The 121,896-nt window shown below is 42.8% G+C and overlaps 1 long non-coding RNA gene and 1 other non-coding gene across 2 annotated transcripts; both read right to left on the bottom strand.

Moving 5' to 3' along the window:
- Positions 1-23,552: 23,552 nt before the first annotated feature.
- On the bottom strand, positions 23,553-120,482 carry LOC149123715 (uncharacterized). Its single transcript, XR_016214532.1, has 5 exons — positions 120,258-120,482; positions 117,434-117,515; positions 45,791-45,855; positions 43,041-43,174; positions 23,553-23,715 (listed from the first exon to the last, which is right to left on the bottom strand). It is a non-coding gene; the product is annotated as an uncharacterized LOC149123715 (long non-coding RNA).
- On the bottom strand, positions 34,309-34,372 carry LOC127492565 (small nucleolar RNA SNORD78). The gene has a single exon (XR_007922075.1). It is a non-coding gene; the product is annotated as a small nucleolar RNA SNORD78 (small nucleolar RNA).
- Positions 120,483-121,896: the final 1,414 nt, after the last annotated feature.

Consider the following 121,896-nt stretch of genomic DNA (forward strand, 5'->3'; position numbering starts at 1 on the left):
CTTCCCGGGTTTGCTGCTGGTTCTTCCCGGGTTGGCTACCGTCCCTTCCACCTCCGTGGAAGGGCGACTCCCCCTGCCACTTTCCCCACTTCCGCGGGGGAGCGGCACACCGCCGGCCGGCTCTCTCGGGGGCTGCTCAGGTGTTCCCCTTAGATGTTCCTGGTGCATGTTGTCTCTCTCCTCCTTTATAGTCCTCTTCCACCAATCCCAACTCTGCTACCCACACGCCGAGTATGCTGCTCTCCTCCAATCAGGAGCAGGATCAGCTCCTGCAGGTCATCACTCAAGTTGGCGAGAAGCAGCTGTGTAGAAGCTGTTTACTCCTCTCCCAGCACCATATTGTGGGAGAGCAGTTGCATAGAATAAGTCTTAATTCGAGTAACTTAGTCTAGTCCGAGTTGCTCCCCACATCTGAGTACTGCAGGACCCCTGACCACGTCTGAGCAGGAGTGGACACGTGACCCACTCTGGGTTCTCTTCCTAAAGCTGTGGAAGAAAGGGGTCTCTACGACCCTGAGGAAGTTGGATAGCAAGAGAAATGGGAATAACAGCATAGACACTATTCAGCTTTTCACAGTGCCAAGACAACTCAAGCACTATGTGGGGGAAGGGGATATCCAAAATTAAGTAGAAGAACCGCATCTACAGAAAGAAGAAGGGGAATGGGGCAAGTATCTAAATGAGACAGCGACCAGAAACGCTGAGGCCCTGCGAGAGGGGACTGTGTCCCCTAAGTTTCTGGTTTTTCCCTAGTTTCCCTGGAGCCTGGCAGAACTTCATTTACTATTCTGGGATGGCTTCAAGATAATAGCCTCTCTTTATATCTGGACATTGTCTTCTGGGTGCCTGATCCTTGCAATTATCAAGGCCTGAGTAAAACAAGGTCCAACATTTTTCAAGTTAAATAGGGAGAAAAGGAAACAATTCAGACTTACTTTGACTAGAAAATATTAAGGTTACCTTTAAATCACACTTCTGTTATAGATCTTGGATAGCTTCTAGCAAAAGCATCTCATTTTACAAGTGACAAAATATTATTCCCAGAAAGGAGAAGGAGTATACCTTAGGTTACACAGAAAGTGGTAGAACCAAGACAAGGACCCAGATGACTCATCTTGCCTGAGTTTCTTTTATGAATTTGCCACCCTGGAATCAGCTGTTACACATTTCTAATTACTGTTCCCCAGGGTAGACAAAACAGATCCATCTCAGGCCAAAATGAAAGAGAAACAGCAGAGATCATTAGTGTCTTCCCATGCCCTACTTCACCAATGGATTTTGGGGGGATTTTGCTTAGATCTCTGGCAAGCTAAAAGAAGAGATGAGAGGGATGCTGACACTGCATTTCCTTAAAGAGCTGGGTCAGAAACACAGAAGAGAGAAATGAAATAAGGTTACCAAGCGCCCATCTTAAAATACTCTCACATGCATCTTAAGTGAACACCAAGAAGGAATGTTTGTCAACTTTCCCATAAAAATATGAGGTCAGTCTGTTAATAAGAGGAAAATAGTGCAACTTCTTGGAGCCATTCTGCTGAGAAGGCAGAATTGCATTCAAAATGCCCTTGTTATGTGTATCCTCACTATAAATACCCACTTAGTAATTTAGTGCTTGAGACCATCAAAACCATTTTGTGTTATAATGTATTAGATTTCCAGTAATAGAAATGGCTCATCTCCTCATGTACTGTAGTAGCTTAAATATTTTAATATAATTGTTACTAAATGAAAATGTTCTCTAAGTATGTTTACTAAGATTTAAGTTGTTTAAATGGCTCAAACAAGTGAAGTAAAAGTGAGTAAGGTAGGTAAGGTAATCCCTTAAAAATAAGAATTAGAGGTTGGTAATTGGCATAGTAGTTAAGACACAATTTAGGATGTCTGCATCCCATATCAGAGTGATTATGTTCAAAGTCCCAGCTCTGCCTCAATTCTAGTTTCCTTGAAGGCAGCAGGTGATAGCTCAAGTAGTTGGGTCTCTAACATCCACATAAGAGGCTTGGATTAAGTTCTCAGCTCCTGGCTTCAACATGGTTAAGCCCTTTCAAGTCATTTGGGGAATGGATCAGCAGCTGGGACGGATCTCTTTCTGTCTGTCCTGGCCTCTCTGCATTTCGAATAAAATGAAAAAAAATTAAATGATCATATTGGGAAAGGAAACTCTTCCCACAATGGTCTCAGAGTCAGTGATAAATAGGCCTTAATACTAACAGAGAAGGCCTTGTGTCATTATAGGTGGGAATGAAGAGGACACTTTCTCCTAACTATAGCACAGTCACTACTAACATTTGTTGAGCAATTACTCTAAACAAAGTAATATATTAAGCACCTTATATGCATCATTTCACATCATCTTCATAAGAACCCTATTAGGCAGGTAGTATTACTTTTATTACCTTCTTTTGTAGATTAAGAAATACTGGGCTTAGGAAAGTTAATTAACTTTACCAAGGTCTCCTAGCTAATGAAGAGTAGATCTGAGCTTCAACACCTTCAGGCCTCTCTCTCCACCTCTTATTTCTGTTACATCCTTAACATGAAGTTTATTCTTCACTTTTCTCCATATTTCAGATAATGGCCAGAAGAAACTCTGGGGGGGCATTAACACAGTCAATGATCCAAGAGAAAAAATGCATGGTTTGCAAATGAAAAATCCCAGAGAAGACTTTGATTGGCCTGGCCTAGGCCACAAGCCCAACCCTGAGCCAATCATTATATTTAAGAAGATTTTATGGATGCCCTTCCCTGGGGTCATACACCCACCCTTGCAATCAGTAAGCCAGAGGCTATGACTGGCAGCATTACCAGAATCCAATATTGTGATCAACATCCTAAGGAAGTGGAGGGATATAAGGCAGACAACAACAGACACTCAGGACAGCAGACTTGTGACAGTAGGGTAAAACAGAAGCATCCAGGTGAGGATTAGCACGATGATTTTCTAAGAAGGAGCTTCAACAAAAAGGAAGGCATGTAGGTGTTAAGTAACAAAGCATTCAGAAATCTACAAATATGTCAATGTGCCTGGAGAAGAGGTTGTTTATGGCAAGGGGGTTGAGATCTGAGATTGATGGTCATGGAACTTTGGACATGACCCTGAGAAACTAGTGCTTCATCCAGAAAGCAGTGATGAGACATGGAGATTTTTATAAAGGAGAATCGTATGATGAGATACAACCGTGAGAAAGTTCAGTCTTAGGGCAGATATAAAACAAAGGTTAAGAAAAGAAAAACCAGTGAGAAAATGGACAATGGTTCAGACAAGAGAAAATGTTGAAATCTTTACTTAATATATGCTAAATTGACCTTCTGTATATAAAGATAATTGCAAGTGAATCTTGATGTGAATGGAAGGGGAGAAGGAGCGGGAGAGGGGAGGGTTGCGGGTGGGAGGGAAGTTATGGGGGTGGGGAGCCATTGTAATCCATAAGCTGTACTTTGGAAATTTATATTCATTAAATAAAAGTTTAAAAAAAAGAGAGAAAATGAGTCAATAGCAAAATCTGTGACAGTAGACTTGATACCTAAGAGATAAAGAGAAGAGCTCCCAAGTAAACAGAATTTCTAAAGAAAGATCAGAACTGCTAGCGGGGATTAGACTGTCCAGGTTCAAGAATCTTCATGTTACTACTCTAACTCGACCACTCCACATAGCTGTGCACCAAAAGTGTCTGAATCCTGCTGGCTTCCCAGAGGCAGAAGAAGAAACAGCAACCACGTTTCCACCACTACAAGACTGAAATCTGGGCTGCTGGCTTCACAGCTCTTAAAGGATCCTTCAATGCCATGACCTGGGAAATAGGACTAGGCATACAGAAACTTCCTGCAGAGGTCTTTATTAGGCAGAATTTAATGCCTAGAACAAGCAGTTAAAGGGCAGAGGGATGCATGAAAACAGCGGGGTCATTAGGGAAGGCAGAGCTGGCTTGGTTTCCCAGCTCTGACGCCCCCTGAGTTCCCCTGGACTAGTGGCCTGAGCTTTCTGAGCCTCAGAAGATAGCTCCTTGGCAATAATGCAATTTTATCTCTCAGAGGTTTGGCAAGAACTTTTAATTAATAGTATGTGTATCAACAAAACAAACTTCACAATGCAGCTAGAAATTAATGTGTTTGAATCAGCAATTTATTTTGCTCAGAGGGGCATAAGGAAGAAAAGCCAAAAAGTGGGCCATCGATTCTTTCTACGAGCAAGTGAATTCTTGCTCCTTCCAGGCATGGAGGCAGATTACATTTAACTATGTCAGAAACAGTGAGTTAATCATCATAGTGGATATACTAAAGTGGAGTTGCATTAATTTAATTTCTATAACATTTTCAAAGAAGTTGCATCTTCTCCTTGAAATTATAATGAATAAATAAAATTTCTTAGCAAAGAATGTAAAGTTTTACAATAATCACAGCCTTGTGGTTAGGGGTTACAATCCATAGGAGATGGACAATAAATATTTATACTTAAACGTCAGAGACCACCACAGGAGGGCTGATTCTTTTCAGGTGGTAAGGTAGTGAAATGTTTAGTTTAATGTTTCAGAATATGTATAGATATGATTTTAAAGACATTTGTCCCACCTGGCTAAAGTTCTCTCTTTTTTACCATTTTATGATAACTGTTTAATATTCTCTAATCTCCATTTTTTTCTTTAGGATAAAAGGTAATGAACTAGCCTGGTGCTCTGTATTCCCATAGACACTTGGGTTAACAATCTTCTTTTCCTTCTCCTAGTTTCTTTAAATCTATCGAGATTTGCGACAATAGTTCAGCTACAACAGTGTCCTAGAAAAATTGTGAATAGAAAACTATGGCAATCAGTCACTATGTATATGGAAATAAGGGCATGATATATACCTTAAATACATACAATTTTTTAAAAGAAAAAACAACCCCGGCTTTTAATTTTCTCTTTGCACATATGTTAAGCACTTAGCACAGCAGCTGGCTTGCAGAAGAGTTTCAGACACTGGCAGAACCGGGCCATTCTTCTTCCTGTCCAGGCTATGTCCTCCCACACCCATGGGAGCCCCAGCAGAAGAATCCCAACTATTCAATGCTTTCTACCGTACTCTGCCACATTTGCTATATGACTCTTTCTAAATCTTAACCATAACTGGAGGCTTGTTTAAGCCAATAAATTCAGTAACCCTTCATGGTAAATAGTTACAAATCACATGTGTGGAATAGTTACCCTCCTCCTAAAGGAAAAATAAGCGATTTCTTTCAGTGCCATTTAGCTGGCTTCTGTTTGTTCTAAAAGAATACCTGAAACCCATTATAACAGAAGTATTAATGCACCTTGCAGATAACTAAAAGGAAAAAAACTTAATAAAATTTGTGTTATAAATCTTCTCCAACTGCAACTATATTTCACATAGTTCTACACAGGTGACCCTCGTTTTAAGCCTGTTGAACATGTGGTACTCCCCATTTTTCTCCTACAGTAAAGATAAAACCTATTGATGAGCACTCATTTCTGCCAACAATACTTTGGCATTCTGATCGGCAGCCTCAGGTGCACCTAGAGTAAGCAAGCTCTTTTTTTTTTCCTTCAAAATCTATCTATTCACTCAAAAGTCAGAGTTACAGAGAGAAAAGGAGAAACAGACACACACACACACACACACACACACAGAGAGAGAGAGAGGGAGAGAGGGAGAGAGAGCAAGCAAGCCTACACCTGTTTGATTCCCTAGACTGTCGCAACAGCCAGGGCTGGGACAAGATGAAATCAGGAGCCCGGAGCTTCGTCCAAGTCTCCCACATGGATGTCAAGGTCCCAAGCACTTAGGCTGCCCTCCATTGCTTTTTTTTTTTTTTTTTTTTTGACAGGACAGTGAGAGAGAGAGAGACAGAGAGAAAGGTCTTCCTTTGCCATTGGTTCACCCTCCAATGGCCGCTGCGGCCGGTGCGCTGCGGCCATCGCACCGCGCCGATCCGATGGCAGGAGCCAGCAGGTACATTGGCAGGGAGTTGGATCTGAAGTGCGGTAGTTGGAACACTAAGTAGCACCAATGCAGGATGCTGGTATTATAGGCGGCAGTCCCACTCTTTTTTTACACCACCAATGCCAGCACCAGCAAGCTTTTTCAAGCTACATTTTCTCTAAGCACATTTTTCCAAAAATCTTATGTGTCTTACTCTTTGTTACATCTAAGAAAATTTGATATAATACATAGATATAAAATCCAACTTTTTTTCAACAAAATGTATGCAGCTGGAGATCATTATGCTTAGTGGAATAAGTCAGACTCAAAAAGACAAATATCACATGTTTTCTCTGATTTGTGGCAGTTAATATATAGAGTATAAAAAAGTAATATATATAAGTGAAATTGACATTGTTGGATTCAACTACTGTTTTGGCCCTTGCCTATGTTCCTGCTGAACACTGGTTTTTCTACATTTTATTTGTTGAACTCTTTAGTGAAGCATTAAGCCATTGACTATAAAGTAAATTAAAAAAATATAAAACACAAAATTTTAGAAAAGAAAGGGAGAGGGATGGAAGTTGAATTATATTATTAGAATTGTATAAATTAACTACATTAAATTTGTTCTCTTTGTGTTAATAAAGATGTAAATAAAAATAAAAAGATAACCTTTCTCTTGGAAAAAGAAAGATTTTAGTTTAACATAGTATGACAAGCCCACACTGTCATTATCAATGCACAAACACAACTTTGAAGTTCAAAGCACAACTCCAAAGACGGTGAAGAGCACTGAGCCAATGCAACAGAACATATTCTTAACTGGAATGGAATGATTGATCACATGGAAAACTTTCCATTGTGGAATAGTGCTGCTGAAGCCATAATCCCCTTCTTGCCAAGTTAGCTAGAACAGGTCACCTTGGAAAGGGATTTTCTTAGTCAAAAAAGAATTTTATGGGGTCTAACTTAACTAATAGACACTCACTGCTCAAGAGTACAGCTGGTGGTAGAAGAATATGTAACAGTTGAGTGATTTTTTTCAAGGTTCTTTGGAAAGAAAAGAACAAAGGTCCTAACGCTTGCTCCCCAAAATTCAGAACTAAGAACTCTTGGAGTAAGCTAGAGATACCTGACCCAAGTTCTACTGACCAAAGGAGATTACAAGGATCCTAAAATTAAACTCAACAATAGGGCTGTGCTGGTGTCCAATTTCAATAGAAGAATCTATGGGCTCTGGTCCAGCCTAGAGTTAGAGATACCTCTAGACTTGTCTATCTGGCACCAGATTTCTTCTGAGCATACAATTAGCATGCGAATGCAAACAACACAGCAACGAAAACACCCTAGCATTCAAGCTTGTGGCACCACAGGAAGAATCTAGGTAAGCAAAACACCATTCTAGAGTCTGTAAGAGTCAACTGAAACAGACAAGACTATCCTTCAAATAAGAGATCATAGAGTAACCACAAAGCGCCAGCAGGAATGACCTGGATTTCCAAATATTGCACTACAGTTTTAATTGATTGGAAAATTAGAGACAGGAAACTCAATTTAGTTTCCCACATGAGTGACAGGGACCCAGGTACTTCAGCCAACACCTACTGTCTCCCAGGATGTGCAATAGTAGGAAGATGGTTAGGAGCCAGAAGAGCCACAATTCAGACCACACATTCCAATATGGAATGCAGGTTCTTATTGACATTTTCACCGTTGGCCAAACGCTCATCCCAAACTTTAATTTTTGAGTTCTTGTGTGCACTTAATTTGCATTTTCTTGATAACCAATAATGTATATTTTCTTATATCTATTTACCATTTACCTTTCGGTAAAATGTTTGTAATCTTTTGCCCATGAATGAAATTATGTTTGCTACTGGTTTTCTTTCTGATATGCAATCCTTTCCAAATTATATGTGTTGCTGGGAGTGACTTATCTTTTCACACTTTTTTCTTAATTAGGTCACTATTCATTTTGTTTTTTATTGCTATTTTACAATTTTTAAACATTTGCCACATCATTTAAATACAAACATTATACATAAAATATACACTATTTTTCTTAAAAACAGAGATGTTAATAACACACTGTATGATTTATGAAAATGATCATAACATAGGGAATTAAGAGTTTATTGTCATTTACATGGTATGTTTCAGTGAAGCGATATTTATAACTAAACACCAAATAATGCGACATTCGCACAATTTTTACACTCTACATTAACTTCTACAAATAAGAAACAAAACACAGTTGCTTTTCTGAGTCTAGCTTATTTTAGTTAGCTTACTATTTTCCAATTCCAATCATTTTGTCACAAATGTCAGAATTTCATTCTTTTTTATGTCCAAGTAATATTTCATTGTGTGTATATAACACATTTTCATATCCAATCACCAGATGATAGACATCTAGGTTGATCTCATACTTTTGTTATTTGAATACAGCTGCTAATAATGTGGGAGATATCTCACATGCTGATTTCATTTCTTGGGATACATTTCCAGGAGTGGGATAGCTGGGTCATATGGTAGAACTATTTTCAGTTTTCTGGGAAATCTCTATACTGTTTTCATAACAGTGGTGGCAATTTGCATTCCTAGCAACAGTGTATTAGGTTATCTTTTTCTCTACATCTTCACCAACATTTGTTACTTCTTGATTTTTGGATAATAGCCATTCTAACTGGAATGAGATGATGTCTCACTGCAGAAATGGTTGTTCATATTATTTTCCCATTTCGTATCTGGAATGTTTATTTTGCTGTTGTGGAGTTTCTTGAGCTCCTTATATATTTTGCATTTAATCCTTTATCAGATGCATAGTTCACAAATATTTTCTTCTATTCTGTCAGTTGCCTCTTTACTTTGTTGAGTATTTCCTTTACTGGGCCTAAGCTTCTTAGCTTTACATAATCCCATTTGTCTGTTGTTACTTTATTAGCTGTGCTCCTGGGGTCTTATTACAAAAGTCTTTGCCTCAGCCAATATCTTGGCAGTATTTCCCCTATGTTTTCTTCTAATAATTTAATGGTTTCAGGCCTTACATTTAGATCCTTGACCATTGTGAGTGATTTTGTATAGGCTGTAAGGTAGAGGTCTTGTTTCAAATTTCTGCATCTAGAAATTCAATTTTCCCAACACTATTTGCTGAACATCCCTTAACCTTTGATATGTTGTATTTTCATTTTCAGCAGTTTCAAGAAATTTTTTTTAGTTTCTCTTTTGATTTCTTCAAGGACCCCCTGTTCATTCCAGAACTTTTTTCCAGTCCTCATGAGTTTGTATATTTCTAGAGTTTCTTTTGCTGTTAATTTCCAGCTTCATTACACTGTGGTCAAAAAAGGTATACAATACAATTTCAATTTTTAAAAATTTGTTTAGACTTGATTTATGGCCTACTATGGTCTATCCCAGAGAATGTTCCATGCACTGATGAAAAGAATGTGTATTCTGCAGTTATGGGATGAAATGTTCTGCAAATGTCTATCAGGTCCATTTGGTCTAAAGTATAGATCAGCTCTGTTGTTTGTTGATATTTTTGTCTGGTTGATCTGTCCATTGATCAGAGTGGAGTGCTATAGTCTTCTAGTGTTATTATATTGGAGTTTATGTCCCTTTAAATGTATTAACATTTATTTTATAAATTTAGTAGCCTTAATAATGGGTACATATACATTTACTATAGTTGTATCTTCTTGTTGAACCAATCTTTTAATCATCACATAATGACCTAAGACATAAACATAAGACATTTTTTGCTTTAAGTCTATTTTGTATGATATGAATATAGCTACTCATGCTTGCTTGCTTTCAATTTCCATTTGTATGGGATATCTTTCTCCATCCTTTCCATTTCAGTCAATGTGTATCTTTATTTTCAGTCTATGTGTATCTTTATTCAGTCTACATGTTTCTTGTAGGCAGCATATAATTCTTATTTTTATGCATTCAGCCAATCTGTATCTTTTTAAAAAAGATTTATTTATTTATTTATTTGAAAGGCAAACCTCACTGTGTGATCTATCTTCAGCATAGAGGGGGTTCTCAGTATTCTCTGTCAGACTGAGTGGGTGCCTGGGACCCAGCCACAACCTGCAATTTTTCAAGTAGTCAGAGAAGGGAGCCATGTGAAACAGAGTGGCTCTCAATTCCTGTGGGGCTTGCCTCCTTATTTCCAGTGAACTAGAGACTACCTCAAATGGCCTGCTCCCACCATCCACCACAGCACAGAGCACATCATGGGCCTGCTCTCTGGGGATGCCACTGGCCTGTTGGACCCAGCTGGACCCATGGTTCTCACTCAAGCTCTACTAGAATGTCTCTGAGATCCCTTAAAAAGATAGGCAAGGGCCCGGAGCTGTGGCATAGTGGGCTAAGCATCTGCCTATGGTGCCGGCATCCCATATGGGCGCTGGTTTGTATTCCAGTTGCTCCTCTTCCAATCCAGCTCTCTGCTATGGTCTGGAAAAGCAGTAGAAAATGGCTCAAGTCCTTGGACCCCTGCACCCGCATGGAAGACCTGGGAGATGCCCCTGGCTTTGGATTGGCTCAGCTCTGGCTATTGCAGCCACCTGTAGAATGAACCAGAGGATGGAAGATCGATCGATCTCTCTCTCTCTCTCTCTCTCTCTCTCTGTAACTCTACCTCTCAAATAAATAAATTTCTTTAAAAAAAAAAGATAGTCAAAATCCTTTTTTTGTGATCCACTTACATCTCACGATGTCACTTCCCTGCCACATTCCCTGCTCTCAGGAGTTGGGGAGAGAACTTCATGGGTCCTCCCTCTGAAGTCCGAGACCCGCAGGTTTTCAAGGTAGCAGTCCTTACTGAGTTGCTGGTCTGTGACAGCAGGATTCCTCTCTGGAGAGGATCACCCAGGTGAGATGTCTGCACAGATGGGCTCTGCCTACAATCTCCTATTTCCCCTAGCACTGGGACTTCAGACACTACCTGTTGGTCCTCTTTCCCCCATCTATCAACTTCTAATGCCCGTTACAGATGTCCCAGTATTTCACACATCTCTCTTACAGCCTCTGGTACTCTTTCTCTAGCACTGACACGTGGACACAGCTGTTTGGATTGTCTCAGTGGAAAGGAGGCAAACATGGGATCCTCTACATGGCCATCTTGAAGTCCCTCTGTCTTTTCATATTTTTGAGAGAGGCTTTTGATTTCTTAATTTTAATATGACATTAAATGTTTACCCCTCCTTTCCCTTTTATGAATTCGTTCCTACCAAAGCCTCCAGTGAAGTTTTAACATTTTGCCTTTCATATTAGCCCTTTAATTGATTTGAGAATTGATTTTTGTGGGTGAGATAGGAATATAAATTCATTTTCCTCCTATGTGGACAACAACTCTCCCAGCACTATCTTGACTACTCTGTTTTTCCCCAGTGACCTGAAACACTCTTTATGTCAAATATATAATTTCCCAGTATGCTTGGGGCTGCTTCTAAACTCTCATTTCATTGCTCATTTTATTGGACATATTAACAAATCCACTGTTTTAATTACTAGAGCTTTGTACGAGAGGGAAGTCTCCCCAGCACTTCACCTCATTTTGGTGATTCTTAGGCTTGGTTATTCCACACAATATTCCAACAAGTGACATTGGCCTCACAATGTCCAGGTTGTCCTATGGTTACAAAAATGCTCCATAACCATATCTCAGTGGTTTAAAACAAAAAATTGCTGATTTATTACTCATACTATATAATGGAGTATGTCAGCTCTTTTCTGTGACACTGCAATATTGGGCTAACAGAGCAGTCATAAAAGGTGATTTACCTCTACGACAGAGGGAAAGATAGCCCTGGAGAACAGTGCACTGGCAAAGCAATGCTCCAACAGGAAGCAACCTGGGCTTGCCAAACAGCTCACAGACCAAAATTGGTCGTGTGCCCCCCAAACCGCAAGGAAGCCAGGAAGAACAATCCACTATGTATCGGTAAGGCATTCAAAAACATTTGTCTAACCAATGACTATCGTATGCACCATGACCCTAAATGTTTGTGCCTCAGTACCCGTCTAACAAGTTTATAAAACAGTGCAGACAGGAATGGAGGAGGTGGGAAGTTGGGTAGTATCCTAACTTTGGAATCTAAAGGATTCTACTTCATCATTTCCCAGAGTCTACATTGTCTTTTTTATTGGTTTTTTGGAATTTAAGATTTAATCAAGACTGTTAAATTAGATCTGTGAATTAAATAAATCTGTGACAAATGCTGTGGAAATGGAATAATACAAGTCACCTCCTGGAGAATGGAAGCTATTATGTTAGAGAATGGTCCTGCCTGCTAATATTAAAGGAGAATCATGAAGACATTCACTTAAATCTAAAATTTCTTTGTTCTAGGAGCAAGCATTTGAAGCCATGGTTAAGCCACCACTTAGACAACTGCATCCCCTAAATGAGTGCTTGGTTGGAGTTCCAACTCCTCTGCTTCGGATCCAGCTTACTACTTACACTCATCCTGGGAGGCCACAGGTTATATGGCTCATGTATTTCAGTCCCTGCCATCCACTTGGGAGTCCTAGATGGAGTTCCAGGCTCTTGGCTTTGGCCTGGCACAACCTGGCTGTTATGGCCACTTGAAGAACGAATCAATGGATAAAGGACTTTTCTTTTCTCTCCCTTTCCCTCTCCCTCTCCCTCCCCCTCTCCTTTTCAAATAAAATGAAAATAATAAAAATTTGGGTGGAGTAAAAAAAAAATTGGGGGCTGGCGCTGTGGCACAGCGGGTTAATGCCCTGACCTGCAGTGCCAGCATCACATATGGGCGCCTGGTTCTAGTTCTGGCTGCTCCTCTTCCAATCCAGCTCTCTGCTATGGCCTGGGAAAGCAGTAGAAGATGGCCCAAGTCCTTGAGTCCCTGCACCCACGTGGGAGACCTGGAAGAATCTTCTGGCTCCTGGCTTTGGATCGGCACAGCTCTGGCTGTTGCAGCCAATTGGGGGATGAACCAGCAGATGGAAGACCTCTCTCTCTCTCTCTCTCTCTCTCTCTCTCTCTCCCTCCCTCTCCTCTCCTCTCCTCTCCTCTCCTCTCCTCTCCTCTCCTCTCTCTGTGTAACACTAACTTTCAAATAATAAATCTTTAAAAAAATAAAAAATTAAAAAATAAATATATATAAAAAATTTCAAAAATAAAATGTCTTTGTTCCAGATACTATGATAAACCTTTCTCTGCGCTAATTAAACAGAAAACCTATCTATTAACTGATCTCATGGACATTAGAAATCTACCTGTTGTGTGTGCTGAAATTCAATTAGAGAGAGATGGAAATTCTCTTGCTTGTAAATACTTTTAATACAACATCTGCCTATACCAAACAAAATATAAAATACTTCTAGAGAACTTTCAAAAGTCACAGCACATGACTTGCAATCGTTCATAATTGTACCAAGTGCTAAAACATTTGTCATTTCAAAGTGAGACAGAATTGACAATGGATCTCACTCCACTGTTTCTTTTTTTCTCTTTTTGTACTGAGAGCTGAGTTCGTTTGCACAAAGCCTAAAAAAGATTGGTGCAACTTAGTAGTGTTTGGCATAGGCATAACTGCAATCTCCCCACCACAGTTGATTACAAGTGTGAGTTTTTAAAAGTGTGCCTATCTTTACATCTATATTCAATGGAGAGTCTAATTCTGCAATAAACGTATACAACTAATCTGTATGAAAGAGTCCATAGCTCCCAAGCAGTAGGCTATGAATTTCCTGACTCCTACCTGTCCCAAGAAGAAAAAGAGTCAGCACTTAACACATCTGGCAGAAATATGTGTGAACACAGACAAAACATAGAAACTTGGCTCACTAAGCCTGCGAGTCGAGCTGCCTGGGTTTGCAGCTCCATTCCCTTGCTTTTGAACTGCATGGCCTGGAGCAACTACAATGTACAGGCTATGAGCTTGGGTTCTGGAATGAGTTTGTTAGAGTCTGACTCTTGCTGGCTTTCAGTAGTTGGGAAATTAATCTAAGTATCACTTCCATCTTCTGATAAATTGAGTGACATTAGTAGTTAAGTGCTAGTATCATTTAAAGTGTTATTTTTTTCACTTTTTTATTTAATAAATGTAAATTTACAAAGTGCAACTTTTGCATTGTTGTGGTTTTTTCCCCCCATAACCTCCCTCCTACCCGCAGCCATCCCATCTCCCACTCCCTTTCCCATCCCACTCTTCACCAAGATTTATTTTCAATTATCTTTGGAATGGCAAATGCCCTAAACTGCACTCCAGCCTCAGAATCAACCCTTGGGGCATTCGGATCTGGCTAAAATGTCCATGAGAGTCTCGCAGGCATGGAGAGCCAAGACAATGTGGCAAAAAGGACCTGAATGAAAGATCTTGGTGAACGAGATCCCAGCAGAAAGAATGGGCCATTAAAGAAGGAGGCACCTTTCTCTGAAGGGAGGAAGGAATCTCCTCTGTGATAAAGTGTTATATTATGTTTTTAAGTTGCCAAGAACATAATAAGTGCTCAATAAAAGAAAGCTATCATTGTATTACTAACATTGATATTACAACACAAATGTATGTATATATACTAAAGGGAAATTTTCATTGCACTTAGCATTATCAATAACCACAAGTTCACTAATGGTAGATTTAAATTTGTCTTCAGTTCCAAAGATCAGTGTCAGGGACAGGCATCATGGCCTGGTGAGTTAAGCTGCCATTTGGGACAACTCCATTTCATATCAGACTGCTTCAGAATGAGTCCAATCTCCTCTTCATATCCAGCTTCCTGCTAATGCACACCGTGGGAAGCAACAGATGATGACTCAAGCCCTTGGGTGCCTGCCATGCATGTGAGAGGCATGGATTGAGTTCTGGCTCCTGGCTTCAGTCCAAACTGTTGTAGTTCAGCTGTAGAGAAATGGATACTGGTTCCTGGGAATAGAATCAGCCTGAATTGATGGGCATGCACGAATGTGATGATCTGTAGATAGAAAAGACTTTGCATGTGCAGGGTCGAAATCTGCAGAGTAAGCAAGTCCATCTGCCATTGCATTTACCTACCCTGGAGGGCACCCCATCCTGGGTGGCTGAAGGTTGTCCAAGAGAGCAGGACCTCAAGAACATAGCCTGGCTTCTGGGAGACCAGAGTCCTTGATTGCTTTGAATGAAGACATGTGATATAGCACAGCAGGAGGCAAATACAAGTCATCCATGCAGCCCTTCTGGGTTCCAAGGAAGGACTTCCATATGGGCAGAGAAATGATTCTTGCCCCAGTTACCACATCAAGTTGATTTCTATCTTGTCCCCAATATAAAAACACTCCAACAGTCAACAGAAATTTCCAGACTTTCTATTGCAGTGGAATTTGAGTGACCTGAATTAAAAGCTCAGGGCATTTAGCAATCTTATTTTTCATTATGTGTTATAGAATCTCAAAACATGGCTCTCTCCTCCCAGTGCTGAGAAATAGTGTGGAACATTGGTAGTAATGATGAAGAAATGAAACAATAACAGAATTAGTGTCTTCCAGGCCAAGGGGCACAGAGACCACCATTTCCATGGAGCATTAGTGATGAGTGCTATGCCGGATGCTGATGACCCACAGCCCAGCTCTGTCATCTCTTGAGAAATGTGCTAATTGGTAACAGGCCTCAACTCTTTATTTACTTCCCACTCAACTTTTACAAGCACCTTTGGCCTTCACCCTCACACTGGCTGATGCTCATTTATTCTTATGATAGATTTCTCTTCTGCTCTTAGGGGCCATCCTGGCATGGTTAGCTACAACTCCCATTTCCTGCCCAGTTGCCTTTTTATGAATAACTCCATTCATCCCTCTCTCTAGGAGAAATTGGCTGGTCCTTGAGCACTGATTAATGCAACCTCCAAATCTGGTGTCTTTCTACCAAAGTTAACTGGGTTCCACCCAACAGACTAGGCCACGAACTCTCAGATCTGTGTCTGTGTGTCTCAGTTTGTTTGTATGTGTCTGTGTGCCATTTGAAATAAATGGTGGTGGAGGAGGGGGGAATAAAATGAGAATTTTGAGTTTGAGTATATTTTGAGTACCTTTATGCAAGCGTTTATGTACAAGTGTTTGTGTGCATATGTATTTCCTTTTCTTACTCCTATACCACATCTGTGGGTCCCTTGACCATGGACTTCCCATCCCCTTGAACTAAGGAAAATAAACTTCTGTTGTTTATAACCTAAAAAACAATGGGTAAGAGTTCCAGGCTTTTACAATCTCCAATCAATGAATAAAATTCAAATAAAATCTTCAGCCTGAAGTCCAGTGTTATTTTCATCTCTCAAAACAAAGTACCTAAAATCTATGAATATTCAGTTGTATATATTGATTGATTTTTTAAAAACTGGTCATTTGTTTATTCTGTGGTACTACATCATGTAAATACATAAACATATATAGTCATACACCTTTAAATGTATTCAAGCTAATTTTTACTACAAAAAAAAGGACAATCCATCATTAAATTCTCTGAGTTTATATGGCTAATACATTGACAGAACTCCAGAATCACATTTCTCTCTTTACCTATAGGCATTTGTTTGTGTTTTTTTACAATTAAAAATATAATGGAGTTGAATAAAATAATATTTTGTTCATTTGTAATTAAGAAAAAAATACATATAGCTTGTGGATGTTACATTTCTTAAATATAGAATTATCTGTTGGGAGCCTTTGGTTCTTTCTGGTTTTTGTTTGTATCTGTTTCATGCTTTGTTTCACTCCTTTGCATTTCTAAAATACAGAAGTCTGTATTAGTTCTAATTGATATTTGTAAATAAATATGCTTGTTTAATTATCTGTTTGGGAACAACTTATGCAGCACTCTCCCTTCTGCATTTTATTTGGTTAATTAACTAGACTTTTTTTTCTCTTCGTGGGGGGAGATTCAGGGTATAATCAAGTAGGAAGATTTTGACTTGTTTTTATATCCAGAGAAAAGATAATATCAGGATCTGGATGGGCCCATCGACATGGTTAATTCCTGAAGGACTCCTAGCTCCTTGAGTATATGGGAAAATCCCTTTTATCTTAACATGGCTAATGGCCCATGGTGATGTTAACAAACTCAGGAAGAGAGCAGATTGTCATAGGAATGCATCATATTACTTTATTTTATTTTTTTTTTTTGACAGGCAGAGTGGACAGTGAGAGAGAGAGACAGAGAGAGAAAGGTCTTCCTTTTGCCGTTGGTTCACCCTCCAATGGCCGCCGCGGCCGGCGCGCTGCGGCCGGCGCACCGCGCTGATCCGATGGCAGGAGCCAGGAGCCAGGTGCTTTTCCTGGTCTCCCATGGGGTGCAGGGCCCAAGCACCTGGGCCATCCTCCACTGCACTCCCTGGCCACAGCAGAGGGCTGGCCTGGAAGAGGGGCAACCGGGACAGAATCCGGCGCCCCGACCGGGACTAGAACCCGGTGTGCCGGCGCCACTAGGCGGAGGATTAGCCTAGTGAGCCGCGGCGCCGGCTGCATCATATTACTTTAAAAATGCTTTAAAATCTCCCACTATTAAAATCAAGAGCTGGCTGAGGAATGAGCATTTGGCTCAGTTAAGACGCCTGTTGGGATACTCACTGCCTTATCAGAGTGCCAGTGTTTGAGTCCCAATTCAGTCTTCCTGCTAACATACACCATGGGAGCCAGCACATGATGGCTCTAATGGTTGGTTCTCCTTCCACCCATGAGGAAGACCCAAATGGAGTTTTTGGTTCCTGGTGTAAGTCTGGGCCAGTACCAGCCATTTCGGGCATTTGAGCAACAAACTAGAAGATGGGAGATACCTTTCTCTCTCTCGCTCGCTCACTCGCTTGCTCTTTCCCACTTTCTTAGCAATTCTCAAGCCCTGTATGATTTGCTGTTGAGAAACAAAATAATGTTGCTTGCCCTTTCACCAAGGGGCTAATAATATACAATGGAGCAGAAATGCATATGCCAAGAATGTCAATCAAGGGAGAGTGGCACAAATGCTTTAAAAGTATAAAAATAAAAAGAATCATAGGTTAAAGGGGAAGGAAAGAGGCAAAAACAAATGGGGAAACCAAGGCTGATGGGTTTGAGCAAGACCTTGGAGTATGAGTGGGAATTAGACAGAAATCTCTGTATCTTGCCTTATTTATCTTCATATGGTGAATCATGAGAACACATGATGTCATGCACCTACTTGTTTATCTCTCTTCTCCTCTCCCCAGTAGAATATCAGCTCCATGACAATGGGGAGCAGCACCTGCCACATAGTAACACTGCAACCACTTTTTGGCTAAGTAGATAGAGAATTGAAGCATTTAAGTAGCCTAGGCAGGAAGGCACAAGGTAAGCAAAGGAACACTGGGATTCTTTAAAACTCACATCTATTGGTAATCTATTTCGTATAGGAGTTTATACAAGTGCTTTCAATGCGTTCTCATTTACTTTATGTGCTGAGGCAGGGGTCATCAACTTTCCTGAAAAGGGACAGACCAAGTACTTGTGCCCCTGCCATCCATGTGGGAGACTAGAGGAGTTCCACGCTCCTGGCTTCAGCCTAGCCCAGCCCCAGCTACTGCAGCCATTTGGCAAGAGAACCGGAGAGTGGGAGATCTCTTTCACTTCCTGTCTCTCCCTCTCTCTCTGTCAGTCTGTCTTTCAAAGAAATACAAAAAATCTGCAAAAGGGCCTGATAGTAAATACAATGGGCTTTGCAAGCCCTATAGTCTTCATAGCAAGTACTCAGCTCTGTTGTTGCAGTATGAAGCAAGTCACAGGCAACACGGAAAGCAACGAGTCTGGCTGTGTTTCAATAAAACTTTATCTACAAAAATAGGCAGTGAACTGAATTTGAACCACAGACCATAGCTTGCCTGTCCACGGCCTTTATGAACCAAAAGCAAAGAAATTATTGTACTATTTATTTAAAACGTGTGAGTAAAGGGAGAAAAAGATATATTATTAATATGATATAAACAGCGTCTGTGCCCCCCACCATCAAAATACATGTGTTAGAATCTGACATGCAACATGATGGTATGAGGAGGTAGGGGATAATCAGATCATGAAGATGAAGTCCTCATGAATGGGAGTGCTGCTGCCCTCCTAGGACAAGGCCAGAGGGCTCCTCACTCCCCATGGATAGAGTGGTAAGCCAGCAGTCTGCAGTCCAGAACAGGACCTCAAAGAAACCAGCCAGATCTCAGACTTCCTGCCTCCAGATCCATGAGCAATAAATTCTTTTAGATTATAAACCCCCCAGTGTTGGGTCTTTGTGATTGCAGCTCAAACTAACACACAACATTTGTTCACTTGATTGACTATTGTCCTGGCTTGCCCTAAGGAACAAAGTTGCTGTTGGGTGATACTGACAGAAACCCAGCTCAGTTCCATGCAGAGCATTTTGAACAGTTACCAAACATGACGAGCAAATTCCTAAGCATGTGGCAGAGACACTGGAGCAGATGTCCCCAGAGAACTTCATTATTCAAATTTAAATTGTATTTGAACTATCTGGATGACTCAGCACCCTTCTCAGCAAATGCAAATGTACGCATGTGAGCACAGGATAAAATATCCAGACCTATTAGGGGGATTTCACATAGAGATCCCACCTACTGTTACATTATAGTCACGCAGAAATGAAGAGAGCAAAAGAATAATATTGACCAGGTTATATCATAACCCAGACTTGAGTTTCACAAGAGGTAGCAGGCCATGTACCCAAACAAGTGAGAAGGAAAGTTTATGTGGGCACAGCTAGGGTTGACATAATCAGATAAATTCAGGCTGTCAAGAAATGGAGTCCAAGTGAATCCATTAGAGCCAAGTACCAGAGGGGTAGGATATCAGGAGTCAAATCTGGAAAGCTCAACCAAGACTGGAAGATTCAGATATCTCCATATTGGCTCGGAGAAGTCAGAAAAGGTGGCTGAAGGAGGACTTGTATAAAGCTGATTGTTGCCCAACCTGGCCACATAGCAGAATATTTGTCAGGTCAAGTCTTTCACACTCCTCAGCTCAAGATCTACAGTCCTCATGGCAAGGTCCCTGTTTTATTTTATTGATTTCCCCCTTTATTCTTGATCCCCAATCTCAATTTTCCTTTCCCTAACATAAGCTCTTCCATTTGTCTATTTAATAAGAACATTTTTCCCTCATCTTTTATACATTCATTTGGATGTGTGTTCAACCTTGAAAAATATGTAGTGTTATTTTATGTGTGCATGTGATATACATAAGCGGTATTTTGCTATCTAGCTCACTATATACATTCCTTTTTTATTCAGTCCTTTGTTTTTGAGATCTATCCATGTTGCTACATGTAAATCTGGCTTATTTCTTCCGACTCATGCATAGTATTCTCTAGTATGATAATTGACTTTAAATCCATCAGCATGCTATAAAAGTATAACAAAAGAAATTGATGCGAAAGTTTCTAGTTGGCCACCAATTGTCTGGATTAGTCTGGGACTTTATTAAATTTTACTATTTGGTTAATGACCTATAATCAGAATGGAAAGTGTGCTCATTTCATTCACAAATGATAATGGTTCAGAAATAAAGAGAATGTCAGGATAACACCCACTCCCTCCGTTCCAAGCCTGCATGTCTCTCTCATAATGGCCTCTGTCTTGACCTGATTGTGAATTTGTGAGCCTCAGTAGCTTCCTGGCGGGCACGGCTTCTAGAAAACTGTGGCATGTCTGGCAGTCCTTGGGAAGAAAGAAGCAACTCACTGATGTTTTCCTGTGGATACCAAGAATATCATCTTATCTTCCCTCTAACCTGTATCCTTACTCACTTCCCTTCATTCAAAAGATCGACATTTATGATCTCCTGAGATGTAAAACGGTCAAGACATCAGAAGGCTTTGGGCATTTGTTACAAAGGAGGATTTTAGAGCCCTTTCCAGCTGAATCACTCTAATTATGGGTTGAATCCCAAAATTATACTTTTTTCAGCATTCTTTGGTAATCACTATGCCTATTAAGGCTCAAACTCCTTTGTTACAATCCTTGGTTATTTAGTGTGTAAATTAACAATATGTCCATGTGGTTATGAAATTCATGGCCCTAGAATGTGTTGTAATGGAAGCTGTCCATTTGGCTTTCCCTCCCTGGAAACCTGGTCTTGACATTTATAGCATGAAGGATTCATCCAGCCCAAGCATTTATATAAAATAAAATCCAAGGAGGATTATTTTTTCATTATTTGACAGACTCCCACACACAGAAAGAAAGAGAAAGAGAAAGAGAGAGAGAGAGAGAGAGAGACAGAGACAGAGAGGGAGGGAGGGAGGGAGCTCCCATATTCTGGGTCATTCCCCAAATGGTAGCAATGGCTTGCACCTGGGGCCAAAGCTAGGTGTGGGGAACTCAATTCAGGTCTCCCACATGGATGGTAGGACCTGAATCACTTGAGCCATCTCTGTTGTCTCCCAGGGTCTGCATGAGCAGGAAGCTGGAACTCGCAGCAGAAGCAGAAGTGAACATAGTCACGTTGAAATGGGATATGGGCACCGTAATCACCAAGCCAAACACTTCCCTCATCTTATGAAGATGTAGATTACTTTAAGATTAGTTCCAGTTCTACATTATACATAGAAATCTCTGTCCTATCTTACTTAAAAAAAAAAATTCAAACGTGCTCCATTTTCTTACATACTTCCAGGTAACTGAGTTCTGAATATATTCTCCTAATGTGGGAAATGGTGATTGCCTTTAAATAAAAATGTAAATGCATCCAACCTATATTCTCTTCTTTTGATAGAAAATACTCTTTACTACTAGAATTTTGGATTTTTGTCAACACTTGACTTAAGAGACTAGAGGTAGAACTTTCGCTTGAGTCTGCACTTGCTACGACTGGAGGGGTTCTTGTAAGCTACCTTTTACAAGAAGAGAGCCCTTCTGCTAAAGTCGATACAGCAGTGGGAGCTCTTGTTGCTCAGAGAATGGAAACCCAGCTACTGCTGCTTCTATGCAACACCAATAAACAGCACCCCAGTGAGAAGGAGGCTCACCTGGGCAGGCACAGGAGGAGGTAAGCTGTGCGCGGCTCTGCCTCTTGCTCTAGGAGGACCTTTCCCAGAGCACTGGAAGGGGCAGGCAGCCTTGTCAGCGGGGGGCCAACACACAGGTCCGAGGCCACAGAAACCCGACACCCCGCCATGAACTGAGCCACAAGCAAGGCCCCAATCGCCCACAATTAGTAACATTTTTTGGAAGAGCTGATTCATTTTGTCTTATCAAATTAAGGCTTAGAGTGGGGTGACAGTCACTTGAAACCAAAGATTATCATCACAATGCCTGATTACCAATAAATTATTTGGAAACTGTTGGAATGATCTGATAAACGTTGTATCTCATTTTAATCATTCAATAAGAAAATTTCATACATATTTACATCTGTAATATATATGCTAATGCTTTATTTTATTATTAAGACTTTTTCGAAGTCACCTTTGTGTTCAATGTGTGTCCTGTGTATTTGTGCACACAAAAGTGTGTTTCATTGGAAGAATGTGGTGAGAATTTTTATTTTTATTTTTATTTTATTTTATTTTTTATTTTTGACAGGCAGAGTGGACAGTGAGAGAGACAGAGGGAAAGGTCTTCCTTTTGCCGTTGGTTCACCCTCCAATGGCCGCCGCAGCCGGCGCGCTGCGGCCGGCGCACCACGCTGATCCAATGGCAGGAGCCAGGAGCCAGGTGCTTTTCCTGGTCTCCCATGGGGTGCAGGGCCCAAGCACCTGGGCCATCCTCCACTGCACTCCCTGGCCACAGCAGAGAGTTGGCCTGGAAGAGGGGCAACCGGGACAGAATCCGGCGCCCCGACCGGGACTAGAACCCGGGGTGCCGGCGCTGCAAGGCGGAGGATTAGCCTAGTGAGCCGCGGCGCCGGCCCTTTTTTTTTATTTTTATTTTATTTTATTTTTTATTTTTGACAGGCAGAGTGGACAGTGAGAGAGACAGAGGGAAAGGAAAATGTGGTGAGAATTAGTGTTTGATTATTTATGCCTAGTTTTGTATCAAAGAAACCTGACTTTAGATCATATTTTAGTTCGCATTTAGATGTAGACAGGCTCTCAGCCTGACATCAATTTAACAGATTAGCTGGGCTTCTGATCACCTTTTTAGCTTTTGTCTGATCACCTTTTTAAATCCAAAAGTGGAAGGAGCACTGCATTTTCCTTGAACCTATTTCTCTAAGGAAGGTGTCACCCATTCAGCCAGACCCAGCACATCTCTTATTCTTTTGACCATGCTAACAAGTGCGTGAAGACATCCAATTACCAAGATGACAACATCCAATACTTGAGCACTAAGAATTTCCTCATCACCCATCAATCTACCAACACATAGTTTCATTCTGTCCTACTCAAACTTTTTTGCTCATTGTCTCCAAAATATATTTCATGCAGTGTGCTTTCTTCCTTGGTCCCCTTGTCATACATGTGCCAGTTTCATTACCATGTTCTAAATTGTGTTACCTTCCTCATTGCTTTCAGCTTTTCCAATTTCTGTTTATTTTTCAGGATCCAAAAACTGTTCCAAGTGCATACATATATGATCTTCCTCCATGTCCAGCCCTCAACAAGCCTTACTCCCCCTGAGTTCCTGTAGCACACAGCACACGCACACACTCATTTTACACTTACCACACAGTTTTCATTTTGTTGTCGTGTCGCTACTGTTTGGTCTCTTCCATTGTTTTTAGCTTTCCAGATGCATGATATTTTCCTTCTATGCCTTGTAGATTGTACATTCCTGAGGACTGAGTTGTGCCTTGTTATTCTTGGAGTCAGGAGCAGCTCTGGGTTCAGGGCCCTGCACAGAGAAGATGCACATCAAATTTCCCATGCCAAATTTCTCTCAAAATGCTTCCTTGCTGCTCCAGGCACTCCCTTTGTCAGAAGTCTCTCAGGCTTGAATAAATTCCCCATCTTTGCCATTCAATTCCTTCACACAATAAGGAATGCTCGCGGTAAACGTGTTTCTTCTCATCCATGATTTCTTTTTTAGTATAAAAGATGTGAACTCCATTACTCAAAAATAAATATAAGTAGCACTCTTCAGACAGGCAAAGATCATTATTTCTGGTTAAAATATAGTTTGAAAATTGTTAGCTAGGCTCAAAGCTTCTGGATTGTAAACTCTGCCAGATACAGTGACCATTTTTAAGATAAAAGCACTCCCCAAAGTGATATCTTTTAATACGTGATTCTTTTTAGACTACCTCTCATAGGCAAGATTAAATCTGTAGCAAAGGCACCTTTACTTTAAAAATAGCAGTTTAGCAAATTTTTCCCAAGGATGCACAGACTCACTGGTGTAGTTCAGATAATCATGACAGCTTTTAATATACTTAGAGGCACATAAGTAGCTTTCTCTGTAATGCAAACTTCTCATTCAGACTCCTCTTTATGCAAAGACTGGAGAACAGAATGACTGGGAAATGTTTCTTTCTCTCTGATCCACTGAGGACTGATACAGAAAAGGGAAAGTTGGCTTCATTAAAATGTTGGTCCTGGGTGTAATTTTACATAATATAGAATCTCTCCCAACCATTCAGTCCTATTTTCATCACCTATGTGGTGTATATCCTAATTTTATCTCTGCCTCCTAGGGATCTTGGGATAATTCCAGGAGAAGAAATTTCCTCAGTAACATCTGGGAATACGTTAATGCATAGGCGTCAGTGTCTAAACTCTTGCTTTTGAAATCATACTTGTTTGAAACTCGCACTTTCCCTTGAATTACAATATGTGTTTCCTTGAAAGTTTATCTCTCAGGAAAACTCCCTCAATGCCAACGTGAATGCTGTTCCAAGTTCAAAATTAAATCACATCCTAGTGCAATTCAGATGTGATAAAAGTAGATAAAAGCAAAGCCAAGTTAATAAAGAATATCAGTTCTCCTTGGAGGGAAATACAGTTTGATAATTTTTTGGGACTCCTGAGACTTGGTTCCTACAATTTCTAAGATGTGCAGCCTGAAGATTTTCAAGATCTAAAGAAAATAACCTTCAAACAAAGAGAAAACCCTTTTTAAAAAAATCTTAAGTGTTGACTTGCTTTAGCATTATCTTATTTGTTTTCTATTGCTGTATAATAAACCAAGTCAAGTTAGTGAATTCAGAATATCAACTGTCGCTCCCCCTCTTCGTGGAGGAACGACACTAAGCCCTGCCTAGGTTTCTTATCCGAGTCACGGCACCATTATGCCGCTCCCCCTCTTCATGGAGGAACGACACTAAACCCTGCCTAGGTTTCCTATCCGAGTCACGGCACCATTATGTCGCTCCCCATCTTCGTGGAGGAACGACACAGGACCCTGCACTGTTCTTTTGTCTGCTCGGCCCTCCCCGGGTTTGCTGCTGGTTCTTCCCGGGTTGGCTACCGTCCCTTCCACCTCCGTGGAAGGGCAGTTCCCCCTAGCCACTTTCCCCACTTCCGCGGGGGAGTGGCACACTGCTGGCCGGCTCTCTCGGGGGCTGCACAGGTGTTCCTTCAGATAGATGTTCCTGGTGCATGCCGTCTCTCTCCTCCTTTATAGTCCTCTTCCACCAATCCCAACTCTGCTACCCACACGCCGAGTACGCTGCTCTCCTCCAATCAGGAGCAGGATCAGCTCCTGCAGGTCATCACTCAAGCTGGCGAGAGGCAGCTGCATAGAAGTTGTTACTCCCTTCTCAGCGCCATATTGTGGGAGAGCAGATGCATAGAATAAGTCTTAATTCCAGTAACTTAGTCTAGTCCGAGTTGCTCCCAGTTGCTCCCCACAATCAGCCATTTGATTGTTCATGATTCTATGGTCAGAATTTGAACTAGGCTCCTTTCAGGGGTTCTTTTCCTGGGTGCACTTGAGGCCATTCAAGCGGCTCTAGTTATAGACTGGCTCAAGTGCAGCTGAGCTGTCCAGTTCGACCTCTTCAAATGTCTAGTGGTTGGTGAGACTATCAGCTGGGCTAGGTGTCTCCAGCAAACTAAATGTGGGTCCTTCATGAGGAAGATGATTTCCACGAGAGTGAGATCAGAAGCCTAGGCCTAGACTTAGAATCCCCCTGAGGTCATTCTGCTGCATTCAGTTGGTCAAAGCAGCCACAAATCCAGTTCAAATTCAAGGGTGAGGAAATGGAGTTTTCTTTCTATGTGACTCCTGGGGCTGGCGCCATGGCTCACTTGGTTAGTCCTCTGCCTGTGGTGCTGGCATCCCATATGGGCGCTGGGTTCTAGTCCCAGTTGCTCCTCTTCCAGTCCAGCTCTCTGCTGTGTCCCGGGGAGGCAGTGGAGGATGGCCCAAGTGCTTGGGCCCCTGCACCGGCATGGGAGACCAGGAGAAAGCACCTGGCTCCTGGCTTCAGATCGGTGCAGCGCTAGCTGTAGAGGCCATTTGGGTAGTGAACCAATGGAAGGAAGATATTTCTCTCTGTCTCTCCCTCTCACTATCTATAACTCTACCTGTAAAAAAAATAAAAAAAAAAAAAGAATCTGTGACTCTTGCAAATGAACTGCACCACCTAATTTCCAAAACACAGAGGAAGGGGGACTAAATTATGATTTCAGCAGAATTTTTTAAAAGTTGTTAACAGGAAAGGAATACTTAGTTTTGTGACAATATCAGAATCAGAGTTATTAAAAAGACTCAGGAATGCTCAACATGGAATAAGGACACAAATAATGAAAATGGAATATTCAAGAACTGAAGAACCCAACATCTATAAAATTGTGTTTATGTGTATTATGTGATTTGCAATATGAATATGATTCGATGAGTTATATGATTAAATTACCATGGTTCTTGACTATCAGAACAACCTGGAAGATTTTTCAAAATATTCATGCCTGAGAATCTCCTCGGGTGTACTAAATAAGGGTTCCTGGATCCATGTTTTTCTTTTTTGTCACTCCCCGTCTTCGTGGAGGAACGACACAGGACCCTGCGCTGTTCTTTTGTCTGCTCGGCCCTCCCCGGGTTTGCTGCTGGTTCTTCCCGGGTTGGCTACTGTCCCTTCCACCTCCGTGGAAGGGCGGTTCCCCCTGCCACATTCCCCACTTCCGCAGGGGAGCGGCACACTGCCGGCCGGCTCTCTCGGGGGCTGCACAGGTGTTCCCCTTAGATGTTCCTCTTAGATGTTCCTGGTGCATGCCATCTCTCTCCTCCTTTATAGTCCTCCTCCGCCAATCCTAACTCGGCTGCCCACACGCCGAGTACGCTGCTCTCCTCCAATCAGGAGCAGGTCCTGCAGCTTGTCAAGTTGGTGAGAGGCAGCTGGGTAGAAGCTGTTGCCTCCTCTCCCAGCGCCATATTGTGGGAGAGCAGATGCATAGAATAAGTCTTAATTCCAGTAACTCAGTCCAGTCCGGGTTGCTCCCCACATTTTTCTTTTTTTTTTTTTTAACTTTTTACAATGTACACTCTCAAAGATAAACCCAAAGAGAGAATATCCACCTGTACAGTTCTTATTACCCATCAACAGTTACATTTTGCCAATCTTTCATCTTTCAGTCCTCCATACTTTTTCTTTATAGTATGCAGAAGCAAGGAGGGTACTTTACTTGATATGTGTACCTATTAAAGACTTCCCAGGTAATTCACACAAAGGTGGCCATAATAGAAATAGATGATGGTCCCCATATGGCCCGTGAGCTCCTCTATAATTCCTAGCCTGCCTTATACTTCTTTCTATCCATCTCACTTGTTCTTGTCAGCAGCTATAGGCACAAATGATTTGTGTCGTTCAGGTCAGGGCATTAAGAGCTAGGTGGCTTGTCCACCTCTGTGTTCCCTGCCCCAGTGACCTCATGTTCCAGATGGCATAGGCACAAGCTGGAAAAAGGCTGCTATTTCACAGAGGCCTCTATGTGATTGAAAAGTAAGCTTTAATTTCTTAAGCTAATGAATTTGTGAGGTCCATACTCTGTTTCAGCACATAGGAAATAGCTGGTTAAAAAGAAATATAACATTAGGGGCCTTACTTGCCCCAACATTACCATGTGACCAGAGGCAAATCAACAAAACTCTGCGAGCCACAATATCTCCAGCCACAACATGGAAACGGTCATGCCTATAGTCTCTGCCTCACAAGGTTATCATAAATGAGAGTCAATGACAGTAAAATTATTTGAAATGTTTAAAAAGCATAATAAAATTTGGCAGTTTATTAGGCTATTGTTCATGCTGTCAAAACCTACTTCCTATCATCAATAACTGGAAAACATGGTAAGGACTACATATAATGTGTCAGACAGAAAAGCTTTGATTAATTCATCCATAATGTCAGTATGTTAAAATTAACATTGAGTTTGCATATGGCCTATTCCACAGTTGGAAAACCTCAGCAATAGGGCATGCAGAGAAGAGATAATTTTGACCTAAATTATTCATGCTCTGCCACTCTGTGGGATGCAATTCTAGACTCTAGAGGGTTGTGGTGTTACCACTCATGAGGGTGTCCTGCACATCCACCCAAATAGATCTGTGTTCTTAACCTCAACAACTTACTTAGTGCAAGAACAAATTCACATAATGATGATACAATTTAGCATATAATATGGGACATTTTTGAAAATAGAAAGAGAAGCATTCATAATTATGCCAGGATGACAGGTGCAGCTGGGAAGTATGGTCAGCCTGTACAGTGGTATGAATAGAGGACAGAGAGAAGATAATAGAAATTATTTTATAATTTATTAAGAGATAAGTACTTGTACCACTTTTTTATAAGAAAGAAGAGAGGAAGGAAAAGGAAAGAAAGAAAGAAAAAGAAAAGAGGACAAAAAAAGGCAAGGAAAGGGAAGGAAAGAGAAAAAGGAAGAAAAAAGTACAGTACCCTACATCTGTGACGAGTTCACACTGGGGAAAGTAACCACCCAAACCAATGGGCTCTGGGGTAACAAACCATACTCTTGAAGATCCAAACTGGTCACATGGAAAGTGTGCCAGGCTGCCTGACCGCTACACCTGAGCATTTCTGAGAGCAGGTGGGTTTGGAGAAGACAACTTAGTAGCCAAGAGGACAGCTTCATGGAGGCCATGATGGCTAGGCTAACTATTTTGGTTTTAATCCTTAGTTCCAGTCTCTCAGAGTTGCCAGGTCCCTAGGAATACACATTAGTGGACTAGAAGATATCAGAAGCCACAGAATAAACTAGGCATGCATTTCTAATGGTTTAAATTCTTTTATGAAAAGAGATTTCTTCATTTCTTTATTTATTTTGAAAGGAAAGTTATAGAAGGAGAGAGAGAGAGAGAAATAGATCTTCCATCTACTGGTTCAGTCCCCAAATAGCCACAACAGCCAGGGATGATGCAGGCCAAAGACAAGAACCTGGAACTCCATCTGGGTCTCCCACATGGGTGGCAGGGCCTGAAGAACTTGGGCCATCTTCTGCTGCTTTGCCAGGAGCATTAGTAGGGAGCTGGATCAGAAACAGATCAGATGGAAATTGAACCAGCTTTCTGATATAGGATGCTGGTGTCACAAGCAGTGACTTAACCAGTTGTATCACAACACTGGCCCCTCAAATTTTTCGAACAACATCTGGCTATACAGTATTGCAGAGATCGAACAATTAAAACTTATTTTATGATTGCTTATTATAAAAGAAGTATGTCATAAAATGAAATGCAAAATTATGTCTTTTTTTATTAAATTTTAATTATTTGAAAGATGAAGTTACAGAGAGAGGTAGAGACACAGAGAGAGAGAGGTCTTCCATCCACTGGTTCATTCCCCAGATGGTCGCAACGGCTGGAGCTGCGCCAATCCATAGCCAGGAGCCAGGAGCCAGGAGCCAGGAGCCAGGAGCCAGGAGCCAGGAGCTTCTTCTGGGTCTCCCACGTGGGCGCAGGGGCCCAAGAACTTGGGCCACCCTCCACTGTTTTCCCAGGCTATAGCAGAGAGCTGGATTGGAAGAGGAGTAGCCTGGACTAGAACCGGTGCCCATATGGGATGCTGGCGCTTCAGACCAGGGCTTTAACCCACGGCGCCACAGCACCAGCCCCAAGTCTTCTTAAACCACACGGATTCTTAAATTGTTTTATTTGTTTAGCAATTTTATTTTTTTATTTTTTACTATTTTATTTATTTATTTATTTATTTATTTATTTATTTTTTGACAGGCAGAGAGGACAGTGAGAGAGAGAGAGAGAGAGGTCTTCCTTTGCCGTTGGTTCACCCTCCAATGGCCGCCGCGGCCAGCGCGCTGCAGCCGGCGCACCGCGCTGATCCGATGGCAGGAGCCAGGAGCCAGGTGCTTATCCTGGTCTCCCATGGGGTGCAGGGCCCAAGCACCTGGGCCATCCTCCACTGCACTCCCTGGCCACAGCAGAGGGCTGGCCTGGAAGAGGGACAACCGGGACAGAACCGGCACCCCAACCGGGACTCGAACCCGGTGTGCCGGCGCCGCAAGGTGGAGGATTAGCCTAGTGAGCCGCGGCGCTGGCTTGCTTAGCAATTTTAGACAATTCATCTATTTGAGCTCTATGCTTACACTAGGGGTTTTGCATGTACTCTTTCCATCAGAGAGGAGTACTTGGATGGAAAGATTTCTCTTTTTTTCTCCTGCTTTTTTAAGCAGTGTAACAGTGAAACAAGAATCTGACAGAGGTGTGTGACACAAGCTCTGTCTAACAAATGTTACTCTGGGGCTCGTAGCATGAGTAGACAGGAATACACGGGCTCACGAAGGATCAGGCAAGAAATGTTTGCATCCGGCTTCTGAGCTTCACTCCAGCGAGAACTAAAATTATTCCCAGGTTTCCCTTCTGCTATCCCTGGAACCAGTGCTTTGTCATTTCTCTCAAAATTGGTCATGTTTTGATACAAAGACATAAGCAAGCACTAAACACAAAAGTGTCCTCTTGAAGCCACAGCACTCTATACACAGCCTGGCACTTAAGAAGCACCCAATCAATCACTGTGGGAGAGAAAAGATCAGATTGCATGGCATGGGACACAAGTGGTAGGATAATGATTGTATGAATAATTATATGAGGAAGAAAATTCAGAGAAAACTCCTGGCCAGTCCTAAGAGAGGGACCATTTAAGTTAAGTTAAAATGCAAGGCATGCTGTTTTTAAATTAGATTTTAATGCTCTCACCACACAAGAAATGATAAGTATGTGAAGAAATTGATATGCTCACTAGCTTAATTTACTATTCTACAATGTAAAATGCTATCAAGGCATCTCATTCGGGATTGGCATTGCAGTGTAGCAGGTTAAACCACTGCTTTGGGTGCCTACATCCCATATCAGACTCTCAGATCCTTCACTTCCAATCCAGCTTCTTGCTAGTGCTCCTGGAGGTAGCAGATGATGAATCAAATATGGGAGTTCCTGCCACCCTTGTGGGAGACCCAGACAGAGTTCCTGGCTCCTGCCATCGGCCTGGCCTAGCTCCAGTTATTGGAGCATTTGCATTGTGAACCAGCAGATGGAAGAGTCAGAGTCAGAGTCTCAGTCTCTCTCTCTCTCTCTCTCTCTCTCTCTCTCTCTCTCCTTCCCAAGTGAATAGATCTTTAAAATATAATATTGAATTTAAGAAGGATTTATTTCTGTGTAAAGTCTAATAGCACATACAAATTTGTGAAAGGCCAATAAGAATAAAAATGATCAACTTGTAGGGAAAACTGCAAATGTAGAAGCAATAAGAGCCATAGAGCATAAATGGCTAATGACCCGCTTTGGAAACTAGATGCAGAGACCCTACTACGAGACAAACCCAAATGCACAAGTCAGCATGACACATGTGAAGATAATAATTTAAAAACAGAATAGACATGAAATTATTCCTTTTCTGCCCCTATACAAAAACCAGAAAGCAAAACCAAAAACAAACAAAAATTAAAAAGAGTCAAACCTCAATGGTTTTACAAGTGTTTTTATCATATTTTCAAGTAATGGATTTTCTATACTTTATAGATATTGCATATAGTTTATATAGACAATAGAAAGAATGAAGTGGTTCAAATTTTCCACTGAGTTTAGTATTATGTTGGGAAATTATGCTTCTAGCCTAAATAAAGTAGAAGATTTTCTTGTAAGTTACAGAAACACTAATGTAAGTTCTCTTTCATGGTCAGTCTTTGACCATATACGCCCAATACGCCAGCACCAGCAACCATCCCTGTACCCCAGCATGGCGCCATGTTCCAGGTAGTCATAGCTGCCCCTGGAGGTAGTTCGGGTAGACTGAACTTCCGCCAACAAGAACAGGAATTCTCTCTGGAACAGACATATATTCGGGAATTAGATGTGCTTTGCTGCACACCCTGCTTTTGCCAACACCATCATCCATGAACTTACTTGTCTGAATGTCTATTTACCTTCATTTATTCCATATCTTACTTCTGACTAAGGGGCTAATTTACAACAGACATAAGGATCTACCAGTCTTACCATATCATCTCATCTCCAGAAGTACCTGACTTATTATAAAATCAGCCTATGGGAGAAACAGGACACCATCTTGGAGACAACTGCTTGCAACATGAGTGCTCTCCTAAGGTATGGGGACTATCCTCTGATCAACAATCAATATATGGTAGCATATCGCAGATAGTACCATAGTAGGAAGATTTAGGCTTAAAAAACGAAAGGTGTGGGACCAGTGCTGTGGCGCAGTGGGTAAAGCCATCACCTGCAGTGCTGTTATCCCATATGGGCGCCGGTATAAGTCCCTTTTGCTCCACTTCCAATCCAGCTAGAAGATAGCCCAAGCCCTTGGGCCCCTGCACCCGCATGGGAGGCCCAGAAGAAACTCCTGTCTCCTGGCTTCGGATTAGCTCAGCTCTGACCATTGAGACCATCTGCATAGTGAATCAGTAGATGGAAGACAGAGAAAAAGCTCTCTGTCTTTCCCTCTCTCTGTCTGTAACTCTGCCTTTCAAATAAATAAACCTTTTTTAAAAACCTGAAAAAGTGAACTTAAGAGATAACCTCTCTCTACTTTCCTATAATTCTGATTTATGTTGGTTTAGTAGGAGTAACCCTCACAGGGACAACTACTTCTACTATTGGATGTGACAAATGATTTCTGTGAATTGGAAGCTGCTTTTCTGCCACTGTCTTAGATTTTTAGCTTTCTCTCTTATTTGGTGCTGCAGATTCCTACTTCTGGGAGACATATTTGGCTTTGCAAAATCAAATTAGGGGCCAAAAGAAAGCAAACAGGCCAGTCCCTGCTTAGGACAGAAGCATACTCTGGAGTTAAGGAGCAAAGGTATAAGGTCCAGACCCATCCAGGGCTTTCACTGTGGCTCAGTATCCTGGATAAGAGATTTAAGGCAGAAGCTGGGCTTGGGGGTGGGGGATGGGGGAAGGACAGAATTAATCCTGAACTTACTCTCTACAGGAAGAGTACACTTTCTTCTCACATTACTCAAATGAGTGAATCCAGGCTTAGAGAAGTTAAGCAACTTGCCCAAGGCCACAGAAATTCAATGCTTGACTCCAGAACCCAAGGTCTTAAAGAATAAACATCCATTGTCTGACCTGACAGATCTTTAGAAAACTAAATAAATACACAAGCAGATACCCAAAGAGAGGTAACGCGTAAGTTACCAAATGTTCCAGGGTGAATCATTGCCACTGCTGCTTGTCTGCAGCGGGGTGAGGGTGAGTAACAGGCTATGTTCTTTTTAACGAGGTTGTTTATTTCCACTGAGAGTACTCATTGCAATGTCCATGCTCTGCAGAATTTTTCCAGGGAAGCCTTGGTTCTGACTGCAAGTCTGCAAGTAGATGAGTTTCTCCCAGGGAAGTGGCACTCCCTTATCTCATTCACCTTCCTCTTCATGCCCCACTTCTGTTTTGTACAGCACAAAGGAAACAACATGGTGAACCCAAGTGAGGTCCATACAGCAGGTGTGGCTCTCGGGTCAGCTATGAAGTACTTGGGGTGGGCGTGTTAAGGGAAGGTCAAGGAGCTGAGGAATACAACTTTGCCATAAACTCCAGAACAGAAATACCCAGCTCACCCTTAGTCCAGGGATGGCAAGAGACAACAATGATTCATGTGGAAGCCTGCCCCAACTTGCTGTGTTTGAACCTTCAAGGTGTGCAACTGACTCAGGGCACTTGTTTAATTTCCTAAATATGTGGTCCTACCTGATGGTCTCTGTAGGTGTCTGCACACTGTGGCCCTCTTGTTGCTGTAAATTGTTACCTGCCTTTTCTGCCTGTACCTCTAGTTTCTGCCTATCACGCCTGGCAATTATGCATTGCTCAGCATATTTTAACTTCAACGTTTGGATTCCTGTCCCCTATTCATTAACCTGTGGTGGCTGACCGTCCATGAACTATTTCCTTGTCCTTTCGGGAAAAACTTTCTTTTATTTCTTCTTCTTTTGTTGTTGTTCTTGGTGGTGGTGGTGGTTCTTGTTTGGGCTTTTTGGTTTTTTTGTTGTTGCTTTGTTCTTCAGTACACATTTGTCTACATGCTCTTTTCAGATCAGACATTTGATCAACATCATTACAATTGGAAAATCTTCCTAATCATACACTACACAATTATTCTCACACTCTAAAAGAAACTGCCAAAGTAACTTATTCAATGTAGCTAGTGCCAAGCAATCAATGGGACAATTGAGAAAAACCAGGGAAGACCATCTTACTCTGAAGACAACTACCTTCTGCCAGTTCAATACCTGGCTGCTCCTCTTCTGATCCAGCTCTCTGCTGTGGCCTGGGAAAGCAGTAGAAGATGGCCCACGTCCTTGGGCCCCTGCACCCACATGGGAGACCTAGACAGGAGAAGTTCCTGGCTCCTGGCTTCAGATCAGCCCAGCTCCATTTGTTGAGGTCATCTGGGGAGTGAGCCAGTAGATGGAATAATTGTCTCTGCCTCTGACTCTGCCTCTGTGTAACTCTGCCTTCCAAATAAATAAATAAATCTATGGAAAAAAAAAACTACCTTTAGTGAAGAAGTTCCCTATGCAGTTACTGGTATGTAATAGGTGCAAAACAGATGAAGGCTTTTTTTCCCCTTATCTGTTAGTATTTAACCGATTCAAAATATATTTGGAATATAATAATATTTCTATTATCTAAAACTAAATGCATTTATGATTTGGTCCTAGAAAGCCCAGGACTAGGAATACACAGGTTTATGTTTTCTGTGTAGCTTGAAAACAAACTCAGAAAAAAATAGCATGATGAACTTGAATCACTCTGTAGAAAGGCTGGTGAGGCTAGAAATTGGCACGACCTTGGCCAAAACCTAGGAAGCCACAAAAGTCAAAGTCGTGGTTTGTTCCTTAGAGGCAACAAAGTTTAGAAGTTCCTTGATGGGTCAGACCTGTTGGGGTTGATCCAGATGATCCAGACAAAGTAGATTTTGAGATCTACTTGGTAAGTAGATCTTGCACTTAAAAAGATGGTGAATCTGTGCTTGCCAACTTGAAAAATCTTTTTTTTTAAGATTTATTTATTTATTTGAAAGTCAGAGTTACACAGAGAGAGGGAAAGGTGCGAGGGGTGGGGAGGAGGTATTTTATCCACTGGTTCAATCCTCAATTGGCTGCAATGGCCAGAGCTGCACCAATCCGAAGCCAGGAGCCAGGAGCCAGGAGCCAGGAGCTTTTTCCAGGTATCGCAGGGGCCCAAGGACTTGGGCCATCTTCCACTGCTTTCCCAGGCCATAGCAGAGAGCTGGATTGAAAGTGGAACAGCCGTGTCTTGAACTGGTACCCATATGGGATGCCAGCACTGCAGGCAGTGGCTTTACCTGCTATGCCAAAGAACTGGCCCCTGAAAAATCTTCTAAACATGTGAGTAAAAAGGAAAGTTATAGGATGAATAATGGAGTGAATATCTGTCGTTACTTTCTACATTCATCAGTATAATAAAAACCTCCTATTTGGTGGACTTCCCTTCTGTAGGAGTATCGTTGGGAGGGAAATCTCTGTCTCCTGCTGTGGAAGCTAAAAGGGTCAGATATTCCCTCTCCTCACTGCTGGCACAAGGAAAAAGTTCCTATCACTAGGAACTTTCTTCCCAAGGCTTGGGGTAGACCGTCATCTCATCCCGCCTCTCATCTGGACTACAGCCACAGCTGGCTAACCAACCTCCCCGCCTCCGTCACATCCCCCCAGTTCCTCAAATCACTTTTAACACTAGCCTGATTAGTATAAAAGGGAAAGGGGCCTCTGCACTATGGCATAGCGGGTAAAGCCACCACCTGCAGTGCCAGCATCCCATATGAGTCGCAGCTGCTCCTCTTCTGAGCCAGCTCTCTGGTATGGCCTGGGAAAGCAGTAGAAGATGGCCCAAGTGCTTGGGCCCCTGCAACCACATGGGAGCTCCTGGCTTCGGATCAGCGCAGCTCCAGCCATTGCAACCATTTGGGGAGTGAACCAGCAGATAGAAAACCTCTCTCTCTCTCTCTCTCTCTCTCTCTCTCTCTCTCTGCCTCTCTGTAACTCTGCCTTTCAAATAATAAATAAATAAATCTTTAAAAGTATATATATATATGTGTGTGTATATATATATATGAGGGAAAATCCAACCGCTACCCTATGCAGACCCTTGCAGTGGTTCACCAACACATGCAGAAGACAATCTGAGGGCTTTAACACATTCATGGCCTCCAGGGTCCTCTCTCTGCCAACTCCCCAAGCCCATCACTTACCACAACCCACCACCCTACCTTCACATTAGACTCCACTCTTGCTGAACCCTCTGGAGTTTCTCACACCAACCCAACCTGTCTTCTCACCTCTCCTGACATTTTGGCCTAGCTAAACCTGATAGCTCTGTTGTCATCTGACTCAGGTGGGTTTTTGTTTGTTTGTTTGTTTTTTCCTTTGGCTCTGGCTCTAAGGCCACCACAAAACACTAGCAAAGCCTATGGTATCCCCTGTGCTTCCCAGTGCCCATACTGGTTTAGGGGCGTCTCCTTTCTTGCACGATCCATCCTGCATTCTCCTGTTTCAATTTTAATCAGAATTAAATCATGTGTAGTATTTGTGGCTATGTCCCACATAAGAAACTTGTCTTATTTGTCTTGGTGTGTAATGGGGAGTATTTGTACAAGTAGAAGCCAAGCCAAGGAGTTAGGATTTTTTTTCTTGTATCTCTATTGTGAGTAGTGGTTCTTTTACCCCTTCTACATACATATCATAATTCTGGTGGGATGGCCTTTCCCACCTTTCCACTTTCAGGGATGTTTACTTCTCATATCATGAGGAAACCAGAAGTCCACTAGAAGCAAATGCCTCACCTGCTCACTACTAAGACCCCAGCCTGTCTGTCTCTCTGCCCATCTTCTCTCTGCGTCATCCCATTGCAATCCCTCACACTGCTAAAGGTGCAGTCCATCTCCATGTGACCACCTTCTTGGGAACTGGTAACATCAATATCACCTCTCGGTCCTCCAAGGATCTTCAACCTACTCTCTACCTGCACCCAAATAGGTTTCACTTCTTCTTATCCTAAAATATAAACAAAGAAGCCAAAAAGAAGAACTGAAAACCTTCCTGGGCTCAATGATTGTTCCACTTCTCTATTTTCCTTGACAGGCACACCAAACAAAAGAAGGTTTTACATACCCTGTCTCCAGTTCCTCATTTCACCTTTATTCTGCACCTTACTCTGGTCTACCACGTACTGCCCACATTCCGCAAAACCTGCTATGATCGGGCGCATCAACAGTCACGCCACTGACAAGCTCCTACTAGCCCTCGCAGCAGCATTCAACACAGCTGTGTCTCCTTTTTGGGAAAGCTGTCTTCTCACAGCTTCTGCGGCTCCACACCTCACTCTCCTGGCTTCCCATCTCCATTTCTGGATACTCCTGCTCAGGCTGTCTGGCTGGCTCTCCTCCACCACCTGAATGTTCCTGGAGTTAATCAGGGCTGGGACCTGGGCCCTCTTCACCCCTCACTCATTGTTTTCTCTCTTAACAATTTCAAACAGCCCACAGCCCTTCAGGTGCCAAAGACTCCCAGATATGTACCTCCAGCCAAGACCTCTCTTCTGGGCTTCGGATAGGAATAGCCATCTGTCTATCTGCTATCTCCACTTGGATGTCTCATGAGCATTTCAGACTTAATGTGTTCAAAATTGAGCTCTTGATTCTCCCAGGCCAATAAACTGCTTTTCCAGGAGCTCTCATCTCAGCAAATAGTGTTTTCAGTGGCTCATATCACAAAAATGAGAGTCATCTTGGGCCTCTTTCTTTTTCCCAGTGTTTTTATCTAACCCACGACAAAGTCCCATAGATTCTACGTGCAGTATGACCTTGGACCCATCCACACACTGACACCAGCCTGCAGCTCTCCTCTGGACCTCTAAGACCTCTCCTACCTGCTTTCCCTTCTCTGCATGCTCTAGAATGATTTTTAATTAACAATTATTGAATTTTAACATTTCCCTGCTTAAAACACATTAATGGCATTTGATTGCACTTGAGAGAAGATCAATAACCCTTAAAAAGAAAAACAAAACAAAACAAAAAAAAAAAAACACACACGAGGATAAATACTTTGGTCCCTGCCTAATTCAGTAGCCAAAACTCTGTCACCCATGTCTATTCTCACAATGCCCAGCCACCATGGCCGGATTTCTCTTTCCTGGAAATTACCAAGCACATTCCTGCTAGTGGGGCTTCACAAGTTAACCCTACATCCCTCCATTCTTCCCTTCTTAGTGTCTACTCAGTGTTCAGGATGCCCCTCACCAGAGACTTTCTTCATCTCCCAAATTAAATACAATATAAATTTGTCCTTCATATAATTTCCATAATTCATACTTATTTCTATGATTTCTCATCTAATGACTATAAGCGTCGTGAAAACAGAAAGTACACTTGTGTTGTGTAGAGCTAAGCTCTTTCTTTTTTTAAAGACTCATTTATTTACTTGAAAGGCAGAGTTACAGAGAAGCAGAGGGAGAGGGAGAGAGAGGGAAAAGAGAGAGGTCTTTCATCTGTTGGTTCATTCCCCCAAAAGGCTGCAATGGCTGGAGCTGGGCTGATCCAAAACCAGGAGCCAGGAGCTTCTTCCAGGTCTCCCATGCCGGCGCAGAGGCACAATGACTTGAGCCATTTTCCACCGCTTTCCCAGGCACATCAGCATGGAGCTGGATTGGAAGAGGAGCAATCAAGCCTTGAACTGGTGCCCATATGGGATGCCAGCACTGCAGGTGACAGCTTTACCAGCTACACCACAGCCCCGGCCCTCTAAGTTCTAGCCCTAACCTAGTTCCTAGAATGGAAGAAGCCTTCACAATGTTGTTGTTGAGTAAGTGATCAAATAAATCATAGACATGGAAAGCCATTACATGTTTTGTACAAGAGATTGACTATGTGAAGTAATTATTTAAGAGGCTAAATCTTGTCAGCAGAGAATAAACTGGAAGGGGAAGAAACTAGAAGTTACTGATCTGGTTTATTTAAGTTAGGGATGCTTGCTGAGTTAAGAAAATTTGAATGTTACATGTCAAGATAAAAATGATTGACTGTAGTTGTCTAAAAAGAAATATTTAAAGGAGAAAATCATCAACTTATAATACTTAAGAAACTATTATACATGCTTCCTATGTGTTAGGTACTCTACTAACTGTTAAGGAATATAAAGCTAAGGATACCATGACCAGCAATACAATGTTATTCAGCAATAAAAAGAAATGAAGTATTGATCAATGCTACAATATGAACGCACTGGATACAAAAAACCACAAACTGTATGAGCCCATTTATCTGTTATGTCCATAAAAAGGAAATTCTGAAAGACAGAAAGCAGATTAGCAGTTGTCAGGGACTAACAGAAGCAGACAATAGGAGTGACTGCTATTGGGAGATGAATGTGTTCCAGAATAAGTGAGGATGGTTGCACAGCTCTGTGATATACTAAATACAAGTGAATTGCACGTGTTAGAGAGATAAGCTATATAGGGTGGAAATTATCTCAATCAAGAGTTGTTAGAGTGAAGATATTACACAAGTACAAGGCAAAATATGCTAAGTGCTTTGGGAGAAAGAACAACTAATTCTTCAAGACGCTCTAATGCAGAGCTTAATCAGGGCTATCTAGATTGCTGGGACCCTGCCCTGAGTAGAATGGCATTCTAGTCCTGGCCCAGAGTTGAACCTTTATTATGGGGAGGGGAAAAAAAAGGATGCAAGGTAGTGAAGAATTTTCTTTCCATTTCCTTCATCCTTAGCTTGGTCATTCCACAAATCTTGGAACAATCTTCCCTTAAATTGATAGGTTTCTCCCTGCACACAGACACTCTAATGACATACCAACTCATGAAAAAGACACACAGGCCAATGCACTGCCTCCGACCTCTATTTTACCCCCAAATGAGTCCAGACTTATATAACAAGGGATGCCTGGAGACCACAAGACTGCTGATATCAGTCAGGACCAAATTAGTCTTCATCTAAAATCAGTCTCTGATTGTCTGCTATGAAGTGTGTGATCTTTTCTCTTTATTATAAAAGTATATCTGTCATTCTAGACTTTCTCTATGCAATAATTTTATCTTAATACAATCATGTATAAGTTAAAAATCTGTATATCCACATAACACTACAAAAAGCGTACTTAACATGTTTTTACCTACCTTCTTAAGCAATTGAGTAAGTTTATGATGAGCCGTCAAAAAAGATATCTAACAGTTAATTAATCCCTCATGGTAAGACATATAAGTGGCTCCCAATCTTTTGCTATCATGAAAATGAAGCAATAAACATATTTGTACATAAAGATGTTTTCATACTTAGTTTCATTTCACTTAGAGTCCCCAAAGTGTCATTTTTATTTCAATTTCCTTCATCTTTTTTCACTACCTTAGTAAAGACACATTATTTGGTTTATAGAGTTGAGTCCTTTGATCAGATCTTATCCTACATATGCAAATGCAAAAATTAAAACAATGATAGCAATACCTACAATTTATTCATGTATTTCATACAACTAAATGATATACAGGAAAAAACCCTTGGACACTCATATTGGACCTACTGTATGCCAAGCACTGGAGTAAGTGATTTGAAAATATTAACCCATTTAGTTCTTTCAACAACTCTAAGAAGAAGTCACTATCATTCTCTCCACTTTAGCAATGAGAACCCCAGGCCAAGGAAACACAGGCAGTAAGTGACAGAGCCAGGATAATGGCCGCTGCTAGGCTGGCTCTAGAATCTGGGTTTTGGAGCACTATTCTGACCAAAGTTTGACTTCTGAAGATCTGGGTTCAGGTTCTAGCTCCACTGATCACTGATCTATGGGTGGGTCAGTAAACAGCTTCAACAAGTTTTTAATATCTCTCTTATTAAATACAGACACACAAGATTTTATGCAAATTCATACATGTTAACATCGGATGCATTTAGTGAAGTATTTTTTCTCAGCTTCAACTTTTTCTTCCTTCTCTCCCCCTACCTTGGGCACTCTTAGTGAACCTCTTATTGCATGCATACAATGTAGTGCTTATTCTTTCATGATTTTCTCCATGCTCACATAATCACACATGCACACATGCCATGTGCAGTCTCATTTCACAATCATTGTTTACATGGAAAGAACACATTCATGTCAGCCAGGACCCAATCAGGAAAACAGAAGCCATTATATTGTAAGTCAAACTGAAAGAACTGAATGCCAGTTAGTGGTTACACTGGTGATATGAGCTAAGGAGCTAAACATGAAATGGCAGTCATCCTGGAGAGTCTCATGAGAAGGCATTGCTATGAGCCCTAGGCTGGAAATACAAAGGAGGTAATGTTATCTTATCCCAGCAGCTGGGGACACCCACTGGGAGCTGGCACAACAAAGCTGCCCAGTGGGGCCAGTGCCATGAGAGGCATTACTGCCCCAGGTGGATACCCTGGCTTCTCTGTGGCTGCCGCCCCATAGCAATGCACCAAGCACTCCCACTGGCTAAACTCAACTAGAGCACAACTGACACAGGAGTGTGGGAAACACAGTCTTCAAGGGTAATCCTTTGTGCTGCACAGAGGAAATCAGGGGAGGGCTAAGAAACAGATCAGACAGCAAACATGCAATAAAATCAACACGATGTTATGCATTTTACTATACCTGCTTTTTTCAATCAACCTAAGCTTAGGGAAATTCCTCCTAGTCAATAGGTATACCTAAATATACCCCTCTCATGGATGCTAATTCTTTATATAACTATTCTGCCATTAATGAGCATTTGTGTTCTCATGCTATTAAATGGGAATATTACTTTTCCTGCCTAAGTCCTATAGTTATTGTGAGCACAATGTAAGTCAATGAATATGAAGGTACTTTACAAACTAGAAAACTGAGTAGCAGTATATAACTGAGTAGAATGAGTATGTCACTACAAGGTAGCATTCACATCAGTTTATGAACTACAGGCTGCATATTCAATCAAATCTGAATGGACTGACAATCTGGACACTAGAGAAATGTCCACTGACTCATACTTTCCCCCTCAGCAAAGGCAAGTCCCAAGACCTCCCTCCACCTTCTCAAACCTGCCCTGCTTCCCAAAACACTGCTTCCTCACTGAAGATGAACAGTAACCACATGTGACTTATACTTTATAGTTTTCAGTAGAACTTTGTATGATGATGGAAATATTCTATATCTGCACTGTTGCACATGGTAGCCACCAGCAGCATATAGCTGTAAGTGCGTAAAAGTGGCTAGTATGACTTAGGAACTGATTTTAGATTTTAGTTCATTTTAATTTATTAAAATTTAGGGGAAAGAATTGTGGCATAATGGGTAAAGCCACCACCTGCAACGCTGGCATCCCACATGGGTGCTTGTCCATGTCCAGACTACTCTACTTCTGATCCAGCTCCCTGCGGATGGGCTGAGAAAGAAGTGGAAGATGGCCCAAGTGCTTAGTCCCTGCCACTCATATGGGAGACCCAGATGAAGCTCCCAGCTCATGGCTATGGCATGGCTCAATACTGTCCATTGCAGCCATTTGAAGAGTGAACCAACAGATGGAAGATAACTCTCTCTCTCTCTGTTTGTGTGCTGTGTGTGTGTCCCTCTCTGTAACTCTTTCAAATAAATATTTTTTAAATAGATAAAAATTTAAAAATAAGATTTAAATTGCCTCAGGAGGCTCATGGCTACTGAATTTGACAGTGCGGCTTTTAAGCATCATAATTATCATATGAGAGCAACAGTGCTTACCCAGGGTGACATGTGAGCACCAACTGAAGCTTTTTCCAGATGCACATACTTGACCTCACCCCAGGTTTATTCAACAGGAACCTCTGGAACTTGGAATAAAATAGTCTGTCAAATTCCTTGCAGCTGTAAATTCTCTGCAAGAAAGAGGAGATGAGAAGGTGATGGCACTGTGTTGCCTTGGAAGTACATTATCTCACCTCCTGGTCATCGGAGAGTAAAATGATTGGGCTAATTTATTGCTTCTTATTGTCACTGCAGCAGTGGGGGAAGGAGAAGGAGCCATTGGTTTGACAGAGCAGGAGGCAGCCATGAAAATCCTAAGAATTTTACTGTTCCCTCTGAGTGCATTGTGTTTGGCATTCCTGGGAAGTCCATGGTCAGAATAAAGACACTAGTAAGAGTGGAACACTGTTAACACCTTTTACCTACTTAAAATGCTCCCCAAGGGCACCTTGACTGTCCAAGGGGCAATGCAGAGGTTCTGGAACTCAACAAGTCCAGAGTGTGGAAAGGGCAGGTGGACCATGCCAAGTTGCAGCTGTGGCTAATTAGATAGGGAGAGGCTCTAATTGCACAATGGGGCACAGTGCTGCTGAAAGACAGATGATGAGATGAAGCTCTTGTTAAGTAGAAACACCAAGCTGGAGGTGAGGTGTTCATTTTCAAGTCAACAGACAGTTGTCAAGTTCCATCACACACTTCCATTTCACACTAAACTTTTTTGGACGGAGTGTAATGACACACCTCTATTCTTCAACAGCAAGGACAACAGCAAGGACACGGATGGTGAACTAAAACACCCCCAGCCCTGATGCCAGCACGGGACCTGAGGGGACAGAACTGGAATAGGGAAGACATGAAGAATCCCAAGTGAATGCTTGTGGTGCCATCCTGGGCACCATCTCTGGGTGTTGCATCAAAAAAGAAAACTTCCTGCTCCTCATGACAATGCCGTTAATGAGTGCAAGTGTGGCTTGGTGGAGTCTCAGACACTCTGGTTTCCTTCATTCCCCTTGGAGAATGGTACAATGTAATAAACAACTTAAGATTGACAAGAACTATGGAAAGGGTCACTATTTTACAGTCTCCTGTAACTTGGAGCTTGTTTTATGCCGGGTAAGAAACTCCACCATGTATATTATCTTACTCTTCCACGCAAGGTCATTGTTACCACCCACAGTTGCCAGGAGATCAGAGTACTGAAGCTCAGACACTCAGCCAGGAAGTGAAAATCTAGACAATGAAATCTAGGTCATGCACTATGACCCTGGTCTTGTGTACAATTCTGGAACTGCTCTTTGTACTAAGCTCAACTCCCACAAAGTCACCCATTTATCAAGCACAGTCACTTATACGACTCTCAGGTCAGTATTAGGAAAGATGGGTGCTTTTATATGCACAAATTGTGCTTCCTCCTCTAAAAGATTTTATAGTGTGGAAAAACTATTAGGCCTTAGACAAATATATGGTAGAGGAAAGTCTCGGGACATCTTCTTATCAGCATAGTGTTTGAAGACAATCAAAGAATTAGGATGTCTTAAATTAACAGGATCAAAGAGCTCCACACAGTGACCTACAGTTTCAAAACTGCATCCAGCTCACTCCAGAAAAGAAAATTTGGGGGGGCTGTAGCATAGTGGGCAAAGCCTCTGCCAGAGGCACCAGTATCCCATATGGATACCAGTTCAAGTCCCAGCTGCTCTTCTTCCAATCCAGCTCTCTGCTTATGGCCTGGGAAAGCAATAGAAGATGGCCCAAGTGCTTGGGCCACTACACCCGCATGGGAGACTGGAAGAAGCTCCAGGATCCTGGCTTCAGATCTGCTCAGCTTCAGTTGTTGCGGCCATTTGGGGAGTGAACCAATGGCTGGAAGACCCTTCACTCTGTCTCTCACTCTCTGTCTGTAACTCTACCTGTCAAATAAATAAATAAAATCTTTTTAAAAAAATTCAAAAACTCTTTTTCTTTAAAGATCTATTTATTTATTTGAAAGGCAGAGTTATACAGAGAGGGAGACAGAGAGAGATCTTCCATTTGCTGGTTCACTCCCCAGATGGCCACAATATCCAGGACTGGACCAGGCTGAAGTCAGGAGCCAGGAGCTGCATCCCAGTATCTCATTTGTGTGACAGAGGCCCAGGCACTTGGGTCATATTCCACTGCTTTTCCCAAGCCATTAGCAAGGAGCTGGATCAGAAGTAGAGTAGCCAAGAGATGAACCATCACCCATATGGGATGCTGGCATCACAGGCAATAGCTTTACCCACTATCCCATAATGTCAGCCCACAATACTTGAAAACTTGCCGGCGCCGTGGCTCAATAGGCTAATCCTCTGCCTGCGGCGCCGGCACACCGGGTTCTAGTCCCGGTTGGGGTGCCGGTTCTGTCCCGGTTGCCCCTCTTCCTGTCCAGCTCTCTGCTGTGGCCCGGGAGTGCAGTGGAGGATGGCCCAAGTCCTTGGGCTCTGCACCTACATGGGAGACCAGAAGCACCTGGCTCCTTGGCTTCGGATCAGCATGGTATGCCGGCTGCAGCGCGCCAGCCACAGTGGCCATTGGGAGGCGAACCAATGGAAAAGGAAGACCTTTCTCTCTGTCTCTCTCTCTCTCTCTCTCTCTCTCACTGTCCACTCTGCCTGTCCACAAAACAGAAAGCAAAAACAAAACAAAACAAAAAACTTGAAAACTTTTGCAAAGCCTTAAAAAAAATTTTAAAAATCACTTTTTTTCTCTACCTCTTTTGTGCTCACCCTTTGGAAGTCTTGAAATCTCCACCACAGCAATAATTCTTCTGTAATTTCTCATTGGAAACATGCTTAAGAGAGAATATTAAATCAAAGCAATAAAGTCAGAATATGTGACATCAGACTGAAAAGTAAAAGTTAATAAGTTCATCTTAAAATGACATCAATATACAAGAAAAGATAAAACCTTTTCCCCAAATGAACTATGGAAATTCCTATTCATATTGAAAATTACTTTTGATCGTCTTTCATGGCACTCAGAAACTAAGACAGTAATACTTTTTCTCAAAATCCCTGAATTGATCATTTTTTTGTAAGCTTGAAATCCATCTTTCAGAATCCAATGTGACTTGTCAGAGTCACCGATAAGCCACATTGCACATCACGCTTATCCTTTTAAAATCACAGCCTCTGTACAGAAGAAGCCCTTGTGGCTCAGAATTGTCCGTGAGAGTACACAGAAATTTTAGATTTATTCTCTACCTTGTTATGAAGTATAGCTTTAGATCAACATAAGAACATTTGGAAGCTGGGTCAACCTGACAGCTTCAATCATTTTGGAAAAGAATAGTCAAAATGTGTAACAATCAAAATCATAGGTGATTTCATTGTTCAGTCCCTGATAGAAGCACTTTGCTTTGCATTATTATTGAATAATGTTTTACAGAAACCTGTGATATCAATAATAGTATTTTAGCCACTACATTGTGTAAATGATGATCCTGAGGCCAAGGTCTCATCAAGATTAAGGCAGAGCTAGAACACGATGCTGGAGTCTGTCTTAATCACCAGGCACTAGAACCAATGGCACAGCATGAATTGAAGAAGTCCTATCTGCTCAAATATACAGAACCAAGAAGAGGTTTCCTGTCCTATCTCCCACTCTCACCCTTTCATTCCCAGGAGAGGAAGAAAATAATAAACAGTTAAGTGCTGACCTGGGGGAGGATAAATCTTTTGGGAAGTCACAGACAAAGACAGGCTATGAATGAAGTAGGCATAGAAGAGAAAGAGAAGTATGCCCAATGCATGCATAAAACAGACCCACAGCAACAAAGGTTTACATGTTCACCTTGAACCCCAAGACACCTGCCACGGCTGTGGTAAGATCACTACTATAGTGGAAAACTCATGTAGCTTCCACCAGGAAGATCCAGTTCTGAATACTGGTTTCATCTCTTGCTACTTTTGTGATTTCCATGTCTTTAGACCAAGTGACCACGAAGCACAGAGTCCCTGGGGAAAAAAAAACTCTAGCCAGAAAGTTCTCCTCACATAGAATCTTCTGTGTTCCTTGTTTATATATCTTTGATGTTCAAACAATGGCTTTCTCTAAAATTTCATGAAGTTGAAAGAATGATGACCTATGTGAGTCTAGACAGTCAAGGAAATCAGGATAGGACCTAAGACTATGTTGTACCCATCTCTTCAGACAAATAAAAGTGTGCTAGCTTCGGGTTCTTTGAAATCAGAAGTGAGGGAGGTGGCCAGCCCCGCTGTCTTGCACCTCTCGGTGCATCTGTGTCCCTGTGTTTCTTCAACATGTGCCCATTTCTTACTTGCCAATTTCCCTGCCTTTAAGCATGCGGTCTTGGTTCCTGGACTGCTTCATGTCCCAGCTGGTGTTCTTTTCTCCCATCTCCCACAAGCTGCTTCAGAACACACCACCCTCTGTCTATCCACCCACCAGTCCAAAGATGATTTCGTTCCCCCACCAGTGCTATGCTATCCAGTCCACGGAGGCTATCACTCCACAATGGGGGTCAAATAGCATGGAGCGAATTCTAGTTCCCTCCCTCTCCCTATCACTGCGCGCGCGCACACACACACACACACACACACACCAGGAGGTGTGTTCACAGCACTTGTCTCTGCCTTTCTTCTGTCCAATGACACCTCTTTTCACCTGGATTTTTCTTCAAGATGAATTTAGTTTGGTTGCAAATACAGGGTAAGGGACAAGACTTCTGTCTCCACTATAAAAAAAAAAAGGTAGGAAATTAACTCAATATAAAGTTGTGATGTGCCTACTCTGTGTCAGGCATTGGGCTAGGGGAGATGAATACAATGAAGAATTAGGCAAGTGCAGAGAGCATTAAAAAAATCAAACCACCCATCAATGGAGCATCCAGAAACTGCTCCGTTAATGGAGCTGGCCAATGCAATCAATTTAATGACCTTCTCAACACAGTCTTGCCAATAATTCAGTTCTACCGTTGTCTAAATGCAGACCTGCTTCTCCTTGACATTTCCACCAAGGTTCCCTGTTCTGTCCATCATGCTGATACAGTGGGAGGTGTGTCATGGGATATCAGCCTGTGATGTTGTGGAAAGAGGCCTGAAGCTCAACATCAAGTCTTCTATTTAACTAACTTGTAAATTCTCTGGGCACTTGACCTGAGTAAGTTCCCTCTCTGGGTCAGCATCTTAAAGTAACTTCCAAAGACATTATGAGCAAAGACTTGCAGAATACAAATGAGCACACGGTGCTGCCTCCTTGTTTATCTAATTTTTGCTCACTCTCAATACAAGGAAACTTCATGTTATATACTAGAAGGCTGTAGAAATCCATTTGTTGTTATTTCTGTTGTTATAGTTTAAATAAATAAGCTAGTAGTAATGATAAATAGTTTAAATTAATAGCTTAAAAGAAAGAAAAAGATCCACTGGGCAACAGTCCATCAAAAATCAGAAAAAATTCCTTGTGTTAATAAAAGATTGAATCTTTCCACCTATGCCATTTAATCTATTGTATGTGTACTTAGGTATTGAGGGTTTCCTTAAAGAGTTGAGCACCCCTGCATGTTAATTGTTCTTATAGTTAAAAAATACATTATGACTTTTTGGACTATGGTATTTTATAGTTTTGCATAATGAGTCAAGAGAAGCCATCAGTATTCAAACACCAGCAGGACAGTGGTGCCCCAGAAAAGACCATTGCCAGTGACCTAGAGGGGGGAATCGAGCTGAAACCATTACATAACCACAGCAAGAGGTGTGCAAGTAGAGAGCAAGGAGCTAGTAGATGCCGCGCACTGCCTCAGGCAAGGTGGGAAGTCCAGGGGGTCAGGCATTTATACCTCTGGTTAAGACAGTTCTTGAACAAAATTGAGGGAAACCATACACAGATTGGAATTACAAGATGAAATTATGCATTAATGTGCTAGTTGGAGTGATGAGGAAGAAGTCAGAGGAGGTCAGTGTGACCAGTAGGGCCGAAAAGCCTTGCTGAAGGAGCAAGAAATGGAGCCAGCCATGGGGATAAGTGGAAAGTTAGCTTCCTTGGGCTGCCATTACAAAGCATCACTAATTAGTTAGCTTAAGACCCCAAATATATTGTCTCACAGCTCCGAAGGCACAAGTCCAAAATCAAGGTGTTGGCAAGGCCATATTCCCTCTGAAACCTGCAGAGAAGTCACCCTTGCCTCTTGGGATTTCCAATGTTTGCCAGCAATCTTTGGCATTCCTTAGCTTACAGATGCCTCACTCCAGTCTTTGCCTCTGTCATCACATGGCCATCGTCTCCCTGCCCGCCTCTGTGTCTTTACATCGCATTCTTTCTAATAAGAACACCAGTCATAGTGGATTAAAGGCCCACCTACTCCAGAGAGACCTCATCTTAACTAACTGCACCTGCAATGACCCTATTTCTATATGAGGTCACATTCTCAGGTTACCGGAGGTGGGAACTTCAACATATCTTTTGGGGGGCACAATTCACCCATAACAAGTGGCAAAGATTTTCCTCATGGCTGTTTCCAGTCTGCTCACCTCCTGCCATCACCCTGGGAAAAGTCAATGTGCATAGAGCCTTAGTCTCTTCCTCAAGAAGGAGGTTTCTTTTGGCTCTTAGTTTTGGAATTTCAGATTTTAAAAAAAAATGGGGCAGCCCAATTAGAATCCCTGCTGACAGAGAAAATCAGCAAGCCAGGAAGCAGAGAGAGAAGTTAAGCTGAATTTGGCTTATAAAACCAGCCCTCTTGCAAGAAGTAACTTCAACCACCTCCAAGGACCTAAAGACCTACTGGGCCCACCTCCTAGACATCATAATTACGTTTTCTCCATCTTTAATCCATTTGACCATTAACATTAGTTCATTAACCAGTAATATAAGATTATGAGGACCAAGCTTTCAACACAAGGGACTTTGGGGGACTCCCAGACTGTTATCCAGCCAAAACACAGCTGGAGTTCAAAATTGCTCCTGTGATCTCTGAGAAAGCAGAGGCCTACACCCACCCCAACAAGGCCATTCACCCATCCCCACTGCCCAAGTCCAAGAAATGTGTGCTAATGTCCCAACAGGTTTCTGCTGTACAGTATTTCTCAAATTTAATGCTTTTGAATTATTCAGTTACGACAACCAAAAATGTCCCTCAACATTGGCAAATGTTCCTTTTGTGGGGTAGCAGGGAGGAAAATCAGCCCCAGCTGAGAACCATTGTTCTACTGCACTGAAAATTGCTTGAATGGTCTCAAAGGTAGCAACTAGGGTGCCACTTCAGCTGAATGACAGAAAGAAGCACTTTGAGGAGGAGACGCCGAGCATCAAGGAATCACCCACACAGCAGACAGCTGCTGATGTGACCATTCTAGTCAGGATCCACAGACTCAACTCAGATTCAACACACCCAACCTCATCAGGAGACTCTGGAAATGCATAACTATACCCAGAGTCCCAGGTATTTGTCCCAGGTTCTATGGGGAATAAGTTACAAACTAATTCTCCTAAGGTCGCTGATCTGAACAGCTCCATCACGTGCTTAGTTTCACAGTGATTTCTTGCCAGCTGCACTGTCTGCCATCCCTTCCTAAAGCACTTTTGTTAGAGTCCTGCACTCTCTCCACTCAAATGTGAACCTCCCTAAGAGAACACAGTAAATCATGACATTTTATCTTGAACTCACTGACAAATATTTTGACCTCAAGGTCCTGTGGAAATTAGGTACACATCAGACAGCATTGACTAGAAGGTTTCTAAGTCTCCCAGATCTTCTCAGCAGGTGGCTTTGCAACCCTATCTTCTACATAGAGGGCAAACTTAGCAGAAGATAACTGTGTCAAGTTGAGGAGAGTTTTCCGAATTCTGTTATGCAATCTCACATCCCCAAATTAATTAGTGTATGGGTGCTCTCTGAAAGCAACTCTTCCCTTCCATACCCTCTCACCACCACTACTACCACCCCCAACCCAATCTAGGAGAGCTCACTATCAGTCTTAGCACTTAGGAAGAATATAAGGGCTAGGGCTATGAAACAGAGGAGAGAATAAGGGAAGGACTCACACCAATAGAGAACTTTTCCCACCTGCTTGGGATGAGGGCTGGTAGATCCTATGAGCTGCTAAAATTATTTCTCAAGGATAGATCATTCAACTGGTATCCATTGAGAATTAATTTATGCCAGGCCCAGAAGAGTAGATTTGTACTATCTTTCTTTGTAGGCCTTGTTCTGAAGTAGAAATGGTCCCACCACTCTGGCACACCTCAACTCCCGCAAAAGGATTGAAGTGTGCACCTTTGGAAGAATATCACCAAGAGTTGGGGTCATGTATCCTGCCCAAATCAGTTCAATTCCAGTCAGTTATATAAAACATGGATTTGAAGCTGAGATAAATGGGGTACAGTAAGGCCATGGACACCTCCAATAGCTTGTGACAAGATAGATGGCAAAGAAGTTCTAGAAAATACCTGGGCCTGGGGGGACCAAGCATGAGCACACACTTGTACCAACCCCACCACGGAACCCAAACTACTGGGGAAGCTGAAGTCCACCCCTCATGCGTCTTCTAGACTAGGAAGTCATCCATCTGAGTCAACTCCTACTTTCTGTGACACTTGCTCAGCTCCTGCAAGGATTGGTACAGATACCCAGAAGACGTCTTGACCATTAGAGTCACTATTACAGCTACTTGGGGAGTGAACCAGTGTTTGGAAGGTCTGTCTTCTCTGTCTCTCTCTGTCACTCTGCCTTTCAAATAAATAAGCCTTTCAATAAATAATTCATATTAAAATGCAGCCCCACCTTAGCCTTAAAAGTCAGAATCCCAAGGAGACCATGACTAGGTATCTGATTTTTAAATCACATGTAGCGTTCTAGTGCACTAAATAGGGAATCATTGGCAAGGGGAAATGAACAAAGAATTTGAAGCAAAGTTCACTGATCTATGTTCAAACCCCAGCCCTCATAGGATGTGTGCCTCTAGGCAAGTTATTTAACCTCCTCTTAATTTCTAAAATGGGGAATAATAAAATCCATCTAATAGGGTTTGGTGTAAAAATCAATATGATAATGTGCTCACAAAATAAAAGGTTCAATACATTTTATGTGTTTAAATTGTTAGTGCTCAATAACAGTAGGCTGCTTTTACTTTTGCCATAGCTTTGTGGAATTCAGCCCAATTATCAAACCTACTGGAACCATGTGACCTCACCTCTGCTACAGATTGCCATGGCCCAAAATGGATGGCCATGTGATCCAGGAGCATTGCTGGCCCCCATGGGCCCTTCAAGACGCACTCTGAGTGGCCAAGAAGGCGTAAGAGAACCATCATCCCACCAGAGCTCTGGGCGTATAAGGCAGGCAGATCGCTGAGTAGAAGGATCCCACTAACCCTTGCACTCCTATTTAACACACCAGGACTTCTAAAGGCCTTGATGATCACATAAACTCGCCTCGCCCACAGTCCCAGTGTGCCAGGGCTGGCACCCACAAGACAGCTGACAGGCACAGTGTGATAAGCATGCTATTTTCTGAGCCTGCACAAGAAATGTTTCATATTCCAGAGCTCACACGAATGGAAGAGGCTGCTTAAACAGCAGTGTCAGAGGGTTCTTCATAAGAGCATTATGCATTCCGCAAGGAAATTATTTTTAAAAGCTTTTCCACTGACAGTTTCTTCAAAGAGAGACAATTGTTCCTTTTAAAAGTTCCAATTTTCTAACATAGATAAGCAGCTTAGACCTGATTATGGGGTGACTAAGTGCTCCCTCACCCTTTCATTTCTGCCCTGGATTATTCCAAGCCCTCAGCCTCTCAGACAAATCAAGTCTGAAGCTTGGGCATTGGGCAGAAGGTTTCCTGGCCTTGAATGTATGAGCCGCAAGAGCAAAATTCTGTTTTAAAATGGAGAGGTGTCTCCAGTTAGATATTCATGGAACTAGCCATCCTTATTGCGCAGCTGTCTCACCCATTACAGTCCTAATTCATCCAGGGACCAACAAATGTTAAGGTCTTACAAAAACTCAGGCCAGGGGCCAGCACTGTGGCATAACGGGTGAAGCCACTGCCTGCAGTGCCAGCATCCCATATGGGTGCCGGTTAAAATCTCAGCTCCTTCACTCTCGATCCAGCTCTCTGCTATGGCCTGGGAAAGCAGTAGAAGATGGCCCAAGTCCTTGAACCCCTGCACCCGCATAGGAAGACCTAGAGGAAGCTCCTGGCTCCTGGCTATGGATCAGCACAGCTCTGAATGTTGCAGCCAAATGGGGAGTGAACCAGCGGATGGAAGACCTTTCTCTCTCTCTGTCTCTCCTTCTCTCTCTATGTAGCTCTGACTTTCAAATAAATAAATAAATCTTTAAAAAAAAAAAAGTCAGGCCACCTAGAATTTTAAAGACAAGGGAAAACTTAGAGTTGTCTCACACCAGGGACCTCATCTGTTATTTTTATTATTATTATTATGTTTCTTAATTTGAGTAGTAGGTACATAGGTTTTATCCTTTATATGACTTTTATATGACTGAGATATATCACTGGAAATAATTTTCCATAAATGCAACAATATGCCAAGAAAAATATCATGTTAATCATCCCTAATCAATCTGGATATTATCCAGTCTGAGACATGTGCTCCTTCAGCTCCCTCCCCTTGGTTATCCTAACACATGGTTGCTATGACACTCTGAGGCAACATCATTAGAAAGAAGGGACCTGCTAATTCCTAGCATATTTCACAGTGCTGGACGCCTGGTAAATATAGTTTGTTGAAATTTTTGTTCATTAAAATGCATGCATTCCTCCCCTGAGAACCTTGCCCTTAAATTCACATATGATTCCCTAACTTTCCCCAAATGCAGGTTGGGCAAGGCCATTCCAGTGCACACATCCTCTTACGACAGTGGTGGACTCTTGAGTGTAATGATATGGATTTTATAAGCACACATTCTCATGTTTCATTAAAGAAGCTTGATGTGAGTTTAAGCCATAATGCAGTTCCCAACGCCCACCAATCATCACGTCCCTGCAGTTTTGTCTGTGATTCTTCCTCTAGCCTAAACCCTTGGGGTAGTTTCTCCCTTTCAAACACACTGTACTTCTAGCCTGCATTTCAAAAAGCACTCTAACTCTGATCAGAGAAATTCCTCCTTTTTAAATTTGTGTTTACTTACTTTCCTTTTATTTAAAGGCAGAGAGACAGATAGGCAGACAGAAAGATCTTTCATCCTCTGGTTCACTCTCTAAATGGTCACAATAGCCTGGGGCTGGGTCAGTCTGAAGCTCAGAGCCACAAACTCAATCCAAGTCTCCCAAATTGGTGGCAAGAATCCAATTACTTGAGCCATCATCTGAGGCCTTCCAGGGTACATATTAACAGGAATCTGGGATTGGGAGCAGAGTCAGGACTCAAATTCAGGTACTTCAAGGTAGAAGTCCCAAGAAGCATCTTTTATTTTTTTTTTAATTGACAGGCAGAGTTGGACAGTGAGAGAGAGAAAGATAGAGAGAAAGGTGTTCTTTCCATTGGTTCACCCCCAAATGGCTGCTACGGCCGGCGCACTGTGCCGATCCAAAGCCAGGAGCCAGGTACTTCCTCCTGGTCTCCCATGCAGGTACAGGGCCCAAGCACTTGGCCATCCTCCACTGTCTTCCCAGGCCACAGCAGAGAGCTGGACTGAAAGAGGAGCAACCGGGACAGAATCCGGCACCCCAACCGGGACTAGAACCTGGGGTGCTGGTGCTGCAGGCGGAGGATTAGCCTAGTGAGCCGCGGCACCGGCCCCCAAGTGGCATCTTGACCAGAGCTCTAAGCACCCATGCCCAGAGGAATTTATTGACTGGAATTTACCAATTCATGACTCATGGCACTCCCCCAGTTTCCCTAATCAGGCAATTTCAACCAGTAATTCCTCATAGCTCTCTTTTTCTCTCCTCTCTTCTTCCAACCCATGGACTCAGGAAGCCCACATCAGAGTCATCATCCAGGCTTCCCCACCCCCAGTCCTCCTACTCCCATGTCTTCTGTCATCCATACTCAGACATCCACCTCTGGGACCTCATCTTCTGCTCATTGTTTCTACTTAAACTTGGCTCCACCCACATGTGATTGTGACGGAACTGAGTTAAACTTCTGCAAGCAGGAGCTTTCCTTGGCCTTCAGAGACATCCCTGAATGGAGCGATGATGTTGCCACTGGCCTCCTCAAACTGAGGTGCAGTCAGTAGACATCCAAAAGGACAATACTCTGTCCTGGTGACTTGTACTGCATTTACAGTGGGGAAAGGGGTAGGCATTTGGTGCAGTGGTTAAGATATGGGTTGGGACACCTGCATCCCCTAGCAGAGTGACTGGGTTCAAGTCCCAGGTCTGCTCCCAGTTCCAACTTAGTGCTAATGCACTCCATTGGAGACTCTAGTTGGTGGTTCAAGTATTTTGGTTCCTGCCACTCATGTGGGAGATCTAGAGGGAGCTCCCAGATCCTGTGCATTCGGATAGTGACCCAGTGAAAGGGCTCTCTCTCTCTCTCTCTCTCTCTCTCTCGTCTCTGTCTCCATCTCTCTCCCCCACGATTTCTGCCTCTCAAAAAAATAATAAATAAAATAAACATTTTTAAATGTTTTGAATTTTAAAAAATGGGGGACAGAAGTAGAAGGCTCAATGGTCATGCTGAAATCCCACGGTGCATTCAACTCCCAAATAAGGAGCATATCTGTGTCCACAGGCACTGTGATGGCAGTTGCCATAGCTTGAAACAGCCTACCGGGACCAAACATTGTTCCTCTCTGACTTACTCCCTAGGCCTATTTCTTCCATTACAGGCAAATTTCTCAAAGGGACCTTTTTTCTCCTTCCTTCCTTCTTATCTGCCTAATGCCTCTACCTATCCACACTCCTGTTCCTCCCCCTCATCCAACAGAAGAGTGTGTATCTTCAGCCCAGTTGTGGACATCTCATGCTGCTATGGTCAATGGTGGTGTTGGCATTGCTCATCCAGGAGGCTACTCAGAGAATGAAAGCATCTCTCAATTCATCCTTGATTGCCAGGGCTCCAGACCAAGTAGAACTTTCCCCAAATCTAAAGTCATCCAAGTAAAGAGATTTTCTACTCCTGGGAGAACTAAAATCAACTTTGGAAAACAACACCCTTAGTCATCTAACTCTCATTTGACCCGATATTGGGTAGTATTCTTTGAGGACTAGGAATCAGGGTGAACAATCTTTGTGGAGATTAATTCGCTGGTAGCCTTGTTCAGTTTTAAGCTCAAGTATCTCATGTTGGATCATTTTTCATCCCAAGGAGAAAAGGCAATCTCAGTAAGAGCTTAACTCAATAGCTTTGCACCTCATCCCCCAATAGGCTCAAGAAGAACAAGTTTATGTCTCAAGACCAGTTACCCATTGCTAATACTGACACTGACTCCACATGGAACACATTCACATTACAGCAGTGATCACTGTTTGCTTCCCTAAGAGCTTTGGCATTGTCAGAATGATCTTTTGTTAAGAGTCACAGGGACTTAGGAACCATAGCCGAAATCCCAGCAGAAAAACTCTCCATATCTGAACAGACAATGACTGTATAATTGAAAAACTATTTAAACAGAACAAGACGGTGCTGAATGTGCAAGGGAGAGGGAAGAACATATATCCTTATTTCTTCATTACTGAATTTACTCTTAGAATGTTGAGCATTAAGTGATGATATGTTGCTCACTAATTAAAGATATGAATTCACCAAAAGCTTAATTTGAAGAATTTGAAAATCAGAGTTGCTTTCTGTGTGAAAGGTGATGAAGGTTAACACCACAAGCTTCTTTAAGTAGCTAGTATTTGGATGGAAAGAGTGGTGAGGGTGGCAGCAGCAGAGGAGGCTGATGTCTTAGGCTCAGTGCCTAGAAGCTGACCCCAAGAAGATTTATTAAGTGTCCAGGAGAAATCAGACAGGAGGTCAACTAGAACAATTGTCTAACAAACATAAATGACTTCATAGGTAGCTTTTATTAAAAAAAATATTTATTAACTATTTCAAAAGTAGAGTTACAGAGAGGCAGAGAGAAAGAGAGAGAGAGAGAGAGGTCCACCATTTGCTGGTCCACTCCCCAGATGGCTGCCACAGCCGTAGCCGCGCCAATCCAGGCCAGGAGCCTCCTCCCAGTCTCCCATGCAGATTCAGGGCCCCAAGGACCTGGGCCATCCTCCATTGCCTTCCCAGGCCATAAGCAGAGAGCTGGATCTGAAGTGGAGCAGCTGGAACACGAACTGGTACCCATATGGGATGGTGGCACCACAGGCAGCAGCCTCACCCACCATGTCACAGCACTGGCCCCCAAATACAGCTGTTTTAACAGCTGTATGACCTGCTGCTCTAAGTGCAGTCCTTACCCACTAATACTGGCCATACCTGCGAGATTGTTAGAAAGGCAGAATTTTAGGTTCCATGCTAGACCAGCTGAATCACAATCTGTATTTTGAAAAGCATTCCAGGCAATTAGAATATTAAATTTTGAGAAACACTGCCTTGGAGATAGCTGGATATAGTTACAGTCATTTTAAAAATAACAAGAGATGTTAATGTCTGTTGTTAGAAAGAGCTATTAGTCAATTAATGTCCAAGATTTATTTAAATTTCTGTTGTGAATAATAAATAATTACCTGCTAAAATTTGTTTCTCCTGATAAACAATAAACTGTGAGAGGCCAGGGACTGTGCTATGTGAGATATTTATATCAAATCTCCAAGCACATGGTAAGAACATAACTGAAATTGAATAAATATTTGTATTTGAGACTCATTTGTTGCTAAGAGTTAAAAAAATAAAAATGAATATCAAGGGGCCGGTGCTGTAGCATAGCGGACTAAACCTCCACCTGTAGTTCCAGCTTCCCATGTGGGCGCTGGTTCTAGTCCCAGCAGTCCCTCTTCCAATCCAGCTCTCTGCTATGGCCTGGGAAGGCAGGGGAAGATGGACCAAGTTCTTGGGCCCCTACACCTGCATGGGAGACCCAGGTGAAGTTCCTGGCCTCCTGGCTTTGGATTGCTCCAGCAGTTGCAGACATTTGGAGAGTGAACCAGTGGCTGGAAGACCTCGCTCTCTAACTCTCAAATAAATAAAATCTTTAACAAAATGGATATCAAAAATAATATCATGTTTCTTAGCAGTGACACTAAATTGTGAGTTATCTACTATGTCTCAAATATGTGTCAGGTGCTACGAATTCAAAGATAATAGAGATGCCAGCTGATCAGAGAGAGCTGGGGAAGATTCTAAGGGACAATTAAGTCTGTGATAGTTCTCAATGTAATATGCTAAGTTCTGTGATGTGTAAATGGAACTTGAAGCGAATTTAAGGGACTAGAAACTCAAATTGTGATTATGGTAGAGGCCAGAGAAGTAACTTTGACCTCAGATATGAGGGATTAAAGGACAATTGGAAACACAGAAAGAAATTTAGAAAGACTGAGTGCCATGAGCAAGGTTATAGGAGCAAAAACATCTGTGGCTCAGGCTGGAAGCACCTGAAAATGGTCAGACTGTGTATGTGGGAAAAGCTCAGGGAGCTCAGAGAGAGAGAGAGAGAGAGAGAGAGAGAGAGAGAAGAGCTATGGTGGTAGTTCAAAATCTACCCTCAGACCCAAGACTTCATTCTACCAGCTGCTGGAAGTGTTGGTTGCTAATGGATACAGCTAAGTCCCTGGGCATTACCTGCTCCATCTGTATGGAGCCACAGTCAAGTTAAAGCCCTTCTTTAGGAGCAGCCCACAACCCGTGACAGGTGGGTGGATGCAAAGGCCCCTCCCCCTTGTCCCAATACTAGATGGCTGCAAGGACCAAACACACAGTCCCTGCGTCTACTGCACCAGCACTGCTGTTCATCGCCCACATCCTCCCTAAGGAGTACTGTGACACAGAGCCCTCCCTGTTCCAGCGTCTGTTCCCTGGGGGCTCAACCTAAAAATATTGATCTTAGTACTGGCCCTAGTAACCAAACTCCAAAATGTGATTTTGGACCTAGATGACTGGTCACGAGGCTGCCATGAAGACCCACTTTATATTAGTCAGATTTTCATCACTATAACCAAACACCTGGGGCTATTTTGGCTCACAATTTTGCAGACTCAAGTGCAAGTTCAAAGAGATCCATTTGATTGGCATCTGGTGGAGATCATGCAGAGCAAGAATCACACACTGATAAGTCAACAACAGGAGTCACTGTGTACTTACTTCTCATGTGGGATCTGTCCTTAGTGTGCTGTCCAATGTGAAGTAATGCTATAACTAGTACTGAAACAGTATTTTACACTTTGTGTTTCTGTGTGGGTGCAAACTGATGAAATCTTTACTTAATATATACTAAATCGATCTTCTGTATATAAAGATAATTGAAAATGAATCTTGATGTGAATGGAATGGGAGAGGGAGTGGGAGATGGGAGGGGTGTGAGTAGGAGGGAAATTATGGGGGGGGGAGCCATTGTAATCCATTAACTATACTTTGGAAATTTATATTTACTAAATAAAAAATAAAGAAAGAAAAGAATCACACACTGAGCGAAGGAGCAGAGAGGGAGGCTGAGCCAAACTCAGGTTTTTATAACAACCCTCTCATGAAAACTACCATCTGAGGGCACATCCCAAGGACCCAAGGACCTCTCATGAGGCCCAAAGCCAAAACACCATAAGTGAATTAATTTCCACGAACTGATTTAAGACTTTGGATTTTAAATGTCTGCATGAGTTTGGGAGTCAAAGTATGTTCACAACATAGCACATCCCAGCACTGTTTATATTTTGACCACTGAGAGCATCTGCCGTGGTATAGTGGTCAGTCATTAAACTCTCACTGATAGCAAAACAGGATATGATGTCCACGGAAGAAGGGGGATGAGGAAAACAATTTCTCAGGCCCAACTCAATCTATGCACCTGCATTTTATTCTACAGATAGTAGGATGGCATTGAAGAAATTGTTTGAGATTTTATTTATTTGAAAAAATGACAGACTTAAAGGGAGATACAGAAAGAGAAAGAAATCTTCCATCTACTGGTTCATTCCCCAAATGGCTGCAACAGCCAAAGCTGGAGCAGGCCAAAGTCAAGAGCCTAGAACTCCATCTGGGTTTCTCATGTGGGTGGCAGGGACGCATGCACTTGGGCCACTTTTACCTCTTTCCCAGGTGCATTAGTAGGGAGCTGAATCATAAGTGGAGTAGCCAAGACTTGAACTGGCACTCTGATATGGGATGTCAACATTGCAGTCAGTGAGTTAACCCACAGCACCACAATGCCAGCCCCTGAAGAATATTTTCATATCATCATCTTAGTGGATGAATGAACAATGGATTCAAAGGAAAAACTCACAGTTGAAAAATATCTCATGTATTATTAAAGCTCTAGAAGCTAGAAATGAACCACAAGGAATATTGGCCTATGCTGGGACTGATTACACTAAATTTTGAGTGAACATATTCTAGGATAATAGGCCACAAATCAAATCTTAGTAAATTTTAAAAAGATTAAAATCACTCTATGCATGTTCTCAGACCACAAAAGAATAAAAATAGGGGTCAGTGCTTTGGTGTAGTGGGTAAAGCCGCAGCCTACAGTGCCAGCATCCCTAGTAGGTGCCAGTTGGAGTCCGGCTGCTCCACTTCCTTTCCAGCTCTCTGCTGTGGCCTAGGAAAGCAGTAGAAGATGGCCTAAATCCTTGGGTCCTGTACCCCAAAGAACCTCCTGGCTTTGGATGGGCCCAGCTCCAGCCGTTGTGGCCATTTGGGGAGTGAACCAGCAGATGGAAGACTTTCTCTCTCTCTCTCTCTCTCTCTCTCTCTCTCTCTCTCTTTGCCTCTGTAACTCTTTCAAGTAAATAAATAAATCTTTAAAAAAATAACAAAATTATAAATCAACAAGAACAATAGAACATTCACAAATACATGGAAATTAAATAACATGCTACTGAATGGCAAATGGGTCATGGAAGAAATTATATGTGCAATTCAGGACATGCTCAAGCTGACTTACCTCAAACGGTAGAATTAGAAATATACCAGGGGATTCCAATTCAGTCCCATCAAGGTGGCATGTACCAATGCCATCTCACTAGTCCCAGTGATCAATTTCTGTTCACAATTGATCATAATGATAGGACTAAGAACCAAAGGGATCACATAAACAAGAATAGTGTCTGCAAATACTAGCTGATAGAATACAAAAGGGAGAGAATGATCCAACATGGGAAGTGAGATACACAGCAGACCCATAGAATGGCAGATGTCCTAAACAGCACTCTGGCCTCAGAATCAGCCCTTAAGGCATGCGGATCCTGCTGAAAAGCCCATGAGAGTATTTCAGGCATGGAAAGCTAAGGCACTCTGGGGAAAAGAAAAAAAAAAAAACCTAAATGAAAGATCTCCACGAGTGAGATCCCAGTGGAAAAAACGGGCCATCAAAGAAGGAGGTTCTTTCTCTGAAGGGAGGAGAGAACTTCCACTTTGACCATGGCCTTGTCTAAATACGATCAGAGTCGGTGAACTCAGGGGGCTTCCATAGCCTTGGCAGCTCATGACAAGAGCCTAGGGTGATTACTGAGGCCATAAACAAGAGTGTCAATTTGTTAAGTCAACAACAGGAGTCACTGTGCACTTACTCCTCATGTAGGATCTTTGTCCTTAGTGTGCTGTACATTGAGATTTAATGCTATAACTAGTACTCAAACAGTATTTTTCACTTTATGTTTCTGTGTGGGAGCAAACTGTTGAAATCTTTACTTAATGTATGCTAAACTGATCTGTATATAAAGAAAATCGAAAGTGAATCATGATGTGAATGGAAGGGGAGAGGGAGTGGGAAAGTGGAGGGTTGCGGGTGGGAGGGATGTTATGGGAGGGGGGAAGCCATTGTAATCCATAAGCTGTATTTTGGAAATTTATATTCATTAAATAAAAGTTAAAAAAAAGAAAATTAAAAACATTCTTGAAATAAATAAAAATGAAAACATATCATATCAGAACCTTTAGGATCAACAAAAGCAGTATTAATTGGTCAGCTTATAGCATTGACTGCTTACATTTAAAAAACAGAAATGTGGGGCCAGCATTGTGGCCAGATAAAGTTACCACCTGTGATGCCAGCATCCCATATGGGTGCCGGTTCATGTCCTAGCTTACTCCACTTCTGATGCAGTTCACTGTTAATGACCTGGGAAAAGCAGCAAAAGATGACATAAGTGCTTGGGCTCCTGCTACCCATGTGGGAGACCCAGAAGAAGCTCCTGGCTCCTGGCTCCTGGCTTTAGCATGGCCTGGCCCTGTTCGTTGCAGCCATCTGGAAGTGAACCAGTAGATGGGGAATTACTCCCCCCCCCCCCCAATTTCTCTCTCTCTCCCTCTTTTGCTCTAACTCTGACTTTCTAATGAAATAAAAATAGAGGGAAATGGCTCAGATAAATGATCTAATGCTGCATCTCAGAGACAAAAAAAAAAAAAAGGAAGAAGAAGAAACCAAATCCAAAATTAGCAGAAGGCAAAAAATAGTAAGGATTAGAGCAGGAATAAATTAAATTGAAACAAAAGAAATACAGAGATCAACAAAAAAAAACTGATTTTTTGAGAAGATAAACAAAATAGGCAAACTTTTAGCCAGACTAACAGAAAAAACTCAAATAAATAATATTAGAGATGGATAGGAGACATTATAACTGACACCTCTGAAATACAAAGGATAACTTCAAAGAAATGGATAAGTTCCTGGATATATGTAACCAACAAAGATTAAATTAAGAAGATTTAGAAAACCTGAACAGACCCATAACAAGCAAAGTGATTGAGGCTAAAGAGTTAAAAATCTTCCATCAAGGGAAACTCCAAGACCTGATGTCTTTACTACTGAATTATGTAAAACATTTAAAGAGTGACTAACGCTTTTCAAACTATTCCAAAATATTGAACAGGATGGTTCTGTGTCACAAATTCTTTTTTAAAAAATATTTATTTTATTTATTTGAAAGGCAGAGTGATAGAGGCAGAGACAGGGAGAGAGAGATTTTCTATCCACTGCTTCACCCTTCACATGGCCACCACAGCTGGGCCTAAGCCAGAGGGCAGCCAGGAGACAAGAACTAAATCCAGGTCTCTCACATGGGTGGAAGGGTCCAAGTACTTTGGCCATCATCTGCTGCCTTCCCAGATACACTAGCAGGGAGCTGGATCAGAAGTGGATCAGTTAGGACTCGAACCATTACTCTGAAATGAGATCTGGTGTCATAGGCATTGGCTTAACCCTCTGTACCACGACACCAGCCAATTAAACTCTTTTTATAAGGCCAACATCAGCCTGATGCCAAAGCTGTTAAATAAAGATAAAACACACAAAAAAGAAAATTACAGACCTATGTCCTTGACAAACATAGATGCAAAAGTGTTCAACAAAATACTATCAATCCATTAACCATTAAGATAAGACTGGGGGTTTAAGTGTCTGCATTAGTTTGGAGAGCCAAATCCTGTTCAAACCTTAATAGAGCTTAAAATAGGCTATGGGGATGTCTGAAGTAGAAAATACACAACAACCCACTCCCATCCTATAATCCTGCTGGACAATGGGTATTAATTTCCAAAATTTCATGGAAATGCATGAATTTCAAACATTTTTGTACCAAAATAAAATTATCTAAAATTACCTTTAATTTTATTTTCTCACATACTTTTTGAAGTACCTGTGCAGCACCTGACTGACATTAGAGCCCTGACAAATACTCCAACCAGGGTGAGCCCAATAACCTCTCATGCCTCTGCCCATTGACCCTCCCAACTGGAGAACCTGTCCATCTTTCAACAGACATCCAAGTACAGGAAGTACATAGAACTCCCAATAAACATGACCAGAAGAGATCCTCGCCACGACACACTGTAATCAAACTCACCACAGCGAAACATAAAGAAAATTCTAAAATGTGCAAGAGAGAAACCCCAGATTACTCTCAGAGGATCTCCAAGAGCAAGAGAGAGAGAGAATTTTATATAACATACCATGACTGTATTAACAAGGTTCTCCAGAGAAATGGAAAATAGAACAAATAGAATATCTTGTATAGAGATGATGAGGAGATGTGATAGCAGGGGAGACAAAATTCCAATGACATGCCATCTGCAGGCTGGAGAATCAGGAGAGCCTCTGGAGTAATTCAGTCTGAGTCTACAGGGCTGAGCCCCATGGAAGCAAATGACGTAACTTCCAGGACAAGATCACAGTCCTGAGACCCAGCAGTGGGGGTGGGAGACACCGGAATAAGTGCTAGAATCCAAAGATCCAAGAGGTCGATGTCCAAGGGCAGGAGGAAGTAAATGCCCCGCTCAAGAAGAAGAGAGAACATTTGCCCTCCCTCTGCCTTTTTTTCTATTCAGGACCTCAAAGTACTGGGTGATGCCTGTCCACAGTGTTCGCAGATCTTCTTTACTCAGTCAACCGATTCAAATGCCAATCTTTTCTGGGATCTTTTCTAAAGACACACTCAGAAATAATGTCTTACCAGCCATCTGGGCCACCCTTGTGCCTGTCAAGTTGACATATGAAATTAGCCATCACAATGCCCAAATTAAATTTATGAAAGAAAATAAGTGATTTGACATTTAAAGATCAATGAAATTTACCATATCAAGACACTAAAATGGAAAAAATAATACTTGACTATTACCTCAATAGATGCAGAATGGATTTAGCAAAATTCAATACTCATTTGTGGTAAATAGACAACCACCTGTCAGTAAATTAGCAACCTGACAAATGACGTATTAAAAAAAAACACAGCCCACATTATAGCCAGTAGTAAAAAGATCAATGCTTTTCTCCATAATGGCAAAAAAAAAAAGTTCACCCTCACCCCATCCAACATTGTACCAAAGATCTTAGAAGGTACCACAAAGAATGAAAAGAAAAAAAGATATGCATGGTTTGGAAAGGAGGAACTTAGAGTGTTCATTTGCAGATAACATGACTATGTACATAGACATTCCTAGGGAGTCACCAAAATGATCCACAAAAAGAGCTAAAAATTGAATTTACCAAGGTCTCAGGATATAAGGCAAATATGCAAATTCATGTATTTTATATACCAACAATTAACCACTGAATTAAATTTTTTAAAAATCATATACAGTATCATCCAAACACAGGAGATACTTCAGAATTAATTTACAAAGTACTTGTAAGTGGGAGACATGCAGCTAAAACCAATAAAGCATTGCTGAAAGAAATGGAAAAGAATTAAGTAAATGGAAATGCATGCCACAGGTAGGGATTGAAATATTCAACATTGTTAAGATGTCAGTTCTCATACAGATTCAATGTAAGGACTTTGCAGAAAGTGGAAAGCTTCTTCTAAAATAAAAATTAAAAGGACTATGAATATAAAAGTAATTTGATAAAGAAAAAAGTTCACAAATCTTACATTTCCTGATAATACAACTTAATATAGATCAACAGTACTCAAGATGGTCTGGGATTGGCATAAAGTCAGATATACAAATCAATAGATCAGAACAAGGAGTCCAGAAATAGAACCATAAACATTGTATCATTTGACTTTCATCAAAGGCACCAAGGAAATTCAATGAAGAGAAAGGACAATGTTTTCAATAACTGTTACTAAAGCAATCTGATATCCACATGGATAAATGTGACCCTTGACCCTTACCTCACACTATATTCAGACATTAATTCAAAATACATCATAGAAGGGGCAGGCATTTGGTACAGCAATAAAGATGCCACTTGTGATACCTACATCCGATATTGAAGTGCCAGAGTTTGAGTCTTGGCTCTGAATACAGCTTCCTGCTAACGTACACCCTGGGAGGAAGCAGATGATGACTAAAGGACTTGGGACTCTGCCACCATGTGAGAGACAGGTTGAGTTCCAGGTTCCAGCTATTATTAGGCATTTGAAGAATAAACCAACAGATGGAAGAATTCTCTGTCTCTGTGTATCTCTGCCTTTCAAATAAATAAATGAAAATATGTAAAAATGTTTTTAAAAAGAATGGCAAGAACAATTCTGAATACTCATAAATTTAATATATGATTATATAAATATATGCAAAATCATACATACATAAAAAATATTTATTAGAAGACATAGGAGAAATGCATTTTTACTTTGAGGGAAGGTAAGATTTCTTAGCTAAGACACAAAAAGCATAAATCACAAAAAAAGATGTGCACTTTAGACACTTTGCTGAAAATCATCATTGACAAAATCAAAAGTAAACCACAGACTGGGAGAAATATTCACAATTCACATATATGACAAAAACTGATATCCAGAATATATAAAGAAGTCTACAATGAAAAGAACTCGAGGGGCCGGTGCCATGGTGCAGTAGGTTAATCCTCTACCTGTGGCACCGGCATCCCATATAGGCACCGGTTCTATTCTCGGCTGCCCCTCTTCCAATCCGGCTCTTTGCTGTGGCCTGGCAAAGCAGTGGAAGATGCTTGGGCCCCTGCACCCACATGGGAGACCTGGAAGAAGCACCCAGCTCCTGGCTTCAGATCGGCACAGCTCCAGCCGTTGCGGGCAACTGGAGAGTGAACCAACGGAAGGAAGACCTTTCTCTCTGTCTCTGCCTCTCACTGTCTGTAACTCTACCTCTCAAATAAATAAATAAAATCTTTAAAAATAAAAGAACTCTAACAATAATAAGCCAAACAATTTAATTGTGAAATAGGCAAAAGACAATTTTACAAAATAAGATATTTGAATGGCCCATGGACACAAAAGATGCTTGATATCACTAGTCATCTGAAACTACAAATGAAATAACTCTGCACACCATCAGAATGGTTAAATTAGGAGGACTAATAATACCTAGTATTGACAACTATGTGGAGCAGCTGGAATTTTCACACATTGCAGATAGTAGTGCAAAATGAAGACTTTGGAAAAGTTTGGCAGTTCCATATAAATTTTAATAAACACATATCATGAGATCCAGCAATTCCTTTCCAAGGCACATATCTACCTAAGAGAAGTGGGAATATTTGTCTGCACAAAATTTTTTACTTATGTGCACTTATAAGCTCAACCTATAATAACCAAAAATACTGGACAGCTGATCATTTCAAATCTGAATTTATTATCTTCACTAATGAAGAGATCTGATCAACATTTTTCTTTTTCTAACAATTTTTCTTTATAATGCCAACTTACTAGAAAAGACCAGCTATCTTTAATTTCTTATTGGATAAGGAAGCTCTTAGAAGACAAGGAATTTTGCCTTATTCAGCATGGTGCTTGGCACATAGAAAATGCCAGAAAAATGTTTGTTGGTCATAACATAAGTTAACAGGTCCCTCAAAGAATAAAATATTGCTTTAAGTCGCAATGTGAGTACAATTTATAAAAGATGTATTTTCATTTCATCCTTAGTTATGAGATCTACAGGAAGCTCTCAGCAGCCATACCTTCCAGAGAGGTAGAAGTTGGCAATGATACAGTAGTTCCAGGAAGGGTCAGAATGGTGAAGTCGGCTTTTGCTTTTCTTGTTGCCCTAGGTTAATACTGCATGATCAGAATTAAGGAAAACATTAAGCACAATAACTTCTAAATCTGGAAAGTTGTTGATACGTTTCAAAGTGAACTAACAAATCAATTCTTCCCTCTGATTTAAGGGAAAGTTCACTGCCAGACACAGGGGGACCTCATGATATGAGGAAAAAGACAAAGAATAGGGTTCCTAGTTTCTCTCCATCATATAATTAATCAAGTTCATCCTCATTCCATAACTTGTCTAACTTGAGTATGATTCCAGAATTAATTTCCAGCCATTGTTGGGTAGGTAAGCATTATAAAATTAAAATGGCAATTGGAATTGCACTTCATTCTGAATGTATATCATTTTCAACTTCAGCCAAACGAAGAAAATTAAAAAGTACAACACTCCAAGCAATGCCCCCAAAAATACTTTTAAAATTTTCTTACACATAAACACCAGAGCTAATTCACCTCTTCATTTCCAGTCGAAATTGATTTGGGAAGTCAGCAGGTAAGCACATTTGGTTGTTTGACTCTTTGTAGCTAGGATAGTCTTCCCTTACAGTTGCCCTTCTGAATACAATGAAAATGTCAAAGTTCAAAAACAAATTTTTAAGATAACATGAAGTAGCCATCCTAATAGCAGATAAAATAGACTTTAACACAGAACTGTTAAGAGACAAAGAAGGAAATTATGTAATGATCATGGGATCAACTCAACAGAAAGATGTGATTACAATAAATGTATATGCACCCAATGACAGGACACTTGGCTATTTAAGATAAATGTTAATGGATCTAAAGGAAGACATAGAATCCAACACAATAGTGATGAGGGATTTCAACACCACAATTTCATCAATAGAGCCATCAACTAAGCAGAAAAGCAACAAAGAAACAACACAGCTAATCAACACTATGGACCAAATCAAGCTAACTGGTATCTACAGAACATCTCATCCAACAGTTGAAGAATATACATTCTTTCCCTCAGTGCATGGAACTTTCTCTAGGATAGACCATACGTTAGGCCACAGAGCAAGTCTTAGCATATTTAAAAAAATTGGGATTATATTATGCATCTTTTCTGACAGTAATGGAATAAACAAATTATAAACTCCACAATGGAAATTAAGAAATTAGGAATCTCTGGACCAGCGCTGTGGCACAATAGGTTAATCCTCCACCTGCGACACCGGCATCTCATATGGGCACTAGTTCTAGTTCTAGCTGCTCCTCTTCCAAGCCAGCTCTCTGCTATGGCCTGGGAAAGCAGTAGAAGACAGTGCAAGTCCTTAGGCCTCCACACCCACATGGAAGACTGGGAAGAAGCACCTGGCTCCTGGCTTCAGACCAGCGCAGCTCCTGCTGCTGCAGCAATTTGGAGAGTGAACAAATGGAAGGAAGATCTCTCTCTCTCTCTCTCTCTCTCTCTCTCACTGTCTGTAATTCTACATCTCAAACAAATAACTAAAATCTTAAAAAAAAATAGGAATCTTTAGAAAATATGCAAACACATGGAAATGGAACAACATGCTCCTGAATGCACAGTGGGTCATAGAAGAAATCAAAAGGGAAATTTAAAAAAAAAAAACCTGGAAGCAAATGAAGACAACAGTACAACATATCAAAACTTATGGGATACAACAAAACAGTGCTAACAGGGAAGTTTATAACAATTAGTATCTACATAAAGAAATTGAAAAGGCATCAAATAAATGTTCTAACGATGCTTCTCAAGGACCTAGAAAAAGAACAAACCAAACTCAAAATCAGTAGCAGGAAAGAAATAATTAAAACTAGAGAAGAAATAAACAAAATGGAAACAAAAAAAATCAGTGAACTGAAGAGCTGGTCTTTTGAAAAAATAAACAAAATTGATACACCATTTGCTCAACTAATCAAAAAAAGAGAGAGAAGACACAAATCAATAAAATCCAGTATTAAAAAGGAGATTTAACAACAATACCACAGAAATAAAAAGAATCATCAGCTATATGACAACAAATTGGAAAATCTAGAAGAAATTAATAGACACATACAATCTACCAAAATTTGAGTCATAAAGACACAGAAAACCTAAACACACAAATAACCAAGACAGAGATTGAATCAGTAATTGAGACACTCCCAACAAAGAAAAGCCCAGGACCAGATGGTTTCACTGCTGAATTCTAACAGACTTTTAAAGAACTAATTCCAATTCTACTCAAACTATTCAAAACAAATGAAAGGGAAAGAATCTTCTCAAAAACCTATGAGGTCAGCATCACCTTAATCCCAAAACCAGAAAAAGAAATAACAAAGAAAGAGAACTATAGAGTAATATCACTGATGAATATAGATGCAAAAATCCTCAACAAAATGCTGGCTAATAGAATTCAAAAAAACATCTGAAAGATCATTTGCTCAGACCAAGTGGGATTTATCCCTCGTATGCAGGGATGGTTCAACATACACAAATGATACATCATAGGTACAAACTGAAGATTAAAACCACATGATTGTGGCCGGTGCTGTGGCATAGCAGGTCAAGCCAACACCCACAGGGCTGGCATCCCATATGGACACCGGTTAAAGATATGGACACACAAGTTAAAGCTGCTCCACTTCTGATCCAGCTCTCTGCTATGGCCTGGGAAAGCAGTAGAAGATGGCCCAAGTCCTTGGGCCCCTGCACCTACGTGGAAAGACCCAGAAGAAGCTCCTGGCTCCTGGCTTCAGATCAGTGCAGCTCTGGCCGTTGCAGCCAATTAGGTAGTGAACCAGCTAATGGAAGACCTCTCTCTCTGCTTCTCCTCTCTCTGTGTAACTCTGACTTTCAAGAAATAAATAAATCTTTTAAAAATGATTGTCTCAATAGATACAAAGAAATTATTTGACAAAATATAATATCTTCTACACTCATGATTAAAAAAAAAAAACTTAAGCAAATTGAGTACATAAGAAACATTCCTTAACACAATCAAGGCAATATAAGATAAACTCACAGCCAGCATATTATTGAATGAGGCAAAACTGTAAGCATTTCCTTTATGATCCAGAACCAGACAAGAATGTCCCCTTTCACCATTGACCTTCAGAATAGTTCTGGAAGTTTTAGCCAGAGCCATCAAGCAGAAAAAGAAATCAAAGGGGGTGGGGGAGGCCAGTGCTGTGGCATATCAGGTAAAGCTGCTGCCTGCAGTGCCAGCATCCCATACAGGCACCGGTTCGAGTCTCTGCTGCTCTACTTCCAATCCAGCTCTCTAATATGGCCTGGGAAAGCAGTAGAAGACAGCCCAAATTCTTGGGCCCCTGTGCTCACCTGGGAGACTAAGAAGCAGCTTTGGCTACTGGCTTTGGATTGGCACAGCTCTGGCCATTGAGGCCATCTGGAGAGTGAACCAGCAGATGAAAGAGCTCTCTCTCTCTCTTTCTCTCTCTCTCTGTGCCTCTCCTTCTCTCTCTGTGTAACTCTGACTTTCAAATAAAGAAATCTTTAAAAAAAGAAATCAAAGGCATATATAATTGGAAAGGAAGAAGTCAAATTATCCCTCTTTGGATAATGCAAGATCCTATATATGGGAGCACCAAAAGACTCCACTTAAGAGACCATTGTGGCCGGCACCGCCGCTCACTAGGCTAATCCTCTGCCTGCAGCGCCGGCACCCCAGGTTCTAGTCCCGGTCAGGGCACTGGATTCTGTCCTGGTTTCCCCTCCTCCAGTCCAGCTCTCTGCTGTGACCCGGGAAGGCAGTGGAGGATGGCCCAAGTGTTTGGGCCCTGCACCCCATGGGAGACCAGAAGCACCTGGTTCCTGGCTTTGGATCAGTGTGGTGCGCCGGCTGCACACGCCGGCCACAGTGGCCACTGAGGGGTGAAATGATATCTGTTATAAGAGAAGATGCAGCCATTTTACTTTCTGGGGGTTATCTGGGGCATTTCAGGTACACTTACCTAATTAAAGAACACTACTTTGGAAGGAGGATGAACAGGCTCGGTTTTCATAGAACAGACTGATATGGCTTCCACTCTGAGCTCTGCCATTTATTGTGTGACCCTGGCCAAACAGCTGAGACTCACATCAGCTTGGTTTTCTCCTCCATAAAAATATTATTGTTAGGATTAAAGATGTCAGTGAAATAATGATCTGAGCCTGACATCTAGTTAACCCTAAATAAAGTACCTGTAAGAGGATAAGGAAAATATGATCAAAGAGCAGGAAGTGGGGGAGAAGTGGAGAAGGAGGAGGTGAATTTGAAGCAAAGCTACTCTACCTTAAATGGATTAAAAATCACCTGAACATGCACATTATCTGTGACCTGTGTCATCAAGAAAGTGCTGGCGCCAGGATTTTACAAATCATCCTAAGGTTTGTAGATATTTGATAAGTTGACAATGACTGATGGGATCTTTGGCTTTCTATGAGTCTATATTCAACTGAAAATCTTAGAGAGTTTTTATCTATTGGGACAGTAGGTGAAATACAGTAAATATGTTGGTTCCTGGGTTTGAAAAAAATTATTAAATGCCCATTTAATCAATCAACAAACTCCCAGGCCATTTATTCATTCGCATGCATGTCCTGTCAATTGGACAGGGCTTCTTAAGGGAAATTTTTGTCTTTGTGCCTCCAATACTTAGCACAGGGAAGTCTCGGTAAAAGTTTCTGAACATAAGTCAGTCTGGCGCTCCATGAGCCTCAGAGCAGAAAACAAGAAAAGGTTAAAAATAGGTCTCCATCCTCAAGGAATCAATACTGCAGAGCTGGAAAGGGCAATGCAAGTGCAGACGACACCAGTTTGCAAAGACTTTGCAGATTTTCTCAGCACAAGCTACTGCAGAAGAATCCTTGTGGGCCAGGGGAGTGTGAGTGTCATAGAAAGAGCAGTTGCCTCCTAATCCTGAATCCCAGGGACTGGGGCTCCCACATAGAGCAGATGTGTTAGGAGGCCCAGAAAATGCTGGCCTAGAGAACCCTTGGGGAAGCCAAATACACTTGACAGGCATTCTGCTCAACAGCTCCGTTTTTCAGACAGAGATTCCTTCCTTTCTTCCCTTCCTTCCTTCCTCCCTTCTTCCTTCCTCCCTTCCTCCCTTCCTCCCTTCCTCCCTTCCTCCCTTCCTCCCTTCCTCCCTCCCTTCCTCCCTTCCTCCCTTCCTTCTTTCCTTCTTTCCTTCTTTCCTTCTTTCCTTCTTTCTTTCTTTCTTGACTGGAAGAGGAGCAACCGGGACAGAATCCGGCGCCACAACCGGGACTAGAACCCAGGGTGCTGGGGCCGCAGGAGGAGGATTAGCCTAGTGAGCCACGGCACCGGCCAGACAGAGATTTCTTTAAGACATGGAGATATGAAATTGTTTCCCCAGGGCCACCCAGCACATTGAGGTCTCAGGACTCCTGACTATGAGTTTGTTTATTTTTGCTGCTCCACAGAGATGTTGTACAGAAAAACTCCAACCATTAACTGCACATCAGCCACACACACTCCTGTACTCCATGGAGGGACCAGTGCCCATGATTTGAATACTCCATACCCACTGCTGTTTTCTTTCTTTTGTAAAGAATTATTTTATTTATTTGAAAGAGTTACAGAGAGAGGGAGAGACAGAGAGAGGGGTCTTCCATCCTCTGGTTCACTCCCCAGATGGCTGCAATGGCCGGAGCTGCATCCATCCTTGCAAGATGACTAGGCCCTGTCCTCTAGGCACTTACATTCTAAGAAGAGAGACAAGCAATACACATAAAATGATGTATGAACCATACAAGCAAGTTCCTTAACTGAGGATGTACTTAAGAAGAAGACTTAGAGCCTAAAATAATTAGTCGGGGAGAAAGCTAAGCAACTGAGGAATCCTTGAAAGATGACTAGGACCTGGACCCATGGAAAGATGGAGTGAGGACCTTAAAACAGAGACACGGCTAATGGAGAAGACAATCACACGGCTGACTTGAAGATAAGAAGTCTGCTCATGATTGAGTAATAAAGATTGTATTTCAGAATAGGATGCAGAATGATTTTAAGTGTCCTGAATTGTATTCCAGAACTATGTGCCCTTAAAACAATTTTTTTTTTCTGGCTGGTGTTGTGGTGCAGCAGGTAAGCCACTGCCTATGATGGCAGCGTCCCCAATGGGCACCAGTTCAAGTCCCATCTGCTCTACTTTTGATCCAGCTGCTTGCGAATATGCTTGGGAAAGTAGCAGATGATGGCCTGAGTGTTTGGATTCCTGCCACCCACGTGGAAGACCCGGATGAAACTCCTGGCTTCCATTGCAGCCATTTGGGGAATGAACTGGTGGATGGAAGATTTTTCATTCTCTCTGTTTCTCCCTCTCTCTCTCTGTAACTCTGCCTTTCAAACAAATAAATAAGAATTTTTTAAAAAAACATTCTCAGGCCACTTTTTGGCCTGTGGCATCTATCATCCAGTTGCAAAACCAACGTGATCCACATATCCCTCAAAGCTAAATCTGAGCATCTCAGAAATGACCACACACCAGGATACAGGCAAAGCCGGTCTTGCGTTAGGAACGGAAATCCTTTATCCAACTCCAAGACTCCAGAATTCCAAGGACAAGACAACAATCAAGACAACAAAGGAAAATGCAAACCTTAAACGTGAGCAGGTTAGATGCTAAACACATGAGCATGCTTAAAAGTGACTTAGTGTTTTCCCCCCCTCAACTATTCTTAGTGATTTTATACAACTTTGAAAATAAGGTCTTTCTGTCTCCTTTTTTATAGCGTCACAATACAGAGAAGGGAAACACTGAACTCTTTTGCAGACTGGAAGAGGCATATGCCTACCTTTCTTCCTGTTCAACAACAACTCGGAGGCAGCTAATGAGATTAGCTTCCCTTTCCTGTGCTCCCAGAAGGCATCCATTCTCTACCAGGCAGGGTCTAGCCATGAAAATTTCCACCCAGTTTACAGTTTTTTCAGTCAGCTAGGAGAGGGATGAAAATGGTTTAGTAATGGGAGTTGCCGTAAAACTTATAATTACAGAACTTGCTACAGTGAACACCATAATGGAGTGTTTGTTTAAATCAAATTTCCGGTGACTCTCTTTGAAGATAAATAATGTGTTCTATATCCCGTTTTCCCCAAATGTACTAAGAGAGCATTTCTGCACAACAGGGCTTTGTCTATTTGGCTTTGGCACATCAGCTGTGGCAGCTGCAGCAGGGATCTCCACTCCACTCAAGAACCTACAGACGCTAAGCATTGCCTAACATCTTAGCCCGGCCCTGGCCAGTGATACAATGAATTCATTCTTATAAGACCTTCCAGGTGAGCAGATACTTCATCTTCCAGAGATACCCAGGACAGACCAAGGAAAAAGCAATCTAGCCCAGGGTGACCTTGAAAACAAACACTCACTGACTCGGTTTGCATCTGTGAAATCAAGGGGTTGATTCACCAGAGCTGTAAGGTCTGAATCCTCTCGTGTTCTGTGATGCTCAATGAGAAGGAAAACTAGAATTTGAATTTTTAAAGATTTATTTATTTATTTGAAAGGCAGAGTTACAAAAACATGGGGAGAGATAAACAGAAAGAGAGACAGATCCTCCATCCACTGGTTCATTCCCCCTAAATGACCACAATGGCCAGTGCTGGACCAGGACCAAGCCAGAAGCCTGTATTCCATCCAGGTCTCCCACCTGGCATGGGGTGGCAGGGGCCCAAACATTCAGACCATCTTCTGCTGCATTCCCAGGTGCATTATCAGGGATCCAGATCAGAAGTGGAGCAGCAGGGACTCAAACCAGCACTCCAAATGGGATGCTCGTGTTGCAAGCGGTGACGTAACCTGTCGTGTCACAACACCAGCCCCAGGATTAGAATTAAATGCATATTCAAGTCCTTAGACAAAGTTGGCTCCAAATAGATTAAGCCTTCATGAAATTCTCCATTGAGGGGGAAGGGTAATTTCCTCTCAAAATCTTTCTTCTCTCCCTCCTTCTTCTCTACTGTTCTGTTTTCTGGCTGATGGTGGGAAATGTACTTTGAGGCTTGAAGGCACTTATGAAGACAGGAAGAATCATTTTTTGTTTGCCTTCCTATTGTTAGCCGACAATTAATTGTCCCCAGAGGACAAGGAACATTAAGAGGATTAATTAGTTAATCTCTATGAAGTGCTCTGAAGAGGAGGAACGCTACGCAGAGTGCTTAGAAGAATTAGTGCTGGACCAATTTTTACACCAACGAATAAAACTCCAGAGTCAGAACGCATTTCAAGATTTAAAATCATGGAGAGCAGTAAAGGAAAGTGGTGTGTGGGGTGGGGGGAAGAGGAATAGGCAGAGTGGGATGATTTCTATTTTGCTTAATTCGGAGAGCAGGGAAACCCAACCAAGAAAAATAGGACATGAATCAAAGAGACCAGCAACAAAGAACTTGGAAGTGCATGTGTTTTGAAAGGGGAAATGGGAGAGGTACGGAGAAAGGGAGCTGTAACCTGAAGATTAAAAACCCCATCCAGTGCGGGAGAGGTGCCAGGGAGACAGCTCTAATGGGGGCCTGCGAGAGAAGTGCTTTGTGTTCCATTCTCCAAAGCCTTCTATAAATCTCTCCTTCAAAGAGCAATTTCTTCCCACAGACCAGCACCCACCCTGCAAACTGCAGCACAGAGATTTCTACAGTGGGTTCATCCCACAGATCTCAGGAGAAATTCCATGCCTCTAGAAAGCATCCAGCCCCGTTTAAAAAAAAAAAAAGCCTCAGGGTGCTTCCTTCTGCAGGGAGAGGACAGCTTTTCTTTTCTTCCCAGCAAAAAGACTAAAAGCTTGGACAATGTGACATACAGGATGGAGGCATTCGTCCTACTGATTCAGACCCGGAGCCCTACAGGACTGGATTTCTTCCTGAAGATGTGGGAAAAAGCCCCCAAGCTAGCTGTTCCCTGGAATGTGAGATGCAACCTCACAGCTCCTCTAACATCCTCGCCATCTGAGCTACAGTCCTGCTCAGTGCTGCTCTGAAAGCTGCAGAGGGCCGAGGACTGGCGGCATGACGGGCATCATCGCTGAGAGCAGCCTCTGTATCCCAGACCGTCCTCCGGCACTGGAGGCTGTAAATCTCTCCTCCTCCAATGCATTTCGTCAAGTATTGGTGAGTGGTCCACAAAGAGTTCTAAGTAATTTCACACTCTGTGAATGGCTAACGTCTGTCAATCAACCAGGCTCTCCTGAGATCAGAAGAGTCCGCACAAGCACTCCATGTTAGATGGATTAGACAACTTAATGACCTAATGTCCCTTTTACAGCAATGCACATTGAAGGATTGTTGCTATCTGGAGTAGAAGGAAGTAGAGCAGAAAGGCAAGGCCTCCCTGACTTGGCGTTTCGCTTTATAATCCTGGAGATGTTATTTAACCATTCTAAGACATGAGGTTCTCATCTGTAGAGTGGAAATTATAATGCAATCTACATCTAGACATTGTGGTTACCTGGAATTGGGCATGAGAAAAACTTAGCACAGTACTCACACTCAAGAAATGTTCATATTCTATTAGTATTTGAATTGTTAAATTATTGCTAATTCCACCTGAATTAAGAGAAAGACAAAACTATGTAGGGCAAGCACTTGACACAGAAGTTATGATGCCATTTGTGACACCTGCAGACCATACTGGAGTGCCTAAATTCAAGGCCCTGCTCTACTCCCGATTCCAGCTTTCTGCTAATGCACACCCAGGGGGAGAGTAGATGATGGCTCGAGCAGTTGAGTCCCTGCTACCCACCTTGGAGACCTGGATTGAAGCCCCAGCCTGGCCAGGGCCTGGCTATTGCAAGCATTCAGGGAGTGAACCAACAGATGGAGGATTCATTTGATCTCTTCATCTCTTGATATCCTTCTGTCTGCCTGTCTCTCCCTCTCTCACTATCTCTCTCCTCTTTCTGCTTTTCTGATAAATTAAACATTTTTAATTATGGAAATTTGACTCCAGTCACCTTCATACAACAATTTTTATATTTACATACTCCCTTATAACTTGTATCCTTATATATACACATTTACAATTATACTATTGATACAACTTTTTGGTTCTCTATTGTGGCTTATATTATGCCATCAATACTTTTCTATCCAGTTTCTTATTCTCTGTAATTACAGTACGTACAAACTCCATGATGTTCATTAAGGTGCACCGTGGATTAACAAAGCGTTCCTCCACTGGGAATTTGTGAACAGGGGGTAGAGACTCTGAACTAGAAGCCTGCAGACGTGGATTTCCCATTTCCTCTTTCAAAGTACATGTACTTTCACATGCCTTGCTGTGGATCTTTTTCTTAGTTTCCTGTCTCTTGGTTGGGTTTCCCTGCTTTTGCAACTAAGCAACACTTTGCAAACATTACTACTCACCCAATGGCATAACCTTAAAGAAATCACATCATCTCTCTCTCTAAGACTGATTAATAAGATAAGGAGAAAGGCAAAGCCACCTATGTGGAGAAGGGTTGTTTTGAAAATGAAGTGAGATATGTGTGAAAAGGCCCTGAAATTACCACCCCCCTGTATGTTAAAAGATGTATCAAGATATTTTACAGCTTTCTGTTTCTTCAAATGATTTCTTGATATAATTTCCTAAGAGGAATCACTGGGTCTATTTCATGGCTCAAGATGGGTATGACTGAATTACTTAAAAGGATGAGGGAACTTGAAAGCAAACAGATAAAGGCCACCTCAACCCAATGCTCCAGCATGCTAGCAACTATATCCCAAACTCAGAGGTATATGTTTATAAATGCAGAATTTGCAGATACACACATATGCAGATATTTCCAAAAATTCATGAAAAATGGATTTTAAATATAAGTTTATTTTGGAGCAAAAAATTAAAATCCATCTATAGTTTTTTGCATAATATGCATTTTCCTGAACTATTCAAGTGTATGTGAGTCTATAATATATATATAAGCCTTGTTTTGAAGAGTGTCACACCTGACCCTAGAGAGTTGGAGATGAAAACAAGAATGTAAATAAAACCCTTATGTGTATTCTTGTTTTTGTCACTGCTGATAATATCCATCCAAAGTCATAACATTAAATATATATTATATATATATATATATGTATATATCACCTCTTCTTTGCATCTACAGAAAGCCGACTGTGAAGGTGAACACTCACACTCCTGCACAGACAAATGTTCACCTGCCCCATCTCACAGGGACCATGAGAGGGAAGGAGGAGGGAAATCTCCTAAGGACAGCATTTGGAGCAGGTTCTCTCACACAGGATGGAAACAAAGACACATAAGCTTTGCCAGCCAGACTTCTCTATAGCCAGGAACACTGCTGCTCAATCCACCTCCCTTTTTATACCTTTACATCTTTTAAAACTCATGTCCTTCTTAAAAAGCTCCTCTTAAAATGTTCAGACCCCTCTCAGGGATCAGAGGACTAAGAAGAGTGGCTATGTTCTCCCTGGGTGGTACCGGGCTGGCAAGGTCAACGCATGTGTAATGGCTGGGTGTGCAGTACTGGCCACAGTCTAGGGCTTGCCTAGAGTCCACAGGGCACCAGCCTGGCACCAGGTAGACATTCAGGATGAAATCTGACTCCAGTGCCTCCTCTGTGTTGAGAAGCAGTACAAGAGAGCGCTCAGACCCTCATGTGCACTCCAGACTAACGTCCCAGACACCCATCTAGCACACACATACACTACATCACAAGGAAAGAACACCAACACCCAATCCACAGCGACCTCTGGGGTCACAGAGAAATCACTGGAATCTGAACCTCGTTCCTGGCCCTGGGTATGCCTTGGATGCTCACTTTATGGAGCTCATCAGTGGCTTAGGGCACCCACCTAAGGAAGAGGGAGGGTCGAGGATGTTGGCTCAGACATGCACCTTGGATCCCAGTTCTTCATAAATTCAAGCAGGTTCCGTAACTCTCTGTCACTTGGTTTCCAAGGGGCTAATTCGAACCTCCCTTGCCAGATGTGCCAAGGTCCCTTAAACAGAGTTGTGTTGCTCAACACATTTTTTACAACCAGCTTTGGGGGCCTAAGAATGCAATGCCTGTTTCACATTAGCACTTAAAAGATCTGCATGCTCATGCATATTAAGCAAATAGCATAATAACAAAATTTGGGCCTTTATTGTTCTTTCCATGAAATCCCTAATTGAATTTAGTAGCATTGTGGACGCAAGCAGGCAAGCTCTGGTCTCAATTACGGAAATACAGCTCTCAAACAGAGAGGGAGGATCTCCTATAACCAACTGTGACTCCAGAATGTAATAGCCCAGAACATCAGCTCACCATGTTTCCAATAAAAAACAGACACTATGAAGAAATTGTTCATAAACTGATTTTTTTCTGCAGAATGACTGGAAAAAAAGGGGGGGAGGAGAGTTTTTATGACCAATTTCATATATTTTACTGCAAATAATTTCAGTTAGGTGGAGAGTTAACAAAATCCTTATATATAATCTCATATATAAACAAGGAAGACCCTAAATAAATGCTGAATTAAATCCTCACATATCAATGTCCTTAAATCATTTACAAGTTACAGAAAACTCTGTGTTCCCCTGTCCTGGATCTCTTATGTTATTAAAGCATTATGCAAAAGTCTGGTCAAATTGTGTGTACATTAATTGTAGGTCGACAGGAAAATGCTGCCCAATGAGACATGAATGGAAGTCTACTAGGGAATGTTCTAGGAAGGGACTTGGAATTCCTGAAAACATTGGTATCAATCTTTCACCTTTCTGCTTCCTCCTCCCTCCTTTCCTTTCCTTCCTTGAATACTAATGTGGCGACTAGAGCCACAGCAGCTGTCCCTGACCACAAGGAAAGAACTAGGAAAATCAAAGAGATACAATCTTCAACATCACTCAGTCACTGAACAAAAATTGGCAATCAGTACCCTTCAGCTTCTCTTTATGTGAAAAGTAAAGAAAACTCCATTTTCTTGAGTCCTTATGTTTGGCTATGTTATGGTATTCATTTAAAAGAAATGCAAACCAATAAACCTGACAAATTTTCTTTCCCTCTTGATGCCTTTAGAGCAGATAACCACCTTCAGAGCTCCCTGGGAGAGGCGTATGTTACATAAATACCTATGCAGACTCAACAGCAAATAATCCAGATCCATTCAAGCTATATCAGAAAAAAAACAACCAAAGTGGTATTGGAGGTGGGGGGAAGTATTGTGGTGCAGTGGGTTAAGCTACTGCCGAGATACTCGCATCCCACACTTGAGTGTCTGGGATTGAGTCTCACCTCCTCTTCTGATTCAGCTTCCTGCTAATGCATGCTTTGGGAGGCAGCAGAGAGGGCTCAAGTAGTTGGGTCTCTGCTATCCACAAAGGGAGATCTAGGAGTTCCTGCTCCTGGCTTTGGTCAAGCCCAGCCCTGACTGTTGTAAGGCATCTTAGGGGTGAGCCAGGATTTGGAAGACTGAGATATCTGTCTCTTTTTCCTTCCCTCCCTCCATCTTTCCTCTCCCCCTCCCTCTCTTTCCTTTTTTTCACTGTCACTTGGCCTTTCAAATAAATTAATAAAAACTTTTTAAAGAGCAGTATTGGGAGCCTACCACATATTACACTCCTATTTATCATCAACTTAGAAGAGAGAGAAAGACACAGAGAGAGAATGACAGAGGATAATTAAAACGCCTATCAAACTTCTATCTTTACCTTCATAATTCATAGACACCATAGCCAAACACAATCATTGCTCTTATAAAGTTGATTGGAAAGACTCTAGAAAGAAAGCACTGAACTACCATTGCTTTATTATTTTCATTATCATATTATTATTCTCATTTCCTTACTATAAGTGTGCCCTATTATCACACCTCTTCCTTCTTTTTTCACCACATTTCTCTCATTTCTCTCCTCCTATTCTTCCTAGCTAATCAGGGATATGGAGAAAAGCCCAACCTCTTACCTAGATAGAATCCTACAATCTTTGAGCTTGTAAGAATTTTTTTTTGACAGGCAGAGTTAGACAGTGAGAGAGAGAAACAGAGAGAGAGTTATAGACACTGAGAGAGAGACAGAGAGAAAGGTCTTCCTTCCGTTGGTTCACTCCCCTAATGGCCGCTACAGCCGGTGCTGCACTTATCCGAAGCCAGGAGCCAGGTGCTTCCTCCCAGTCTCCCATGCGGGTGCAGGGACCCAAGCACTTGGGCCATCCTTTGCTGCCCTCCTGGGCCACAGCAGAGAGCTGGACTGGAAGAGGAGCAACTGGGACTAGTACCTGGCGCCCCAACCGGGACTAGAACCCAGGGTGCCAGCGCTGCAGGCAGAGAATTAGCCAAGTAATCCACGGCGCTGGCCGAGCTTGTAAGAATTTTAGCAGTAATCCAAACTTTAATTAATTTAATAATCCCCTATACATGCTACATAAAATGTGATCACTCTGCCTGTTTGGGTAATTCCTGCCTATTGCTTTCATGGCAGCAAATTCCACTATTTTACATCTCTTGTACATTCAATGAGAAAACTATCAACAAACTTGGACATGCATCATCATCCAACTCATTTCTCCTTTCTTCCACAAAGATGTCATGTTAAATTTTACAAAACATGTGGATGATATCCTTACAAAATCACTTTGTGCATTTCCCTCAGTCTACCAAAGTAGAAATTCCACCTAAATTTTTAATACCATGAGTTCAGAAGCCACAAAGGAAAAGGACAAAAATATTACTCTATAATTTCATTTTGAAAAATCAATGTGGGGGGTGGCACTGTGTTGCAACAGGTTAAAGCCCCAGCCTGCAGTGCCAGCATCCTATATGGGCACCACTTTGAGCCCCAGCTGCTGTACTTTGGATCTAGCTCTGTTTTGCCTTGGGAAAGCAGTAGAGGATAGCCCAAGTGCTTGGGCCCTACACCCACATGGGAGACCTGGAAGAAGCTTCTGGCTCCTGGCTTCAGATCAGCTCAGTTCTGGCCACTGTGGTCATCTGGGCGGTGAACCAACAGATGGAAGAACTCTCTCTCTCTCTCTCTCTCTCTCTCGTTCGTTCGCTCTGCTTCTCTGTAACTCTTTCAAGTAAATAAAATAAATTTTTTAAAAAATCAATGTGATGGATTAAGATGGCAGAGTAGGGAGGGAGCTCACTGCTTAAGTCTAAGAGAAGACAGTTTTTTTAAAAAAGCATTGGAGAGTGAGGTGAGACCAGACTGCAGTGGCCTAAGCCACTGGCGAAAAAGCTGCAGGCAGAGCCTAGAGGGAATCCAGCTTGGAGCCCCGTGGGTGATAGTATACCCACAAAACTAGAGGAGAAAATACAAAGGAGGCACACGTTTTCTCTCCCCTAAATTATACTGCAAAGGCATGCTATAACAAGCTGACAGAGAGTAGGTGCCATTTTGGACATATGTAACAGCTCTGTCAGCTCGTGTCCATACCCAGCAACCAGCCAAGTATAAACTCCTGAGTCTCGTGGGGAAGAACAGACAGGGGGATTGGGGCTCAGGACTGTGGAAGGCTTTGTGGGGAGCAACTCGGACTAGACTAAGTTACTGGAATTAAGACTTATTCTATGCATCTGCTCTCCCACAATATGGCGCTGAGAAGGGAGTAACAGCTTCTACACAGCTGCCTCCAGTTCAATCAATAAACTGTAGGACCTGCTCCTGATTGGAGGAGAGCAGCGTACTCGGCGTTGTGGGTAGCAGAGTTGGGATTGGTGGAAGAGGACTATAAAGGAGGAGAGAGACAACATGCACGAGGAACATCTATCTGAAGGAACACCTGTGCAGCCCCCGAGAGAGCTGGCCGGCGGTGTGCCGCTCCCCCGCGGAAGTGGGGAAAGTGGCTAGGGGGAACCGCCCTTCCACGGAGGTGGAGGGACGGTAGCCAACCCGGGAAGAACCAGCAGCAAACCCGGGGAGGGCCGAGCAGACAAAAGAACAGCGCAGGGTCCTGTGTCGTTCCTCCACGAAGATGGGGAGCGACATAATGGTGCCGTGACTCGGATATGAAGCCTAGGCAGGGTTTAGTGTCGTTCCTCCATGAAGAGGGGGAGCGACATAATGGTGCCGTGACTCGGATAGCAAACCTAGGAGGGAAGAAACGGGAAGAAGTGGGAAAATACCAGAGAGAGAGACTAGCAAAGAGCCTAGGGAAAAGCCGGACGGAAAAGGTGCCAGAAGAAGCTATTGAAAGCCTAGGCATAGACTTGGATATGGACTGTGGGAAAGAAGTTAGGATTGAAAGCGAAAGTGAAAGCTTTCATAGACTCGGATGTGGACTATGGCGGGGAAGCTAGGAGATTGAAAGCGAAAGTGAAACCTGGAGGAGGCTTGGACTCGGATGCGGACTGTGGGGAGAAGCCGGGAGAAATGAGAGGGGAATATTGTTGTTGGAAGAAAAGTTAGGGAAACATACCAGGTAGAGAAAAATATGTTAGGGAGGATGAAGCCGCAGGGGCAGGCCAAGGCGGAGACGGAAGCCAGCTTGGGATTTGTCAAGTCAGCCCGGGGAGCAAAAGGTGAAAAGCTAAAGCTAGGGGCTGACCCGTGAGCCAGGTTGGAATCCATCAGATTAGCCCGGGGAGCAAAAGACGGGAAGCCAAACCGAAGGGCGCGGACGTGAGCCAGGTTGAATTCGCCAGGTTAGCCCGGGGAACTTAGATTGAATACCGGTGGTGGAAACGTAAGCTACGCTGTGTGACTCGCGGAAGCCGCCGCGCGCAGAGAGAGCGCGCGGGGCACGAACGGGGAGAGTGCACGGGGCACTAATAGATAGGGAACGCGGGGCTAGTGCGAGGCTGTGGTGTGGGCGCGAAGGGGCGCGGAGACCACGGAGTGCGCGCACAAAGCCGGGAAGCCATGCAGATGAGAGAAGCGCGGGCTGAAGCAGCTCAGAGCCGGGAAGCCGCCACCGCGGGGCAAGGCGCCGAGAAGCAGCCTCGGGGCGGGCGCCGGGATGCCGCAGGGATAAGAGAAACAGAAGTTTAGAAGTAAAATGAGAGAAATAGGAATGCTGGTAGATAGAAGTAAAATAGGAGAAATAGGAATGCCCGGAGATAGAGAAATAGAGAAAAATAAGGCCTCCCCACAACATGGCAATGAGAAGGCTTGGATTCGGTCTGCCTGATTAGTAAGGCGATAAGCACCAGCAGGCAGCTCGACCAGAGTATGAGCTGCAGGTCACCGAAGATAGGCACGAATCAACACCAATAAGTCTCCCCACAATACGGCAATGAGAAGGCTTGGATTCGGTTTGCCTGATTGATAGGGCTTGTAAGCACCCGCAGGCAGTTCTAGCAGAGTAGAGCATGCGCTGCGGGGCACCGAACACAGGCACGCATCAGCGCCTAAAAACCTCCTCACAACATGGTGAAGAGAGGACCCGGATTCAGTTTGCCTGATTGATAGGGCTTGTAAGTGCCTGTGGGCAACTCTAGCAAGCAGAGCAGAGTGTGTGCCGCGGGGCACCAAAGACAGGCGCGTATCAACGCCAAAAATGAAAAGGAAGGGGGATCTGTGGGGAGCAACTCGGACTAGACTAAGTTACTGGAATTAAGACTTATTCTATGCATCTGCTCTCCCACAATATGGCGCTGAGAAGGGAGTAACAGCTTCTACACAGCTGCCTCCAGTTCAATCAATAAACTGTAGGACCTGCTCCTGATTGGAGGAGAGCAGTGTACTCGGCGTTGTGGGTAGCAGAGTTGGGATTGGTGGAAGAGGACTATAAAGGAGGAGAGAGACAACATGCACGAGGAACATCTATCTGAAGGAACACCTGTGCAGCCCCCGAGAGAGCTGGCCGGCGGTGTGCCGCTCCCCCGCGGAAGTGGGGAAAGTGGCTAGGGGGAACCGCCCTTCCACGGAGGTGGAGGGACGGTAGCCAACCCGGGAAGAACCAGCAGCAAACCCGGGGAGGGCCGAGCAGACAAAAGAACAGCGCAGGGTCCTGTGTCGTTCTTCCACGAAGACGGGGAGCGACAGGCTTATGTGCCAGGACTGAGAAAATATTGAGGCTACATGGGAGGACTAAGGGTGTGGCTGAGACACTGGGCAGTCACTGTGTGAGGCTCCACACAGTCTGGGCTCCCTGGTTATCTGGAAAGAGACACTGCAGGGAAATCCGAGCTTATACTGAGGACTGCACAGATGATTGTGGTCCTTGTGGCAGAGTGGATGAATAATACACTCAATGGGGCTAGCACCCAGGCACTGGTCTGCTTCAAGCACAGGAGCTCAGCTGAGTCTATGCCAACAGACAAAAAGAAACCTCCCCTCTGATACAAAAGAAAGGAGATTTACACACCAAACCTGGGTGTGCCACCTCAGACATGCCCTTCACACTAGAGCACTGGATAGAGCTCCCTAGCCACTCCCACAACATGCCTCTAGTTATTCCCTGAAAGCAGACATTCCACTAAGCCAATAAGACATAGTCCAAAGATAAAAGCCACCAGAGCAAAAAATCAAAAAGATACCAATGACTATCCCCACAAATGCTGAATAACAAATGGAACAATCTAAGAATCAAGGATGAGAAAGATAACATGACACCCCCAAAAGAATAAAAAACCTCAATACTGGATTGTGAAGATGATGAGATTGAAGAAATGCCAGAAATGGAACTCAAAATATTGATCATAGGATTACTTAGAAGTAATCAGAAGTAAATGCATGAACTACTGAAATCCATACATGAAATGAAAAAAAAAATTCCCAGGAAATTAAAATCTTAGAGAGAACTCAAAATGAAATCTTGGAAATTAAGAATTCAATAGAACAAATAAAAAATACAGTGGAAAGCCTTAACAGAATCAGTGAAGCAGAAGAAATAATACATGACTTAGAAGAAAAAGCACAGGAAATTATACAGTCAGATCAAACACAAGAAGAAGAAATTAGAAAACTAAAAAACAATATTGGGAATCTACAGGATACTATTAAACAACTCAACATACAGGTTCTAGGAGTTTCTGAAGGCATGGAAAGAGAGAAAGGATTAGAAGGCCTTTTGAGTGAAATAATAACAGAAAATTTCCCCAATTTGGAGAAAGAAAGGGGCATTCAAGTACAGGAAGCACATAGAACTCCTAATAGATATGACCAGAAAAGATCTTCATTATGACATTGTAGTCAAACTCTCCACAGTAAAACATAAAGAAAATATTCTAAAATTGTGCATGAGAAAAACGCCAGATTACTTTCAGGGGATCTCCAGTTAGACCCATGGTGGACTTTTCATCAGAAACTCTACAGGCTATGAGAGAATGGCGAGATATAGTCCCAGTCTTAAGAGAAAAAAAAAACTGTCAACCCAAAATACTATATCCTGCAAAGCTTTCATTTATGGACAAAGGTTAAATAAAGACTTTCCATGACAAATGAAACTGAAAGAATTTATCACCAACCGTCCAGGCCTGCAGAAGATGGTTAAGAATGTGCTGCACAAAAAAACACAGAAACATGGCCACCACTACAGAAGAAAGTAAAGGAAGAAAAGCTCCCAGTAAATGTACGAAGGAAAAACAAAGTAAAAAATAGGAATATTTATGGAAAATTGTCAGAGCAAAGTCATTATATATCAATAGTCACCTTGAGGGGCCGGCACTATGGCACAGTAGGTTAATCTTCTGCCTGTGGTGCTGGCATCTCATATGGGCACCATTCTAGTCCCAGCAGCTCCTCTTCCAATCCAACTCTCTAATGTGGCCTGGGAAAGCAGTAGAAGATGGTCCAAGTGCTTGGGCCACTGCACCCACATGGGAGACCAGGAAGAAGCACCTGGCTCCTGGCATTGGATCAGCGAGCTCCAGCCTTTGCAGAATTTTGGGAGTGAACCAACAGAAGGAAGACCTTTCTCTCTGTCTCTCCCTCTCACTGTCTGTAACTTTACCTCTCAAATAAATAAAATATTTTTTTAAAAAGTCACCTTGAATGCAAATGGCCTCAATTCTCCAGTTAAAAGACACAGACTGGCTGAATGGATTAAAAAACAAAACCCATCTATTTGCTGCCTATAAGAAACACATAACAACAAAGATGCACACAGACTAAAAGTGAAAGGATGGAAAAAGTGATCCCATGCCAACAAAAAACAAAAAAGAGCTGGTATAGCCATCCTAATACCAGGCAAAATAGATTGTAACACAAAAACTGTTAAAAGAGACAAAGAAGGTCACTATGTAATGATTAAGGGATCAATTAAACAGAAAGAGGTGACGATTATAAACGTATATGCACCTAATTACAGGGCACCTGGCTATTTAAAAGAAAGGTCAAGGGATCTAAAGGAAGACATAGACTCAAATACAATAGTAATGGGGGATTTCAATACTCCACTTTCAGCAATGGACAGATCAACTAGACAGAAAATCATCAAGGAAACAGCAGAATAAATCAACACTATAGACCAAATGGACCTAACAGATATCTACATAACTTTTCATGCTATAGTTGCAGAGTACACATTCTTCTCATCTGTGCATGGAACCTTCTCTAGGATTGACCACATGCTAGGACATAAAACAAGTCTCAGCAAATTTAAAAAAACTGAAATCATACCATGCATTTTATTGGACCACAATGCAATGAAGCTGGAAATCAGCAACTCAGGAGTCTCTAGAATATAGGCAAATACATGAAAACTGAACAACATGCTCCTGAATGAACAGTGGGTCATAGCAGAAACCAAAAGAGAAATCAAAAAATTTCTGGAAACACATAGAGATTACAGTACAACATATCAAAACCCATGGGATACAGCAAAAACAGTGTTAAGAGGAATGTGTATAGAAATTGGTACCTACATCAAGAAATTGGAGAAATACTAAATAAATGAGCTATCAATGCATCTCAAGGATTTAGAAAAACAACAGCAAACCAAACCCAAAACTAGTAGAGAAAAAGAAATAATTAAAATTAGAGAAGAAATCAACAAAATTGAAATAAAAAAATACAAAAGATCAGCAAAATAAAGAGCTGGTTTTTTGAAATAAATGAATAAAATTGACACACCATTGGCTCAACTAACCACAAAAAGGAGAGAGAAGACCCAAATCACTAAAATTAGAGACAAAAAAGGAAATGTGACAACAGACACCATAGAAATAAAAAAATCATCAGAAATTACTACAAAGAGCTGTATTCCAACAAACTGGGAAACCTAGAAGAAATGGATAAATTCCTGGACACATGCAATATACCTAAATTGAGCCATGAAGACACAGAAAACCTAAACAGACCCATTACCAAGACGGAAACTGAGTTAGTAATAAAGACCCTTCCAACGGGCCAGTGCCATGGCTCAATAGGCTAATCCTCCACCTAGTGGCGCCAGCACACCAGGTTCTAGCCCCGCTAGGGGTGCTGGATTCTGTCCCGGTTGCCCCTCTTCCAGTCCAGCTCTCTTCTGTGGCCTGGGAGTGTAGTGGAGGATGGCCCAAGTGCTTGGTCCCTGCACCCGCATGGGAGACCAGGAGAAGCACCTGGCTCCCAGCTTCGGATCAGCGCGGTGCGCCAGCCACAGCACGCCGACCACAGCGGCCATTGGAGGGTGAACCAACGGTAAAGGAAGACCTTTCTCTCTCTCTCTGTCCACTCTGCCTGTCAAAAAAAAAAAAAAAAAACCCTTCCAACAAAGAAAAGCCTAGGACCAGATGGCTTCACTGCTGAATTCTAACAGACATTTAAAGAAGAGCTAAAATTCTTCTCAAGTTATTGAAAGCAATTGAAAAGGAAGTAATCCTCCCAAAATTCTTTCTATAAAGCTGGCATCATCTTAATTCCTAAACCCTGAGAAGACGCAAAAGAGAGAATTACAGACCAATTTCCCTAATGAACATAGACACAAAAATTCTCAACAAAATTCTGGCCAATCAAATCTAACAAGGCATCAGAAAGATCATTCACCCAGACCAAGTGAGATTTATCCCTGGTATGCAAGGAAGGTTCAACATTTGCAAATCAATCAATGTGATACATCACATTAACAAACTGAAGAACAAAAACCATATGGTTATCTCAATAGATACAGAGAGAGCATTTGATAAAATACAATGCCCTTTCATGATGAAAACCCTAAGCAAACTGGGTATAGAAGGAACACTCCTCAACACAATCAAGAAAATTTATGACAAGCTCATGGCCAGCATCCTATTAAATGCAGAAAAATTGTAAGCATTCCCACTGAGATGTGGAACCAGACAAGGATGCCCACTATCACCACTGCTATTCAATATAGTCCTAGAAGTTTTAGCCAGAGCCATTAAACAAGAAAAAGAAATAAAAGGGATTCAAATTGGGAATTAGAAAGTCAAATTATCCCTATTTGCAGATGACATGAGCTATCAATGCATCTCCAAAAGACTCCACCAAGAAAGTATTGTAACTTATATAAGAGTTTGGTAAAGTAGCAGGATATAAAATCAATACACAAAAATCAACAGCTTTTGTATATACAGACAATGCCATGGCTGAGAAAGAATTTCAAATAGCCACAAAAAATCAAATATCTTGGTATTAATTAAACCAAGGATGTCAAAGATCTCTATGATGAGAATTAGAAAACATTAAAGTAAGAAGTAGAAGAAGATACAGAAAATAGAAAAAAAATCTTCCATGTTCATGGATTGGAAGAATCAGTATCATCAAAATTTCTATTCTGGGACCAGCACTGTGGCGTGGCTGGTAAAGCTACTACCTGCAGTTCCAGCATCACATATGGGCACTGGTTCAAGTCCCAGTTGCTCCACTTCTGATCCAGCTATCTGCTATGGCCAGGGAAAGCAGTAGACAATGGCCCAAGTCCTTGGGCCCCTACCCCTACGTGGGAGACTCAGAAGAAGCTCCTGGTTCCTGGTTCGGATCTATGCAGCTCTTTTTCTTTCTCTCTCTTCATCTCACTCTCCCTCTCTCTCCCTCTCTCTCTCCTTCTCCCCCTCCCTCTCTGTAATTCTGCCTTTCAAATAAATAAGTCTTTTAAAAATGTCCATTCTTCTAAAATCAATTAACAGATTCAATGTGATACCAATAAAAATACCAAAGACATTCTTCTCAGATCTGGGAAAAAATGATGCTGAAATTCATGTGGAAACACAGGTGATCTCAAAGAGCTAAAGCAATCTTTTACAACAAAAACAAAGCTGGAGGCATCACAATACCAGATTTCAAGATGTACTACAAAGCAGTTATAATCAAAACAGCCTGGTACTGGTATTAAAACAGATGGATAGGCCAATGGACAGAATAGAAATGCCAGAAATCAATCCAAGCATCTACAACCAACTTATATTTGACCAAGGAGCTAAAACCAACACCAGGAATAAGGACAGTCTCTTCAACAAATGATGCTGGGAAAACTGGATTTCTACATGCAGGAGTATGAAGCAGGGCCAGTACCTTACAACTTATACAAAAACCCATAAAAATGGATTAAATACCTAAATCTATGACTTGATGCCATCAAATTACTAGAGAACACTGCAAAACCCTGCAAGACATTGGCACAAGCAAACAGTTCTTGGAAAAGACCCCGGAGGCCCAGGCAGTTAAGGCCAAAATCAACAGATGAGATTACATCAAACTGAGAAGCTTCTGTACTGTAAAAGAAACACTCAGGAAAGTGAAGAGATAACCAACAGAATGGGAGAAATTATTTCAACCAAAGCAACTGACAAAGGATTAATAACCAGAATATATAAAGAGATCAAGAAACGCTACAACAACAAAACAAACAACCCAGTTAAGAAAGGGGCAATGGACTTAAACAGACATGTTTCAAAAGAGGAAATCTAAATGGCCAATAGACACATGAAAAATGCTCAGGATCACTAGCCATCAGGAAAATGCAAATCAAAACCACAATGAGGTTGAACCTCACCCCAGTTAGAAGGGCTTTCATACAGAAATCAACAAACAGCAGATGCTGGTGAAGATGTGAGGAAAAGGTACCCTAGTCCACTGATGGTGGGAATGTAAACTGGGAAAAACACTATGGAAGACAATATGAAAATACCTCAGAAATCTGAATATAGTCCTATCATATGACCCAGCCATCTCACTCCTGGGAATTTACCCAAGGGAAATGAAATCATCAAATAAAAGAGTTATCAGAACCCCCATGTTTATTGCAGCTCAATTCACAATAGCTAAGACATGGAATCAAACTAAATGCCCATCAACTGAAGACTAGATAAAGAAATTATGGGATATGTACTCTGTGGAATACTACACAGTGGTAAAAAAAAAAGCAATGATATTTGGTCATTTGCAACAGCATGGATGAATCTGGAAAGCATCATACTTAGTGAAATAAGTCAGTCCCAAAGGGACAAATACCATATGTTCTCCCTGTGATAACTAATAGAGCACCTAAAAGGAATTCTGTAGATGTGAAATGGACACTTTGAGAAGCAATGACTTAAAAAGCCCTTGTCTTGACTGTCAAGGAACAGGTTTTTTTTTCTTTTTTTTTTTTCTTAATGGAGGATAGGACTGGGAATGGGAGAGGGAGGAGAAGGTGGAATGGGAGTGGAAGTGGAATGGCGGGTATGATGCGAAGAATCAGTATTTTACTAAAGTTGTACTTATGAAATTTGTACTCATTAAATAAACAGTTTCTTTGAGGAAAAAACTCAATGTGACAAAACAACAGTCATAAGCAACGTTAAGAGGACAAATTACAAACTGGAAAAATATTTGCAACATACGATGAACAAAGGACAATTTTCTTTGATTTACAAATATAATTCAAATCAGTAATAAAAAGTTAAGCAACATAAAAATGAACAAAGGATATGAAGAAAATCATAAAAATAAAATTTATATGATAAACAAGCTTTTGAAATAATGCTTAACCTTATTAATGAATAATGTAAATCAAAATACAAGAACATTATTTTTCTCAATTTGATTGGCAATATGAAAAAAATGCTAAAGCCTAAAGTGGCAATGATGTGGGAATATAAGCATTTCCTACATTATGCTGGTGAGATTATAAAGTGACAAGAACCATCGGAAGGACACTTTGTTAACAATAAAATGCACATATTCTTTGTTTGAATAAAGCACGGAAATGTATGCGTGTATATACTTAGAAATGGATACAAAATATGTGTAATGTGTGTACAACATTGTCTATTGCATCACTGCTAGAAGTAGCAAAATAAACATTAAAAACTATCAAGGTTTTGCAAATGTTTATGGAACAAGTAAAGATAGGGAGGAAATCTATGAAGACATTAAAAGCAATGAGGTAGCTCTATGGGTGATAACATGGGAGGATCTCCAAAATATTCAATTTAATTAGTTAATGCAAAAATTCAGAAGAGTGTATTTTCAGGAAGAAAGAGAGAGCAATATTTTTTTATGTGTAAACTTCTCTGTTCTAGAAGAATACAAGAAACCTTGAAGCAAGCGTTGATGGCTAAGAGAGGGGAGTTCAGTTATCCTATGGTGGGATTACGGGCATTCTTCCTTCCTTCTTCATATGTCTCCCCACTGGAACATGTGAAACATTACTTAATAGCTCCAATAAAACAACACAAAGTCTCTTTCATGCGTGTAGGGCCTTCAAAAAGTTCATGGGTAATGTGCAATATTTTTAATTCCATTTTTCCACAAACTCTTTGAAGTGGCTATTAGTGAGCCTAACTCTCCATTCTTACCACTCTCTTTGTTAAGTGTTCACATCTTAACCACCTAATGAAGCAATCTCGATTTTTGCCACAGATCCATGCCAAGTTCAGCAAACAAGTTTTCATGCTAAATCTAATTCTGATTTTTAAAAACTAGGAGGATTTTATTGGCCAAAGTATGATTCCCTATGATTTCTCGGGGTACCCTCCCTTGCTTAATAAAAACAGCAGTAAGTCCTTTCAATATTCCAGAAGAGCGACTCTGAAATTTAGGGGCTCTCAAAACCTTTTGAGAATATGATGAAAGCCGTGGATCATCTTCTGTTCACAAACAATGCACCTTAATAAAAATATTTGCATCAATTCCTGGAGAACTTCTGGATCCCTGAAGCTCATCCACAGAGTCCAAATATGAGTTTCCACTGTTGGATGTCAGCACTTATCGTAACCGCCTGGAAGGTTCCTTAAAATAAAGATCGTTAGGTTTTTGGCCTAGAATGTCTGATTCAATAGGTCTAGGATGGACCCAAGAATTTCCAGTTCTAAGAATCCCCCAGGGAGGTCAGCATGTTGTAGTGGGTTAAAATACCACTTGGGATGCCAGCATCCCATAATTAGAGTGCCAGTTTGAATCCTGGCTGCCCTGCTTCCAATCCAGCTTTCTGCTAATGCTCCTGAGAAGGCAGCAGAAAATGACTAACGTACAAGGCCCCTACTACCCCTGGGGGAGACCCAGATGGAGTTCCTGGCTCCTGGCTTTGATCTGACCCAACCCCAGTGGCTGTGGCCATCTGGGGAGTGAACCAGAAGATTGAAGATCTCTCTCTCTCTCTGTGCCTCTGTCACTCTGCCTTTCAAAGAAATAAAATGAATCTGAAAAAAAAATAATTTCCCTAGGGAATCCTACTGCTGCTGGTCTGGGAACCTCAGCCTGGGAACTGCTGAGGACAGAATTCATCTGGCCCTAGAGGTTTCATTATATTTGAAAACTCCTAGAGAGTCTCCTTGCAACTTGCTCACCTCACCTGGCTGTCCCTTCTTGTTTAATCCTCGATCTGTCCCTTTATAATTGGACAACTATCTTCTGTGATAGGGGACCACTGATAGTATAATGCCAGCTGACCCTCCCTGATTCTCCCTTATGCTCCATTTTCTTATTCTCCACATTTTTTTTTCACAAGCACCAATGTATTTTCCTCATTACCTTTCCTAACGCCTTTCTTATATGCGACTCTTTAGTGTTCCTCTTTGGTGTGTGTTTCCTTCCATAGTTTATATCTATTGGGGTAGGGACTGTTTTTCCATCTGAACCCACCAGCGAGTTCTCTGGCAGCCCTTTTCCTTTTCCTTTTCCTTTTCCTTAACTTAACTTAACTTAAACATTTGAGGCCAGCAATGTGGGTTAATCCACTTCCTGCAATGTTGGCATCTTGTATGAGTGCTGGTCGGTGTCCCAGCTGTCCCACTTACAATCCAGCTCTCTGCCAATGTGCCTGGGAAAGCAGCAGAAGATGGTCTAAGTGTTTGGGCCCCTATCACCCATATGGGAGACCCAAAAGAAGCTCCTGGCACCTGGCTTTGGCCTGGCCCAGCTCCTGCTGTTGCAGCCACCTGGGACATGAACCAGCAGATGGCGGAGCTCGCTCTCTGTGTGTGTGTGTGTGTGTGTGTGTGCATCCTCTCTGTGTAAGTTTGCCTCTCAAATAAATAAATCTTTTTAAAATTTTATTTTAAAACATTGAATACAGTGTACATATGAAGAAATGCACATAAGAATACAGATTAATGAGTTTTTGTCCTCTGAGCATACTCATAGTCAATACCCGAATTAAACATCACTAGTACCCAAAGAGTCCTCGCTAATTTCTCTCCATTTCTCTTTTTTTTAATGTGGGGAAAGAAGAGTATATTGACATTTACATGGTATGATTCAATAAAGCAATATTAATAACTAAATGCCAAAAGATATGATATCTACAAAATTTTTTCATCTTTATATATATAAACTTCCACAAATAAGAGAAAACATGATATTTGTTTTTCTAGGGCTGGCTTATTTTTATGGCTGAGTACTATTCCATTGTGTGTGTGTGTGTGTGTGTATAGATATATATCTCACATTTTCTTTATCTAATAATTAGTTGGTGGACATCAGGGTTGATTCCATGCCTTTGATATTGTGAGTTGAGCTGGTGAGGTTGTATAAAAGAAGGACCCCCACAACTGTTGGTGGGAATGCAAAATGATACAACCATGTGGAAAACAGTATGGAGATGCCTGAGAAAACTAAGACTACCATGTGACCCAGCTGTCCCACTCCTGGGAATATATTCAAAGGAAATGAAATCAGCATATGAAAGACATGCCTGCACTCTCATGTTTATAGCAGCTCAATTCGCAATAGTAAAGATAGGGTAGCCCTTTTCTATCCTCACTGGGGTAACTATTTCCACTGGAACGCTGAACTTTTTTTTTTTAATTTTTTGACAGGCAGAGTGGACAGTGAGAGAGAGACAGAGAGAAAGGTCTTCCTTTGCCGTTAGTTTTGATATCTCTGGCCTTATGCCTACTTTCACCTTTCATCTTGGGCCCTGATTTTCCAAACCCTGGGGAGTGGCTATCGCTGATGCAGGAGCCCACACCTTGGCAGAGGCAGAGGTCGCAGTGACCCTTCCTGCCAGGTGTCCTGTGACTTCCCTAACCAGCTCACCTCTCATGTCAGAATTAAATTCACATACAAGTTTCTCCAATGCCTCCTCTCTCTTCTGAGAGATGACCATGTCTTCATAAGGAGGAGCAGTCAATAAGTGGTTCTGGAGAATTGGGAGGAGACGTGTGACTAATGTGACCTCAGCATGGTGACTCTGTGTCCCTGGGACAGGTTTATAGTCTGCTCTATAAAGATTTCAAATATTTATCCAAATATAATAGGGGAGGTGTCATGGGCATCTCTGATGCCCCCATGAGGCTCTCTGTAAAATGCCTTGAGTGATGCCTGAAAGTAAGGCCAGACTCTCCTGTATTTTAGAAAACAGACATTGGTAGGAAAAATTCATCAGCTAGCAGGCACACAGAACCAGGACCCGACAACAGAGCAGTGGTCAGCAGAGCGGTGCTGAACCTGTCAGGCAGGTCAGTGTAAAGACAAACTAATGGGCTCTCTCTTCATTCAGGCCTGTGTTGTTTGCCTATTGCTACAGCAACTAATTACCACAAACAGAGGGGTTCACAGCAATACAAATTTATTATCTTACAGTTCTTGAAGTCACCATCTAAAATCAAAGTGTCACTCAGGCTGTAACTTCTGGGAGAACCCATCTCACACCTTTTCCAGCTTCTGGGGTCCTCTACATGCCTTTGCTTGTGGCCCCTTCCTTGCACCCTTGACTCCTGCTTCCATCATGACATCTCCTCCTCTGCCTCTGACCTCCCTGTCTCTCTGTTATAAGGATTCTGATGATTACTCTGGTCCCATCCATATAATCCAGGCTAATCTCCCTATCTCAAGATTCTTAACTTAGTCACAACTGCAAGTTGCTTTTAACATATAAATGAACATAGCTCACAGGGTGTGGCACTCAGGACATGGACACCTTTGGGGAAGTAGAGAATTATTCAACAGATCTAAGGTCCTAAAGAGAAAATGCTATAGCTTGGGAGATAAAAGTTCTCTCTCATAAGCTCATAAACTGGCCAAATACTCAGAGCAATGATTAGGAAAAGACTTTCTGAGCTGGAAGAACCATCAGATTTCCACACATATACACATGGACAGCCAACTGCTGCTCAGAGAGGTGGAGCAAGTTCCGTAACCACACAGCTAGATAATGCCAGACCTAGAAATCAGAGATGTTTGGACCGAAACTACGCACTTTCCTCACCTGGAGTACCCCCTTCATTTCAAACATCGTTTCCTGTTTTAAAAATCTGATTTCCGTTCCCAGGATGCTATGGTATGAATGACTGTCTTCTGCAAATTCCATGTTGTAATTTAAGAGGTGAAACCCTTAGGAGGCAATGAGGCCAGCAGTGCTCCGCCTTAATGAGTTGGATTGGTGCCGGCACGAAGGGGCGTGTTCTGCCCTCTCACTCGTCCTTGCCTATCTGCCTTCTTCCATGCAGTGATGCAGCACAGTGGCCCTTAGAGCCAGCCCTCCTCAGTTTAGGGTTTCTCAGCCTCCAGAGCTGTGAGTCAATGGATTCATTATCAATCACCCAGTTGCAGGTATTCTGTTATGGTGATAAACATAAACTAAGACACAGGGCTTGCTGACATTCAAGGGGAGGCTGCCATGAGCCCCCTAAAATCTGATGACTAGGTAGATACACACTTCTGACCCTGAGGTTTAGGTCTCTGATCCTGTCAGGCCACACTGGGCCCCCCACTCAGAATCACAAGTTTCATTTCAAACAAACACACATGTCTTTTCTCTCTCAAGTGCTCTAATTCTCTAATTCCTACATACATAGAGCACTGCCCTTTAGTGTCTGGTTTCATGCAGATTATCTTCCATCTCTGTGAGTATGAAAAATATTCCCAGGGCCGGCGCTATGGCACAGCAGGTTAATGTCCTGGCCTGAAGTGCCAGCATCCCATATGGGTACCAGTTCTAGTCCTGGCTGCTCCTCTTCTGATCCAGTTCTCTGCTACAGCCTGGGAGAACAGTGGAAGATGGCCCAAGTCCTTGGGCCCCTGCACCCACGTGAGAGACCTGGAAGAAACTCCTGGCTTCGGATGGGTGCAGCTCCGGCCATTGCAGCCATCTGAGAGTGAACCAGTGGATGGAAGACCTCTCTCTGTCTCTACATCTCTCTGTAACTTTGTCTTTCAAATAAATAAAATAAATCTTAAAAAAAAGAAAAATATTCCCACTGTATGAGACAAAACCCAATAAACCCAATAGAAGTGAAGTCTTGCTGAGTCCTTTTAATGAGCCATGCTTAGCTCTACGGCAGATTTGGGAAAAAGCGAAGAAGATGGTTAAAACAGGTGCTACAATTCACAATAGCTAAGATATGGAATCAACCCAGATGCCCATCAATTGTTGACTAGATAAAGAAATAATCATACACACACACACACACACACACACACACACACACTATGGAGCACTACTCAGATGTAAAAAACAATGAATTCCTGTCTTTTGCAACAAGATAGATGCAACTGGAAACCATTATACTTAGTGAAATAAGCCAGCCCCCAAAAGACAAACATCATATGTTTTCCCTGATCTGAGGTAACTAGTAGATTAATTAAAATGTAATGTATTGGAGTGAAATGGACATTTTGAGATTTGATGATTGTTTATAGCCCTGTCTCTTCCATTGAAGAACAGTGGGTTTTTTTAATTTATTTTTATTTAGTATATATAAATTTCCAAAGTACAGTTTATGGATTACAATGGCTTTCCGCCCCCCAATTTCCCTCCCACTCACACCCCTCCCATCTCCCGCTCCCTCTCCCATTCCATTCACATCAAGATTCATTTTCAATTATCTTTATATACAGAAGATCGATTTAGTATATATTAAGTAAAGATTTCATCAGTTTGCACCCACACAGAAACACAAAGTGTAAAATACTGTTTGAGCACTAGTTATAGCATTACTTCACATTGGACAACACACTAAGGACAGATCCCGCATGAGAAGTAAGTACACAGTGACTCCTGTTGCTGACTTAACAATTTGACACTCTTGTTTATGGCGTCAGTAATCTCCCTAGGCTCTAGTCATGAGTTGCCAAGGCTATGGAAGCCTTTTGAGTTTGCTAACTTCAATCTTATTCTGACAGGGTCATAGTCAAAGTGGAAGTTCTCTCCTCCCTTCAGAGAAAGGTACCTCCTTCTTTGATGGCCCCGTTCTTTCCACTGGGATCTCACTCGCGGAGATCTTTCATTTAGGTTTTTTTTTTTCCTTTTTTCCTCAGAGTTTCTTGGCTTTCCATGCCTAAAATACTCTCATGGGCTCTTCAGCCATATCCGAATGCCTTAAGGGCTGATTCTGAGGCCAGAGTGCTATTTAGGACATCTGCCATTCTATGAGTCTGCTGTGTATCCCACTTCTCATGATGGATCGTTCTCTCCCTTTTTGATTCTATCAGTTAGTATTAGCAGACACTAGTCTTGTTTGTGTGATCCCTTTGACTCTTAGACCTATCAGTGTGATCAATTGTGAACTGAAATTGATCACTTGGACTAGTGAGACGGCATTGGTACCCTGTTAAATATAAGAGTGGGAATAAGAGAGGGAGGAGATGTACAATTTGGGGACATGCCCCAAATGGTGGAGTTAGAATCGTGCCAGGGGATCCCAATACAATCCCATCAAGGTGGCATGAACAGTGGGTTTTTTGTTACTATTTGTTGAACTCTTCTACTTAGTGTAGGGTTAGCTTTACTATCATTAAGTAAACTGGAAAAAAAAGATCTTTGTAAAAATTAAGAGCGGGAATGGAAGAGGAAGGAGGAAAGGGTTGGAGCACGGGCAGGTGGGGGGGTATAACTATGTTCCTAAATCTGTATATATGAAATTCATACAACTTAAATAAAATTTAAAAACAAAAATGACTGCAAGGTTTACAAAAAAAGTGCTAACCTTCAAGGACCTTATCATCTAATTGGGCAGACTCATGCAGAATCCTTAATTTATTTAACAAATGTTGATTGAATACTACCATGTGCTGGCTACCTCCATAGCCACTAATGGCAAAGTGGGTGACCTACAGGAAGTCACAGTCTTATGAGGAGCACTAGAAAGTTAAGAACAATTCAGTACACCTGGGTCAGTGCCTGGGGCAAAGCAGATGCTCAATAGATATTGTGCTGATGAACACAGTAGAGACTTAGGACAGGGATCTACCGCAGCACTGATGAGAGCTCTGGGAATTCAAGAAGGCTTCCCGGAGAAAAAGGCATGGCAGAAGCAATGGTCACCTCTATTTATTAATCAGCCTTGCTGCAGTAACAAACCACTCCCAAAGCTCAGCGACTTACAACAGTTCTTTCTCACCCTTGTTGCGTGCCAGCTACCTCACAAGTTTCTATGGCACTGCCCATGGTCTTCACATCCCAGGACCCGGATTCCAGACCAGCCACAATTTGAGACATGTAGCTCTTTCAGCACAGAGGAAAGAGCAAGAAGCAACCACACAATGGCTCTTGGTGCTTCTGCTGAACACGGTACACACTGTGTCCACTCTCAACACACTGGTCAAGCCAGTCACAGGACCAGGCTCAACAGTGAGCAGCTTTACTTTTCCCATGAGCAAGAGAGGGACACTGCAAGTCAGGAGAAAACTGCAGGGATGCATATCCCCCCCCACAGGGAAGGGGACAGAGAATCATGGGGCCGTAACCCAAGCTTCCACCAGTAATCATTTGCTAGGGCCACCATAACAAAATACCACCTGCTGGGGAGCTGGCGGGAGGTGACGCTGGATGCACAGAAGTTGGGGGAAGATCATTATAGCCATGGGCAGCAGTATAACCAGGGTCCGTCCCTGGAGCAGGAGGAAGCAAGAAGGGTTTGTGGGCTAATGAGAAATTTGAGTTTTTGAGAACAGGGAGTGAAATGTGAGGCTGCAGGACTGGGAAGGAACCGATGCCTCAACACTAGGGGCGACATGGCAGAAGCATTGAGCGCTGAGCTGGTGGTCTACGAGGGAAGAGGAAGGAGTGGCATAGGTGAGACACTAATTTGGGAAGATTTCTCTGGAACTGCTGATGAGCTGGGAGGCAGCAGTTCACACGGAGGAGACACGGAACAGGAGGAGACCGAAATGTCTTTATAGACAATGAAATCGGGACACCAAGAAACTAGATACTTGCTCAGGAGCAAACGAGCAACAGAACAAGAATCAGAGCAGCAAATCCCCCCACCCTTTCCTGGGACACTTGGCACATTTTCCCTCACTCTTGCATGTATGAATTCAAATATAACAAAGTTTGCTTTTTCTACAGTTTTGAGATCGCTGCAGAAATATTACATAAGGGGCCCTACTTCTGTGTACTGTTATTATCATAAGCTTTTATTAAGAGAGAAATGCATTGGAGAAGAAATAAAATGGTTAATATCTGCCCCCAAAAAACACAGAGAAATAAATTATATTTCCCTGTGCCCAATAATCCCCCAGCACCACCACCCTCACCTCCTGTTGATGAGCAATGTCTGTTTAATTTAAATTGAGAAACGCACTGGGCAAAATGCCTAATTCTAATTCTGTTCTCTGACAATGCCTGATGCTCTTGATGGTGCACAATGATACTAATGATACTAATCACTATTTCTGCAGGTCATCCTCCGAATGGGCCACACCACCATCCAGAATCAAATAATAAGCAGACACACACACACGGTACTGAAATTCACTGTTGTCAGGAAGCTGCTTGGAGACAGGAGAATGAAGAGTATGTGGTCCCCCATGGGATTGGTTAAGCCTGCAGAGGCATAACAGGCCCTGCCGAGATTCATCCGCTGACTATCAAGAAAGGAAGGGTGTGTGAAGGGAGGCAGCTGTGGGGCTTCCTCCCGGGGCTCCTCCCAGCGGGCCCTGTGAGCAGGTGCAACGGGGTATGTCCGGGGAGCAGCCAGGCCACACCATCTCCCCAGGCAGTTTGAACAAGGCTGCCAGAGGCTGGAGAATTGCTCTGCCTGTCCTTTCCATGGCAAATGTCGGCCCCCACGTGGCCGAGTTTAATTCAGTTTCTCCCAAGATAGCTCGGAAAGGTGATTCCTCCGAGAAGAGACCATTATAGCAAGTGCGCGGAGTGGCCTCACTTTGCCTTCTCCCTGCCATCACAGAGTGGAGAGGCAACTGGAAGAAAGCGGGTATTCAGAGCGGCGGCGGTGTGAACACAGTGAAACTGAACTGCCAGTGCCAAGAGCCACAGCAAGGTTAGAGCTAGGTCAGCCCTGGTGTATCCCGTGGCAGCCCTGAGCTGCCTATGGGGGGAGGGAGGACTGGGATCGCAAAACGCTGCTTCAGCGCAGGTGCAAAGTAGTCCCAGCCCTGCGCTGCTGCGGACTCGCCTGCGTTCAGCTTCGTCGGTATGCCGGTATCTCTGCAGGAGAGCCAGGTGGCAGGGTGGCCAAACAGGCGGACTCTGCAGCCCGCTGGGCTGAGTTCAAATCCCTGCTTGGGGCGCCTGCACATAAGGGTAAGAGTTTACAACTTTGAAATCCCGAGTCCCTAGTCTGCCCCTCGCGGTGAGGTGGGCAGCCACCTTCACCAGCCTAGAGAGGCAGGGCAGGTGACCGATTTTAAGCACACCTAGACAAAGCTGCACACGTCCCAGGGTTCTCAGCCTGGGACATTCCCAGCACCCTCAGCAGCGTGCTCTGACAAGCCCTCAATAGGCAACAGAAACGTCATCAGCTCCATTATGCCTCTTAGCACATGCTGGTCTAACAATCTGCGTTTCGTTTGTCCCACTAGTGCTTCCTTAAAGAAAAGTGTCAGTTCCCCCAGTCTGCAGGGCTACATTTTATGAACGGTGCATCTAGCTCAGTAGCTGGCAAGAAACAAATAGGTGATGACTTACTGAGTGTTCACGGTCACTGGGGCTCACCAGCCTGGAAACAGAAACAAGTCAGGACATAATCACTTACTCCACAAATACACAGGCGAGGTCTGATGTGGAGAAGGTTGTTGACCGACCCTCAGATAGCCGCTGGGGAACCCAGGATTAGAGAGGAGAGTTATGAGGAAATTAACTTAAGATCTACACAAGGAAGAACTTTCATGGTTGCCCGCAAAGGCCCCGCTCTGCCCTGGGGGAATGAGGGGGCTGCACCAGCTGCCTGAGGTCCAGTGGTGGAGCAGGTGGAGCCCAGTGATGAGGTGTGATGGGGCTACAACCAGGCAGGAGCTACAGGTGGACATTCTGTGTTCACGGAGCCAGCAAAGTTTCTGTGCTCTGCCTTTTCCCTCCCAAATGTACTCGCTTGCTCTCTCTCCTCTCTCTCTCTTTCACACACACACACACACACACACACACACACACATACAGTGGAATAGTAGAGGAGAAGCTCTGGGCAGGGTTTCCTCCCTATTTCATGGCAAAGATTTTTAAGATGTTCCCCTGGGGGAAGTGAGCAGTAAGCCAGGCACGGGCCATGCCTGGGAAACAGCAGGACGGAGGCCATGCATGAACAAGACACTCCAAGGAGACGAGTCTCTGGGAAAGCACTGCCCTCCACGCACGATGCCAAGGCCAGTCTCCCCAGTCTGCCAAGGCAGGGCTGCTCCCACACTGGGGCTGCCCCAGCAGCCAGAGAAGGCCAGCTACGAAGGACGCTTGCCCAGACAATGAGCATCGTGGAATCCCAGATGCCCACATTCTGGTATCAGCCTGGCTGCCTCCTGGGGTGGGGCATGCCCAGGGCCACCAGCATGCAAGGCTGTGCCCCCACTGCCCAGGACCCTGCTGGAGTTCCTGCCTGCTCTGTGCACCCAGCTGCTGTCACTGCCAGCTGTGCACTTGCGCACCTCAGGGGGAGGCATCTTTCTACGCCCCCACAGGTGTCCATTCCAGCCAGGCCCCTGCACTCACACTCCTTTCTCACAGGCCGTGGCAGAGCCAGCTGCCCTGTCCCACCTGTGCCGCCCACAGAAGTTTCCTGGGTTTCAGCGTCTCTGCTGTTGGAGCCAGAAGGGAAGTGATTACGCACCTTGTGTGTGGCAGGCACTGGGCTTGTCCTTGCTGTGTGTGTCTCTGTGTTGGGGGCCAGGATCTTGCCAAAAATTCTGCCAGGATATGGTACAAAGGTTTTGCCTTCCTTAAGTCATCTTTATTCTCTTCCCCAGAGTAGCTCAAATTGGGCATTGTTCACATTTTTTTGTCTTTTGAGAATAATCTCCCAAAACACAACACTGCGCCTGCAGGCCACATTCCCTGCCTCGGGCCTTACCAGGGCCCTTGCTCCCACAGTTTCTGCCTCTTTCTCCTGAATTACCATCCCTCCCCCTTCTTCAATCTTCCTATCCACCTATGAACACCCTAGAGGGGTTCCCCCTCCCATGGAAAATCAGCAAAACACCAGGACTCCACGTCTGCCTTGAGCTATCAGCACAGGTCATTGCCATACTCGACAGAAAATCCAAGAGCGGTCTACACTGGCTGGCTCCACTCATCCCCCACCTCCTGTCACTCGGCACCCCATTCACTTTTTTTTTTTTTTTAAGATTTATTTAGAGTTACACAGAGAGAGGAAAGGCAGAGAGAGAGAGAGAGAGAGAGGTCTTCCATCTGCTGGTTCACTTCCCAATTGGCTGCAACGGCCAAAGCTGCGCCAATCCAAAGCCAGGAGCCAGGAGCTTCTTCCAGGTCCCCCATGTGGGTGCAGGAGCCCAAGGACTTGGGCCATCTTCTACTGCTTTCCCAGGCCACAGCAGAGAACTGGATCGGATGTGGAGCAGCCGAGACTCAAACCGGCACCCATATGGGATGCCAGCACTGCAGGCGGCTGCTTTACCTGCTACGCCACAGTGCCGGCCCCATCCCCCCATTCTCTTTGGGCTCCGCCTCTTCCACCTGGCGAAAATGCCTTTGCCCAATCACAACAGCCTCCGAGCTGCCCGTGTCAGCGCCCCTTGTTCTCCACCCGTGTCCCTTCAGCTGCAGTGTGTGGAGAGGGCCACTCCTGCTGGAGACCTTCCTCCCTCTGAAGCCCCTCCAGCTCCTCTTTTCTTGTTCTAACTCTGTGGTCCTCCTCTACCTGACCTTGAACTACAGGAGCTGCCACAGCTCAGTCCCAGGACTTCTCTCTCGAGGCACTTTTGCATGGCTTTAAGCACCTTTATAACAACGTTGATCTACAGGGCTGACCTATCTACAGAGTCCCAGTATACACTTCAAAAGTGTCATAACTAAATAGTGACCATCAAAACTCCTTTCTGGGGCAGGCACTGAGGGGCAGTGGGCTACGCCACTGCTTGGGATGCCAGCATCCCAGATCAGAGGGCCAGCTGGAGTCCTGGCTACTCTCCTTCAGATCCAGCTTCTTGCTAAAGCTCTTAGGAGGCAGTAGGTGATGGTCTAAGTTCTTGAATCCCTGCTACCTATGTGGGAGACCTCAGTTTCTACTTCTGGCCCCTGGTTCAAGTCTTCAACCTGGCCCAGCCCCGGTTACTACAGGCATTTGGGGAGTAAACCAGTAGATATAAGATCTCTCTTTTCTCTGTCTCTCCCCCTCTCTCTGTCATTTTGCCTTCCAAATAAATAAATACATACATCTTTTTCAAAAAAAATCCTGTCCAAGCCTCTTTAACCAGTGACCTCCCATCAGGAACAGCAGCTCCCAGTTTGTGGCATAAACCTACGCCACCAGTCCCCTCACCCCACCCCAACCCACCATCAAGTCCTCTTTGTTCAATCTCCAAATTGTCACCAGTTCCACTGCCTCCATCCTTGCCTGTGCCCCTCCCTCTCCATGAAGATAACTGGGATACACACTTAATCCATCTTGCCACGCTTGAAGCCACGCCTCAGCTGGCAAAGCAAAGGGCACTCTGCAATGCATGAGTCTGCACCAGCTGCTCTTATGTCTGTGACCCTCTGCTGGCCTCCCCCTTGCTCCTAGAACAGTTCCTGCCATAGCAAGAGCTCAACAGATAGTTGTTGCATCGATGAATAATAAGTACTCACCCAGGCTCACATGACCAGAGCAAAAGAATGGGCAATACTAAGCTGCCCAAGTGAGTTGATTTTGTTGTTCTTCACACACTACTGAAGCTTGATCATGATTAGGTAGACAAATATCAGCTATCATTTATTAGATGTGTCCAATACTAAACTATTATTTATACCATTTATACTAAACCATTATTTACAGTAAAGTACAGCTAGTGAGTGCCAGAATAGAGATTTAAGTACAGGGCTATCATGCATTCTCCCTTCTGCATTCAGTATGCGCTTCTCAAAAACCAATTATAAGGGCTGGCACTGTGGCGTAGCAGGTAAAGCTACTGCCTGCAGTGCCGGCATCCCATATGGGTGCCAGTTCAAGTTCCAGCTGCTCCACTTCCAATCCAGCTCTCTGCTATGGCCTGAGAAAGTAGCGGAAGATGGCCCAAGTCCTTGGGCCCCTGCACTAGCGTGGGAGACCTGGAGGAAGCTCCTGGCTCCTGGCTTTGGATTGGCGCAGCTCCGGCTGTTGCAGCCAACTGGGGAGTGAACCAGCGGATGGAAGACACCCCTCCCCCACCTCTCTTTCTCTCTCTGTATAACTCTTTCAAATAAATTAATTAATTAAAATAAAAAGAACCAATTATAGGGCCCAGCACTGTGGCGTAGAGTGTTAAGCCTCTACCTGCAGTGCTGGCATCACATATGGGCACTGGTTTGAGTCCTGGCTGCTCCACTTTCTATTCAGCTCCCTGCTAATGCTCCTGGCAAAGCAGCAGAAGGTGGCCCAAGTAATTGGAGCCTGCACCCATGTGGGAAACCTGGAAGAAACCCCTGGCTCCTAGCTTCAGCCTAGCCCAGCCCTGGCCATTGTGGCCATTTGGGGAGCAGCAGATGGAGGATTTCTCTCTCTCCCTCGCCCTCTCCATCTGTCTCTCTTCCCTCTCTCTCTCTTTGTCTTTCTCTATCTCTCTTCCTCTGTGTGTGTGTGTGTCTTTCCCTCTCCCTCTCTCTCTCTCTTTCCCCTTCTCTGTGTTTCTGCCTTTCAAATAAATAAATAATTTTTTAAAAAAAGAAAAGAAAAGAACCAATTATCCTGGGCACTGGAGGATGAGAGACATGGATTTTTTTCTTCAAGGGCCTTACTCTCTGGGAACCACCCTCACCCCAAAAGAAGTGAATAAAGGAATGAACAAGAAAACCTAGCCAGCCACCTAACGTTTTAATGACCTACTCTCCACCATGTAGCACAGCAGATGTAGCAGTAACACCGGAATCCTTCCCCTCCAGAAGCTTTGCCGGCCAGCCACTGAAGAAGTTCCCTTTGCTCTACCATCACAAACTAATTACATGGTTTCTACCCCCTTCCTCCCATCCTTCACACCTTCAAATTATAAATAATGCTGATACCAATCACTGTGTTCACACATAGATCCCTGCCAAAAATATGAATCATTTCTGCCCAACTTAGCATTAAATCCTAAGAAGCGTCAGACCCCGGGACTGAAAACGTCCCCCTGGGAAACCTCCTTGTCTATATGAGGGCCGCTTTCTCCCCCTTACCTACCTACCTAGCACGGTCTTTCAGCACCGTGGGAAAGGGCAGCTCCAGTGCCCTGAGCAACCAGCAATGCTTCTATGTCTAGGTGAGGTTTCAGAGGCTGTTGTTGGACAGGGCCTGAGCAGCTCAGAGTCAAACACAGAGGTGAGATGTCAGTGAGTGTGAACTAGAATCTTTTATGATGGATGGGATGAAGGGGAGCAGTGAGGAAAACCTGTTGAGGATATATAAGGTGTTAAGCGTGGGCACTTTGTCTATAGCATGATAAGGCCCTATATCAGTCTAAGAGATTATTATGATTTTCTTGAACTGTGCCCCATAACCTACCCTTCTGGGTTAAGGTCCTGTTTTATCAATGATTCCCCTGGAAAGCTGTTATGGCAGGAGAAAGAGCTCTAAACCTGTTAACTCCCAACAACGTACTTCCTGAAGGACTTACATGTTTTGTTTTTGTTTGTCATCTGTTAATTGAGGTGCAATTCACATAACACAAAGTTGACCATTTTAAAGGGGGCTATCTATTGGTACATTGTATGTTCACAATGTTCTAGAATCATCTCTATCTGGTTCCAAAACATTTCATCATGTCAAAATGAAACTGTATAACCATTAACCAATTATCTTCCATTTACCCTCTCCCAAACATTGGCATCCATCAATATACTTTCTATCTCTGTGGATTTATCTATTCTGGACATTTCAGGTAAATTAAATCACATAATAGGTGACCTTTTGTATCTGGCTTCTTTCACTTAGCACAACACTTTTGAGGTTCATCCATGTTGCAACATAGATACATGAAGTAGTATAAATACTTCATTCCTTTCTATGGCTAAGTAATATTCCATGGTATGAATACAGCACAATTAGGTTAGTCATTCACCTGCTGGTGGACATTTGGTTGTTCCCATCTTTTGACTACTCTAAAAAAGTACTGCTAAGAATATTTGTGCACAAAGATTTATTTGAGTACCCAGTTTCAATTCTTTGCTGGTATATATCTAGAAAAAGGATTGCTAAGTCACTCAGTAATTCTGTGATTAACTTTCTGAGGACCTGAAAGAGTTTATTGACCCACTAGCAGGCATAATGTGAGGCCCTGGAAGAGAAGTATCACACTGTGAAGCTCTGGAAAATATGTAAGAAATGTTGTCCTGGGTGGAGTTCCAAGGTATGCAGATGAGGAGGGAGGTATCATGAAGGCCGCTAAGGAGAGGAAGCCAAAGCAAAGTGTGCATGCAAAACACAGGGAGATGTCTAGCAATATCCCGAATGAATAAGAACTTGGTGGATAGGATGTAGGAAGCAAAACATGCCCTAGCTTCCTAGCAATCCTCCCTGAGCTGTGCTGCATTCTTTCATGCTGGGAACACTAATCCGATTTGCTCAAGGCTGTTTAAGGTGATCAGGCCCATCTGCTATGCACTGACTAGCAGTTCATGTCTTTATGAGCTTACTTTGCTACCTCTCCTATATTCATTACGTTGGTCATTTCTTTGCCTTATCGGCCCAACTCCTTCCTAATTTTTTTCTTTACCATCTTTACTATCTGATAGAATGTCTTTCAGAGCAGGTCCTTAATAAATGCAATTGCTTGCTTGCTGGATTTTTTTAGTTCTATAAATAATGAGTATCTAATACAGAGGTTAGCTACAAAACTACTGAAAAAAAATTTTTTACCACATAACTGTGCATCTTACCCTCAACATTTTGCTAAAGCTGACTGGTTATTCCTTGCAATCTTTGTGGAGTGCTTTTTGTACTTAATACAAGCAGTCTCTTAGAACATATCTCCACACGGCCAGCACAAGGAAGATGATTTCTGAGACAAACTTCAGTTGTCTTTTATCTTATGTGCATGGGATTTATGCCTGAAAATCACCACTTTCTGTTTTCATCTTCCATTTACTAGTGTGTGTGAAATGAAAAACACAGACTTAAGGTTGAACTTCTTCTAATATGTTTAAATAATCATATAAATAATCAATCAACAGCTTTTTTACTATCACATGAAAATCACAAATATTCATAGAGAACTACTGCTATGGCAGACATATTAAAGAAGCCTTTACATTAAAAGATTACCTGTTTAGGATAAATGAGGCTGAAGGCAATCCTCTTCCCCAGAAAGTGGTGGGAAATATGGGGAGAGTTTAAAAGCAGTCATCAATAATCCATCCACTGTGAATAATTAAGAGTCCTATTTAGTGGGTGTGTATGGGGACACTGCTAATCTTTGAGTCTAACCCATGGAGGCTGACTATTTACCACAATGCTTTGCTGGATCCCCATTGGAAAGAAATCTGAACTGAGGTAGAACATAGGGGATGTTCTTAGATCTGTCCAGGACAAAATTATGTCCATTAAAATCTGTGCCTTCATCTGTTAGAGAGAGCCAGAACTTGACCACCTGTCACCATAGAGATGACAACTTTTGGGGAGTGCAATAAAGATATTATCATGTGTGTGTGTGTGTGTGTGTGTGTGTCTAAAGTCACTAGAGTCAGCACAGAAGGAAGTTCATCTTAGATGCTGCTGCTAAGACTGCCTATGACCCACCCGGCAAAGAAAGGAATTGGACAAATTTACCAAATTACAAATGCACTTCCTTCAATCTGTGAGTCCATTTAAGGAACCTATCCTCACAGGCATGCAACAATGCGTGTACAGTTACCCATGGCACTAGTGTTCATAGAAGTAAAAACTATGCCTCCCTCATCGAAGACTGTCCATGGTTTAGAAACCAAGAGCAGAGGTATTGCCAGCCAAAGTCCAGCCCTCAGCTGGACCAGCCCAACATCTCAGCCTCATCCCCTAACTCTTGTCCCATGAATTCTATCCTCATTTGAACTTTGAACTCCTGCAGGACAGAGACCCTTGGCTGAGGCAGCTCCATGTACACCTGGCTGACTCAGTATTTGTTGTTGAATAAATTGTGAAGGAAGGAAGGAACTCGGAGAATCTTCTAGTCACCTCCTATTAGCTGAGAAACATAAGTCAGCATTTTAATTCAATACATTGCTACCTTGTAAGTGCAGAGATCATAGCCCTTGGGATTAAGATAATGAAACACAGATTTTTCATTTCATTATTTCAAAAACCCACATACTCTTTTGGATGGGCCAGAATTCAAAGGGAGTTTTTTCTCTTAACAGAGCTCCTCACAGTTCATTACTAAGACGTGGCTTTTACACTCCACAGCCCCTGAGTCTCCTGTTAGAAAAGCGAGCAAGTGAAGAAATCCAGCCAAAAGCTCAGTTGCATTGTAGGGGATGCCTGAAGGTGGGGCAACTGTCCAAGGTCACCAGACCCACAGACACTGAAGCTGTACCTGGCTCTTCGCTCTCCGGGTTGGGTGAAAAGCCCTCCAGGAGGCAACACTGATGACGAGAAGCCCAAGGTGTGCAGTAACACCCATGCTGTGTGATTTCCAGTGGCCACCAGCATCCAGGCCGGGTAAACACCCAAACCCTGCTCTATAGAGGGGCAGACTTGTCTGACTGTCTAGCAGCAGCAATTTAGTTGATTTACTTATGAAAAGCCCATATAAATATACTCCCTGAGTCACCACTATCTACTCCAAGGTTGCAGTTTTAATGTTATCACTGCTCATTCAGCCAGAGAGACAGCAAGAGTGCCTCATAACTCACCAGGCTCCCATTCCTCAGATATTCATCACTTCTGATTCATAGCAGACCCAGGCCGGGAGAAGACAAAGGCACTTTTCCAATGGGCTTACTGTTCATTCGTTCACTTGTTCATGGTACCTGAGTGAGTGTCCACCAATGCCAAGCACTGTACCAGGCATTGTAAGACAAACCAAAAATTAAAGAGGCAAGACTACTGCCTTCAAGCAGCTCCTAGTGTCCATCGGGGCAGATAGAGCATGTCCATAGTTAACCCTAATTGGTGGCAGTCCTGTAAACCATAAAAACTTTGCATGGCTTTAAAAAGTGCTACGGGGGATTGCAGAGTTCCCTGGTGACTGAATCTGTCTATAAAAGCTTCATGAAAGAGACGGCATTTGCACAAAGTGAACTTGTCCTGCATGGCATCTTAGAAGTTTCTGGGATCAAGAAAGCAACTGAGGTGCTGGTGTTGCAGCTAGTTCAGCGGTCAAGCCACCACCTGCAATGCCCTCATCCTGCACCAGAACACCAGTTTGAGTCCCAGCCACTCTGCATCTGATCCAGCTCCCTGCTAATGTGCCTTGGTAAAGCAATGGAAAATGGCCTGAGTAGTTGAGCCCCTGTCACCCACGAGAAAGGCCAGAATGGAGTTCCTGGCTCCTTGCTTTGGCCCAGCCAGCAAACGGCCATTGCAGCCATTTCAGAAATAAACCAGTGTATGGAAGATCGCTCACTCTCACTATCACTCTACTTTTCAAATAAATGAGATAAATCTCAAAAAGAGAGAGAGAGAGAGAGAGAGAGAAAGAGAAAGTACCAAAGTAGGCATAAGTACGTCATGAAAAGGCCACCGTACTGGGATGGAAGTGATCTGAGATCTCGCCCTGCAGCTGCCACTCACAGATTTGTGATCTTGAGCAAGGCTCTTAGGAATCCATTTCCTCATCCAGAAAACAGAGGCTGAAGCAGATCATGTCCAAACCCCACTCACTTCTGGGGTTCTGAGTAGTCCCCTGGACTCCAAAACTAGACAACAAGGTATCAAGAAGAAAGGGAAACAAGGAGTTACCAAATCTCAACAGCATGCTTCTATTCAGCGATACAATCATCAGTGAGCAATAATTCAGGAGCTGTGTCTGCAGCTGCATGTACATCAAGCCCTGCCAGTATACCAGCTGATGCGGGCACAGGAGGGCTGTAGGAAGGAAGAGGGCCAGCTTATTTAAGCACATCTTTAATAATTCCTCACGCTGACATCTCTGCAAAGGCAATGTCTCAACAGCAGATGCAGCAATGAAAGAGATTGAAGATGGCTTTTGGGTTTCCTCAACTAGCACGACCATGCTGTTACAGTAAAGGAAGGAGATGAGCAAACAATATCCCTGCTCTGCACTCTGAGAGCTGTAGGTTTCAGGTGCCATTGAAAAACCACAGCACTTAAAGACGATGGCAAAAAAGGTAGGAGGGGAGTGAGGATAGAGAAGAGAATGGGGCTAAGCTCCAGTGAAGAGGAAGTACTGAAAACTTCCAGCAATGACCCCAGACCCTGCTTCTATGTAACTGTTGCTCAGACAGCCTCTCAAGATCCAATGATTGGGTAAAGACAGCCCCCAGTAGGAGTATTCAGGGCTGCACCCTGCCCGTCTCCATAGCCTAGGTCTGAAGCGCTGTGAGTGAGAAACATTTCTGAGTGTGAATAAATGTGCTTGCATAGAAAAGATATCCATTTTTAGGTAGAGTTTAGCTGTCATCCATGTATCAAGAAAAATACATTTGCCTTTTTGGCCACTCCTGTCTCCTCTTGTACCTGCTAATCAAACACTATGCTTTTTTTTTAAAGATTTATTTACTTATTTGAGAGTCAGAGTTACACGGAGAAGGAAGAGGCAGAGAGAGAAAGAGACAGAGAGAGAGAGACAGAGAGACAGAGAGAGAGGTCTTTCATTTGCTGGTTCACTCCCCAGTTGGCTGGAACTGCGCCGATCCGAAGCCAGGAGCCAGGAGCTTCTTCCAGGTCTCCCACACAGGTGCAGGGACTTGGCCATTTTCTACTGCTTTCCCAGGCCATAGCAGAGCTGGATTGGAAGTGGAGCAGCCAGGACTAGAACGGGCACCCATACGGGATGTCGGCACTGCAGGCCAGGGCATTAACCCACTGCGCAGAGCGCCAGCCCCCACTATCATTTTCTAAATTTTTATTTTTATTTATTTTTTTCCCAAACACTATCAACTTGGGTCATTTCCTCTAAATTCAATACATAGGTGATGTTCACCATCAAATTGTTTGGCACTTCCCAGAAAACTCAGATCCTCTGGTCGGGCACACTGCTGCCTGATTATAGTTGTTAACGGTTTTACTAAATCAGTGTATACACACGATGACTTGTTGCTGCTTCCTTCCCAGAGTATCTGGGAATAAGATCAGGAGCAGCCAAAAAGGCAGTGTTTTTGGAATAAATGAAGAACAAGGACTACCTTGCAGCAAGCTTGGCAGAAAAATCTCCCACTTAAACCATGAACCTCTCTCGAGGAGCAGAACTAAAAAGTATTTAGGTAAGCACCCATTAAGTGTATGAGAGAACTCCCCAAAACTTTCAAAAACTGAGCATCCTAAGCCAAAATCATATGGATGAAGACCATTCTTTCCATTCTCTCATCTGTCAATCTTTATTTAAAGCACTGTTTAGGGCCAAATATCAGAGAAAATCTGATACTATGTTCCTTAGTATTTCCATTTCAGCAGTCACATCATAAATAATATTCAGAATGCCATCTACTGCTCATTTTGCATCCATATATTTTCTTTTCAAAGAAAGCCATGAAAAGGTGAGAAAACTTATTAAAACTTAAAATTGGCAAAATTGGGATCCTGAACTCTCAAAAGCATCAAAGCAAATGAAACTGTTATGCGCAGATAGTGCTAGAAGGCAATCAAGAAAAGTCGAGCAAAATAGCAAGGCCTTGATCACAGGGGTTAGCAGACAACACGGGATTCAAAAATGGCATTAGAGGGGCCAAAGATTTTCCAGATTCTATTTCTTAACAGATGGGACTGGGAGGCACAGATGCAACTGCAAATAGGCAGATAAACGAGAAAGCCTTTGCAGGGAAGGTTTTGATGCACAAATCCAAACTCCGCTGCACGGCAAGCAACTCTAGTCCACCACTACCCTCTGCACACAGTGTTCACTCCAAACCAGACCCTCCCAGGCTCACCTCTCCCTGCCTCTCACAGCTCTGCCCGCTTCATTTCCTCCACCACGCAGCCTCTTTCCCGTTTTCCCTACGTCTGCTCAAAATCCCACCTCATTCCCTTATCTCTGCAAGCCCAGTCCTAAAATGGCTCTCAGATGAGCTCCCCCAGCCCCCACAGTCCCCTCCCCACGGCGCCCCCCCCAGCACACCTGGCCATTGCACAAAGCTGTGGCCCCTCTGCCGCCCCAACCCCCATGTCCCACCAGCGTGGCCTCTCTCACCGTGCTGTGACATCTGGGTCACCTGTGTGTGGCTCACAGCATTATACCCAGTGCCTGCTCATGGGCATCTCTCATGAAATGTTCACTAGTTGTGTGAAATCCAATCAGAGGGGAACAAACCAAAAAGGGACCGTGTTCACTGAGCTGGAAGATGTAGCCTGGTGCCTTGACAGCTTCCCTGGTTTAAGAGAAAGGACAAGGGGAAGAGGAGAGGGCATGTGGCTGTGGCCCAGGGCCACAGTGACAGTGAGAAAATACTGCTGAGAAATCATCGCCGAGTGAGACAAACCTCCCTGGCCCTGAACCCGCCACCCTGGCCCTTACTCCCAGCAACTGACTCTGCCTGCCTCCCCGCCCCTGTGATGGTGACTCTGAAATGTTCTCATAAGGCCTGCGAGGCTGCAGAGTTCTTTTCCTTTCTTTCAGTGCCCGCCCCCCACCATGTTGTTTCCAAGATTCTAGCACTCTGTAATACACATAGGAGAGAGTGTTGAAGCCTAGTCTGTTACCTGGGTCTCGAGCAGGTTATCTGAACAAGATAAAGCGGATTGGGGAAAATGACAGCATCTGAAACCACGTGGGAGCCCAGCTCTGTAACTGCACGTGTGCCTCCTTGTGCATGCAGCCACACTCAGGAGCGTGTGTAAGAAGCAAACAGCATGCAGCCTGGGAGGAAGGGAGGGAGGGAGGGAGGGGGCTCCGGGCAGCCCCCATCCCCTGGGCCCTGGACCGTGTAAAAGTCAAAAGAGCCCAGCACTCACCCCTCCCCAACATGTCCCCCTCTCTTTGATACACCTGCGCCGCCATGGGTTCCCGGCCACACGTTCCATGGCGCTCATAGGAACTGTTCCCCTCCTCAAACCTCGGTCTCAGCCAACGACCTTGCCTCCTCCCCCATTCCTACACTCAGGCTCACTTCAGAACTCCAGGCATTGTCCCTGCTGCTGCACCCCCAGGTGTATCTAGGACTCCTACCTCCCACACTGTGTCCCCCCACAATTTCCATGGTCTTCTGTGGACACTTGGGATTTGAGCTTTTCCATGTTTTTACTGTGTGTGCTTTTAATTCTGCCATTCACGTGCACAGATTACTCACTTGCATGATCTCCTAAGATCTTTTCCAGTGTTCAGCCTCACCAGTCAAGCATCCTCCATGGAATTTCACTCCATATGCACTCAGATTTCTCACTACCCGAGACGAGCCAGGGCACAGGGCATTAGGTCCATCACACCCTCCTTATTGGAGACTATGAGCTCACTGATATTTTCAAAGAATTACATTGTAATTCCACTCTTTCTTCACCTCATCTATGTGACATTTTGCAAAATTCGCCCCCCTTTCTATAGCTTGTGAATAAATCCATCAGAACTGCCTGAACATTGTTACATTTTTGAGACTTTTCAAACTGAAGATTCCCAAAGAAATAGAGAACACGTCTCCTGAAGCCTTCTGCAAGTTACTGTACCCCCACAGCTAACTTGCACTGTTTTCTGTCACCTTCCAGCACAACCAGCCTTTCTTTAAGACAAAACTACTCTATTTTTTCCCATTTTCCTTTTCTTATTTACTTTCAGTCCATTTGTCTTCACTCTTGCTTTTCAGACAAAGCTAAAATTTTCAGTGACTGCACTAACAGTGTCTTTTTCAGTAGCCTGGAGTACAATATCACTTCACGTGCGCTCGTCACCTCAAAATTTATTTTTAAAACTGCAATTATTTTTGGCTTAAACGCAATATGGCTTAGTTTCACTTGGTAAAGTGAACTATCATATAACTTCTCTCTCTCTCACACACACACACTCACATTTTTAAACATGAAAGAAAAATAGACATGCCAATTTGAAAAAGAAGGAAAGTAGAAAAAATGAAAACAAATATTAAATCTACTTTACAATAAAAAATAATAATTGGCAACTTAAAAGGATGAAAAATGAGGGCTATGTAGTAAAAACAACAACATAAAGCATTCCAGTTGATGAAATGGAAACTCTATTAAGTTTTATGATCTATTTTCCAAAGAAGTTATGTTTCAATGTGAATTTTTATATTCTACAAATATACACTCCATGTAGGATTTAAGTGCCAACATTAAAACATTATATTTTGCATCCTAGATTTATTAAAGGAAAAAGTAATCGTGTCGTATGTACAAAATTCTAAGTTTTAGTAAATATTATAACTATTATAATTAGTTGGCAGTATAGTCATGATGAATCCAGGATTATGGGGAAAATCCATTTCACAAGTATTTTACTTAATTAAAAACACCATAGTTTCATAGTTTCTAAATGAACCCCCAAAATTTTTAAAAGCCCATTAATTTAATGTAGGCTGTATATCTTTAGCTTTCATAAAAAACAACAAAAACATATGGTTAACCCTGGTATAATGTAATGCTATAATTTCCTTGTGCTTACATTATAAAAAACACCTGTATACATTTATAAATAGTTTGTCCACTAGGTAATATATAGAGTTTTTCTTACAGCAAAATGTCTTTGCATTTGCCTTTTACATGGGCTTTGTCCATTGCTCTTTTTCTGTTCTGTATGTGTTTACAGTCTTATTGCCTTCTGCTGTTAGTATAGGGAACCCATTCTGAACCTTTGTCTTCAACTTCTGTTTGGATAACCCTGGAAACTGTGCAAGCCCTTCTCTGGGCTTTGATATTCCAGACAAAGAGGTTCTTTTCACACCACAGACAAATCCTTAGACTCTGTTGGACTGGATGCCCATTGGAAAGGAGTTACAGAAATCTTGTAATTTATTTGTGAGGGGAGAGATCTCTTCCCTCCACTGGTTACTCTCCCAATGGCTACAATATGCAGGACTGGGCCAGGCCAAAGTGGGGAGCCAGAAACTCAACCCCGTTCTTCCCAGTGTGTGGTGACAGGGACCCAACGACGTGAAACATCACTGCTGCCTCCCAGGGTCAGAATTACCAGGAAGCTGTGGTCAGGAGCCAGCATCAGAGTCAGGAATTGGACCTCCTTCTCCAAAATCAGATTCAGGGATCTAAATCGGTTATTAACCTCTAGGCTAAACACCCACCTGCTATAGCTACAATTGAACCACTGCAGCTTACGGAACAGGCCATAGGAATGATGATGGTGAGACTCATCCAGAGAAGAGCCTGGAAAGCAAACGCCAAAGATATTTTTAGCTTTATGTGAATTACTAAAAGCTTTTGAAAAGGACCTTCCCGTTTTTCAAATCCCCACCCTGCAGGCTTTCAAAGACTAGCTCTTAGTCTAGGATTGGTTGCCCAAAAAGCTGGGAAAAGGAAAGTTTCGTCTATGTTTCAGGTAACAGATCAGGTCAAACCCAAGAAGTCCTGAGCCCAGGAAATGTAAAGTTTATGTCTATCGTATTTTTCAGGCCCCCACGGCAGAGCAACATTTTGCTTGTTTCAATTCCAGGATCCTCTCACTTTTTCCATCATACTCCAACTTACCAATATCATGCTGGAACTCTGATTCAACTTTCCTCAAGTTAACACCAGAGCGAAGCCTACTGTTATCACACAGCACTCACCAGAAGCTCAATACACCAGGGTGGTTTTTTTGGAATATCTAAGATTTTAACACTGAAGGGTATTTGACTAGGCAACCCACAAAGTATACCCAGAAAGTTCCAAAGATCTTGTATCTGATTGAAAGAAGACTTAAGACATTGCTCAATAAATCTTGAATTCTTGGATCTTCTGTTTCTTTGGGCAGGAAGAGTTTTGGCCATTCGTTCGTTGCTAACATAGTCTCAGGTATTCAAGGTTGGCAAGTGGTTCATGAGAATGGGCCCAACTTGCTACACAATCCCATCAGATTTTGTTGATTCTCCTGTTTTTGCCAACAAACTTTCAGACAGATATATAAGCATTCAAATAAGCAAATATATGCATTAGTTCTCCCTCTGAAGACGCAGCTGTAACATTATCTCACGGTACATCTTTCTTGCAGCTATGAGACCCTCCGTGAAATCCTGTTCCTCTTGGAATATTTTTACACTTTGCCCCTAATGTTTGATTTCTTCAGTAGGTACAGACTCCTCCATATAACATGTAACATCTCTAACCACTATGTCTTCTTTTAGTAGGTGCTGAAAACATTGATCTGCTAAGTAGCTCCTGGGCACAAGCCGGGGATATATTGTCACCATGAGTGGTAAACGACAGCCCCAGATGCTGCAAGCATTTGGGGAATGAACCAGCAAATGAAAGGAAAATAAGAGCTCATTCTCTCTCTCTCTCTCTCTCTCTCTCTCTCTCTCTCCCCGCCCCCACCTTTCCCACTCCCTCCCATCTCCCTCTCAAATTAATTAATTTTTAAAAATAGGTTGAGAGGTAATAATGTGTTTGGATGAAGGTGACAATGGTGAAAGAGATGATAGACAGCTTTTGAATTTCCTTTCCTGGTAGAGCCAAAAGGGTTTGTTGTTGAACTGGACATAAGATGTGAAAGAAAGGGAAGAGTCAGAGATAACCATGGTTTTGGTCCAAACAACTGGAGACACAAGGAAGACTGAAGAGGAGTAACTTTGGGGTAGCAGGGGAGGGCGTGGTGACTTTGGTTTGGCCACTTTCCCAGGATGGCCATTCTTGAAACACTCTGCCATACTATAGAATCTTTGTGATTTGGTCTAGAATGATACTATGGAAGACAGTGTTGTTTCCAATTAAAACTTCCTCTGTGAGCTATACCAGGCCTTAGAATAGCGGGTCTCAAAGGTTCGAGTGCCTAAGAGTTGTTCTGGATCTTGGTGTAAATGCATATCCCTGATCCCACCCCCAGAAATTCTCATTCCACAGATCTCGGGTGAGGCCTAGAAGCTTGATTTTTCAGTAACAGTCTCAAGCATTTCTTCTGCAGATGGTGCCATGCCTGGCCCAATTAAGCATCTGTGGGCTTCAGATGTTCCTTGTGATTTCACTGGTCCTGAGCTCCTTCACTCCACATGACCCCTCACTCCAGGTGGCCAGGCCTGCAGAACTTCACACAAGAGATGGCGGCCGGGCCACAAAGGCTCCACTTCCTCCCCCGCCCCCAGAGACCACGCATTCATCCACCCAGAATGGAAACATAACTTGAATCAAGTCGCTGATCAACTTGGGCCTGGCTTCTGGGCCAAGATCAAAATAAATTCATTTTCCTACCTCTGGGGCTTGCTCAGTTTTATAGGTCAGTCACTTGGCAAGCCTTATAGGAGGAAAATTAAGTGAAATAAAATAACTACCCTCATGGATTCAAACATCTGGTAGATGATACTCAAGGCTCAAACTTGCATATTTGCCCCATGTGACCCTTGACCTCTGGCTGCTTTTAGGCTAATGATCCAATGACAAAACTGTGGCCTCTCCATGAGAGGCATTTTCGTACTAGAGCCCCTTCATTGTATCCCCTCCTATTACCTCACTTTCTTCTTCCCGGGAAGCTTTTCTTCTCTCCTCTTCCATGGCTCAAGTGATGTCAACAGTTTCTGCTAGAGACGGAGGAGCCCCCACTGCTCAGAAGCATGGAGGAGCCCAGCCCCCCTCAGAGCAGCACCTGGCCTCCTCCAAACATCAGGCTGGAGAAACGACCTTCTGAGGGGCACATCTAACGTGCACCATGTTAGCCCACCTCTAACATGCACCATGTTAGCCCACCTCTAACATGTAACTGTTAGCCCGCGTCTAACGTGTAGCTATGTTATCCCACGTCTAACTTGTAACTATGTTAGCCCACGTCTAACATGTAACTATGTTAGCCCATGTCTAACGTGTAACTATGTTAGCCCATGTCTAACGTGTAACTATGTTAGCCCACATATAACGTGTAGCTATGTTAGCCGAATCGAGTTTTGTTTCTCTCATGTCTTACACAAACCCCCGGACACTCACACAAAAGCCAGATAAAAGTCAATCATGCGGCTGATGCAGAGTTTGGAGCTCAGAACCTAGGCAGCTGTGCCACCACCACCCCCAGGCAGTGCTGCAGAGAAAGTAGCTTGAACACACTCCCTCTTTGGTGCAATGACCATGGCTTGAGAACCATCACAGCTTTGGGCCCTGATTCTTCCCAGCCTGAGTCTTATCTCAGACCCAGAAGCCACCTGAATCCTCACCTTCTACCAAGTGAGGAACCCTGCATTTCTGGGAAGCTCTCTTCTTCCACCTGACTACAGTCTCCTAAGATCGACACCACTTACCAGAGTGTGAAAATGATTTGGCTCCCCAACTCAGGCAGATGCTTGAATTCCAAAGTTACAGGTTAATGGCACACGAGTGTTAAAAAAAATAATAATAATACAGTTATGTGTGTTCAGGGGAAGCCGTTGTAAAGTGATCAGTTTGTCTCATGGCGTTATTAAAGGGGAGCCCCCATGATCAAATCATGGTGGCTTTCTAGGGAGAGACACAGACGCGTGCACCCCCTCCCACCATGAGATGTTCTGTTCTACCTGGAGACCCCCAAACAGGAATACAATCACCCAATGCCAAGCCAATGGGCCCACCCGATTTTGAACTACGAACACTGAACCTCCTTCCTCCATACGTAGCTTATTGTAGGTATTTTACTCAAGCGACGAAACCCCCAACCCCTGAGGAGCAGTTCAGGTTCCACTCGGGAACCTGCAGACACACACACACCTGCCTCTCACGCCTGCCCCAGCGACAGACACATGGTTCATGCGGCACTGGTGCTGCCTCTTGACCCATCATAGTCTTCTCTGACCCGCAGCCCTTCTAAGACCTGTATTTTTCTTTCTTTTCTCTTTATCCTTCCAAGATTTGCCCAAGCAGCTATTTTATAAGTTACTAAAAAAAAATAATGTTAAGGCTTTTCTGTAAACAGTGGTAAAATAGGACACTGGAAAAAAAAAAAAGGCAGCATAAAGAAAGCACAGAAGTCTCCGCTAAACACACGGAATTGTTATAAATGCGAAGACATCTTTTTATTTTTTGCTACACAAACTCAGACAGAAAAAGCATAGTAAATGGGGTCAGGTTTTTTTTTTTTTCCTAGAGTTTGTCTTTTCTAGGCACCTGAAGAAAGCAGAATAAACAGAAATTTTAAGGTGTCAAGACCCAAATCCTGTCATTAAACAGCAAATAGATAAAATGTTACCAAGTAATACCAAATTAACTCTGTTCACTTTTTAAGTGCTCAGTGCATGCACAAAATGCTAAAGTGAACCTTTAAAGTAGAAAAACATTCTGCCTGTCTGCGATTTCTTCCTGTCTTCAATTTCCAATTACGTGTTTCACGATGCTAAGCAAGTCTGAATGAGAAAGAGCACTTGTTCATTCAAATCAATCAAATGTGGAAGAAAAACTCTGATTGTATTCTATATAGGCATGTGCTATGTAATGCATTTTTAATAACCAGAAAAATGCTCACAGGTGCCAGCATTGTGACACAATAGGTTAAGCTGCAGCCTGCAGCACCAACATCCCATATGGGCACAGATGCTCCAGTTCAAATCCAGTTTCCTGCTAATATGCTTGAGAAAATAGCAGAAGATGACCCAAGTGCCTG

The sequence above is a fragment of the Oryctolagus cuniculus genome, chromosome 10 (assembly GCF_051225735.1).
Source record: "Oryctolagus cuniculus isolate XC-2025 breed Fujian yellow rabbit chromosome 10, ASM5122573v1, whole genome shotgun sequence".
In the NCBI taxonomy this organism is placed as follows: Eukaryota; Metazoa; Chordata; class Mammalia; order Lagomorpha; family Leporidae; genus Oryctolagus; species Oryctolagus cuniculus.